The sequence below is a fragment of the Oryza glaberrima genome, chromosome 12, assembly GCF_000147395.1.
Source record: "Oryza glaberrima chromosome 12, OglaRS2, whole genome shotgun sequence".
NCBI lineage: Eukaryota > Viridiplantae > Streptophyta > Magnoliopsida > Poales > Poaceae > Oryza > Oryza glaberrima.
Genome location: NC_068337.1, coordinates 19,265,575 through 19,409,753, shown reverse-complemented (window position 1 = coordinate 19,409,753; position 144,179 = coordinate 19,265,575). Strand labels below are relative to the sequence as shown.

At 43.5% G+C, this 144,179-nt stretch overlaps 5 protein-coding genes, 2 long non-coding RNA genes and 4 pseudogenes across 9 annotated transcripts in view; 5 read left to right on the top strand and 6 right to left on the bottom strand.

The window, feature by feature from the left end:
• Positions 1-79, bottom strand: part of LOC127757231 (acyl-CoA-binding domain-containing protein 6-like) — a 5,440-nt gene extending 5,361 nt beyond the window's left edge. The window contains exon 1 of the mRNA XM_052282707.1: positions 1-79. This exon is cut by the window's left edge and continues 197 nt beyond it. The gene's annotated coding sequence lies outside the window, so the exon portion shown is untranslated.
• Positions 80-2,235: 2,156 nt separating this feature from the next.
• Positions 2,236-4,791, bottom strand: LOC127756694 (uncharacterized). 2 transcript variants are annotated; one of them, XM_052282060.1, is made up of 4 exons: positions 4,573-4,791; positions 4,145-4,159; positions 3,144-3,271; positions 2,236-2,744 (listed from the first exon to the last, which is right to left on the bottom strand). In XM_052282060.1, exons 1-4 carry the CDS (start codon positions 4,721-4,723, stop codon positions 2,460-2,462), a joined length of 579 nt encoding a protein of 192 aa, XP_052138020.1. In that variant the 5' UTR covers positions 4,724-4,791; the 3' UTR covers positions 2,236-2,459. The 2 variants fall into 2 exon arrangements, with proteins under 2 accessions (XP_052138020.1, XP_052138021.1); XM_052282061.1 differs by lacking the exon at positions 4,145-4,159.
• A 17,782-nt stretch (positions 4,792-22,573) lies between these two features.
• On the bottom strand, positions 22,574-25,385 carry LOC127756808 (uncharacterized). Of its 2 annotated transcripts, XR_008013308.1 has the most exons (4): positions 25,071-25,385; positions 24,407-24,487; positions 23,659-23,777; positions 22,574-22,895 (listed from the first exon to the last, which is right to left on the bottom strand). It is a non-coding gene; the product is annotated as an uncharacterized LOC127756808 (long non-coding RNA). The 2 variants fall into 2 exon arrangements; XR_008013307.1 differs by lacking the exon at positions 23,659-23,777 and having other exon boundaries at positions 25,071-25,380.
• A 26,579-nt stretch (positions 25,386-51,964) lies between these two features.
• LOC127756235 (uncharacterized) lies at positions 51,965-53,373 on the top strand (annotated as a pseudogene).
• Positions 53,374-55,712: 2,339 nt separating this feature from the next.
• LOC127757965 (uncharacterized) lies at positions 55,713-58,361 on the bottom strand. Its single transcript, XM_052283559.1, has 2 exons — positions 56,818-58,361; positions 55,713-56,219 (listed from the first exon to the last, which is right to left on the bottom strand). The coding sequence occupies exons 1-2, from the start codon at positions 58,244-58,246 to the stop codon at positions 56,203-56,205; spliced, it is 1,446 nt and encodes a 481-aa protein (XP_052139519.1). The 5' UTR covers positions 58,247-58,361; the 3' UTR covers positions 55,713-56,202.
• A 1,376-nt stretch (positions 58,362-59,737) lies between these two features.
• LOC127756374 (uncharacterized) lies at positions 59,738-60,467 on the bottom strand (annotated as a pseudogene).
• A 1,844-nt stretch (positions 60,468-62,311) lies between these two features.
• Positions 62,312-64,838, bottom strand: LOC127756373 (uncharacterized). The gene is made up of 2 exons (XM_052281723.1): positions 64,053-64,838; positions 62,312-63,787 (listed from the first exon to the last, which is right to left on the bottom strand). The coding sequence occupies exons 1-2, from the start codon at positions 64,836-64,838 to the stop codon at positions 62,312-62,314; spliced, it is 2,262 nt and encodes a 753-aa protein (XP_052137683.1).
• Positions 64,839-82,156: 17,318 nt separating this feature from the next.
• LOC127756372 (uncharacterized) lies at positions 82,157-84,695 on the top strand. The gene is made up of 2 exons (XM_052281722.1): positions 82,157-83,023; positions 83,118-84,695. Exons 1-2 carry the CDS (start codon positions 82,157-82,159, stop codon positions 84,681-84,683), a joined length of 2,433 nt encoding a protein of 810 aa, XP_052137682.1. The 3' UTR covers positions 84,684-84,695.
• A 1,831-nt stretch (positions 84,696-86,526) lies between these two features.
• LOC127756371 (uncharacterized) lies at positions 86,527-87,235 on the top strand (annotated as a pseudogene).
• A 34,849-nt stretch (positions 87,236-122,084) lies between these two features.
• LOC127756369 (uncharacterized) lies at positions 122,085-124,386 on the top strand (annotated as a pseudogene).
• Positions 124,387-125,673: 1,287 nt separating this feature from the next.
• Positions 125,674-127,542, top strand: LOC127758134 (uncharacterized). The gene is made up of 5 exons (XR_008013624.1): positions 125,674-125,980; positions 126,460-126,583; positions 126,875-126,966; positions 127,060-127,154; positions 127,338-127,542. It is a non-coding gene; the product is annotated as an uncharacterized LOC127758134 (long non-coding RNA).
• Positions 127,543-144,179: the final 16,637 nt, after the last annotated feature.

Sequence of the window (144,179 nt, the reverse complement as noted above, 5' to 3'; positions counted from 1 at the left end):
TGCTCCGGCGACCCGCGAAATGGGCGGAGCCGCGGAGGCGAGAGGAGTTGGAGTGGAGCCGGAGGCTTTGGAGAGATGCGCCTCGTGATTCGTGCGAGAGGTGATCCTACGGCTTGGGAGAGGGATTCCTTGCCTAATTGTTTTTTCACCCCAATTTCCCTTTTTTTTTTCTCTTTTGATTGATGAAAGGGTTTGCAACCAACTTCAAGTTGATTAAACATAGGAATATGATGTCATTCACACCCTTTTGGGTTCCTAATCCTACATACTTTCTCCGTTTCATAAAAAACCAACTTAAAATGAGATGTGCCATTTCCTAGTATAGTAAATCTCAATAGGGGTATGCCCAAATTCATTGTATCAGAAAATATTATATACTATTCTAGGTTGGTTTTTCATGGGACGAAGGGAGCACTACGCTATTTGGAACGAATATTTTTTTCAAGAAATTTTGGAGGTGTGCAATCGTTTGGAGTTTCAGATTAGGGTTGGGACAAAGGAGTGGAACAGTTTGATTCCTTCGGAGAGGTGGCAATTCCTCTATTTCTATAGGAAAGAAAACATCTAGTTTTAGCTTAATGGAAAGTCGTTTTGTTTCATATCTATCTGTCTTCAAAATCTTCATGTGATAAAAAAAACATAGCTCTTATGTGTTTGAATTCATGTGCTTTTTCCACTTCACGTTAAATTAAAAGAAGGGTACAACAACTTGGCAGGTGAGTGCAATTTGGTGTAATAACTTAAAAAATGAGCCTTCTAGTGCAACAACTTGGCAAGAATGTGCAATTTAGTATAATAACTTTATAAGTGATGATCGTATAAATGCAACAACTTGCAAGGTAGCTATGATTTTGATACAATAAATTAAGAAGTTGTGACAACTTAATTATTTGGAGCATTTTTTATATAAATTCAAATTTTTAAGTACTTGACAATATACTAGCGTGGATTTGTATAAACATATTTATATTTTTATCCTAATAACTAATAACTCTAATAACTAATAACTGAGTCAATTAAACTGGATGTAGAAATTATTATATTTCGGTTGATATTTAAGAAGGTGAAGAAAACAAAAAATTCTTAAAGGTAACTGTATATGTAAATTGTATGTGCAATATAATTCTTAAAGATTACATTCAATATTATAATGTAATATCCATAGGATTACTGTGTATTGGCATATTGACATCGTGAAAAACCTCACCTAGCATATGCTTAGCCAAATTGATTCACCAAAATACTAAATTGTCAAGTTCTTGTACTAGAAAGCACTCACTTGTCAAGTTGTTGCACCCGGACGTTCATTTCTCAAGTTCTTGCACTATATCGCACCCACTTGCCAAGTTGTTGTACCGTGGGTGCAATTTACTCTTAAAGAACATGGCATAGCCCAGCTAGTAGGTAGCTACCAGGAGCAACACATCGCCCTATGTTCAAACTCTCTTGGATGTTGATTATCTCATAATTTCCTTCTCTATGAATATGAATAACGGATGTTATGCTATGGTGGTGTTGGAAACTCATGAAGATGAAAATTAAGTTAGTGCAAGTAAAATAAAAAAGCTATTAACACATGATTGATTAAGTTTTAATTATTACAAACTTGACAAATGAATATATTTAATATTTTTAATCAACTTTTATATAGAAAGTTTTCGCACAGAACGTATCATTTAGTAGTTTGAAAAACATGCTAACGGAAACCGAGGTAAAATCTATATCTTCATGAGAAAATCAATGTCAGTTTAGATGGTTTGCACTAGGAAAATAAAGACACGAGGTATAAGCTTATGCTTTGTTTCCTATGGAATTGAATCATATGAAGCAAATCCAGAGGATTTTTGCGAATGATATTTATTTGTACCAAAGATGCTTATAAGAAGATTTTCCTAAGGACTGAATTCCTCCAAGTTTTTTTTAAAAAAGAAATCCTTCAATCCAAAAGGGCCTTAAATTCAATTCTGCTATTCCAAGAAAGGCCTGAAATTGCAAGCTACCAGTATGTAAAGAAATTCCTATGAAAATTCATTTGGTAGTTGCATTCGTCAAGACATGGCTGGGTAAAAATAAAAAGACGAAAATGAATAACGCACCTAAAAAGTCTGGATTTACGTTTGGTGTTTTTCTCAGTACACAGCCAATTAATGATGTTTCCAAGATGTAGCAGATGTCAACCTGACAAAAGAGCATACAACAAGTTAACAACCTATGCAGCTATGCTCATCCTGAGCATCAAGGGGCCAAAACACGTCCTTCACCTTTATTCATACAGCATATATATTTCCAGTTCCATCATCATCTCATCTCACTATCTCAGCAGCAGCAGCAGCAACAAGAAGAAAGAACCTAAGCTACGAAACATTGTGTTCCCAGTAGTCCACCACACAACAAACTCGGAAACATGAACAAAGGAATTGTGTTAGACAGCCTGCAAGATCGCTATAGCCTATAGACTCTCAGTATTCCTCTTTCTTGGTAACATGTTCTTCCTGCGGAAGTGAGACGAACTGCACGATGTTTTGAACCACTGAGGCTTCGACTCTGAACTTTGAGGCAATCTCGTCCACGCTCATTGGGCCAGGGTGGTTACTGGACTTTCCTTGGTACAGTTGGATGATTTCATGGACATGAGCGACGTTAATGGTTCCTGGAGGTAGTTGTCTGTGCCCGCCTTCCCCGGGTTCAGGTCTGGATGTTCTAACCCTTGGGAGTGGCCTGTTGTACTGATCTACGACGAAAGCCTACAAGGATAACAACCTGAATTAGTATGGCAATGCAAAGAAAATTTGGATATTCAAGTACAGAGTACATAATGAAACTTATTTATTCCCCATGAACACTGATATTGTTACAACAATATTTTCAGGCTAAAGTATTCCAATTTTTCCCCATACAATGGTTACCAGGAAAAGCAAGTAATGTCAGCAATGATGTTTCAAATAAAAGGAGAAAATTCTCATGGTTCAGATGTAAGCGCTGTAGCATGTATGATGTATCCATCCTCCGACATTTGATTACGTTCAAACTAAACAACCTGATTCTTTAGGTTTGGTTATTTACCGATTCATGTAATGAGATAAAAACACCAGGGAAACAGCATAATTTCAGCATGGGGGAACAACTGAAGTTAGAGGGCTTACTTCACCCATTTCTGGCTTTCCTCCAGGCTTTGTAGTGATTCTCCCAACCATGTGCTTAAGCATCTCATCATAACTTGGATCACGCTCCTTAAGTACACCAGGGGCATCTTTTGGTTGTGTTGTGACATCTGCAGTCCATTTCTTTAAAAATCATAAACTACAAAGCAAAATAGTGGCCACAGCAATCTGAAACCTACAACCATGTAAAATGTTTTGGTAAATCTCAATCAAGCTTGTGCTGAGGACTTGAGAACATTCAAGTATCCTTCAGTTCTCTTGAAAATAACCCTCAATAAACCCTAATTGAACCCAAGGATTTAGAACCCATATATTGTGGGCTGCCTATATTGTGTTGGAGAAGTCACCTATCCATCAATTAAAATTCTGATACACAGGCTCAACCCAAACAAATGACCCACCAGACAGTTAATCCTAGAAAGAATATGAATAATCCTAGAAAGGAATATGAATTTCTGATAGTAAACCCTAGCTGAATCTATGATTCTAAAACATATTCAGGTCTCAGTTCACAAAAGTGCTACATTGTGATGGTTGAGCAATCCTTTTACTTGGCTGGAGGGCCACAAATTGACTGGAAGCTGAGTGCTTAGCAGTAAAACCCACCAAGATACAACAACTTCTTTTTCTAAAATATTAAGATAATAATGTGATGAGCAAGCTGCGGTAATGATTTGTGGAGGAAGATTGACCCTCGTCCCTCATCACTCTCAGCTGGAAATAAGCTGTCTAACTGGAAACTGTGCTACTTCCAGTAAACATCCCACATGAGTTATCAAAATTATATATAACTCTTCATTAGCATGCACTGGTGACGAGCTTACTTGGGAGACTAATTTCGGAACTAGCTTGGGATGGATAGGAATTGTATGTTCTTAACTCAACATAATTGGTTGTAATACTGAAATATCTACCGATCTATCAATTATTAAGAGACCCGATAGAGAGCCCAAGAGGATATGCTTCCCAAATGGGATCAGTACCCGATTTCACGAAATCTGCAACAAAAACATTACATTAGACAAAACAATACCTAAATTCAATCGAACAACACGCAGACGACATCCCTAAGCACATCATGACCGATAATCAAGAATCAAAACCAGGGCCATATTGTTCGAGCTTATAATCAACATCATGTCCCACTAGCACCTTAATCCCCCCCCCTAGCACCTCCCTCCTCCTCCCCTCCCTTAGCAAGATTACAGGGTGCGAGGCCTCTCAAGAACGAACTAATTTGCCTGGACGCAAGTTAGAGCAGATGAGGAATCTTTGATAAGTAGTAGTGTAGAGCAAATCAAAGCATCCCGCTCTCTGTAGCGATCATTCAGAGGGAGCATTTTTTCTGCCTAGAAGAGCAAGCTACGGCGTCTAAGAACCGAACGAAATGCGAGCAGCAAGGAAGCCGTACCATCCTGGAAGACACGGAGACGATCCTGTGCCGCCGCGCCGCCAGCGCCCGCCGGCGACGGCGGCGCAGGCGGAAGGTGATGAGGACGAGGGGGCGCCGGGGTGGGTGGGGCCCTCACGCGCCCCGCGGCGCCGCGCAGGGTCTGGCCCATGTGGCTCCGGCCCGCCGCCGACGACGACGAGGAGGAGAAGCGAGGAGGTGGGGGACGACACGAGGCGCCGCGGAGGTGGCCACGCGTGTTGGGGGGAGGCGAGAACTTCGTCGGTTGCTGCGATGGTGGGAGACGGGCTGGATTTTCGGCCCAAACGGGTGGTGTTCCGGCCCAAAACTAAACAGACATTGAAATTAAAAGAATTTATTTATTTATTTTTGAAAAGATTTACAAAATTAAATTTCCATTTTAAATTTTACAAAACTATACTCCACCCGTAGGGCGGGGCATATAAATTTTCCTAGGGGACGGTGGCTAAGAGTGACATGGCGGCCGCGGAGAGGGGCGCGCCGCGATATTTTTGCAAGCGATTTATCACCCTACGCTAGGGCGATTTATCACCGCGAGGAGACCGCTGCAAAATTTCTCGACACCCCCTCCCGGCCAGGGGACCGGCCATTCCCCGCCCAAGGGGAGGGTGATTTTTCAACCCCCCCCCCCCGCACCTATAAAACTAGGGTTGTCAACGAGCCGAGCTCGAGCGAGCTCGTCTGCCTAGGCACGAGCTCAATACAAGCTCGAGCCGAGCTCGAGCCGAGCCTATAAAATGTTCGAGCTTTCCGACAGGCTCGGCTCGAGCTCGACCAAGCTCGAGCTCGACTACCGAGCTTGGAAAACAATATATATTTCAAAGATAATCTTTAAAAAATAATTAATTTATAGGTCATCATATTAATAGAAGAGGAAAAAAGAATAAAATAAATATATGATGTCAATATAAGGCATACAAATAACATATTTGATCTCCTAATTTATTAAATAACAACAAAAAATCATATATTACTAGGCTCGTTAGAAACTCGAGCTTAGCTCGAAAAAAAGCTCGCGAGCTTAGGGACGAGCCGAGCTCGAGCAGCTCGCGAGCCTCGAGCTTTTTTGACAGCCCTATATAAAACCCTCCCTTCCTCTTGAAATTTCTCATTTATTCCTAAAAATCAAGAAAAAAAAAGAAAGAGGGGTAAGGGGAAGGTTAAGAAGGAAGCAGCGGAGCCCTGCCGGATCGCACACTCGATTGGAGGTAATTTTTTTTCCATTACCATTTCAATGCATTGCAAGTTTGAGTAGGGACAATATTTTAGCAACTTATTAATTTGTATAGAAATCCTATGTTAGTAATAACATCCAATGCTAGGGGTGTAGATCTAGTACGTATGTATGCTGTAGTAACCTTATGACATATTTAGGTACTTATACATTTAGCAACACAGATAGCAATTGCGTTTATTTTAATATATTATAACGAGACTTTAATCTGTGAGCAGATATGTTAAGTAAGCTGATATTCGACTTGTATTACAGTGAAGGCAACATTAGATATGGTCAGAATGAGGTAGATATGTTCGAGTTCAAGAGTATGACTAAGGGCATTGATAGAGTTGTCGAAAGGAGTTCCGGGGGTGTATGCAACTGGCTGATGAGAGGCTTTAAAATCAATCCACAGACCCATGGCCTTACAGTACTTTATGTTTTGGTTAACCGTCAACTTGTAGGTTATTTTTGGGAGCTTATGCCTATGGATTGCACTGATACATGGAGAAGATATGTTGAGATGGCATGCGAACGTTGTTGGCCACTTTCCATTCTTGTTCAGGTGTACGAGAAGGAGAGCACATTGGATGTGGGCATGGGATGTCAAGTCCTAACAAATTCATCCCAAATTAAAAAGGTAAAATTTGCTACAAGATATTCAAAAAAACGTGTAATTAGCTAGTGGACATCGCAAGAATATATATATGCTGTCGGACATCACAAAAGACTGGTAATTAGCTGCTGGACACCCACGGCCTTATTTTATTATTGCCGGATGAATCGGAGAGATAAAATTAATGATGTGATGATGTGAGAGTACAATTTTGTCCCTACCTTCATTCCCCATCCTCTCTCCTCAGCCCTAGAAATGGGCAGCGAAGTAGTAGCGACGGCGTGGTCGATGACCAGCGACAATCATCGGCTAGGGCGGCGATGGATTGAAGCCGTGCAATGGTTGTATCGATGGAGCTATGAGCCCGACGTGGCGTCATTGATGGTTAGGATTTCTCTCTCCCTCTTCTTCTTTTCTCTTGAATGAGCAAGGAGGACTGCCTGTCGATGAGGGGCGGTGCGAGTAGCGTGCAACGAGGCAACGCTGTACGGAGGATGAGGTCGGGGAAGGAGTTGTGGAGAAACACCCATAGGTCTTCCAGCTAGCTCCACAAGGTGGTGGGCTGGACGAACTGGGTTCGAAGCCTTACCCCTTCTAATTATTTGATATTAGGTCCTTCCCTAATATTCGCGTCTTTTTTTTTGGGGGGGGGGGGGGGAAGGAGTTGTGCACGGCGCCTCGTGTCTTGCCGGTGGATATCGGTGAAAGGAGCAGCGCGTATTGCCACCCGACGGTCATCCCTATCATCATCGACCAAATCTGCATTCCAAGATTTTGTATCATGCAACATATTCGAGCAATCAAATTCATTAGTTTCAAAGCCAACCATTTCAAGCATGGATGAGAAAATTTTCAAAGAATCATCATTTCTACCATTATGTTTTAGTGTCTCAGAAGAAAAATATGCACATGTCGGTGACATAAATGGTTCCAAACAACAAGCACCAAACATTTTGTTCAACTTACGCTAAGCATAAGAAGGTTCAAAAGCATGATTATTCACTAATTTTAACCTCAAATCAGCAAGCTTGTCACAAGTAATGCAAATAGCACACATATAGAATTTATTTTCAGCATATCCACCAATCAAATTAAAAGTATACTTGCATACATGAATACTATTCAAAGATTTCAGCGAAGCTATTTCAGAAACTTTCTCAAGCATATCATGTATTTCAACATGTTTATCGAGGATGATATAACACAAAATTTCAGCAGGCAATATTTTTGTAAAGACTTCATCATGAGTAACCAGTTCCACAAGATCAAATTTATTTGCAATTAAAATATCACGTTGATCAAGTGTATCAACAAATTCACTCACCAACTCTTCATGCTTGCAGAAATATGATTCGTCTTTGTTACCTTTCAGCTCTTGTGGAGACGTATCGAATGTGGGTGTCGTTTATGAATTTTTACCTCCCTTATCATCATGGTTAATACTCAGGGCATTAGTTGGGTAATTCTCCATAAAGTCTATCTTCTCAATTCTTTTATCTTCTTGACATTTCATCAGGTTGACAACTATCTCTTCATCTTTTTCTTTGCAAACCTGAACATTAGGAGAGACAACACTAAAAGTGGAGATAAGTTTGTTAGAATCAAAAACATCCTCACATGCTTTGCACTCTAATCCTCTCTTTTTGTGTGGTGTATTTCTCTCACTCTCATTGTGGATGCTCTCAACCTCATATTTGGTGGAATCAGACAACACACTCTTTTTATCTCTTTCACTCAATTTGGCTATGTGGCTCTCATTCTCACTTGGGTTTTGTTGCATCTCCCAATCAGCATAACAAGGGGCATCAATAGAACAATGGTCGTCAACCGCAACCTCCTCCAAAGCCACTTGAACACCAGGAGCAAAAGTTCCACCATCAACAATGGTATTCTCCAATGGACGTAAACAATTTGGCGTGGGGGTGGAATCGTCAACCTTCATCTTCTTACTTGGTGATATACTTCTTTTCTTCTTGCAATAATATTCCCACTGTATGATGTAGAAGCACATACATTTGAGAGGACATTTTGGCATAAAACAGCACATTTTGCAAGCCCTTCTTGCAACTTCTTTACTTTCTTCTCCTCTTTAATGGCATAGATCAAGAAACCTCGAACACTTCTTGCATATCTTCCCTCAATTGCAGTAGCAATTTTAGGACTGAGACCTCTCTTAAAATACTCAATTGCATCTAGATCATCAATGGCATTTGCTCGGCACAAGCAAGAACTCAACTCATCATAATATGCTTGGACAGATTTGGTTCCTTGCTTCACATGCTTCAAACAACAAAGTAAAAACAACTCGTACTCTTTTGGAATAAATTCCTTTCTCATCACTTTCTTCAAATCTTCCCAACACTTCACATACTGCTTGTGAGAAAATTTCTTCCACCAAGTATAGGCATAACCTTCAACTCGAGAGTAGCACGCTGCAATTTCTTCTCTTCACAAAAACATTGGGCTTCAAGTTCAATCTCCATTTGATTTACCCATCCAAAATAATCCTCTGGATCAGCGCTTCCATAAAATGGAAGATGAATATACATTCTCCCTGCCATGGTTAATAAAACAAGTAGCAAAATATATGTGGAATATGATAGTATGTGGAAACTCTCACAACCTCACCTTCTCTTACCAACCAAAGCTCTTATGAATTCCCGGATTGCCTTAGTAACCTAGGTTACAGGTTACTAAGGCAATCCGTGTGGTGGTAAAGTGAAAGTGATAATTGAGCGAATACAAGACCAGTAAACCGTACACGATGGCTTTTATGTGGAGCTTGGTAGGGGATAAAGCACAAGGAGCAATCTGAATTCTAGTTGTTGTAAAGCTAAGTAGCAATCCAAACTAGATATCAATGCCTAGTGCTGATCCAAAATGTTTGGAATAGAAACACAAACTCACGCACAAAGAAACATTGGATATTTTGATGCAAATAAAAGGATTACACTAGGGATGGATGATTTACGTTTCAGATCTAGCAAAATTTGCACCAAAGGTAGATAACGACTGATTTTGCAAGGTGGCGTAAACAGTTCAGCACATATAACACCAACAGATCGTTCTTTCCACCTTTCTCTTCTCACAATTTTTTTTCACCTCTGTTCTTTTTTATCTATTCACTTTTCCTTCTTTTTTTTTCTTCAATCTTTTCTCAAGTCCCTTTTTTTTGCAACCTTTTTTTTCTTTTCACCAAAGACAACACTATAACATGTATAACACTTATACAAATGATAGACCAAACCAAAAATATAAAATCAGCAATTAGAACATAATAGGATCAAGGTATACGCAAAGGATAGATATGGTTTACTACTATTTTTTTTGTAGGGATTTTCTTAGAGACAACAATAGATAGGCTCAAAGGACACGCGAAGGAAAATAGATCAGCAACTAAACAAAGACTCTAATGAACTGAAACTTAACCAAACTCACTACAATAACAGATGCAAACAAAGGCTATGGAAAATTTTACTTGTAGTCTTTTTTTGGATAGGAAGAAAACAAATATATGTAGCTAGGGATAAAAAATCCTACCGTGACAACGAAAGCTTTGATACCAGATGATATGGATGTTGTCCCGATCTTCACGATGTAGGATCTTGAACAAGATAACTAGCTGAAAATCAGCCAAGATAACTAGCTGCGAGCAGCCGGATAACTAGTGCAACCTGACGACACGCACAAGGAGCCAACCACCGTCTCTATACGGCAGCCTGAACCAAGGATTCGCCCAATCACACTCTCAAAGAACCAACCTAAGCAGCCTGCACACGAAGTAGCAGGAGCACGGATTGGGTGCCGATGAAGCGGCCGCCTATGTAATCCCACGAGGAATTCACAAGAGCAAAGGGGTAGAGATCTCTATCTCTCGGTGTTTGTTAGCACACAGCTGAACAAAGGGGTTTGTATTTTGATTCTCAAAAGTCTTCCAAATGATAAAACATAAGGGATATTTATACTAGGAACAACCCTCCTAGATGGGAATGAAAGGTCTTGGGAGTTTACAGGACATAGGCTATCTCAAAGGTCACAATAAGTGAATTTCCGAGAAAACTCACGCGTCTGTTTGGCTTCTGAGCAGTCCTCAATGATTTGTTCATAACTCCTTATTGGGAAGTCGAAATGACGAGCCATTTGTTGGAGGTGAAACTAAACTTAATTATCTTTCTAACCATATATATTATGCATGGAGAAATTTGACTGGCTGGATCGCACATCCCTTGGAAGTTGGAGCATCTATGTGTAACCAGTCTGCTCGTTGTCGTAAACCATCTCCACTTGAGCAAATGTCACTTCATCTTCTGTGGAATCTTTATTGTTATTGATGTAGTCATTGATATTTGTAGTAGTGACCATCTCCTTTGGTATGAACCTTAGCAAAGCAAATATACACCATTAAGATAGTATAAAATTATCATCAATACTAAAGTTCAATTCAGCAAGAAATGAATTAACCTTTTGTCGTGTTTTTATTGAATGATGTTGTGCACTCCATCTTTGCTCAGCACAATCTCTTGGTGATGGAGTCACAACATGGCTTAGCGTAGTTGGTCCTCGCAATGGTGGCACTAATCCAATTGTTGGTTTACGTTCATATGATAGCAAGGGTAGTGCACGATTACGTTGCCTTGGTGTAGTGGTGGTAATCTGAGTTAAGTCTCTCTCTTTAAGCACAACGATATGCTTTAACCTACAATCATACAAGCCAAGTAGCAGCCTTTCCTGATGAAAACAATAAGACTTGGAGTTAAGCATAGCGTTATCCTTGCATTGATATGCAACAATCACATTATGTGTGAATGGCCTTGGTCGGGCCGTATCACCATCGCACTGATCGGCGAAAAGCTTGATGCTACCCCTACCTAGCGCGCCAACTGTCGAAACAAGATTTCGGCAATACAAAAAGGGAGTGGCTATCAAGCAGGAAAAGTGGATGGGTTTGGAGACAAGAGATTTATACAGGTTCAGGCCCTCTCAATGAGAAGTAATACCCTACTCCTGTCCGGGGATTGATCCGCCGAGTATGTTATTGATCGTATGATCTGGGAGAAAAGTTATGCCGCAAGAGGCACCCGAACCCCTCCTTATCTAAGGGGAGGAGTCCGTATTACAGGGTACAGCCCATATTCCTAACGGAATAGGTAGGTAAAGATAAATTACAATCGTAACCGACTAAGATCCTCGGGTATTTCCTTGATACACAAGTTAGGAAATTAATCCGAATCCTTTAAAGATATTATATCTACATATGGTACCCCTATACCCAGTCAGATATACATGCCCTGTGGGTATGGGTTATTCATAATATCCACATGACGGCGAGGCGGTGCAAAGCCATAGTGATGGTGGCGTGTGCGCCACGCGCGCCCACAGGGAAGAGGAAGGAGGCGGCTCAGCTGGGGCTGGCTCGGCTTGGGCTGAGGAGGGAAATGGGCCGAGGGGAGAAGGAATTTCGGCCCGATTTGAATAGGAACCTTTGGGAATTTTTGTTTAGAGGACTTTGAATGGAATTCAAAGGAGATGAAATCTATAGGAAGAATGTTTGTGAACTTTTTGAATTTGACTAGAATTCAAAGGGGAAAAATTCTAAAGGAAGATATTTGTGAACCTTTTGAACTTTGGACAAGGAATTTAAATAGAATTTAAGGAATTGAAAACTAGGGGAATTTTGAATGGCGGGTTTTAAATAAATTTTAAAAGAGATAAAATCTAAAACACAAATGCTTGAGGGTCTTTTGAACTTTATAAAAGGAATTTAAATATAAGTTTTTTTAAGCAAAAGGAGTTGAAGTATTTTTAAAATAAAATCAAAGATATTTATTTGAAGGATCGAAATGCTCCAATTTTATAAAATTCAATAAGAACCAAATGTAAAACTTGTCACAAAAGATTTTCTCTAATATTTTAAAAGTTTAAAAATTGAAATGGTTGAATAGGAAGGAAAAGAAATACAAATGATTAACCTTCTAGCTTTGGATAAATTTTGGGATGATGGTAAAAATAGATGGAGGCAAATGACTAGGATTTTGGCCTCCAAATATGTGGTATGGATTCTCGGTGAAATAGTTGTGGCTAAAGGAAGTTGGATTTTGAATAGAAGGGATTGGAAATAATTGTAAATGGGGAATCATAGGAATTTCTATAGGATTGTAATTGGTGGTAGGTTGGTAAGCTCCAAAGGATAGGTATATTGACTCAAGGAGATTGAAAAGGATATCTCATGGAATCTGGGAATATTTGGGTAGAGATCCAAAGGGAAAGTATTGGTTCTAGGGAAAGTGGCAATCGCTATTTTATGTACTCTAGGGATGGTTGAAGAGTGATATTTCATGTACTCTGGGGATAGTTAGGTGAGGATAGAAAAGGTATTTTTGGATGTTGGAGATATTTGGGTAAGGATTCAAAGGAATTATAATCTATAGCCAAAGTTAGAGATTAAAGAAAGTAAATAGAGAGGTTTTGTAAAATTTGAAATAAACGAATTAGAGAATAAATTAAGGATTTTATGAAATTTAAAAGAGATCTTTTAACTTCGCAAATAAAATTTAGATCTAAAGTAAAAGAGACTAAAAGAAAGCAAGGTCGCTCAACATAAGAATCGAGAAGATCAAGTCTTAAAATATTTCGCAAAATTTTTTCCCTAAAAATTTGAGTTCGTTACATCTCTCCCTGGGCCAAGGGAGAGCATAGGGAAGAGAACGAAAAAAAGGCAAAAGACAGTGGCAGTGGTGGATTCGAGGATCTTACGCGGCAGAGCGAACTCCACCACCAAAACGCAATGACTTATGCATTCCATACAGGCATGAGCGAAAAACGAGTTGAACGAGTGATCAGGTGCTTCGACCTCTCTTTCTACGGTTGGTTTTTGACATCGATCGAGATTCAACATTCAGTAGGTTTGCAAGATATGCTTAATAACACAGAAGGGCGCTAGCTAGGTTACTAACTAATGCCAAAATAAGCAAGCACCGGTCAAGTAGAAGCAGGAGCAAGGTTCGGTTTTGGGATAGACAGAAAGTTGGATAAGAGGATCGTTCTTAGCCCCAGCTACGAGAGAATAATATGCATCTTCCGTCATTTCAGTAGACGTTCTTGTTTTGTTATGGATGGAGCCCTCACTCTACCGACCTGCTACCTGGAAATATCCAATGCACCAATCTACCAAAGGCACTGTACTTTGAATAGGAAACTGTTCCCTATTTCACTTCCTAATTAATAAAGTACGAGGTATTCGAGTACGGAGATACTAGATCGTGATTCTGGTCCAGATGCGGACACACATGTCGACAACAGAGAAGGGATTCAATTGAGAGCGGATAGCAAGATCGAATGAATGGGTACTCTGAGATAGAACGAGAAAAAGCAAATTTGATTAATCCTACAAAAGCCTAATTTTTCTAAGTTTGAATTTTGGATGAAAGAAGTGCAATTTCTCGGCCACATAGTGACTAAGCAGCTCATGTTGTGCTTCACGAGTCGCTCACAACAAGGCCTAGACTCTAGCTGACATAGCTACAGATCCAGAGGGGTTTGTGGAGATGAATGAGTACGACAACCAAACTCGAGCAAGGACGATGGTCGAGTAGTAAGATATTAAGGCTTAGAGTTCTTCATTTCACATTACACCTACTTCTCACTAGATTAAATCCACCTATAGGCACTTGAGCTAATGATGTCCGTAAACGACGCGGGTGTGGCCCTTGGCACACCTCCTGGGTTAGAAGATGAAGTAGGTATTCTTCGGAGCGTACTACAGGTAATTAAGCTATGGGTTTAATCCATCAATTCATATAACTTGCCTCTAACTCAATTGTTTTGTTGTTGCAAAGGCTAAAACAACAAAGTCAAATGTTGGCGGCAAGACTTGGTTGTACGTCCACAGACGCAGTTGTCGACATTTGAGGGCTCGACTATGGTATTTGCATGGTATGGGGATCGTCGGTACTAGGGTATATACGAGATTGAGGTAAAAGAGATGGAGACAAGGATTTTATATATGTTCGAGCCCCTTATCCTGTTGGCCGAAGCCGGTGTTTCTCTTTATTCATCCGAATCACACAAGTACAATAATTAGGATAACCTATCTAGCTGTCGTCGACTTGGCGGCATGGATTACCAACATGTAGTCGACGACAGGTAGTCTTCCTCCTCGAGTACAAACTTGTTGACATTAGAGATGGTGCTAGATCCCTCTCGTCGGCCCCCCGTAGGCACCATACGGGGTCTGTTTAGGCTTATCTCTGATATCAATGTCTAGCGGCGTGTGTTGGCTTGTGTATATGTTGGTCTATGCCTATCTTGATTGTTCTGTTGGTCTCTCCCCCTAGGGGGTCTTGTATTTATACCCATAGATGTCCCCTTGTCCAATTAGAACTAGGGAGACCAATATGGATACAATCCGAGTAGTCCTTGTCGTTTCCATATAGAACTCTACTTGTCCTTCCTTATTTGGAACTCCTTCTATATACGAGGTATGATTCCGTATAAGACTTGGTATATGGTGGGTCCCGCCGTGCTTAATCAACTACTATTAGGTATGTGGTATCCATAACCATGACAGTAGCCCCCGACTTTAATGCAAATAAATGAGTTGAAGTTCTCGACTGAAGATTTTGGAATAACTGTTGTCGTGCTCGCTTGACTGTTCATGGTGAGATCAGAGATAGCGCTAGATCCCTCTTATCGACCTCTGCAGGCACCATATTGGGTTTGTCTAGGTTAATCTCCGATGTCAACCGAGAAAGTACGGAGCATACGACTAAGTCTCTTGTCTTACCGTAATCGAGAATTTGGATTGAAGTCAAGAAATTCCATCTCGGCGGGTACACCGTCGCTTCATTCCATATTCCTTGTCGAACTCCACCAACCGTTCTCGAGTAATCGAGTAGGCGTAGAGTCTGCGACAGATCCCTGAAATCTGATTTAACTGTTGTGAACTCTGACATTGGGTAGAGTTAAATGAACTCAGGTTGTCATCCGCGACTTCTCTTGTCAACATTTGCCGTACTCGCTTAGTCGATCCCGGTGTAAGACCGTAGAGACATGGAGTCCTCGACAACGCTGAATGGAGTCCAACGGTCCATAAGTGAATTAAAATTGAAGTCTAAACAAATTGTTAGATAAAAATAGCCCCCGAGCGAACGCTCAAGAGTAACATGACATAATATGTATGGAAAAATTGAAAATAAATTAAATCTGCGTGTGACAATAAAAAAGTACGCTCGCTAGAGTTGCCCTCAGCAAACAGAGTTCGGTACTCCTCCTAACCCCCAGCTGTTTTTATGGAAAAACCATTGTCCATAAAGGCAACTTAAATCTTATAACAAACCAATATGAAGCTGACGAATCCTAGCCCCTAGTCGTGAAGTTGGGAAAACCAATTCCCGATTACACTGCTTAGTTAATACGCATCCAGTGAGCACTCTGACATGACCAAATCTGACATGGTCGTTTGGCTCTGCAACATCTAACAAAGCCTTATCAGTTCTGGGCGACCCCAGCTGAAATCCCCTTAGGTGTCTCGGAGGCTTTGTCAGAATAGCGTAAAGGGACGATAGGACCGACTTCAAGACGGGGCGACATAAGAAGAGGGGATCAACAGACAAATATTGCACATATAAACACTTACAGAAGTTGATGTACTTGATGAGACAACCACCACACTGGGCGAAGACCACGTGTATAGTTGTACTCAACAAATAGAGGCGCGAGAGATCACTACGACCTTTTGAAGTCGAGGTACAAGAGATAGCTACAACCTACTGGTTGAGAACCAAGAGTAAGTATCTCTCGACCTTTTGAAGTCGAGGTACGAGAGATCGCTATGACCTGCTGGTTGAGAACTCGGAGTAAGTATCTCTCGACCTTTTGAAGCCGAGGTAGGAGAGATCGCTACGACCTATATTGGTTGAGAACCAGGAGTAGGTATCTCTCGACCATTTGAAGCCGAGGTACAAGAGATCGCTACGACCTACTGGTTGAGAACCAGGAGTAGGTATCTCTCGACCATTTGAAGAGAATCCAGAAAGATAGATGGACGGCATCTTCGCAACCTGCGAGAACTGCCTGCTGACGACGACGAAGTCAATGAGGGACTATCGTAGTCGGGGGTTTGTCTCCTGGACCTACGACCTCGTCCTCAGGCCCTCTGGAAGTCTGGGGATCTCGTGTTTCGTCGTCGCCATGTGATGTCGTGATGTCGTTAACCTTGTCTGTTGTCGCCTTGATCTCGTCAGTCCTGGACGTTGTCATCCGGGTGACTACGACGATCCTGTCAGTCTCGGTTATCATTATCACGGCCATGTTGATTGTCATGATAGGCGTCGAGAGATCACTACGACCATCTAGTCGACAACCAGGAGTAGGCATCTATCGATCACCTGAAGGCAACTGATAGGCGGCAAGATGTCCCTACAAATGTCTGGTCGACAACCAAAAATAGACATCTCTCAATCACCTATAGGGGCACTACAGTTAGGTATTACATGTGCATCTCATGTGGCCAGCATGACTCACATACCCAACTTGTAGCTTATCCGAATGTCTGTTCGCAATCATATCGGGTGATCAAGCCAACAACATTCACGAGGAATTATCCGTTAACAACCTATGCCCAAATAGTCCAGGCGTAGCCGGCGCTATACATGAGATAAGTCATCGGTCTTCGTTGGTAGGTTTGGTGCGACAACTCAGTCTTTACCGAGAACGTTCTCGATAATGGGGTGTACTCGACCACAATCTACTTGAGTGCTCAATTGTTCTTGAAAAATATTGTCTAGAAGGTAAGATATATAGCAGAGAATATCGAGTATGTACTCAAAGAACTGCATGAATCTTCTAGCATTATTAGGATATAACGAGCATATTTAAATATCAGGCATTACGTAAACCATAAGCAAGCATGATTTATACAAAAGAAAATAAAGCGAGCCCCCAGTATTAAACTGTAGTTGGGCTAACTTCAGAAACACTCGCACAATAGATATTGTATAAAAAACATGTTCTAGGTAAACATAACAAATTACTGATCTGACAATATTGTATAGATAGTACGATAAATTGCATATAAAATATGGCGTACCTTTGCAGATACATACCAGATGTATCTACGGAATTAGTCTGACAATACCGTTGATTTTCTATATATGAGGTATGATTCCATATAAGACTTGTTATATGGTGGGCCCTACCGAGCTTAGTGGATTACTATTGGGTATGTGGTATCAATAACACCGACTAGGGGTGGATACCGAGCTAGCTTGGCTCGGCTCGGCTCAGCTCGGTCAAGCTTATACTAACATGCTAATAAAAGTCTAGCTTGGCTCGGCTAGTTGGCCAGCTCGAGCTAGCTCGTTTAGCTCGCGAGCCAACGCAGAAGCAAGAAAGCCAGAAATTAATCAGCGCTTCAATAGTCCAACATAGCAGCCAAAAAAATCAACCGTGCATATAAACAACAGTTAAGAGATGTGTTTTCTGGACATGAGCAGATGAGCTCAATGGATCATCTGGATATGTTTCAAGAACAACAAATGAAAAGGGAAAAACAATATCACAGATTCTAATATTCACTCATTCACAGCGTGTACACCATCGCTTTATTCTGTAATCTTTGTCAAACTCCACCAACCGTTCTTGAATAATCAAGTAGTCATCCAACCATTCTCAACTACGATAAAGCCCTGAAATATGACTTTCCTGAAATCAATACTCAGAACAGATTGTTAGATAGAAATAGCTCCCGAGCGAACGTGTCGCGCCCGGAAAAATACCTTTTCCAGAACGCTAGTGTATTAATCCCCGTCCCAGGAAAAGCCGGGGTACACCACACAAACATGATATGAAAGGCACATCTTTATTATATCGATAATATTTACATTATTACAAAGGCACTTAAGGCTTGACAAACAGAAATAAACAGCAGCGGACTAGCGGGCCTATGGCTCCATCTTCACAGGCGCTCAACTAGGGTATAAGCTAGGACTTCACCTAGGATTTCTTCTCCAAAGCTTCTCTTACTGAATTGGGGGGAGATAGAGCAAGAATGAGTACAACCACAGTACTCAACAAGTCACACCGGGAGATGCATGATTAATCCCGGCTCGGGAACTGCCCTGAGAAAAACACAGTAAGAGAGTCCAATCTCTGAAATATAGCATTTTCTCTCCTACGTACCTAAGTAGTAGTAGAAGGCTTAGTATCTGACTTGATCCAATAGAGTCAGAACACACTGTAGATCCAGATTCCACACCTTGCTGTGGACTGGGGAGAGAGCAGCTCTGCGAAGCTGGGCGTTTTGTGTGATTATGGAGGAACTGTAGTACTCGCCCCAAAATGCAAGCCGGTGGGCCTTCAAAAAGGAGCAAGGGAGTGATGGGCAACCTTAGTCTATATGTTGCTCGTGAGCCCCCAAGTACCAGTCTCGCAACAGTACTGGCGTTAAAGGATCGGTCCTTCACTTGCGGGTCGTTCGCGAGTCGAACTCGCTCTCTTGCCACGCCTTTGACTCACGAACTCGAGTCGGACTCATTCACTGCTGACTGAGGATCGTTCGTTCTTCACTCTCTTGCTATTACCCGCAGGGAGCGCAGCAACCGACGGTGCATATTATCATATAGAAAGAAAAAGAAGCGAAGTGTAGCGATTTGTACTACCGGAAAAGTGTCGCTAACCGTTAGGCAATAGAGTCAGCTTATGGGGTGGAGCGCCAGCAAGCGTAGCGAATCACATAGAGTTGCCATCCCTTTGATGGATGTGGGAAAGGCGGGTAGGAGAGGACAATGGGGAAGGAGGAATCACATAAAGTATGCTTTCCAGTCCAACCCCTCAGTATAGCTCAAGGGTTGACTGACCTGTCCGGCGGTCCAGAAGAATCGAAGGCAAGTAAAGGCGATCGACTGCCTACAGATGGTTGAGGAGACGAATCATGAAGGAGGATTGGGGATAAATGTAGATGGCATTTGAGAAGGGTCCAATGGTGAAATTGAAGGTGCACGAGGCGCGATGCGGTGAACTTGTGTTCAGAAAATACAAAAGGGGCAAGAAACAACTGTAGCTCCTTGATTCCTTACGCAAGTTAGAGCCTTATGAAAGAGGGAAGACTGCTTACTAATAGGCAACTTTCTTTAGACAAAATGCAAGGGGGTACAAGGGGGTGATAATTTAGGGGTTAGATTTTACAGTAAACAGCATTTAAAAGACACTTAGTTGCTCAAAGCTATTTCACAAGCATGATCCTAGGGCTACACAATATTATTAATCAAGGCCGTGAACCCACACGAACCTGCCTTAACCCAAGGCCTATGATGATTCAGACCAAACTGGCAACCATACCCAGGTCTCAGTTCGTCCCAAGCCAACCCAGGCCAACCATTCCACATTTTAGTTGTTAAGCAAGTTTTAAGAATTAAACCACTAACTTGGGTATATTGCTAGGCTTGCCCATAACCGAGGGCGTGGCTATTCGAATAGATTATACTCTGATCAGAGGTGTACATCTTTACCCACAAGACACATCTTTACTCCACATTCCAAGGCCGTGGAACCCGTCATAAACATGTGACATAACCCCTTTACCCATCCTAGCCGTGACAAAAGTACTGACCCAACCCCGCCTACGGCCGGAATCCCGGGACAGGTAGGCAGGATTGAGCCCCTAGCAGCAGAACACCAACCCTGTGCCATGACATCTCGACTACCGAGCCGTAGCCCGTATAGCCTTCATTTGCCCTAGAGATGTCCATCGAGCCCCAACTTCGTCCATCTCTATCCGTGTCCTCTTGCCAGGACTAGACTGAGCACCGAGTTAAGCCTTACCCATTAGACATGTGGTTAGTACGGTAGTGCTTTGCAACAGAGGCCCGAAGACCGGTCCTTATGGTGGCCGAGGTGCTCCCTAGCAAAACCATGCACCTTGAGCCCAGCCTAAAACCATTTTGGGAGTTTTGAATAGAGGGGGAGGTGTGTGTTCAATTCCATCACAAGCCAACCATTCCATAATGTCCAAATGATATGAGAGCTCCCAAAGTCTAAAGTTATAAAACCACCTAATATTGCCTAATTAATCAGCGAATCATCTACCTAAGTTCATACTAGTGGAACCATTAATAGAGTACCCACTAGTTGGGGTTTTGTTTTCTTAGGGTAAGCAAGGTGATAATAAACAATAGCAATAATAAGGCTATAACAAAGATTAATAGGTATTGCTAAATAAAACAGTGATAATGCAAGGATTTAAATAAAGCGATAATGCAACAATTTAAATCAAAATAATTAATTTTATAAATTGGGATTAAATATGCTCAAGGATGATGTGACTTGCCTTGCTCAGAGAGAACGGCCTTCCGAACCTTCGGTGACGACAGCGAACCACGCTTCGGGAACCTCCGGAACGACGAAAGCTACGCAAAGCACACAAGCAAAGCTACAAGCCTAAAAAGAAGCAATAACAATACATAAAAAGAAAGCACAGGGTTCTTTAGGTTATAACAAACACTAAGAGACTTGAACGGGTCGATTCGGAATTCGTATGACCAAGAAATGGTAATCCGAAGTTTAATGCTATTACATGGAGATTTACGGATTATTGTAATTAGGTTTTGCAACTATAAAACAGGTGTAAGCGCTAGCATGGAAAAGACATGAAGGATGCGCTGTTGACATACGGACCCCACATGTCAACCTAAAGGACCACGGTAGACCGAGTACACAGAGACGGTCCACGGGTCGACGGAAGCGGACCCCATGTGTCAACCGAGGCAAGTGGCCGATAAACGGACTCCATTAGACACCACGCGGGCTGCACACGTGGAAACCACGTGGCTACCGAGCGGGCACACCAACACGGTCACCACACGCACACACGAACGACTACCAACACCGGTACACGGGTATCGGGGTCGACAACCGCACAACGGGCACAGGGCGACACCGAAAGAACGAGGACGGGGCAGCGAGAAGAGGGATCCTTACCACCACGCGACGAGGCGTGGGAACGACGACGGCGAACGGGCATGGCGGAGGCGGACGGGAACGACGGAGACGAACGGCGAGGGGATGACTTTGGCGGCGACCCTTGGACGAAGGCGAGACACGGCCAGCGCAGGGCTTGACGACGCGGACCCGAGGACGAAGATGACGACGGGGCTGCAGCACACTTGACGAAACGATGAGAGGACGACGACTACCGGGGCCGGCGAGGAGGCGACGAGGGCAGCCGGCAGCTGCTACACGGAGGCGAGGACGGCGTGGAACACGCCGCTGCGAGGCCGACGACGGAGGCGGCGCAGCGAGACGATGAGCCGGCGAGGATGAACGGCCAACCGGAGGAGGGGATGGCGACGTCGGACGGAGACGATGACGAGGAGGACAATGACGACGATGAAGACCGGCGGGGATCGGGAGGAGGGGAGGCGAGGTCGAGGGCGACCTTGCCGCTGCGATGCCGAAGGAGGAGACGGCCACGTCGGCCGGCGCTCTGGCGCGGCGACTGGGGCGGACGGCTGGAGGCGGTGGAGTTGCGGCAACGCCACTGTTTGCCGGCGAGGATGTACCTCCGGTGGTCTCCGCGCGGAACGGAAGCGACGCCGGGGAAGAGGATACACCTGCGAGGGCGAGGGCGGTGACGACGCGGCCGGACGGCGCACAGGCGAGGAAGGAGAGGGCGGGGCGGCCACGGGAGACTCGGGAGGAGGCAAAAACACGAGAATGGAACGAGGGGGCTCCATTTTATAAGCGCGGGGAGGGAGCCGGCCACAGGAAAGGCATGGAACGGCGGCGGAAATGGCGGCCGTTCCGGGTGAATAAGAGCACGAATCAAGGGATAATTAAGGGCTTGTTCGGTAGTTGGGGTGGTTTTTCCCCAGGGAAAATACCACTAGGCGGCAGGGATTGGGTGGATCCCCTCCCACCACCCAATTCCCACGTCAATCCACTCCACCATGGGATATAATCCCCTCAACCCATGGGATCTAAGTATATTGGTGTGGTAAATAATAGTGAGTGGTGAGATATCATATCAATTTAATAGTCTCACTCCAGAAATTTCAAAATATTATGCACATAATTCGAAATACTGCACAAACAAAATCTAATTTTTCAGGAAAATACAGAAAAAAGATATATAAATGCCTAGAAAATTACGAAAATTGTAGAAAATTAAAGAAATACTGAAGACCTGCTGCAAAATCCATGTCGTAATTGTTACAATATTGCAAAAAAAAAAAAGGCAACCAACATGAAGAACCAATACACGTTGAGATTTAGGACACACAAATATCTCTCAGTGTTACAAGTATTAAATCGAACAAGACATAACTTTTTTTTTGAGGGGAAAACAAGACATAACTTGAGCTTCATTGCCTTAATAGTTCTATCTAGTAACAACACTTTCCGACATACATCATAATATATTTCCTTGCATCATTGGTGCAGCAAACAAAAGGCCCGTGGACATCACATATCAGAAAACTGCACACCAAAACAATATGTCAAAGTCAGTATAATTATTTATGTCAAAAGCCTGACAGGCACCTGTAAATACACTTCTAAAAATTCAGCTAACTGTTCATTAATAATCAGCTAACTGCATACATGTTCATAATCACAGAAGGAACATTTCATCAAATCTTCAGCCCATGACCAGCCCCATCTAATCTAACTTTTGATTGTAAGTAATTCCTCTACAATTTTATTTAATAACTTAGAGACTATCCACATGAATCAGACATAATTAATTCTTATTAGTACCATAGTAGCATATTCACCTTAATCAAATTAACTAACTACATGCCACAAGACAATTCAACAGATCCTTCAGAGAAACATGCACCTGATCTATTTCTGGATTTAGGATACTAGGAGTACCAAGTACTAACTGGGAGCCAACAATATCATGAAAAAACATGACAATCTTACCCCACTTTATTTTCTTTTTCAAACCAACAATATCATGAAGAAACAGGACAATCTCATATGCTAAAGATGCAATTATCTTTATATCACATAGTTAAGATACATTGGCGCAACCATTAACTTCTTCACTGAAAAAAGTCTGGGCAACACAAAGTAGCAGGTACAGGGACTGTAAAGGAAACTGAATCAAACGTCAAAAATATTATTAGGGGGACTCATCATGCAACATTATCTGTCCATTTATACACTTCTAAAAGGTACTTTTTGCATGCTTAAAATGATTGCTCCTTGACAATTAGCTCATTGCAAAGTTCATAACCTGAGCAGTACTTGTGTTTAGTAGAAAAGATGCAGAGCAGGGAAAAGGAAAAGAATCATATCGTCATCCTCTTCCTCCCGCTTCCTCATTCAAATAGCCCTTGAACCCTTTTTTTTTAACTACACACAAGAGGGAAAAAAGTGTACTGTTCATGCATACTATACTCACATCATGGTTGGGCCAATAAGGACTTTTTTAAAAAAAATGATTTCCTCATTAAATATCAGCATCACTAATTCATTTATTCATGTTAAGGGTAATAAGGTCTCAGCACCAAACATTTTTTGAGCTTCCATTATTATGAAAACAAAGTCAATCAGTCTTCATTTGGATGTTTAGCAGCACATATAGAGAAAAATCTATTCCTACACATAAAATTTCGAACAGGATATGGCCTCACTCAAACATGCTTCCTCTTTGGAATGTGACTTGAGTAAAATATAGCTCTAAAATATGAAATTACTCACAAAAACAAGTTCTTTAATGATTATTTCTAACATCGCTAACTCAATTGGACCTTATAGAAAGCAATCTTTAGGTAAGTTGTAATATGTTATACCAATGGCAAAGAATGCAAATAAACTTGATCTTATTGTGTGCCATACTGCAGTTCAACTAGAAGCAATCACTATAAATTATGACCTTAGCTGACCAATACTACACACATACTACTTGGTGAATGGAATCAAAACTAGAAGCAGTAGCAGATGCACGAGGAACAAAGGAGGAAGAGAAGCAACCACCTTACCAATACAAGCGAGCTTGGCAGCTCAGTGAGCTAGGTTGGCGAACAAGCCCTCCGGCCTTTGAGTCCCCCGAACTGCTTCAACTGGACAGAAGAGAAGAACACGTAAGAAGACGAGACCGGCAGGGAGAAACCAAACCAACAAAGAACTGCTTGAACAAGCAAGATGTTATAATAGTAAATCTTTTTTGAGTTTCCAGTTTCATGAAAACAAAGACATTTAGTCTAAGATGATGAAAAACAAAAGTGAGAATAATGAATTTAAACCTATCTCCAACTTATTTTCAGACTTGAAATGCAACACTTAGATAATAAAACTTCGCATGGTTTCTTTATTTACACACTTCTAAAAATTCGAGTTATGATTAAAATTAACTTTTCATTTATAATAACATCTCATTGTTAGTGAAACACTGAACTAACAACCAATTTTATGGTATCTACCAATTTTGAGAATTTCTTTTTCTTTGACCAGACTTTTAAGATCTTAACTGTTAGTTGATTAAAAAGTGTATATATGCAGCAGCTCTAACAGCAGATCCATGTACATATATGAAACTAGAAAATCAATATGAATCGATCTGAATAGTGAAACGCTCTGAATCAAGAAAATCAATATGCACATCAATATGAACAGATGCGGTGAGGAGAAGAGCAAGGGGTGTACCTGATGGCTGATGTCGTGGATCTGGGCTTGGAGAAGACTGCTTCACTCTGTCCAGCATGTACAGCGGGGAGGAAGGGAGGAGGCGCCGGCACCGGGGAAGAAAGGGAAGCAACGCCGACACTGGGGAGGAAGGAAGGCGGCGCGCGCGAGGGATGCGATGCGGCAGGGGAGGTGCCGACGCCGCGGTGCGCAACGAGAGGAGAGGCGGCGTGGGCGCCGCTCGGGGAGAGAAGACGGAGGCGGCGGCGGCGCCGCGACGCGCGACGAGAGAAGCGAGGCGGCGGCGAGTGGTGGATTTCCACTGGTCTGGTGGGAATTTTTTTTATTTTTAATTTTTTTTATTTAAAGTTTTACAAAAATAATTTTCCATTTTGAAAATTGACGGAAGTGGTCGCCTACCGCCCTCTGGGAGGGCGATTTTTAAAAATCGCCATCCTAGAGGGCGGCGAAAGTGACGTGGCAGACGGCCGTTCGCTCTCGGGCGACGGCCGTCAACGAAATTTGCAGGCGGCCCCCTTGCCGCCCTCCGCTAGGGCGATTTTGTACTGTGCGGGGGGCCGCCTGCAAATGGGCGGCGAGGGGGGCATGGAATTTTGCAGGCGGCCCCCTTGCTGCCCTGGGGGAGGGCGATTTTTGCCTCCCCCTATAAAGCCCAGTCCCCCCTCTCTGAAATTTCATTATATTCACTAAAAATCCAAAAAAAAACGAAAGAGAGAGAGGGGAGGGCAACAGAAGGGGAGCGGCGAAGCCCTGCTGGTTCGCTCACTTCATCACAGGTTTGCTCCCATACATCTTTTGCATTTGTACTAATATGTTATGTTTGAGTATATATGTTGCATTTTAGTTTTAGTTCCATATATTTTAGCAGATCTGTAACACACAGCACATATGTGTAGATCCAGAGCATAGAATATAATAGTATGAATTGAGAGATAGACAGTAGTGTTAATTGTAAGATGTAGTTTAGTTTGATCTGGAGAATGTAACCTACTTTTAGAATTTTGGATAACAATATTGTAGAGAATGTAACTTAGGGCGTAGTACAGAAATGCGAGGTTAACGTAGTTATTGTTTTCATCAGGCACAATGTCAAATAAGGTCACATTTCAGATAGTTCACGGTGAAGGAAATATTAGATTTGGTCTAGATGGTGTTGATCTGTCAGATTTTGTAATGACATCTAAGGGCATCGATAGGCCTGCGGAGAGAACATTTCAGTCAATTTATAGTTGGTTGTTGAGAGGATTTAGAATAGACCAAGAAGTCTACACAATGTCAGTATCAGTTGTAGTGAGTCGTGCAACAGAAGGTTATTTTTGGGAACTAATGCCGATGGACAGCACTGCTGCTTGGAGACGGTATGTGGAAATGGCTTTTGAACGGTCATGGCCCCTCGTTATATTTGTGTCGGTACAAGAGAAAGATATAAATGTTTCAATGCAAACCGAAGATGTAGAGGGTCCTAGCAATGCAGGGGATGTTGTTGGACCATCGATGCAAAATGAGGAAAATCAACCAAGGGAGGAGCAGGCCATGGGCATGGCGGATGAGGGGGAGAGAGTCGGTATAATTGTTGATGACATGGAGAGGGAAGATTCGGATAATGAGCAAGCGGACGACGACTCATCATCCGATGAGGAAGGTGATGTAATGGCCACTGATTGGGCAAATGAGGACTTCTCTGGACTTGTTATATCAGAGGGTGATCATGTAACCTGGGAGTATAAGGAGAACGAGGTAATTGAGGGTGCAAGGTATGCTCATAAGGATGAGATGAAGGAGGCGGTGAAGTATTGGGCAGTTTCCTTGCAGAGAGAGTTTAGGGTGGTCAAGTCAACAAATTATGTGTATGAAGTGAGGTGCATGAAGGAAGATTGTCCGTGGCGTGTCCATGCTTATAAGGGTAAATGGAATGATTATTGGAAAGTTAGCATTGTGACCGAGCACAAGTGCTACTTACAAGGGGTGGAGAAGTATCACCGAAACATCACTTCAGCTTTTGTTGCAAGTGAGATGTACAGCAGTGTTGTTGGTAACATTGGCTTTGAACCAAAATCAATTATTAGGCACATCGAGAACAAATTCAAGTACACTATAAGCTATGCAAAGGCCTGGAGAGCCAAACAAAAGATTATTGAGATGAGGTATGGCACATTTGAAGCTTCTTATGATAATTTGCCTTGTTTGTTAGCCACCATTGCCCAGAGGAATAATAATACTTACTATGACCTACATACATTTATATCGGTTGATGATCGAACAAAGAGTGTGCTGCAAAGAGCCTTTTTCTCATTGAGTGCTTGCATCAATGCTTTTGTGCATTGTCGACCTGTTCTATGCATAGATGGAACTTTTTTGACAGGTAAATACCGAGGTCAGATATTGACAGCAATTGGGTGTGATGGGAACAACCAGGTTCTACCTATGGCTTTTGCATTTGTAGAGAGTGAGAACACTGAAAGCTGGTACTGGTTCCTAGAGAGAGTGCACATTGTAGTGGTGCGTATGAGGCCCAACGTTTGCCTTATACATGATCGTCATGCGGGCATGTTGCGGGCTATTGACTACTTGCAGAACGGTTGGGATGAGAAGGGACTTCCAGCTAAGTGGCCTGATGTTCGGAGTCGGTGGTGCATGCGTCACATGGGTGCAAATTTCTACAAGCAATTCAAGAACAAGCATCTTATGGAGCTCTTTAAGAGGCTCTGTGCACAGAACCAAGAGAAGAAATTTAATGAGTTGTGGGACAAGTTGGATGAGTTGACAACGAAGCAAACAGACGAGCAATCTCGCAGACCACAAATTGAAGGTGACGAGCCTCCCATACCTCTTGGTGCATTACATGATGACCCACCAACAATGAGAAGGAGGTCGGGGTCGTCCATCAGAAATTTCACTTAGTGGATTGAGAATGAGCCTAAGGAGAAGTGGTCTCTATTGTTCGACACCGATGGATCTCGGTATGGCATAATGACAACCAATTTGGCAGAGGTGTACAACTGGGTAATGCGAGGAGTTCGGGTACTTCCATTGGTTGCTATTGTTGAATTCATCCTTCACGGCACGCAAGCCTACTTTAGGGATCGATACAAGAAAATTGGTCCATCCATGGCAGATAACAACATAGTGTTTGGTAACGTAGTGACAAAGTACATGGAAGATAAAATCAAAAAGGCACGGAGACATAGAGTTGTTGCTCAAGGCACACAAGTGCATCGCTATGAAATAATGTGTGTTGATAGGAGCAGGCGTGGTATCTATCGCAAGCAAGCCGTGCAGGAATGTGTCTTGAAGGCGGATGGTGGATGTACCTACAGTTGTATGAAGCCGAAGCTTCATCACCTTCCTTGCTCACACGTTCTTGCTGCTGCCGGTGATTGTGGCATATCTCCCAATGTGTACGTCTCAAATTATTTCAGGAAAGAAGCAATCTTTCATACATGGAGTGAGGAGATATATGGGTTCGGGATCTCAGGATCTTACACAACGCCGAGTGCCCAAGTTTTTTATATTCCAGATCCATCTAAGTTAAGGGTGAAAAAGGGTCGACGCCAAACTAGACGCATCAGAAATGATATGGATGAGTCAGAAGCAGGTGGGAGGACTTTACGCTGCAGCAAGTGTGATCTGCACGGCCATACTTACAAGAAATGCCCGAAGAATGCAGAAGTTCCAAGCGGCGCAGATGCTAGTCCATCTGGACAGTCAAGTGATGGTAGGCGACCACCTGGTGAAGGAACAACAAGCAGACGCGCAAAGCCAAGGCGTCGTCGCGCAGCAGGCGATTCCATGGTGTAACAATGCTATCGATTTAGGAAATAAAATGCTATTGTGATGTGACGAGTGTTTGGACTAAATACTTCTATCGTGTAATTTCAATTGAATGTTGTTGTAATGAGTACCTCCGACTATTGTTGTACTAGTAGTATTGCGAACTACTCGTTGTTGTATCATAATGTTATCGTGATGAGTGTTCGGACTAAGTACTCATATCGTGTAACTGCAGTTATTGTTGTAATCAGAAATATTCGGTATTGTGACACTTTTGTTTGTTTGTACTCTTGTTTAATATGTGTTAGTAATTCGCTTATGAACATTTATTACTTATGTTGAACTAATTATTTCTATGTTTCTGATCAATCTATTTGCTGCAGGTATGGCGCACGACACACCGGCGCTGTTGAACCGTGAGATTGACAGGAACCACCGCTCGTTCCTGTCAGCAGTCGAGGGTGCACAGCTTGGCACCTTCCGTCCACGCACGTCGCGCGAGTGGTTGCGTGTCGACCCCCGTCACGTTCCTTGGTACGCGTATGTTCACATTTCAACTCAACTTTGCTTTGTGTTGTACTTATGTTTAAAGTTTGCTCTATACAGGTTGCGTGCGGCAGGCCTTCTACCACTTTGTAGGCTTGTTGAGGCGGCGGCGGATGACCGTGACCCAGCGAAGCGGTGGGATGTAGACCGGTCACTCCTTGCCGCTCTGGTAGACCGCTAGAGACCTGAGACGCACACGTTCCACCTTCCCTGTGGGGAGATGGCTCCGACACTGCAGGACGTGTCGTACCTGCTCGGGCTACCGCTGGCCGGAGCACCAGTTGGTCCCGTGGACGGTGTTTTTGGGTGGAAGGAGGATATCACTGCGCGCTTCGAGCAGGTGATGCGCCTTCCACACCTAGGACCGGCCAACACCCTTCCTCCGTACTCTACCGTCGGGCCTAGCAAGGCTTGGTTGCTCCAGTTCACTGTAAGTAAATAAGTTGTTATTATCATACATGCTTATTTGCGGTCAACAGAGTGTTTTGTACTAACATTTCATTCTTAATTGTAGGCGGACCTTCTGCACCCTGACGCTGATGATTACTCGGTCCGACGCTCCCTTGAGGCGTACCTGTTGTGATTGTTCGGGTGGGTGATGTTCACTAGCACCCACGGGCACGCTGTGGACTGCCAGCTGGTCCACTACGCACGGTCCATCGCGGATGCTCAGCCACAGGACGTGCCGCAGTGGAGCTGGGGTTCTGCCGTGCTAGCAGCCACGTACCGTGCCCTCTGTGAGGCGTGCACGAAGACTGACGCGGGAGCGATCATCGCTGGTTGCCCTATGTTGCTTCAGCTTTGGGCAGCCGAGAGGTTTGCCATAGGTCGACCAGTGGTGGACAGCGCACCCTACGGGGTTGGTCGCAGCGCGCAGTGGCCAGAGGACGGTCCCACGATGGGGACTTACTGGTGTCGACGTAGGGTTAGTGCAACTTCACTGCGTCTCCAGTTTATCAGTCGTCTTCTTTTTTTATCATCACATAACATGTCTAATTTCGATCATGTTTATTGCAGCGTCGTTACGCTCACGTCCAGGTGAGACGAGGTTACCCCGACTTCGTGTTTGAGTTTGACCGTCTCCAGCCGAGCGACGTCATCTGGGAGCCGTACACAGAAGAGGCCGTCGCTACGAGAGCACTGCTAGGACTTTCGTCCTTGTGCACACGCGACCAGGCTTACTGGCTCATCATCCTGCCGATGGTGTTCGACATTTTCGTTGAGCCTCACTGCCCGCAGCGTGTGATGAGACAGTTCGAACTTAGGCAGGTATTTCCGGGCAACGTGCAGCCGACCGTCCTCCCTGCCGACCACTCGTGAGTTCGGATTGTTCATTTCAAAAATTTTATGGTAATTACTTCATCGAGCCATATAATTTACCTCTCTTCATAGGTTGACTCGACGGGGACAGCTAGCAGGCGCACTTTGGGCTCCACGTGTACAGCAGTACGTTGACGACTGGGTGTTAGCTACAGAGGAGGTGATCAACGAGCTCTTCCCACACACGGAGGAGAACTATCGTGACTACCTTCGCTGGTACCTTCCTCGCACTCGTGCGCGTGTGACCTTCACTCCAAACGCCCCAGAGCCGCACGCTGCCGCTATCACGGACGCGTATCCCACGCACCGTGACCAAGACTACTTCGTGGGGGTACGTCGAATTTGTATTAGTTTTTACAATTATTTCATTTGTCTTGCATAATATAGGACAATTACCGAATTTCAAATTTCCATCTTGCATAGGCCGATGCCGCACGGGATATCAGTGCCGATATCACCGCAGTCCAAGTGAGGTTGAACAGAGGTTTGCACTTGACTGACGTTGAGCAGAGGGTGACCTTCGACCGGATGCAGGAGAAGATGCGTGCGGTCATGCGCGTCTTCTCCTGTCGCAGCGCCGTGGACGTCGTACCTCCAGCTGGTCCGGTACAACCACGGCCTCACGACCTCGACCTACGGCACCTGTTTCGTACGGTACTGCTCAGCCCAGAGGTTTCTTAAGTTTTGTTTCTGTTTTTGTACGAAAACATCACCCCGTCGTAACTTGATGTTCCATCCTCGCAGGACCTCGTTTGCCTTCGAGCGCCCCTAGCTTCGGAGCAGTGCGACCTACAGCACCGGTTTCGCACGGTACAGTTCAGCCCAGAGGTTAGTTCATTTTTGTTTCAGCTTTTGCACGAATATGTCACCATGTTTTAACTACACGTTTCCTCATCGTAGGACCTCGTCTGCCTTCGAGCACGTTCGCAGCCACGACCGGCGCTTCCGTGATCTCCGCAGGGGCATTCGCCAGCACTTCCGGCGCGTTCGCCACCTCTTCGGGCGTGTTCGCCAGCTCTTCCTCTCACGGAGCGTCGATCCCTCGCCCACACGGTACTTTAATTTTTATTAATACTATTAAATACCTGTATGAAACTGATGGTCCTTGTCCAGCAGGATTTGCAGCCGGGATCTTCGGTACTGGGGCATCTTCGTCTCACGCCGGTAGGACTGGTCCTACTAGCCAGTTCTACGACGACGACTTGCACGGTGCACACCACCACGACGTACTAGGCTCCTCTTAGCTTGGAGGAGCTCCAGAGGCGCACACTCAGGAGCAGCCAGAGGTCACACCTGTACAGGCAGGACGGGTTGGCCGTGCCATACCCCCGGACCGACTCACGTACTCCCAGGGGCACGTTAGGGCGCAGGGTAGGAGGGACAGGGGTAAGAGGCCTCGTCAGTAGTATTCTACCTCTTCAGTCCTTATGTGACCGTTTCTTTTGGCTTACAAACTTGTAAAGCAGTATTACTTTTGCTATTACTACTGCAGTACTACTTGTGTTTGTCTCGTCTACATAGTTCTTTTCATTCATATGGTGCTAGAACAACTTATGCTCACGACAACACACTTTTGGCGCTTCACGGTAGTGTCAGATCCAGTAGCGCGCACAGTCCGCAACAGCACACATGAAAAGCGGCAGCTCGAATAGTCACTATCAACTTTCGGCACTGCCTGCTGACATAAAGTGAATCATGCCCGCGCGTGCTCGTCTTGTCACATCTAATGAATAATGTATCTCATTGAGTTCACATATATTGCACTGAAAACGACGTTATATAATTGACAATCTGAAGGCAACCTCTTCATATCTTCTTTCCCATTAGCACACAACTAACGAAAATGGAAGCGTCATTCCTTGAGCGTCTCAACTGGTGAAGCGATCCTTTTGCTGGTTGGTTTCCACCATGGTGTGACCGTCCTTTGTGCGATTGTGGGGATGGATGCATACTCAAGTCTTCCCTCATGATACAAACTCGGGGCAGGAGATTCTTCCAATGCGCGAACTTTGATCAGGTATGCTTCATCTATTCGAAGTTCAAATGGATAAAAAAACTAACTTCTTCGTAAACAATTGTAACATCTTACGCAGACATATCGTCCAATGTGCAACTTCATCGAGTGGGTAGACATGGAGAACCCACAAAACGACGGAACACGTGCATACCCACGTAGTGAAACAAGATCGGACTACCTAAGGCGGAAGGATGAGCATGAACGTCGAATTGGTGCTGAGGCTTTAGAATGGCAAGTAAATCCCCTAGGACTCCCCACGTGGCGTGAGCGTCCGGAGTGTCGTTGTGGTGACCGTTGTCAGGTCATAAGGTCTGTAAGGCACCGAACGCGAGGACAAAGGTGTTTCGTGTGTCCAAACATTGTCGATGATGATTTCGTGGTAATTACAACTATTCTTTTCATCACTCCTCAGTACTATCATTAACTTAACTATCCCAAAATGGATGTACATAGGAGAATGTAAGGAAATGTCAATTCGTACAATGGATTGACATAGTTAGAGTTACTTCAAGTGACGGGCCGATAACGCAACCTGAACCGACCATACAGTTCATTCATGCTTGGATGGAGTACGAACGTCGGGTGGAAATTGCAAGCTTAGACTGGAGGAACAATCCATTAGGGTTACCTAAATGGTCCGAGCGTCCAAAGTGTGGGTGCAGAGATCGCTGCCAGGTGGCTACATCCTTTGCTGAACAAACATTTGCAAGGAGATATTTTGTCTGCCCAATGTAGACAACGATTTCGTTGTATGTCGAACCGTTTACAAAATCCGCTATGATTTGCACAAAATTACTACCCAAACTGAATAACATTACTATTTTTACAGGGCAATCCAAGGATGTGTGGATTTACTCGATGGATCGACAATGTCACTCCATCATATCATGGCCAAAAGATAACAGAGTCAGAAACACAAGTAGAGTATCAACGATTGAAGGACCACGAGAATGCAATGCATTCTGACCGACCTAGAAGGGGCCGATAGGTTACCGCATGCTTGATTCGTCGGGATCGACAAATTTGTACCGTGTATCGATGGCACTTCTTATCTATCTTATCATTACAATGTTTAATTATGGTGGTGAATTTTTGTATGCATAAGACTAAGGGCCTTTTTGGATTGCTACCAAAAACATGCCCTACCAATATTTTGGTAATTTGAATAGTACTTGTGTTTGATTTCGATTGAAGCCTATTCATTGGTAATACCTAATCTAGATTTGAGATTATGTAGAACATTCTTCACTACAATTTTACATTTTGGCAGCAAACCAAATATGATCAAATGCAATTTTACCTTACCAAAGATTTGGTAGTGCCAAAACTTGCTTATATTTTGGCACTAACAAAATATTTGTACGGTAACATTCCAAATAGGCCCTAAAAAATAATAAAATTGTATTTTACCAGTCTTGGAGATTTTAATCTTGTATAGTTTTCAATATAAAAAGATTTGATAACTATAGATATTTATAAAAAAATTTATTTCTCAAATAAAGCATAGTATAAAGTCGCCCTCCCCCAGGGCGGCTAAGGGGCGCCTGCAAAATTCCAGGCCCCCCGCCGCCCATTTGCAGGCGGCCCCCCGCACAGTACAAAATCGCCCTATTGGAGGGCGGCAAGGGGGCCGCCTGCAAATTTCCATGCCCCCTCGCCGCCCATTTGCAGGCGGCCCCCACACAGTACAAAATCGCCCTAGCAGAGGGCGGCAAGGGGGCCGCCTGCAAATTTCGTTGACGGCCGTCGCCCGAGAGCGAACGGCCGTCTGCCACGTCACTTTCGCCGCCCTCTGGGATGGCGAATCGCCCTCCCAGAGGGCGGTAGGCGACTACTTCTGTCAATTTTCAAAATGGAAAATTATTTTTGTAAAACTTTTAATAAAAAATTAAAAATAAAAAAAATTCGTCTGGTGGTGGACCAATATCCCTAGGGATTGGAGGGTAATGGGCTGGGATTTCTACCTTCCCAGGCCGAACCGAATACGGTTTTTGTCAGCATAGGAAACTTTTTTCCCGGGTGGTGGGCTTCCACGAAGGGGCCTGGGATTACCCTCTATCCGAACGAGGCCTTAAGGGCAATTGAAGAGGAAGGAAAGGGGATTAATTCTCTCCAATTAATTTTGGAATCACATGCTTGAATCACGCGGATTTGAGGGAGGACAGCAACTAGGGTTTTCGGGAGAGAGAGAGGAGGCCCTGCGGGAGGAAGGAGACGACCGGGTGGGTGGGACCCGCGTGGGTCGTAGTCAACGCGCGTGCGGCGCGCGGGAGAGCTGCGGCTCGGCTTGGGCCGGGGCAGGCCCAGGCGGGAGGAGGAGAGGAGGGAGTGGGCCGGGAAGGAGAGGAGGGAGAAGGGAGGAAAATAGAGGGAGAGGAGAGGGACTTTGGGTCAGACTTGGCTCAAAGGAGGGAAGAGGATGATTTTTTAGTTCTTTTTAATAACTTTGATAAAGGTTGTTGTTGCTTAATAATTATTTACAGCGTTCTGAAAATTCAAGTAAAATTTGAGGGCTCCTTTTAGACCAAGGAGAATTTAACAAAAATTCTCCGGGCCACATTCGGATTTTTCTTGTACGTATTTTAGTGTTTGCCAATTTCTTTTCGAATTTTAATTAATTTTTAGAGAATGATTTTTTTTTTGGGGTGAATTTATCAGGACGTGACAGAACGCCCTAGGGTAACACGATATAATATGAAAATAAATTGAATATGCACATGACAAGAAAAGAGTACTCTCGCTAAAGCTGCCCTTAGCAATTGGAGTCTGGTACTCTTCCTAGCCCCCAGCTATCTTTATGGAAAAATCGTTTTTCCACAAAGACATCTTAAATCTTATAACAAACCAAGCTGAAGTTGTTAACGACCAAATTTGGTAATACCACATCATGGATTCAAAGCTAGAGTCAAGACTGAGTTGGAGAAATTCCGTTCGAGAAAGAATACGCATCGGTTACAAGCAGCATCGCCTGCCACATATCGGCTAAGCGCCGGATCCGACAGAGTCAAGCCGATGCAACCTGTCTCGGGAAAGATGGTCACACGTTCGTCGTCGGGATTGGTCGCAACATTTCATAGCCATTGCCACACAAGGACTGGAGTCCTAAAAAGGACAATTGTATCTATTAACTAGGACATTTTCCAGTTTCCTTAGAGATATGTTTGGTAAGAGACCACCTGAAGGACTCATTTTAAATTGTCTTAGAGATAAGAGTCGTGTCCAGCAAGTACATGTTATGTACTTTGGGTATAAATATGACCCGACACCATGTAATCAAAGGACGACAGTTAAATAATACTTTGGTGCATCACCACCCTTTTCTATTTTCATTGTTTCGATGAGTTTTTTGCTTTTGAGTTGAGCTGCATCGGGTACGATCTTCGACGAAGAGGTAAAGCTTGTTATGGCTGAAAGGACCTTGATGTCGCCTAGAGGGCGGGTGAATAGGCGTTCCTAAAATTATCAAAACTTCATAGCATATTAGAGTGATGAGAACTTTTGATTCAAATCGGAACTTCCGGTATAGGATTGGAAGTTCCGATCTCAACCGAAAGGTTCGGGGGATAACGGGATAAAACACTAGCTATGAACTTGTAGCTTGAATAAACAAAATGTATATGAATCAAAAGGTGACAAATAAGGTATCTAAGCAAGATATAAGGTCACCAACTAAATCAATTAAGCATGCAAGTAAATCAGGTAAAAACAAGCTCAAGCACAATATGAGAGAAGGCAAGAATGAGCAAACCAAGAGAGGAGACACGTTGATTTGTTTCCCGAAGTTCGGATCCACGGATCCTACGTCTCCGTTGAGGGGCCACAAGGCCGGGTCTATTTCAACCCTTTCCTCACGAGGTTGCACAAATGCACTCCTCGGTTTCACTCTTGATTTCTTCCCTTGCGGAGGCGAAATCGAAGCCTTCACAAACTTTCCGTGGCACACCACAACCTTGGGTGCTCACCGGCGACGCCTGGCCATCTAGGAAACCTTAGTCCCCAAGAGTAACTAACACAATCGAAGATTTGCTTGCTATGAACTAGAGTGCTCAAAGTATGGAGTGAAGCTCACTAGCTCTCAACTTCCCAATCTCTCAATCCAACTCTTTCCCCTTCTCAAATCCCTCTCACAAAGAGGCACCACAAAGGATGGAGTGAAGCTCGTTAGCTCTCAACTCCTCACTCTCTCAATCCAACTCTCTTCTCTTCTCAAATCTCCTTCACAAAAGGCACCACAAAGGTAGGGAAATAGGGATGGCTATTTGGCTTTGGATGTGTCTAATGTTGCCCAGGAACAACAGCCACTCAAAGGAGGGGTCGAGGAGTTTATATACCCGAACCTTTCAAAAACTAGTCGTTGAAGGCCAAAACTGTAATTTTCGGATTTTCCGAAAAGCATTTTCGGACAAGTCCAAAAATCTACTGAAGCAAATCTCAGTTTCGCATCCATTTTCGGAATTTCCGAAAAGCACAGAGAAAAACAGATATAACTTTTCGCTCAGGAGTCTTTTTTGATGAACTTGGACTCTATCGAAAGCTCACTGAGAGGACTACCCAACTCAACCAAAACCAAGGTCTACAACCACTCAAAGGATAGGTTAAAGCTTGGGTTTCTCTCAAGGTAGCACTATGATAGGTCACTTTGAGCACCGAGACATACACAAACACCTCGACGTTGCATCCCTCTTAATAGTACGGCATTCCTAAACTCAAATGTAAATAGGAAGAGAATTATACCAATAGGAATGCCTTCTTTTCATCTTTCTTTCATTGTCTTAAGGGACGCCAATGTCTACACTGTTTCACCATATATTCTTCAAATGATTGATGTGGTTACTTGTAGCTTCAAATGGTCTCGTACGGTCCATCATGACAAAGCCGTCACTGGCCCTTCACCACCGGATTTGGTTATTCGGCGCCAAGCCCCTTGCTTGCCCTTCACTGCCGCATGGTCCATCGTGACCGAGCATCGCTTTCCCTTCACCGTTTTGCCATAGTAGCCACTTCGTATCCCACATCTTCAACATTTTTCACTTTGTCATTCTTGGTATCGTTAGGTGTAATGATATCACTTGAGCATCAACACCTTTGCAATCCTTGGGACCTATTTCTCTCATTCAACTCAATAAAATTATTAGTCCCAATGATCCGGTTGTCAACCTCCACATGTTGACCAACCGATCGCGTATATAAAAGGATATGAATAAATGTTGAGTACTAATCAACACCACAAGTGTCATATACTTGAATGTATGCTCAAATGTAAATATCCCAATTAAATGAAAGTAAATAACTTGGATCGATTACGTGCATAACTAAAGTATAGGATTTGCTCCCCCTAAATGTATGCATACAAAATATTTGTGTGAAGTAAGAGTATGCATAACAAGATATAAAACATTGAGAGCTTATCCTATACAAGAATAGAAGGTATTTCTCAAATATAGACATTTAAAATAAAAGCATACCTTCATCATCTACATGTTCTCAATGTAAAGAGACTAAACAAGATATGGCTCAAACAAAATATTAGTCTCACATGTTTATGTAATCACATGAAAATATTATATATGAATATATCAATATGTGCACGGAGAGAAAGAGTGATACATATAGCTTGATCTCCATGCATTTCATCCTTGTGATTTAGGTAAACCATCAATGAATGTTTCTCTCTCAACTCATATGAAGTCCGGAAATCACATCTCACATATTCCACTTTTATATCCATATGAGACTAGTAGACAAAGAAATGCTTATAACAATATTAGTCTCATGTGATTGAATTTGTCATTAATCACCAAAACCAAATTAATGGCACTTGAACATTCAATGGCGGTTTGCGTTCTCGGGATTAGTGCTTACATCTTCATGGCACTCTAATCCTGTCTATGTAAACCACCGAGTTATCATATATACCGCATAATCTAGATTGGCCTTGTTATCTAAGCTTTATCGGCTAGTCTCTATCATCGAAAACAGCTGGCAGGTTTAGATTTCGATATCAAGCTAGACTATGCGGTGTATCTACCATCTTGAATGAGTTTTCATCGATTTGATTAGATCTTATGTTTCTTTTCATGCTTAATGCTGGATCGGTTAGGTTCGATCTGTTAAGTACTGTCTTGAAACGCTTTATCTAGCCCTCTCTTTGATTGCTAATAGAGATAGCATCGGAGTTTCAGCCGATCTCACTTGATTTAGTTGTCTTGTTTTCTTATTTGGTTCTGGATCATCTAAATCTGCCCCTTATATCAAGATCTCATCCATTTAAAGTATATTAAGCTTCCTATCAGTCTGCTAGTTCATCCTGCTTGCTAGATTGGTTTCTGTTTTGTATATTTCATCTGTGCTAATATCTTGGTATAAGGTGGTATTAGAGTATTAGCCGATACAAGTTAGGTTCGCCCCATCGGCTATGCTGCGAGCATGCATAATCCCTACTTTGGGGCACATTTAGATATGGAGTGATTTATACTGTCTCGGTGCAGCGACCGATCTATCCCAATCACTCGATCTAAGCGTGTCCCATTGGATTGGATTACATATCGTTAACATCTACAGTCGATCAAGTACACCCAACAATCTCCAAGTTTTATCTGCCTCTGCCGATCTGACGCAAGTTACATCGGCATGGCCTCGGATGATATGTCATCGGCAATCCTACCGATTGGCTACCGTTGATGGATTTAACTCTTTGTCTTTTTTCTATCTTGTTGGTTGCAGGATCAAACTAGCTGGCATGCTCAGAACCTGAAGGCAATTTCTTTGGACCTGCACTATAGTTAAGCAGATCTCTCAGGCCAGTGCGTGTTTTTCGCGTCAATAGAAGCTGACGAAATCCTAGGCCCTAGCCATGAAGTTGGGAAAACCAATTCCCGATTTATGCAGCTTGGTTAATACGCATTGAGAGTAGCGTAAAGGAACGATAGGATCGACTTCAAGACAGGGTGATATAAGAAAATAGGATTAACGGACAAATATTGCATATACAAACACTTACAGAGGTTGTCGGAGAATCCACCTCTTGAACCCATCTCGTCGAAACCTTGAAGCACCAAAATTCCCCTACCTGGCGCACCACTGTCGATGTTTGAGATCTCGACTACGGTATTTGCATGATATGGGGATTGTCGGTACCAGCCTACCAGGGTATATGCGAGATTGAGGTAAAAGAGACAGAGACAAGGATTTTATACAGGTTCGGGCCACTTCACAGGAAGTTAACAACCCTACTCCTGTTGGCCGAAGCTGGTGTTGCTCTATATATTTATCTGGATCACACAAGTACAATATTTGTGATAACCTATCTAGCTGCCGTCGACTTGACGGCATAGATAACCAACACGTAGTCGACGGCAGGGTAGTCTTCCTCCTCAAATATGAACTCGTCGAGATCAGAGATGTGCTAGATCCCTCTTGTCGACCTCCGTAGGCACCGGATGGGGTCTGTCTAGGCTTATCTCTGATGTCGATATCTGGCGGCGTGTGTTGTGTGTCTATTTGTTGTTGTATCCTCTCTCCCCCTACGGGGTCTTGTATTTATATCCATAGATGTCTCCTTGTCCAAGTAGAACTACGGAGACCAATATGGATACAATCCGAGTAGTCCTTGTCGTTTCCATATAAAACTCTACTTGTCCTTCCTTATCCGGAACTCCTATATATGGGGCATGATTCCATATAAGACTTGGTATATGGTGGGCCCTGTCGAGTTTAGTCAATTACTATTGGGTATGTGGTATCCGTAACCTTGACAACAGTCGACCCACAACCAAGAGTCACGCACACACAAGCCGAAGAAACAAGTCATCAAAGAAATGAAGAGGAAGGGGATCGGAGGGGAGGAAGAACAGGAAGAGCAAGAGGAAGGAGGGAGAGGATGACAAAGAGGAGGAGCAAAAACAGGAAGAGATCGGTGCATCTCAGCATATGGGTGCACCGGAGTCATCGCAAGCTGCCCAGGGACGCCCGCAGCGAAAGAGGACACCGGTGGACCGATACGCACCATCTACTAGTGGTCGGAGGGGTCGTCACTAGTTCATCCAATGCATTTACTTTCTTACTAAACATGGGCCTAAGGAGAAATTATCTTCCTTGACTTGGATTCTGACATCTTCTATTTCGAGAAGACAATTTCCTTCTTTATCCCCTGTATTTCCTCATTTAAATGATATCTTGTCGTATACTATCGGGTATATGGGATTGTTGTATAGGAGGTATGTCTTATCCTTGTCACTGACACAAAGGAATAGTTGCGATTGAAATGGTAGATTAAATCAACCCGGTAAATTAACACACCAACTATTGAGGACTCTAAAACTATAGTTGCCGACTAATTGACCGAGGACTAGAGACAACGTGACTGGTACTTGGCAAAATTCAACTAAACAAAATTCAATTATTTTAGAGGGTGTGCATAGATATTTATATATGAAAGAGTAAATTTCACAAAACTGCAGATACTATGACCAAACTATCATAAATTACATATTTAACTTGGTGTATCACAAAACTACATATTTAATACTAAATTTATCACAAAACTACACATTTAGGATGGGGTGTCACAAAACTACATATTTAGCAACAAAGTTATCATAATAAAACTATAGGTTTAGAATCAATTTAGCCACAAAACTATAATGTTTATAGCTTCACCATAACAATGGTGCTAGGGATTTAAACTCTAAGATATATAATTTTTTTGATAACTTCAATATTAAATTTGTAGTTTTATGATACTTAATCTTAAATATGTAGTTTTGTGAAATTTAGTCTAGATGAAAATAAAGCTAGGGCTAGGTTCTAGTTTGTGGAGGTGGAGAGAGGCACGTCTAAGATTTGCCTAGTCTATTACAAGGCCTAAGGCTAAAGTTTGTTTCAGCTACAATGTTATTTTGTTTTTACGATTTTAGTTGACTTAGGATGAATTTTAATATGAGGCCAGATGCATTTGAAAGGTGACAACATAATTTTTCAATAAGTTAAAGATTGCCCATATTAAAGTTGGCACGAAGATGCTTGGTCCATTTGAAATTAGTGTTGTCTCCGGAGATTGAAGATGCTAGGACCATGTGTATATCCAATAAAGCGATTTCTCATAAAAAGGAAGCCGACTCTCTCTTTTAGTGTAGATAAATATCAATCACATACTGTCATGTATAAATGTTCGTTTAGTTGTTCTGTGGCTGTCAATTACACCCTATATTTCATATTACAAATCGGTTATCTTTTTTCTTGTCAAAGGTTTGTAGGTTTGACCGTTTGACCAACTTTATATTTATAGAAAAAATTAAGAACATCTACATCAAATTAGTTTTATTAAATATAACATTAAATATATTTTTATAATATGTTTGTTTCGTATTGAAAACATTATTATAATTTTGTACAAACTTGATCAAACTTAAAAAGTCAAACAACTTATAATATAAAATAGATGTAGTTATAACATAAAATGGATATAGCAGTATATCTTTCGATGCTCAAAAGTTGGATGTACAAATCCGGAATGCAACTGCAAATCCGGACCTTCTTCCGTTCAGCATGTATGCGGTCCATACGACCTTACTGATGCGTACTCTTACAGAGAAAATGTGTCCGATGATATGCTGCTGAGAGTGATATATATGGACATATATGGACCCATCCTATTGGGTATGGATCCACACATTTGACGGATACCCGTTATGAGGTGGATATCCTATTTACTTAATTAATACACCTTATTATATGCATGCATGGAGGCAAACCTCCATTCTTGTGAGAAGTTACGTAGGTGTGTTCCGTGCAAGGGAATCCGGCCTAAACATATCCACTCAACAAATATAAACTAATTTGTGAAATAAACTAGTTTGTATATACATAACTTCCTCCATTTCATATTATAAGACTTTCTAGCATTGCCCATATTTATATATATATTAATAAATCTAGACAAATATGTGCCTAGATTCATTAGCATCTATATGAATGTGGGTAATGCTAGAAAGTCTTATAACCTGAAACGGAGATAGTATGTTATTTAAATAGTCAAAAAATATTTTCTTTTAGAAAAATAAACTAATTTGTGATATATCACTCAACAAATATGTATGTACATAATTCCAAATTTAACTTATAAAGTTGTACTAAAAAATATATTAGAGATAACATGTATGCTATGGTCAAAGTTATATTAGAGCTAAAAAGCAGCCATAGCATGTTTACTATAGAGGTCAAAGTTATACACATGATATGGTGATTTGCTTTTTCTTTTGTATATGTCCAATTATAAAAATTAATTTTGTGGAAAATCACAAAAAACCAGCAAGTTGTGTTTTCATAAACCCATTACTACTATATACTAATATAGAGCACTGCGGTTCCAAAGTGGCTTCCATAGCCAGGAATAGAACGGATAGTGGGAAATTGGTTGTTATACTAGTATGTATCATCCTAGAGTATTAGAATTATACTAGAAAAAATATCTGTGGGTCACAATGTGTAATTCTTTTATGGTACACTAGCTATTAGACGCTGAGCAATAAATTAAAACATTAGGATCGCTATATATACATTATAATTGAAAAGGTTAATGAAAATTCCCTTGGCCTACCTCTCTTCGACCAACTCATAAGTGAAGACGCAGCTAGTATAGTAGACTAGCTAGTGTCGGAAGACAATTCCGTCCCATGCCCGTATGATGCTGGAGCCAACCTTGCCCACCAAATCCCATCGAATCTTTATCGATGTCCTAAAATTGGTTGAGAGCTTTTGATCCACTCAATCTCCTCTTTCTATTTTCTCCAACATCAGAGCGAATTCATAAAATTCGGGATGAAAATAGTCAGGATAAGCTCGATGGCTAGACATCATTGGAATCAATTAAATCCGGCGAATTAAAGCTGAACTGAAAGGTAAAATAGGGAGGAGTAGGGAATTGCTTTTTGCGATTGAAGGAAGAAACACACCGAGAGGACATGGCGGCGGTGCTAGGTTCGGCCAAGGCGGGGCTGGAGGCATGCTGCGCCGGTACGGATGACCGTGGGATGACGAAGGATGAAAAACAATTCCAGAAAGCGCAGAATGAAGCCTGAATGAAATAAGTTAATTATATAACTTAATTTAAAAAGCAAAAGCGCAGTAGTTAAACAATTTTGCTGTGTAACTTTGGTAAAAAAAAATCAAGTAGATGATATATATTATATATATACTTTGAAGTTGGGACTCATAATCATATATTCACAAAGAAAAATGCCTAAAAATGAATGCACAAAATTATAGACGGGCCGGATGGATGCATATATATTATTGAGAAAAAAATATTCATGATGTTAACTAAATACTATCTGAGTATATTGCAACTTATATCAAGGTGAATACCATAAAAAAAAACTTTGCGTACACAAAAAGGGATTAACAGAAAATAAAGTAAGAAAGATGCATACCTTACTTCAGGTCAAGCAAAAATACATCACCACCACAATAAGGGTGGCATTGTAGGGGGAAACTATTCTAATCCCTTGAGGGGATGCTCCCTTGTTTGCTTAAAAACCATTTAAACGGTTATGAAAAATTCTGAAAAAATTTGACAACATTCATACAACACATATAAACAACTCCACAAAATCTTAAGTCCAAACTCAACTCACGCGTCGAGATATAAACAAATTTAGCGTATGAATAGTAGCGTACTGTTTATATCTAAATTTGTCTTTTTTGTTTCTCGATGTGTAGATCGAATTTGAACTTGAATTTTGGTGGAGTAGTAGATGTCATTATACTCTACATTGTTAATTTTTTTTAAAAAAATTTCACAACTATTTGCATCGAATTTAGAAGAAAAAGGTATACGAGGGGTAGAATCCACTCCCCATATTGTAGGTAGAAATTGAGAGCCCAGATGATCTCTCCAACGATGGTGATGGAATCCACCGACCACGCTGGGGACGTCGATCTGATAAGCAGGGCATGGAAAGGTGGGATGACACCAAAACCATATGTAAAACACTGTACAATGTGGGCATGGGAGCCATATGGATGTGGATTTTGGGCTGAAAATTGTCAGAATTATTGCTGTTAGATAGCATTGTAATGGGAAAGAGACCAATTTTCGTAGAGTAAGTGTTTACTTGATGGTTTTTTAAACAATAAGAGGGTGTCATTACTTAATCAAATAAAGAGCAATCAACATCATGTACTACCTCTGTTTTTTAATAGATGACACCGTTGACTTTTTCTCACATGTTTGACCATTCGTCTTATTCAAAAATTTTATGCAAATGTATAAGATATAAATCATACTTAAAGTACTATGAGTGATAAAACAACTCATAACAAAATAAATTATAATTACGTAAATTTTTTGAATAAGACGAATGGTCAAACATGTGAGAAAAAGTCAACGGCGTCATCTATTAAAAAATGGAGGGAGTATAAATGAGAATCATTGAGGCAACAGTTAATATGAGGAATGGCCAAATGTAGTAGCCTTTCAACTACATACTGTAGTAGAATTTTTTTTTTTTGAAACGAACTGTATTAGATATCTAATAAGATGCATGCCAGCTTTGCCCAAGGATGCGTAGAACTCACGAAGCAGCAAACTCACGCGAGCAGCGAGCTCAAACGATGACACACATGCACGAGTAGCAAATTGTAGTGGACACACACGATAGATCGACAATGGCGACGCACGCGCACTCAGCTTTTCTTTCTATGGCTCAATGGAGATGAACACAGGGAAGCTTTGCAGCAACAAATGCCCTTTTTCTCTTTATCTGTGACTCACACGCACAAACACATAATTTACATGGAGCTTATAAGGCCCAGGCGACGACGTGACTTACACGCCGAGCAACGTCCTGATGGCCAAGTCTCACGCACATATACGCTCGCACGATCCATACATGCACAGCCACCAACTACTGCATGCCGTGATCCACGATCCGCATGAGACGGCGCCCGCTATCCTCTGCGCAGCTAACAACCTTGAGGAATCGCTCCAACTAATTATGCACTAACAAATTAGCTAGTCTACCATGCAAACACATCTACACGTGAACACATCACGTTGCAAGGATATATCACGCCTACTAGTCAAGATTAATACTAACAATGCACAATAATATCCAGCTTTGATGTTCTTGATGAATCAGGGGCCTGTTGAGTAAATTGCATACCACTCTTATTGACCATTGTTGCAAGTTGGACTAGAGGTAGGACATTTTTTTCGATTTGAACCAGAAATCTTTACAAAAATTTTCATATTGGACCGGTCTTCTTCTTCCTCTTGATCTCCTCCTCTTCTCTTCTCTCTCTCCTGTTTTGGTAAGAGGTCACCACATTTTCTTAGGTCCCATCCACATGCTTGACCTACGTTAGCGCCTGAGCTCGAGTGTATGGTAGTCTCCGGCTTGAGCTCGACACGGCGCACGGCAGAGCTCTAGCTTGAGCTCAAGCGCATAGCCAGTGAGTGAATCACGGTGACACGGTGGGAAATTCTAACGCTATGTGTTATCGCTCCACACTTCTGCTCCACCAACTAATCAATAGGGCTCATTCTAGCCCAAGTTCATCCATGGCTGCACTAGCTTGATTGGGGTAGGGCACTTAATCAACATTGTATATTAAATCTTGAGCACGAATGAATGTGGCAGGGGCGATGAAGGCTGAGTAGAGCTCGAGCATATAATGTAGTTGTCGACGCTTGAGTTATCAACTATGGTATTTGTATGGTATGGAGATCGTCGATACCAGGGTATATGCGATATTGAGGTAAAAGAGATGGAGACAAGGATTCTTATACAGGTTCAGGCCCCTTATCTAACAGGTAATAGCCCTACTCCTGTTGGCCGAAGCCGGTGTTGCTCTATATTCATCAGAATCAAACAAATACAATATTTGGGATAACCTATCTAGCTGTCGTCGATTTGGCGACATATATAACCAACACGTAGTCAACGACAAGGTAGTCTTCCTCCTCGAGTACGAACGCATCGAGATCAAAGATGTCTCTAGATCCCTCTTGTCGGCCTCCGTAGGCACCATATTGGATTTGTATAGGCTTCTCTCTGATATCGATGTTTGGCGGCGTGTATTGGTATCTATTCTGGCTTATGTGTCGATATGTCTATCTTGTCTCCCCCTCCTCCTAGGGGGTCTTGTACTTGTACCAATAGATGTCCCTTGTCTAAGTAGAACTAGGGAAACCAATATAGATACAATCCGAATAGTCCTTGTCGTTTCTATATATAACTATATTTGTCATTCCTTATCCAAAACTCTTTCTATATACGAGATATGATTTCGTATAAGACTTGATATATGGTGGGCCCCATTAAACTTAATCTACTACTATCAGATATGCCCTATCCATAACCCTGACAGTACTAGCGGAGCTTGAGCTCCATGTCTACCATAACCAACTACAGCCAGGCATGTGAATCTCAAACTGAAGGTAAAGAGAGTGAGGAAGCAGAGCTGGAAGAAGAACACTAGCTAGGTCTTAAGTGCAACATTTTGTAAAAATTAGTAGCCCAAAGTGAAAACGTACAATACCTTGTTCCTAGTTAAAGCTGAGAGCACGGTTAAGAAAGCCGGTACAATGTGCAATTAACTCCTATTCTATTTATATATATAGGAATAGCAGATAATTGGTCTGCTCGCACGTTCGCAAGATCCGTATGGTCCCGCACGCATTCCTCACCCTTTTCAAATCGATCCATACATACTAACACTTGGAAAAGAAGAACAAAAAAAAAACCAGGTGATATATATTGTTATATATGTCTATTTGAGCTCAACTTGCCAGAGGGAACATATCCTATACACAAAAGTTTCTCGTGCACATCAACTAACAAATGTCATAGAAAATCATAAAAAAAATTAGACACATTTCAATAGTATTAAACCTACGTACGAAATTTTATCTTCAAATTCATTATATTTTAGCAAGAACAAAAAGACAAAATATTAACAGATTTTTACTCTTAAAATTGTCAGATTTTTCATCTTTTTGTTACAGCTAAAATATAGTGAATTTGAATACGAGATTTTGCATATATGTGTAATACTATTAGAAGTAAATGTCTAATTTTTTATAAAATTTTTCGTGATATTTTTAAATTGGTGTGCACGAAAATCTTATGTGGATAGCATATGTTATATGCATCCAACCCATAAGTTTAGCCTCGTATCGTTAAAATTCATAATGATCGGTGTCAGAACATTTTATTTCTTTGTATTTATTGACGCCTTTTGTGCACACTCGTCGGTATAATTTATATAGCGTTTGTCATTACCAAAAGTACTCAACCGACCTCTCATCTATATATGTTCTTGACACTGAACTTGAACTATTATCGGCTCGCAAACAGAAGGAGCCAATTCGTTATCTATACTTTCTATGTATATGTATAGTTGGTAACTACTGATTACTAAAACTCAATATATAAGTGTGCCACGTCATCATCTACTAGCAATTATTATCTAAAGTATTTTAAATCTCATGAAAACATGGCATGTCATTTGTAATTTTGTTGTATTTTTAGAACTCAGCATGCAAGCAATGTCAGATCACCATCTTCACATTATTTTTGTATTATTTAAACATATATGTCTATCATTTTTATAATATATAATATGCATTCATCCATATATTCCCAAGCAAAGTGTGGGGTATCAACTAGTTAAACTGAGAGCTGAGCCAAAGGATAGCTACGGCCACGTGCAGACCTATATAAGGATAAGAATCTCGTCGATGCTTTTATAATTAATGAAACCCCACGCGTTCTGCGGGAGTTTATTACGATAAAGCTAAAGAACATAAACTTATGTAAGTTGATGTGATTATGATTATTTAAATTAAAATAGCATATAGAATGATGATTCAAATGTAAAAGTAAGGTGATGTGGCTCTATGAGAGAAGAAAAGGAGGGAGATAGCTTGGACCATATATTAAACATCTAAGAGCTAAAAACAATTGAGGTGATATTGGTGAATGAGAGAAGAAAAGTAGGGAGATAATTTGGACCATAGATAATCATCTAAAGACTAAACAATTGATGTGATATGACTTAATGAAAAAAGAGATCAATCATATTAACTATGATTAACTAAGCTAGGATGAACTATATAGATCTATAGAATATTATAAAAAAATGATAATGATAAATATATAAATTACGTGGGATGGTGATTTAATATGCTTGTATTTTAAAAAACCATAAAATTTAATAAATTATAAATTTATAGATAATATAACATGTTTGTATGAATTTTAAATGCAATAATGTTAGTGGATAAATAAAGTCACATCTTGTTAATGGATGATGATGTGGCATCTTTGTATATGCAGCTTCAAAATTAGTGGGTTATAACACAGTAAGATAACACTAGTTGTAATAATGAGTTGTTAATTTTATTACATTGACTAATGTAGAAAATAAATGTTTGAGTAGACGTGACACCATAGCAACAAAAATCGATAACTCTTTTCGATTTGTAAAAAGGGGCGGACAAAACTAAACGTTTTGTTTTTTTTTCTCTATTGCTATTGCTCCGTTCTATATTATAAGATTATAAGACATTTTGACTTTGGTCAAAGTCAACAACTCTAAGTTTGACTAATTCTATAAAAAAAGTTTACTACTTATAATACTAGCATAATTTCATAAAATCTATAACTGAATATATTTTTATAATATATTTTTTTTGGTTTAAAAATATTACTATTTTTTTCTATAAAATTAGTCAAAATTAAAGTAGTTTAACTTTGACCAAAGTCAAAACATTTTATAGCCTGGAACGGATGGAGTATGTAATTTTTATACATTTTTAGTCGTGTAATCTGTACCGCAGTTCATCTTCAATGCAGCTCAGGATCCCCTCCCCTTCGCAGTTTTTCTATTTATTTCTTGTTTGGACGACATAAAAAATTTAAAACCGGGTTAAATTGTGTGTATAGTTTTTTTTAAAAAAAAAGATTGAAGAGAGAGTGGTAAAATTTGATGCATAATAATTTGGGTAGTGTGAAAAGAGAGAATAAGGTGAGCTTAACTTAACTGTTTACATACTTGTAGTAGAACCAACCCACCGAGTTAGAGTACTACTTAATAGGAGTGTTTGTATTTATATGGCTAATTATTTTTGACAATATACCCATCAATAGCTATACACGAATAATAATTATATTAAGATATACTGAGGCCCCGTTTAGTTCCCTAAATTTTTTTTCCAAAAAACATCACATCAAATCTTTGGACACATGTATAAAGCATTAAATGTAGATAAATAAAAAAACTAATTGCACAGTTATGAGGGAAATCGCGAGATGAATCTTTGGAGTCTAATTAGTGCATGATTAGCCATAAGTGCTATAGTAACCCACATGTGCTAATGATGGACTAATTAGACTCAAAAGATTTGTCTCGCGGTTTCCAAGCGAGTTATGAAATTATTTTTTTATTCGTATCCGAAAACCCTTCCGATATCCGGTCAAACATCCGATGTGATACCCAAAAATTTTCTTTTCGTGAACTAAACAGGCCCTGATCCAATGTATCTGTCCCAAAAAACTCAACTTCTACAGTTTGAATTTTGTCCCATAAAAAACCAACTTCTACCATCCTATCTACACTTAGCACGTAAAACGAAAGGTTTTATTCCTTCAATACCCTTTACCTACCTATCACACCTACTATTTTTTTTCAATGTTCAAGGGCATTTTAGTCTTTCTCTATCTCAACTAAAACCACCTTGGGATGCTAGGAATATGTTCTTTTGGACGGAGGGACTATATGTGTTCGCAGAGATAATTTATGCATGTGTTATAAGTATGTCGTTTGTACTCCTACAATGTTATGAGAGAGAGAATAAAAAAAACAAGGGAGTACCTATACATCTTTCGAAAGATTTTTATTATCATATCACACAAATTTTTAATCTTTAATTAAAATCCGATAGATATAATAAAAAGCAAAAAACAATTAAGAAACACCATAATGGTCACTAAATTACCATATCCTCAATAAAAAGATCAAATCCAATACAAAATTTAAAATTTACATGCGAAGATTCAAAAATTACAGTGTAACCTACAAAAGTTACAGCGTAAATTTCATAAATTACACTGTAACTACAAGAAAATGCACTATAAATTTGAGTGAGAACATCGAGTGAGAGATAAGAAAAAATCTTTCGAGTGAGATATAGCAAAATGGAAAAAACAAATTACTCGGAGAGATCGAGGAGGGTTGGGGTGGTAGCATGTTGGGGCGGTGGATGCGGGGAGCGGATCGGATCGGATCAGACCGGCCATAAACTTTCGCTTGCTGTCGAAGACTCCACCAAAACCCTCCTCCGCAAAACCCTCGTCACGCGCTCCGCCGCCGGCGCCATCGCCGCCACGCCACCGCCGCCATCGCCGCCACCGCGGCCGCTAATGTTGCTTGTCGGACCCGTTCCTGCCGGCTGATCTGGTCGGCGTCGCCACCAAACTCAAGTCGCGGTAAGCTTGTCCACCCCCCCCCCCCCCCCCCCCCCCCCGGCGGCAACACGAAAGACCTAAGCCACCGCTAAACCCCACCCGCCGCACTTTCTCCTCCGTGCAGCGGCCGAGCCCGCCGCCGTCGGAGGGAGCGGGGACGCGAGCTGCTGCGCCGCAGGAAAGGCAGGGCGGAAGTGGGGTGCGCGCGCGCTGCCGTCGGAGAGATCGGCGGTGAGCTGCTGGGAGAGACAGGCGGGGAAGTGGGTGCGCGCGCCGCCGTACACCCTGCCTGTGCTGGTTGGTGCCCGTTGGGAGAAGGCGAACAGGTTTCGTGTGCGCACTCCTGTGTATTCGTCCCTTTTGCCTTCTTTTCTACTATTGAGGATTTCCTTTTCCAGATGTTCCAAATTTAGCTGTTAGATTTCAATTTCGTTGGATTGCTATGTCATATGCCTTGTCAAGATTGTTGCATTTACATTAAATAATGTAAATTTTGTTGCCATGTATACCAGTCCATCTTTCAGGTATGTCTGTCTACAAGGTAGAGGAGATCAGTTATGGTGGGCACATAAAACAAATTATATGCCATGATAAGAATGGCTCCTCCCCTCTCTTGGCGATTGTTAACTATATCATCCTCACTCGGACCACGAAGATCAAGCCAGATATCAACGGTTTTGTTTCTGAGGAATACCTGTCCAGGCTTGTTAGAATTGTATTGGACCTTGAACTCAGTAGGAAATGCAAAGGAAATTCTCATTTGATTGCTAATGCTGCATAAGAAGGGCCTGTGCTGGAATGGGTAATGGAAGGCAGAGCATATGAAAGTGAGGAATGATATCAAAGATTTTGTTATCACAGAAGTGCCAAATGATACAACCTCCAAGGAAGGGATGCAAGCTGACTTCAGAAACTTCTTTGAGATTATTTTCCCATATTACGAGCATGAAGAGATCGATTCAGCTTCTGGTGAAAAGAAGAAAGTTCTCCCCTGTTACTTTCTACAATTTCAGCATAATTGTATGGAAGTCCCTGAAGTTCATGAGCGTGAGAAGCTGGAGAAGTTTCAAAGGCTTTTGGGCTGTCATCCAGCTTTCATGTCTCCAGCTGCTCTTTCTACTTTGATATGCCATCTGTACAGAGATTGTGATTCACTGCGCAAACCGCAAGACACTGTGTATGAGCCATTACAAGTCTCGGAAACTCTTCTGATAGAATGGAGAGGTGTGAGACACTTTGGCATACCATTTTCAAATGTCTATTGGCATTTCTTTGTGGATGTTTATGAGTTAGGCTACTGGTTTCTGCTGAAATATCTGAGAAACTTTATTGAGCATGCCCATAGGTACACAAAGGTAAATACATGTTTCTGTTTTCTCTCTTTCTTTTTTTACTTCATCCAAGTCACCAACCTTTCCACCTATGCTTGTTTTCCGGTGGGGAGGGGGGGTGTTAATCGAAGACGCAACTATACCTCCTTATAAACAAATGTGCAGCAGCCCAATTTTAATTGCTCCTTGATGAAAAGCATCTGGCTCAGTAGGATGCAAAATCTGGGAGTCAGCGATAGGCTGGATAGCAGATGATGTGCCAGGGTGACACAAATGAACTATCATCCCTGCATTCATAGTCTAGAGAAGAATGTGGCTTGTGTGCTGGGGATGAGGGGTCTAGTGGTGACTTTGAAGGAGAGTTGTAGTTCTCTTAAAGAGTCGCAGAGTTAGGGATGACCATTTATCCCTATATTATGCTTTTCAATTCACCTTTTCTTGAGCTTTTTTCTTGACCAAATTTCTTTGTCTTTGTAATCGTCCTATTACTTTACTGACCTAATGATCCAGCCTCGCTTTTAACCTTGTCTCTTAATGAAAACACTTTGTTCATTCTGGAAATTTTCAATACCCTCATCAAATAGTCTGCTAACTTTTTTTTTGTTCTCTGAAGGACCAAGGGACTGTCCTGGACATAGTTACTACTGCTTTGATGATTGGGGAATACCTTTCAAAATTTGTGCCACAATTGATTTTGTTTATAGTGAGAAATTGTGATATCGATGGCCCGTAAGATTTATTTGCCACTTTTTATTTTCAAAAAGCATGTCGTTTTGTACTTTTAACAGCTATTCTCTCTTGTTTTTAGGTTTTCTACAACCTGGACAATGTTTGAGGATTCTGAGTAAGTTTTACTGAATGTGTAATGAAGTGGTGGTTTCATTTTTAATTGACAGTTTTCTAAAACAAAATTCATGCTCACATGGGTGTCATAATACAAAGTAGTGACATTTCCCTATATACTTTCATATTAATCTAATTGACCATTCGACATTACAAATTAAATCCAGCGTCTTAATCTGTATGATGTGAAGAACCATAGCTAAAGTTAACCATCTTATTTCTATTTAATTCTGTTATGAACAAGCATCGCACATGGTAGCTACTTCCTCCGTTTCACAATGTAAGACGCATTGCCCACATTCATTTAGATGTTAATGAATCTAGACATATATATGTGTTTAGATTCATTAACATCTATATATATGTGGGCAATGCTAAAAAGTCTTATATTATGAAACGGAGGGAGTAGTAGATATTCTCTTTATCTATTTTCAGCAATGGAGGAACCATAACTGAAGTTTATTGGGATACTGGAGGATGATATTGGCTACCTGTCCATCCACTTGCGACATACTCCCTCCGTCCCAAAAAAAACCCAATCCTGGGTTTGAACCTGGACACACATGCGTCCAGGTCCAAACCCAGGATTGAGTTTTTTTTTTTTTTGGGACGGAGGGAGTACCTGTTTACCCGAATGAACATGCTTTTACACATCTAAATATTTTTTAATATTACAATAATTGCTTCGCTTTGAGAGGGTGGGGGGATAGAGGTTGCTACTTGTAATGTTTATCTCAAGTTTCGTGCATGCTAACCAAATCTTCATTTACTGCCGTTTCATTTAGGTTTCGTTTTTTCATGTTATCTGATGGAAACGTTTTGTGTCAATGCAGCTGACCGCCTAAGCAGAGCCTGAGGTTTTGTATCAGATTTTTGTTTTTATTTTTTGGCCGGCAATCTTCTTATGCTTGAGCATTTTAGGCTCGCGTGCATCGTCACTGGATAGAATGGCAGATGTAAACTGCTACTCTACAAGATCGAGGTGTCAGCATTAGCCGCTGGTACTAACCTGAGGAAGGGGGGACTAAAACTGAAATGGCACGATGGTTTCTTCATCCGTTTGTTGATCTTCACTGAGATAATGACAAGGCTACTAGCTTGCGCTCCACTATGTTTTTTTTAGGAACAAAAGTAATGAACAATTATTGATTGCAGAGGGCATGCAGACCAGTACTTCTTCGGTGACCGATGGGTTCTGACTTCTGACTTTTGTTCCTAGCTTGCGCTCCACTGTCTCAGCGCTTGCTTGTTCAAATGCATGTATAGCTACTGATAATCCTATCATAGGATACACTGCTCTGTTAGTAGATTTTGTTGCTGCTCGGTTGATTTGGAGATCATTATATCTTATCATATGAAACACTGCTCATTATATCTTATCCGGTGGCAACATGAGGAATTATTCCTATATTCTTATTAGATTCCATGCTTAGCATATGGTTGAGGTTCCAAAGTAAGTGCATTGATCAAAACGGCATAAGAGAAATATATATGCCTCCTTGGAGGATTATAAACATTATCTCCCCAAAGCTGTAAGGCCTTACATTCCTACGGCACCAATATGACAGTTGCGAAGCCTTGACAGGTTTCACGCTCACGCCTAACCCACAGGCCTTCAAGAATGTTGTTTGGGTTAAAAAAAAGTTCTTTCTTTTTAGTTAAAGGAAGAAACGGAGCTTGATAGACAGGATTAAAATGTGGCTGAAGCGTAGATGCACGCCCATAAATACATGATAGATTTGAAATGGAAATCCCACCTCAGCAGATTCAGCCACTGCATCAAATCAATGATCGCATTTCAGGACTTGTAAAAGTGTTCGAAGATGAGTATGGCTACGTTTAGTTACCTTCGAACTTCTAACTTTTCATTCACATCAAATGTTTAAACACATGTATGGAGCATTAAATATGAACAAAAAAAATCAATTGTGCAGTTTGCATGTAATAAATTCTGAGACGAATCTTTTGAGCTTAATTACGTCATGATTTGACAATGTGGTGCTACATGGAGTAATTAGGTTTAATAGATTCGTCTCGCAATTTATAGGCGGAATCTGTAATTTGTTTTGTTATTAGTCTACATTTAATATTTCAAATGTGTGTCTATATACATTAAATTTTTTTTTGCCAAAATAACTAAACACGGCCTTCCTTAGTATACGTGTAATACTTCAAATTAGTATTAGTGTCCATATATCTGATTAAACACGCCAAAACTGATAACACGCCAAAACTTTTCATCCCTGGACAGCCTTAGTACCCCTGTGTCTACGCACGCTGTAGTAAAACCGGCAAGATCAACCGAGCAGAGCAAGAACAATAGCAGAGATGAGTTGATGGCAATTTTCTGGATTTCTCTTCTCACCGAAATCAAAGTGCGTGATAGTCACGAATATAAAATCCCATTACAAGTTTTTATGAGATGATAATGATGATGCTTCATCGTAAGTTAGTAACAGATCGACAAGCTACAAGCTACTGGCTGTTTGTTCCAACTAGAGAAATTTACATAAATACTCCTAACCACTAGCGCAGGGAAACAAACACGTTTCTTGCACCCGAATGCAAAATTGCCAAGACCCCTGTAAACATATACTTCCTCCGTTTCATGTCTTTTTAGTATTGTCCATATTCATATAGATGTTAGTGAATCTATACAAATATGTGTCTAGATTCATTAACATATATATAAATATGAGCAATGCTAGAAAGTCTTGTATTATGAAACGGAGGGAGTATATATTTAACAACATCATTCAGTCTTAATCTTCAATGCATCGCCTCCAAACAGGCCAGCAGTACCATCTTGATTCAGTGATTAGCAGCAGCATCCTTTAAGTTCTCCCAGTCACTGCATCAAATGAGTAATTTTTCTATTAATATACAACAAGGCAACTAAACTGATTCTAGCATCACTGCATCAAATGAGTAATTTTTTCTATTATAAATATAGCAAGGCAACTAAACTGGTTCAAGCAGAACGAATCTAGTATATGATTTAGGTACATAGGGAGCATATCTCGGTCTCATGCATGGATGTGTGGTTGGATGTGCATATGATATATCTTCCTCATTTACCCACACATTGACTAGAATGTTTGTAAGCAATGCCAATTTATTTCCTTACATAGAAAAATACATGCATATGAGTCTACATATGGCAGGTTAAGAACCAAAGAACAGAAGACAACTGAACTAAGAGCATGTAATTAACCAGAGTGCATGATACCAATGTATTTTTTTTCAATTGGTTGATCATCACCTAATCTCGAAATGTACTCAACCAGCTAGTAGCTACTAAGACAAAAGGAAAGTCTTTGTCCACAGACAGGTCACTGAAAGACTGGTTTTCTCTAAGATATCTCGCTAGTCAGTTTTGCCCGTAGAGAAATGTCACTTGTTGCGAGGAGGGAACGAGGCATGTGCTGCTATAACATGATGGCAATTACCTGGAGAAGTCACCAGACTCATGTACTTGGATATAGTACTGGGGCGACACGTGACACCTGCAGATGGTGCGATTTCAGTGCCAAACTCAACCACGCCTAGCAGCGTGCTGCTCCTCGTGTCGAGAGCAAGAACCCACGCCTTGGGGTGGAAGCACTTTGGCTTGGCCAGCAGGTAGATGACATCTTCTTCACCATCTAGGCTGGGGGTGGGATGAGACACCCAGAGATTGTGCAAAGCCAGCTCCTCCACCGTAGCCTCATCGCCATCCCCTCGTGACGATTTACGGTACAGCAACCCAGATCTCAGCAGATCCGAGCGCATGGCGTTGCTAATCCTGACCTCGGAACCGCGAATCGTGAAATCCTCCTGCCAGTCCTCAAAGTAGCCCTTCATCTTGTCATTGCTCCATGTCGTGACAGTCCAGTCGTCGACGGCGAACGCCGGCAGCTGGGTTTCAGCGTCGTTGTAGGGGAGGCGCTCTCCGGTGACATGCACGCCGGCGAGCTTGAGGCAGGCCTTGCCGCGCCTCGTGACAGAGGCAATGCCACGGAGAGAGCGTGGGCAGCCTAAGGCTAGCTTGTCGCCCATCCCGTGGTTGCCGGTGATGGCGTGCATCGGCAGCGGCAGCGGCATGTGCCGGAGCGTTGGCCGGTCTTGGTCCTTGTCGTCATGGAGGAGATCGTAGATTAGGATGCCGGTCCAGAGATCGACCCAGCCCATGGCGCCGGCCAGCTCGCCGCCGAGCGTGATGGTGGTGGTGGTGATGTGGTGGTTGAGCCGTCTTGCGTTGATGGGGATCTCCACAGGGGGAGGCCTCCGCGGGTCGTCCATCCACACCGTCTTGGTGGTCCACCTGCCCCCGGCGTCGTCGGAGTCGAAGCGGTGGATCATATACTCGCGCTCCCTGGGCCTAGCAACCAGGGCCGCGACCGTGTACTCGCCCCCGCCTCGGGGAAGGATGCCGACATCCCCGTCGTGGAAGTAGTTGGGCTTTGGATTCGGGAGCAGCGTGAGCGACGGACGACGGTCGCCGGCGGCGGCACGGTAGATGAGGTAATCGCACTCCGTGAAGCTGATGAGGCTCGGCGCAGCCCCGGCGGCGACCGGGACACGCATCAGCAGCAGATCTTGGGCCGTGAAGAGGATCTCGGATTCGCGGGGGCGGCGGACGCCCGGGCAACACACGAACACGTCGGAGGGGTGCGGCGGCTGCGCCGGCCACAAGGACACCTCTATCGTCAGCTTGTCCCTCGCCTCACCGACGGCGGTGGTGGCGTTGGAGCGGCTGCCGATGTGGGCCCCGCTGTTCAGAAGGATCCACCCCGGCACCCCCTCCGGTGCCGGTGCCTGTGCCGGTACCGGTGTGGATCCACGCCGGCGACGACGGCGATGGCTGGAGGCGGCGACCAAAGTGGTGGGCGTGGCCATGACCGAGATCGGTTTCCTTTTCTCCCCTTCTGCTGCCTATCGATATCGATCGATCAAAGAGAGGGTGGAGCTTTGCTACCGATGGCGTCAATTATACTTCAGATGCGATGGCGGGAGCGGGGAGAGGAAAAGGGAAGGAAGCGTACTCCGTCTCCGACTAGGATTATATATATATATAGGAATTAGGGCTACGAACCGGTCATGGAGCCTTAGAAATCACCAGGCCCTTCGGCCCACTGGGCTGCCCAACTTGGGAAGCCGGCCTTGACCTCTTCACTGACAGAGAGGAAAAAGTACACCGAAGGTCCCTCAACTTGTCACCGGGATAAACAGAGTGATTACACCCATGATACAACAACTTGGTAGGTAGGTACCACATTTGAGTGCAACAAATTGATAAGTGGGTGCGTTCCAGTACAGAACTTAATAATTTAATATTTTGATGCATCAAGTTGGCTAAGCATATGCTAGGTGAGTTTTTTCACGATATCAATATGCCATTACATAGTAATCCTACGGATATTACCTTAAATATTAAATTTAATCTATAAGAATTATATTTCACATCTAGTTTACATCCAATTACCTTTAAGATTTATTTTTGTTTTCTTCACCTTCTTAAATATCAACCGAAATATAATAATTTTTACATCCAGTTTAATTGACTTTCAGTTATGAGTTATTAGGATAACAATATAAATATGCTTATAAAAATCAACACTAGTATATTGTCAAAATAATTACTTAAAAATGAATCTATATAAAAAAAATGCTCCAAATAATTAAGTTGTCGCATAACTCCTTAGTTTACTGTGTCAAAACTGTACCTACCTTGCAAGTTGTTATAAAGTTCTTATACTTAATTGCACCTACCTATCAAGCTGTTGTACTAGAATGCTCATTTCTCAAGTTCTTACACCAAATTGCACCCACATGCTAAGTTGATGCACCGTGGGTGCAATTTACTCGGATAAAAAACATTTTTGATGCAGGATCTCTTAACTATACAAAACCAGTCACCCGAGGTTCTTTGGTGGTTTTGATCTACGTGGCGGCTGAGTCAGTGTGGGACCCACGTGGGCCCCACATGTCAGCTGGCCATGTCGTCACCCTCTCCTCTCACTCTTCTCATTGTTTGGGTAGGCAGCTGGGGAGGAGGTCGACGAGCTGCTGCCTTTGGCGGGGCAAGGTGGAAGAGGATGAGGGCATCGGCGGCCGGCAACGGGCGACACGACGGCGACAGCTGGTGAATGGCGACGCGCCGCTGCCGCCGCTCTGCCACAGCTCTCGCCCGCCGTTGCTGAGGCCGCAGGCGCGGAGGCAGGCCGCCATTGAGGGAGGAGATAGGGCAAGCAAGGGGCGGGGAGGCCAGCACCGACCTCCTCACCGGCCGCGACATCGCCATAATGTCCTTCCCCAACCCCCACCATGGCCACGCGCGACGTCCCCAACCTCCTCACCGGACGACACCATCCAGAACGCCGCGCGCGACTACGTCGTGTGCTTGCTCAAGTTCACCGGCGGAAGCGCCGCGTCATCGCCGGCCGCCGGACCTCCTCTCCCACCACCGCGACTCGCCCCATTGCTTCCCCCCACCGGCGTCGCAGCCCTCGCACGGCCATTGCACGGCCACGCTGTTCCCGCCTCCCCATTGACACCCGCGCCTCCCCGCCGCCGCTCTGAGCCGCTGCGCCCCCCTCCACACCCCCCCCCCCCGCGCCACCTTGCTCCGTCGCGCCCAGAGCCGCCGCCGCTAAGGCCGAGCGGATGCGGCGGCGGCCCCCACCTCGGACGACGTGGCGGGAACACGGATGACCACGAGGACGACGAGCTTGACGACGGCGAAGGGGAAGCAGCAGAAAACCGCGGCGCACTCCGCTGCCGTCCCGCCCGCCACCTCCTCGCACCGCGGCTGCTGCTCTCGCGCCCGCCGCTGCTTCTGCTCCCTCCTCATCTCCACGGCCGACGACCTCCTCAGCCTCCTCGACGACAATGACGACGACAACAACCCGTTCCCCCCGCTGCTAACACCGCTGCCGACGACGCCGACCCCGCTGCCCCCGCGTGGAGTGGTCTGGAGAACCACGTCTTGAGCTCGCGCTGCCTCGAGCCTGTGCGCCGCCTGGGGGAAGCTCGCGTCGCCCCGGGAGCCTCCGTCACCGACTGCAGCATTCTTCGGCTGCGCGTGCCGCCGTGGGCGCCCTAGCTGCTGCAGCCCCATGCCCTACGAGAGAGAGCGAGAGGGAGGAAGGAGAGAAACAGAGAAAGAAAAGAGGGAAAAGAGAGAGTTGATGTGGAGACCTGATATGTGGGGCCCATGTAGATCTCACGCTGACTCAGCCGTCACGTAGACTAAAACCGGTGTCAAAACCACCGAAGGATCTTGGGTGACCGGTTTTATATAGTTAAGGGACCCCGTATATCTGGTTTTGTGGTTCGAGGACGCTTTTATCCCGATGACAAGTTGAGGGACCTTCGGTGTACTTTTTCCCTGACAGAGATGATGCGGTTACCAGTTGCGACAACCTTTCCATGTGGGGCCATAGTATATTGCATAATTATAAATAACTAGCAACACGCCCGTGCGTTGCACCGGTTGATGTTATCGTGGATAAGTTTGACCATGAAGGTATGTTTGTGTGATGATGCTCTTGCACTGATGCGTGGACTCGATGATTGTGCACAGGGACAACGAACGAAAATTTATCCGACAAATAGATATAAGCTGAAATTAGAACATGGTATTATATTATTCCTCTTTCGCTAAGGTCATTAATTATTTTACATTTTATTTTATTTTATGAAATACAGAGTAAAATAAAAAAAAAGAGGGAGTAATATTTTTTTCTTGCAAATATTATCTCAATCGGGAAATACTGAAATTGAAGAACAAATAATGGGGAGGTAGCACTTCCAACTCCAACTTATTTCGATCCACTGCTCTATGTGGTTAATCTTTATAGTTTTAGCATTTAGCAAGAAAACAAATCCATTTAATTGTTGATTTGGTAGCCATATACGACAAGATTAGGCATGGCAGCTCAGAGTTGTCAACGCATTAACTTTACATCCATTTGGCACAACTATAGCAGGTCCCAGATCCACGCTGAATTTAAATCTGTACGTTAAATAGTTCATCTAAATGTTATGGACGGAATCACATATTCAGATTCATAAATTCGTGAAAGTTCATAAAATTTTTGATCTATGTCAAACATGGCCTTGTTATTGTAAATATTTTTTTTCTCTAAATAATAATATTGGCAAGAATAGCTGCAATTGATGAATTATTGGGATATTAGTAAAGTGGCTAAGAATTATTTTTTTGGTATTCAATTTACATTAGCGTATCAGTGGTCAATGGATAATGCTTAGAGCAGGTACAGTAACTGACGATAGGGGTAGGGGTTCCACATCCACGTTAGATTTTTCGGTGATGTGGAGGAGAGAGTGGGGGAGAGAGAGAACGAGCGGGCGACTACGAGATTTGTCGCCCGGCTCTACGCTCGACCCGAGGTCATGGGCCCGCATACGCACTTCGCACGCGTCCGTCGGGACGCCGCCCTCGTCTCGTCACCACGCTCATTGCCTGCCTGCGTCCGCTACCATCGTCCTCCGCCGCCGTCACTTGTGGCCACCGCCATCGTTCGCCTGCGTCGACCAACTGCCCTCGTCCGGCTCGACTGTCGTCGTCGCGTCGTCATCCTCATCCCGCTGTGGCTGCCGCCTGCCGCCGTCGCCCTCATCCCCCTGTGGCCCTCGCCGTCGCATCGTCGCTTGTATCCTCAATCGTGGCTCTCGTCCACCGCAGTCGCAGTCATCGTCGCCGCCCACGTCCGCCGCAGTTGTGGCTCCCGTCCACCCCGGTCATCGCCGTCGCCATCGCTTGCATCCTCGACCAGGGGCGAAGCCAGGAAAAATAGTCACCGGGGTCTACTAACTAATGATACTAACAATATATCTATAATTTGCAATAACTTAAGGCTATGCATAAGATGGAACAAAATTAACATGGCATATTATGATAAAATAAAGAGTGTTGCAGTAGCGGTTACCTCTTACATGTTATAAATCTTGTCTACGGTTCCTATCCTCCATCTTGTGAAAGCGAAGAACCACATCATTGATTGGAATTGATGCTAGCATTTCCGGTTCGACGAAACATATGATACAATCATTCATGAATTGATCACCAATACGATTCCGTAGAGTTGTCTTCACAATTTTCATTGCTGAAAAGCTCCTCTCCACTGATGCAGTGGCAATAGGAAGAACTAGTACTAGCTTGAGGAGCTGATACACTAAAGGAAAACCAAGATGTTTCCCTATATCCACCATCAGTTTAGCAAGCTCAGAAATACTCTTCAATTTGGCAAATCTTTCATCAGCTCGTATATTATCAATATAAAAATGGAGCTCACGATCAAGATCCCTCAACTGTGTTGAATCAAAATCATCAGGGTATGACTTAGCCAACTCTATCAAGCTCTCAACGCTAAAAGAATCAAAAGAATTCCTAGGATTAAAGGCAGCGATGTTGGTGAGCAATTCAGAATTGACCTCATTGAAACGATCATTAAACTCTGTAAGCTGCAAGTCCATAATAGAATTCAAGCAATCATATCGATAATGTTGATAGTTGGTACGGTTTGTCTTGTGTCTTGGCTTATGCCGATCAATATAGTCTTCGTCCATATCCAACTTAGGAAGTCCATGTTCTTCGCAAAACGAGTATATGGTCTCCAACAGAGAATCCCAACCATCATCTCTAATTTGCTGAAATTTTTGCTTAGTTAATTTAACCTCTACCATTGCCTCCAAGATATCTTTATCTTTCCTTTGCAATGATAGTGATAAAGAATTTGCATGCCCTAAAATAAGCAACATTAAGTGTAAGTGGAAAACAAAGTCAAAGTCTTTGAGATAGTCCATAAGACCACGAGCTTGACGCCTCTTTGCATTTGGACCTTCTTTTTCAACATATTGGAGCACTTGAATAACATCAGCAAACAAATTATTTAGGCTCTTGAGAGTTTTATAGTAAGAACCCCACCGTGTGTCACCAGCTCTTTGGAGGGACTGCTCTTGATGTAATCCAGTTCCAGTACTCAACTGTCCACTTCCTATAGCCTTTGTAACTCTCTCTTGCTGACTTTCTCGAATCATATCCTTCCTTTTGCAAGAAGCTCCAACAACAGTGAGCAACAGGGCTATCATGTCAAAAAAGTCACTAGCATCATCATTCTTTTTAGCCATTGCGACAATAACCAACTGCAATTGATGAGCAAAGCAATGGATATAATATGCCGAGCTATTCTCTCTTTGGATTAAAGCTCTTAAACCATTAAATTCACCCCTCATGTTGCTGGCTCCGTCGTAACCTTGCCCTCTTATTTGTTTTAAGCTTAATCCATACTTACCAAATATAATATCAATATTAGATTTGAGACATGAAGCTGATGTCTCCTTCACATGAACAACAGCAATAAGTCTCTCTGTTATTAATCCAAACTTGTCGACGTACCGCAAAACTACTGCCATCTGTTCCTTCCCAGACACATCAGCTGACTCATCTACCAACAAACAGAACACATCACCACCAATTTCTTCAATGATAGATTTCACTATGATCTGCATAAAAAAATTCATTAGCTTATCATGTTAAAATGGCCATGAAAGATAATATCATTTATGTAGAATTAATTAAAATACAACTTTCCCTCACCTCAGCAAAACAATTCACAATATCCTTTTGAATTTCTGAAGCCACCATTTGACAATTTGCAGGTGCATTCCTTAGAACAACCTTCTTTATTTTCTCATTCTGCTCTGCCAAAACATATACCAACTCTCTAAAATTTCCCTTGATTTTAGAATCTTTCGATTCATCATGGCCACGAAAAGCTAACCCTTGATGCAATAAGTACCTTGCAGCAGTAATTGAATTATTCAATCTAATAAGATACTCTTCTTTACTGACATTGCGCTGCTTGTTGAAGCCAGCAGCAATTGATTGGTTAGGCTTCAGCAAATTGTTACATCTTTTCACTGCAGTGTTATGAAAACTATCACATCGTTTGCCTACATGATCTCGAAGCCTTTCTGATTTGTTCCAGCCATCCCAACCATCTCTTGCAAATGCATCATTCCCACCTTGGCCCTCATTACAATCTCTGAACAAGTAGCAATATAAGCAAAAACACTTATCCACCTTCTCGCTATACTCTAGCCAATCATATGTCTTGAACCATTCAGGATTGCATCGACGTGACTGGCTTGCAATAATTTTCTGTGGATAATTAAAACCAGGTGGTGGTCTAAAAGGACCTCTAAGCAAATACTTTCGCCTTATCTCATCTTGTAGCTTTTGGCCTATGTAATCTGATATTTTCCTTCTATCCGCTGGATCATAAGGAAGCTCATCAAAATTTACTTGATTTCGTGAGATACGCGAAGTAGGATTGGTTGCTGTACAATCAGCATTTGATGTGTCAGCTCTTCTACAATTTGCTCCACCACAATTCTCATTATCACCATGACAATTCTCATTAGCACCACGAGGGGGTGTTTTTCTTTTCAAGAATCGATCCATCATAGTTTGCTTGCCTATTAAATAATTATTAAACAATAATGATCATGAACACAATTAAACAATATAGACAACAAATGCACAAGCACCCACTCTTATCAAAACCACTAATTTCTTACCATCCATTATGCTGGGAAGAAAATTTTTCTGAATATATGATTCAATATTTCAATCCTCCTCGTTCATGAAGATCACTCCATCAAGCCATGTAACACAGTAACAGAATACAGAAGTCTGAATAAATTGAAAAGTGCATATTTCAGAACCCTAAATTCCTAAGATTAGGTTTCAGAGATGAGAAACCAAGAAATTGGGATAGTCCCCACAAAAAGAAAAAATGGGATAGGGATACTTACCTGATGTCCTGATCAAACAGCAAAACCTCGCAGCTTGCCTGCTCACGCTCGCCGTCGCGGCGTTGCTGATCGCCCGATCCTCGTCTTGACGTCTTCAATCTTCACCAGTTCGCCCGTTCGCCGCCCGTCCGGCCGTCCTGCCCGCTCGTGCGTCGTGCCTCTGCCTTGCCTAGATGTGCGACTCGAGAAGATCTGAAGACGAGAAGTCGAGACTCTGTAATTACTAGAAAACGAATATACGATATCTAAACAGGGGAATTTGTGGGGACTAGTGGGAGTAGTGGGCTGCCAGCCTTGTGGGCTCAAATCCAAGCGTTTTCTCATTATGTGGGCTGGGCTGATCTAGCTTTGATATTAATTTGTTTGTTGTACCATTACTGCTAATCACAATTTGGGCTTTAACTAATTAATTCTACTGGGGTCTAATATTTTTTTGACCGGGGTCAGTGCCGGTAAAATAGAGGGGGTATAACACGTTTGTTGAAAATCGTCGGGGTCTATCGACCCCGATCCTTTGCTGTGGCGTCGCCCCTGAAGTAGACTTATTCACAATAATCTAGAGAGAGGCAAAGTAATAATAGGATTTGAGATGTGGGTGGCAAAGTAGGCGGAGAAAAAAAAATTGCGCAGCAATAGCCTAGGAGAGGATTTGAGACGTGGGAGGCAAAGTAGCAATAGGATTTGAGATGTGGGAGGCAAAGTAGACTTATTCCGAGCAATCTAGCCTTATAGAGGCAAAGTAATAATAGGTGTAAAGATGGTGGGAATCAAACCGTGGTGGGCAGGTTGAAGATTTTCTCCACTAACCAAGTAAGCAAGCTGCTAGTTGTTGTTGGTGTCTACATGAGCGGTAGATATTGTATATCAACTGAGGTTTTGGAGTAGATTAGAAAAGGTCCGATCCGACTATTAAGCGGAGTAAAACGGATTTTGGCAACGTGGGATGACGGACGAAAAAAACCACCAGAAGCATTACATATTTTTTTAATTAGGTATATAGATATATAGAAAAAAATACCCGTACGTTGCAACGGGTAAAAATATTTTTGGATGTCTACATTTTACTCTTTTGTTTTGGACCAAAAGCTCGTTCTTTCGGCTCATTCCTTCCTTTTTTTTTCAGCCCAAGCCCAGTCGGCTACCTCCCTCTGCTTGGCCTGCCTCTCTTTGACCCAACTTAGAAGTCGAGCTGTGTAGGTCCAGCTCGCATACCCGACTGTCATCTTCAACCTCCGAAAGACAGTATCGTATGAGTACGCCAAAACCGATCCTCCCCATCAAATCTGGTCGATTGGTCGAGGGCTTTTGATACACTCGATCTTCTCTTTCCTTTGTATTAAAATTGGAGCGAATCCGCAAAACTCAGAAATAAAAACGGTCTGTCGAATGGAGATTAAATTTGGTGAACTAAACCAGAACTAAAAGGGAAAATCATGAAGATAATGATAAGGGAATAGTGGGTAATCAATTTTTTAATCAATTCGAGGAGAAAACATATGGGAGATAGATCTGACTGTATACGAAAAACTGCAAAAGAAAAAATACAAAACGGAAAAAACGGAAAAAAAAAGAGAAGAGAAGCGGACAGAAAGGAAGGAAATCCGGAAAAAGAAAAAAAAAAGAAAACAGCGGAAAAAAGAAGTCGGACGGAAAGAAAGGAAAACAAACGGAAAAAAAGGAGTAGCGAAAAAAAAAAAGACGGACGAAACTTTTACCGGAAGCCTTACGTATTTTTGGACCGAAAGAAAGAAAAAAAGGGAAAAAAAGAGAAAATAGCAAAAAAAAAGATACGGACAAAACTTTTTACTGGAAGCCTTACATATTTTTTAATTAGATATAGATTAGGTATAGACTAGAAAAATTGTCCGTGCGTTACAACGGGTAAAAATATTGTTGGATCGTTGTACATTTTACTCTTTGATTTTGGACCAAAAGTTCATTTCTTCCTTACTTTTCAGTCTCATTCGAGCCCGCTACTTCGCTCTATTTGGCCTGCCTCTTGACCCAACCCACAAATGGAGCTATAATTCCAACTCGCATAATCGATTGCCGTCTCCAACCACCGGAAGACAATCCTCTTGTCAAATCTGGTCAAAGAAAAAAGCGGATGAAAAACCTGGAAAGAAAGGCGACGAAAAAAAGTAAAAAAAAAAGCGCATGGAAAAAGAAGCGAAAAAAGACGGAAAAAAAACAGCTAAAAGATAGATGGACGACAAACAGAAAGTAAGAAAAAAAAGAAAAAGGGCAAAAAAAAAGGATGGAAAGAAAGAAAAAACATATAGACAGATAAAAAAAGAAGCGAACAGAAAGAAAGGAAAAAACGAACGGAGAAAAAAAAAAGAAAAATGGTAAAAAAAAGGAAAAACGGTGAAAGAAAAGACGGAAGAAATTTTTTAGGTATATATATAGTTATAGATATAGTTATAGGTATTATATAGATATGAACTTCTAAATAATAGAATTTCAATTCTCTACTTACTTAGAAAATACGAAACGTTTCATTCGTCCGTCAAAATAAAATAAATAGCAAAAAAACAATCTAAACTAAAAAGTCCGATTCTCGGAAGATGTGGCAAAAAATAAAAAAATACAACCTTAAAAAATCCGATTCCGAGAAGAAGTGGCAAAAAACTAAAAAAAAACCGTAGAAGTCTTATTTTCAGTAGAAGTAGCAAAAAAAAAAAGCGTAGAGAAAAAACAATCTAAACTAAAAAGTCTGATTTCCCAGAAGATGTGGCAAAAAATAAAAAAAAATACACCCTTAAAAAATCCGATTCCGAGAAGAAGTGGAAAAAAATAAAAAAAAACCGTAGAAGTCCGATTCCCAGGAGAAGTAGCGAAAAAACAAAAATAAAACGTAGATCCCATTCCCCTTAAAAACGGGGAAAACAAAAAAAATCGGAGAAAAATAGCGAAAAACCTAAAAAAAGTCCGATTCCCCCATAAAAGGAGAAAAAACCAAAATAAATCCATAGATCCGATTCCCTAAAAGGCGAAAAATAAAATAAAAACCCATAGATCCGATTCCCCTTAAAAACTGGAAGAACAAAAAAAATATGATTCCTATCAAAGGCAAAAAAAAAAAAATCCAGAAAAACATCTTTAAAAAGTGGCGAAAAAACATTCGTAAAAAATAAAAAAACACGCGAGACCGTATATATCTTTTCTCTATTTCTAATCAAACCTAATATAACTATTTAAAAAGAAGTTTTCATCGTACAACAAAAAAGGAAAAAAAATACGCGAGAAAATAAAAACAGTTTTAGAAAAACGTGAGAAAAAAAAGCAAAAAACGCGCGAGAAAAAAATGTGAGAAAAAAGCGCAAAGAAAGGTTTCCATTGTCCTAAAAAATCAAAAAACATGCGAGGCAAAAAATATTTCCATCATCTTAAAAAATAAAAAAACATGCGAGGAAAAAATTGTAAGAAAAAACGTGCCATTTCTAAAAAAAAAATGGTTTGAGAAAACCGCGCAGGATAAAAACACCGTTTATAAAAAAACAAGGTGCTCTGAAAAAAAATGTTAGAAAAAAGACTAAATTGATGGATACTTGGGTCGGATAGGATCCATCAATTTTTTCCATCTCCTACACGACTTTTGTTTCGTCATTTATACTCCTATATTGGGAAAAGGCAAAAAAAACACTCGAGAAAAAACAAGCAAGAAAAATGCGCGAGAAAAAATGTTAGAAAAAAGAGGCAAAAGAATGCGCGAGAAAAGAAAGCAAAAAAAAACGCGAGAAAAATACGATTTTCATCATCAGTAAAAAAAAACTCCAAAAAAAACGTGTTAGGAAAAAACTTTCAGAAAGGAATGCACCATTTGTGAAAATGGTTTGAGAAAACTGCGCAAGAAAAGAACACTGTTTATAAAAAAGAAGCCGCTCTCAAAAGACTACTAGAAAAAAAACACCATTTATAACAAAGCCGAATAAAAAAAAAACAATCGGATTCAATGCGAGAAAAAACCGTTGTTTCTATATATGGTTCGAGAAAACCGTCTGACTCAACGCGAGAGAAAAACCACCTTTTCTAAAAAAAAAAAGGGTTAGAGAACCAATCCGACTCAACATGAGAAAAAAAATACAGTTTATAATAAGAACCGCCCCGGAAAACCGTCCAACTCAACGGGAGATAAAATTGATAGACGCTTGGGTTGAATAGGATCCATCGATTTTTTTTTCATCTCCTACACGACTTTTGTTTCATCATCTATTCTCCTGTTGTCGACGGGGGATACCCGTAGACCGGATATAGAGGGTATTGGGGTCCATTGGTACGAGGATCTACATAGTACGACATCAAGCAAACAGAAGACAAAGATTATACTGGTTCAGGCCCCTTAATATGTAATAGCCCTAATCCAGTTGGTATGGGATTATATGATGGAAACCACAGATTACAAAGGGAATAACAGAACTCGATGATACCGACGAGACCGTAGTCGAGTTGGTTCGACTAGATCACTCGACGACTTGGCTCCTGTAGGCTCCGACTTCGTAGGCTCTGGTGGTTGTGTTGGCGGTAAGATTCGATGCCTTAGGTCCTCCCCGGGGATCCCGTTTATACCGCGGGTCAGTTGATCTCCAAGTAGAACACGGAGACATCGGACCCTACACGATATGGTAACGACCCAGCTCTGTCCAAGTAGGACTCCTTCCATTGGTGGACTCCGTTCCTATCACGTGATGGATTTCCTTAACGTATACAGGAATTACCCGTATACACGCAGGTATACCGTATCGGTATACATCGTATATCCAAGGGTAGAGGGTATACCTTATCCGTAACCCTGACAGTAGCCTCCGACTTCGGCTTAAATGAACTCATGTGGCCGATCGCAACTTCTGATGTCGTAATCGTTGTCGTTCTCATCCGATCGATCTCGGTGTGAAAAAACCGTAGAGATAAAGAGTTATCGACAACGCCGTTTGGAGTTCAACGGTCATGAGTGAATTTAAATTGAAGTCCGAAAACGGCTGCGCGTAACGGACCCAGAATTTTCCGGTGGCAATTTCTCTCCTTTCCTTGGAATACGCACCGTCGGTAGTGTGCTTATTTAAAGGAATTTTGGGGATCCATTTTGAAGTCCATTTGCCACAGAACTCTCCGGCCTTCAAACGCCCTTCGTCTTCTCCGCTCCCGTAGAAAAAACCCTAGCTTTCCCATCTTGTTCTATTCTCCGGTGATCTTCCGACGGCGATGGATCTCGACAAGTCCACCTCCACCACCGCGTCCCTAAAGATGAAGAAGTTACAGGACGACGGCACCCTCCCTGGTCACGGGACCATGTAGAGAGAGATAGGAGGTACTGAACCCGAACCCATCTTGGGCCGTATGGTTGTGGTTGAAGATTACATTTCTTGTGGTTTTCTTCCTCCGCCTTCCGAATTTCTTCTTCTCGTCTTGAACTTCTATGGCCTTTCCTTGCTTCATCTGAACCCTAGTTCCATCGCATTCCTTAGTATCTTTTCTTATCTTTGCGATGCCTACATTAGGGTAGAGCCATTCCTTGATCTCTTCCGTTTTTACTACGAGTTGCACTGGATGGAATCCAACAGGGTATCTGGATGTGTCGGATTCCGACTTCGGGATGGCCTGAAGTCGCGCTACATCCCCTTCCAGTGCCCCTCTTCTCGCAGCAAATGGCGAGCGATATGGTTCTATCTTCAGATAGAAAACTCGTATCCTGTCCTTGTTGTCCCTGAGGAACAACCTGACATGATTGCAGAGTGGTCCGCCAAACCCACCCTGACCCCTCCCTCCAGTCTTTCATTGACATTATCGATGACCTCCGAGTACAGGGGTTGTCGGGGTACGAAGTCGCTGCCGACTTCATTGTAGGCGGATCCAACCGCTCCAGGCCCGTGCCCACCTAGCCTTTGACTACTCTGGGCCGGAGGACATGACCCGGGTTTCTCCTCGGGGTATTTTTCTTGTATTTCGGATGTTATTCCAAGTGTATATGTTTCTCCTGACTTATCGAGTTCTCGCTCTCGATCTATAGGTCTGGACAGCGACACTGTGGAGCGTCGCGTCGGTCAAGTGATGATCAGCGGTCCCACGACGGCGAGCAACGTCCCCGTCCCCCTTTGCGAGAAGGGGGTGGCCGAACGCGAGGCTGTGATCAATGTGAGTGTACTCGATGTCTCCTTTATCTCTGTCTTCCTAGGATCACGTTGTGACTTCATGTATGCAGGCTCTCCCTCTGACGGACGTCATCAGGCCGCTTACGGACCATCAGGCGGTGGCGTCGCTGAAAGAGGGCGTCGCCAAAGAGGCGTCCGACATCGCTGCTGCTACCACGACGAGTGGCGGCAACATCCCGAAGAAGGGGAGGAAATTCTCCTCCATACTCGGGACCCGCCGGAAGGCGCCTAACCCATCGGTAAGCCTCTCTTGTTCTTTAATGCGTAGTCGGAAGATCTTGACCTCACACCATGCTTGTCATACTTAGGCCTCGGACGCGTCTCCCCCGCCTCAGGGACGGCAAAGGCTGGTGACGCTTGGCACAAAGTAAGTAGATGATTTTGAGGTCCTTTCAATCACCAAACCTTGGTCGCCTGACTTCATGAAATCGCGGACATCCTTCACAGGGCGGCGCGGGCGAAGGCGGCGCAAGACGGGTCCGGTGCGGCCTCCAGCGTGTCCCCAGTGGCAGTCTCGACATATGTCGTGGTCGCGACTAGGGATCGGGAGGCGACGCCGAGTGGGCCCGCTGGCGGCCTTGTGCCCGCACGGGGCCCGCCTGTTGATGCCCTCACCTGGGGGAGCTCCAAGCCGAGATGGAGCGCATCCTCCAGGCTGGTGCTTGCGGCGTGGGCCGCGAGATTGAGGAAGCCAGGGTGGCGGCGTCATCGGCGAACCAACGCGCCGAGCAGCTGGTGCACGATCTGGCGGAGGCTCGCGAGGACCTCCTGAAGATGAGGGAGTTGGTGGCATGAAACGAAAGGCAGCGACAAGGGCTCGAGCGCCGGATGTCGGAGCTCGAGAACAACTTGTCGGAAATCCGCGGCTCGTTGCGGTTGTCTTACACCGGCCTACACCAGCTCGCCGGGGACTGCGGCGTCATGACCACCATCCCGGCGACCCCTGACGAGTTCTCACTGACGTCCTTGCTCGCGGAGCTGGTTGCGGCGATGGGGGAGATCCCCTCCAAGCATGCGGCCAGGATCGGCGAGGAGACGTCTAACGGGATCTACACCGGGGCGTGCCACGTCCTCGCATGCGTGAAGCTGGCGTGCCCTAACCTCGATCTCAAGAGGGTCCTGGATCAGGGGGCCGCCAATGACGCGCGCAAGGGCGTGATGGAGGAAGTCGGTGACTTGGGGGAGTCTGTTCTCCCCCTTTTTGAAGAGTAGGATTCTGTTTCCCTTGTACTCCTTAATCAACATGCTGTGAAAACTTCTGTGGGCCCGGACCGTCTTTATGTATGCAGTCGTTTTCCTTTGTTTTCTTAGCATGTGATTCCGGGTACCTTGTTGTCATTGTAGAGATGTCGACGTCGAGGATGTCCAGCAGTGCGGGCAGCCTGAGACGCCGGTGGTCATCCCGGCACTTGCGCTTGAGCCATACGTGCCGCATGATGATGTCGGTGAGGGCCTGTCCGTTGGGGCGGACATGGCAATGACTCCCTTAGGTTGGTACTTTGGTCTTCACCTCCTTTACTCTTTTATTCGGATTGACTTAATTTGCCGTGTTTTCGAGAGAGAAGAACGACTTGACTTAGTCATTTCTGTATTGAGCAGACCTCAAGAGCGCGTTGGCCGACCGAGATCGTCGAATCCAATATTGGAGGACGAAGTTCGAGGTGGCCGAGCTCGAGAAGACTATGGTGGAAGTGAAGAAAGACCAAGCCGTGGAAGCCCTCCGAGGTCGCGAGGTGTGGTTCAACTCGTACCTCAGGAGCTGCTGCACAGCGATGGCTGGAGTCTGTAGGGAGCTCTTAGCACCTCGTGGGAATCCCGAGGAGTCGGCGACCGGATACATCTCATGATTGAATGGGGCCTGCACACAGCTCGAAGGGATCGGCAAGCGTATCGACGGAGCCCTGAAGCAGGAGTGTCGTCGATCGAGCCGCTACGCCGGAGGGCTTGTGCTGGCCTGTATCCGAGATCATCGCCCGCAACTGCGTCTCGAGTTCCTCCACGAAGGGTTCTCGTGTTCTCGGAGGACTCCCGCAGAGATAGATAATCTGGCGAAGTCGATGGCGCCGCTCGCCGAGAAGGTTTTTCAGTCCATGGATTGGCGTTGGCCGTCCTGGTAGTCTTTGTATCCTGTAAAAATTATCTCAAGGAGACATGTAATATATTTTGGAGCAATTATGAGTTGTAAGAAGTACTTGTGAAATAGAAAAGAAGTCTATCTAACTAAGTTTTCTTACTCTGGATGTGCTGTGTGCGAGTGTCTTCTCATTTCGCGACTTCGATCAGTCACTTGAGTCATACACTCTCCCTAGCCCCCAGCCTTGTCGTCGGAGAATCGTTCTCGGATGATAAGGCTCTTGGACCCTTGACCTGCCTTAGTTGAACAAGCACTGATCCTAGCCCCCAGCCGTGAAGTAGGAAAACTCAATTTCCGTTTACACGGCTTGGTTAATACGCACGGCAAGAACTTTTACATGACCAAATCTTACATGGTTGTTTGTCTCTACATGATCCGACAAGGCCTTATCCACTCTGGGCGTCCCCAGCCGAAGTTCCCTTAGGTTCCTTAGAGGCCTTGTCAAGACGGCGTAAAGGGACATGAGAATAGGTTTCAACGCTAGGTGTCGTCGTGGTAAGGGATCGCCGGGAAGAAACACTTTGACCGTAATTTTCACTTGAAATCAACTTTATTGAAATCGTGAGATGTCTTACAAATATGGATGCCATTGATTTATACATAAAATTTACGTAATTGATCAATGTTTCAAGAATTTGCTAACTCGCGACCATCGCCATCTGCAATCTTGAATGCACCCGGCCGTAAGACTTGCGTGATCGTGTAGGGTCCTTCCCACTTGGGTGCGAGCTTGTTGCGCCCTGCTTGGTTCTGAACCCGTCGGAGGACATAATCGCCGATCGAAAGTATGCGTGCTCTGATGCGCTTCTCGTGGTATCGGCGAAGGGCCTGCTGGTAGCTGGCCGCTCTGACGTCACTTCTTTCTCGATGTTCCTCAAGTAGATTCACATCGTCGCTTCGCTGCTCCTCCTGATCCTCGTCGGAGTGCTTCTGCACTCGTGTGCTCTGATGTCGTAGCTCCGTGGGGAGCATGGCTTCTGAGCCATACACGAGGAAGAAGGGTGTCTCCTTGTTGGACGTTGTCGGTGTGGTGCGCACGGTCCATAGGACAGAGGGGTCAACCCACTTCTTGTCATGTGACATGAGTCTGTCGTAGACACGGGTCTTGATCCCTTTTAGTACTATGCCATTTGCCCTCTCGACCTGTCCATTGCTCTGAGGGTGAGAAACCGAGGCAAAGCAGATCTTGACTCCCAATCCGATGCAGTAATCCTGGAAGTCGGCACTGATGAACTGGGAGCCGTTATCTGTTATGATATGGTGTGGCAATCCATATATGCAGAATATCCCTTTGATAAACTTAATGGTGTTGTCGGCCTTGATTTCCCCCGTGGGTGTCGCTTCAATCCATTTGGTGAACTTGTCGATCGCCACGAATAGGTACCTATAGCCGCCTTGTCCTCGTGGGAATGGTCCGAGTATGTCGAGCCCCCAGCACGAGAATGGCCAAGTAAGAGGGATAATCTGGAGCGCTTGCGCTGGTAGCCTTGTGTGCTTGCAGTGGAATTGACAGGCTTCACACCGCTGAACCATGTCGCAAGCGTCTTTGAGCGTGGTCGGCCAGAAAAACCCTTGTCGAAAGGCCTTTCCGACTAATGTCCGACCGGCGGTGTGTAACCTGCAGATCCCTTCATGTATGTCGAGTAGGAGATGTTTGCCATTGTCGGACGAGATGCATTTGAGAAGTACTCCATTTGGCGCCTTCTTGTATAGATCGTTGCCGATCATACAGTAGATCTTGGCTTGCCGGGTTATTTTCTCGATTTCTGCATCGTCCTCGGGCAACTCGTCACTACTCAGGAACTTGATGAGTGAGGTCCACCAGTCGTCTATGGTCTCGATGTCGGCAACGGCGCGTTCTGCCTCTGTAGCCCCCGAGCCGATGTCGGGGACAACCGTGCTATCTGCGTCGTTTGATTCTTCAACCGATGGCTTTGTCAGGGTGTCAAGAAAGGTGCTAGATTCGAGTGGCTCTCGTCTGGACGCACGCCGTGCTAGGTCGTCTGGTTAGATGTTGTCCTTGCAATATACGTGTCGGACCTCGATCCCATCAAACCTTTTCTCCAGCTTCCTGACTTCTACGAGGTACTTGGATAACTTGGGGCTAGAGCACTTGTAGTCTTTGTGCACCTGGTTTGCAACTAGTTCTGAATCTCCTTTCATGATTAGTCGCTTGGCACCCAGAGCGGTCGCTGCTCTTATTCTGACAAGTAGTCCTTTGTACTCGGCTGTGTTGTTGGTCGCCCTGAAGTTGAGGTGGATTGCATGCTTGAACTGATCCCCTGCAGGTGATGTCAAGATGAACCCTGCCCCTGCTCCTTGGCTATTGAGTGCTACGTCAAACGCCATTGTCCATGTCTCGTTATCGGTCTGATTTTCTGGTCTGTTGTCAGGCATGGTCCAGTCAGCTACGAAATCGGCGAGGACCTGGGACTTGATGGTTGTTCGTGGCACAAAGTGGACATCAAACTAGCTTAGCTCGACTACCCATTTCGCGATGCGACCGACAACGTCTTTGTTTCTTACGACTTCCCCGAGAGAGAAGGAGGAAACAACTGTGACTTTGTGGGCTTGGAAGTAGTGGCGTAGCTTTCTTGATGTCATGATTACTGCATAAAGCAGCTTTTGGATTTGTGGGTATCTTGTGTTTGCGTCGTGGAGAGCTTCGCTGACGTAATAAACCGGTTTTTGCACCTTCTCTCTCAACAATGATGACGGTACTCACAAAATATGGTGTGGCGACAATGTAGAGGAATAATTCTTCATTAGGTTGAGGAGCAACAAATACAGGGGGATTTGACAAGTAGCGCTTGAGTGCGATGAACGCCTCTTCGGCTTCCTGTGTCCACACGAATTTGTCTTATTTCTTCAGCAGAGCGAAGAAGGGTTATCCTCGCTCTCCCATCCTAGCAACAAATCTGCTCAATGCCACCATACATCCAGTTAGCTTCAAGACTTCCTTGAGTCTTGTGGGTGACTTCATGTTCTCGATTGCCTTGATCTTCTCGGGATTTGCTTCGATCCCTCTTCCAGAGACGAGGAATCCGAGTAGCTTGCCCGACAGTACTCCGAACATGCACTTCTCTGGGTTGAGCATGAGACGATATCGTAAGAGGTTGTCGAACGTTTCCCGAAGGTCGTCGATCATTGAGTCGCTTGTCTTAGTCTTGACAACAATGTCGTCGACGTAAGCCTCGACATTGTTCCCAAGTTGGTTGTTAAGTGCCCCTTGGACTGTGCGCTGGAAGGTATTTCCTACGGTTATCAGTCCAAACGGCATCTTAACGTAGCAGAATACACCAAACGGCGTGATGAATGCTGTCTTCTCCTCGTCCTCTTTTGCCATGCTGATCTGATGGTAGCCGGAGTAAGCGTCAAGAAAGCTTAACAACTCGCAACCAGCTGTTGAGTCCACCAATTGGTCTATTCGAGTAAGAGGGAAGTGATCCTTGGAACACGCCTTGTTGAGGTCGGTGAAGTCTACACACATCCTCCACTTCCTGTTGGCCTTGCGCACCATAACTGGATTAGCTAGCCACTCTGGATGGAGAACTTCCCGAATGAAACCAGCTTTGAGAAGCTTGTCGAGCTCTTCTCGTATGGCCTGCTTCCGATCTGGTGCAAATCTCTGCAGTTTTTGGTTCACTGGCTTGGCATCGGGTCGCACCATGAGTTTGTGCTCAATCACCTCCCTGGGGACTCCCAGCATGTTGGACGGTTGCCAAGCGAACACGTCTGCATTGTCGCGGAGGAAGGTGATGAGCGCGAGTTCCTATTTCTCATCTAGTGATGCCCCGATCTTGACGGTCTTGTCGGGGTTGGCACAGGAGAGTGGAACTAATAAGGACACGACTAGCTCGGATATAACCAAGACTACCTTATGTATGAATCAACTAAAGGTGCATATGTTATACATTAGATTTACTTGTTATATATTTGAACAAATGTTGCTACACAATGAGTTTTGTGTGTTTTCATTTGCAGAGTTACTTGCTTGGGCGAAAGAAAAGAGACCGAGCATAAGGAATGCATGGATGATTGAAGAAGTTGATTGGGGACCAAACCAAGACCTTCTTCAAGTCTTCTTTCATCTCTCCACGTTACTTTTGGTCCATAGAAAAAAAGAGATAAAGTTTTACACGTTTTGGATTCGGATTCAGGCCTCCTGATAGCATCAACTTCAAACGGACGTAGCTGCTGATCTAGAAGGAATTTTGATGCCCATGAGTACTTGTTGGAAAGCTTATGGAGTTTACTTTTAGATGGTTTTGGTCCCACGTCAAAATTCCTACCGAGCTGCCAGGAATATGCAAAACAAGCCACGTATCTCATCCAGTCCGAATCTGATTTGGGTTTTGGGACTTGTAATTGTGTCGTGGGCTTAGCCTAAGGGAGTGTGCGCCCTAGGGCAACCCTAGGACATCCCTAATCATATTTATTCAGTAGCCTTCATCGTTTAGAGTTGGGTTTTGATTAGATTATTCTGTGAAGAACGGTTTCGCCGCTAGATCGGTTTGTGGAACCCCAAATTCGAGTGCTTAATCATTCATATGCAATTTGGTTGCAATCTATCTTGTTCTTGCTTGTGTTCTTCGATTCGCATGCAGGGATTAGCCTTCTCGGCGAGGTCAACCGGGTTTCGGCATGGTTGATAACTAGAGGAGACGTGGTGCTACGATTGCGGGGTCAGTAGCGTGTTCGTTCAGAAGCCGGATCGAGTTGTGTCGTGACTTCTCCCAAATCGACTGTTTATCAATACCTATCGAAAGATCGGGACCTCACATCCCTCATCAGTTGGTATTAGAGCGTGGTTGCCCGTATAGGGCACCATATTTTCTCTGTGTCATCGCCTTGTGGCTCTGGGTGCTTGGGTGGGTCCGCGTATTCTGTTGCGAGGACCTCTGTTTGAGCTTTCCTTTTCCCATTCTTGCGGCTCTTCTTCTTGCTTGACTCTGGTATGTCCTTGACTGGTTTCTTCTCTCCCCCTGTCTTTGGCTTGTCACTCTTGCATCTCAAGGCGTCGTCTAAGTGAGCGTATCGATCGACAATCTCGAGTAACTTACGAGCAGTTGTGATTCGTCTTGTCGCCAATTCCTGGGTGGTATAGCGATCTCGGACCCCAGACTTGAAAGCGCGGATAACAGAAGCATCAGTGATCTCGGGGATCGTATTTCGGCACTGATTAAAGCACCGAACATAGTCCCTCAATGATTCGCCTGGATTCTGTGTCAGCGCGTGTAGGTCATCCTCGATCGCGTGGCGCTTGTATGTTCCTTGAAAGTTGGCGACGAACTGCTGCTGCCACAAATCTGCCCATGAAGAAATTGAGTAGGGCGGGTTGGAGAAGTACGTTGAATTCCACGCTCTTTGCAGGCACGGATCTCAGCTTGTACGTCGAGAAAAACCCAGCAAGCTTGCAAGGTGTGTTTCCTGGTTTTGTGGATAGGACACCAGGACCTTGTCGCCTCGGAAGTTGTCCTTGTCGGCTCGTGATTCTCGTCGGAAGGACAAGATTTGGCCGTATTAGGATCTTTCTCGGGCTCGGACATCGTCGATGTTCCGCTCTCCACTTCTACGGGAGGATCCTTCGACATAGAGCCGTTTGAGGTCGTAACCACGACGTTCTCACTTCCGGTCATTGACGGACCAGTCGAGATCGGCACCGTGGTGTAGACTGGGAAGACGATTTCGCCGACTTGAGTCCACACCAGCATTGTTGAAGTTGAGACTCCTTGGTTGATGCTGGGGTTGACGTTGTTGTCGACGAGGCTTGATGGCATAGTAGTAGAGCCTTGAGCACCAAGTCCCTCTACCTAGCGCGCCACTATCGACGGGGGATACCCGTAGACCGGATATAGAGGGTATTGGGGTACGCTGGTATGAGGATCTACGTAGTACGACATCAAGCAAATAGAAGACAAAGATTATACTGGTTTAGGCCCCTTAATAGGTAATAGCTCTAATCCAGTTGGTATGGGATTATATGATGGAAACCACAGATTACAAAGAGAATAACAGAACTCAATGATACCGGTGAGACCGTAGTCGAGTTGGTTCGACTAGATCACCCGGCGACTTGGCTCCTGTAGGCTCCGACTTCGTAGGCTGTGGTGGTTGTGTTGGTGGTAAGATTCGATGCCTTAGGTCCTCCCCGGGGGATCCCGTTTATACCGCGGGTCAGTTGATCTCTAAGTAGAACTCGGAGACATCGGACCCCACACGATATGGTAACGACCCAGTTCTGTCCGAGTAGGACTCCTTCCATTGGTGGACTCCGTTCCTATCGTGTGATGGATTTCCTTAACGTATACAGGAATTACCCGTATACGCGCAGGTATACCGTATCGATATACATCGTATATCCAAGGGTAGAGGGTATACCTTATCCGTAACCCCGGCACCTGTATTATAGACCCTGCACGTCTCTATATACAATTATCAGATTATTTTTATTAAGTATAGCTAGTATTCTTGATAACATATGATATGAAAATATTATTAAAAAATAAACATATTTTTAATTGTTTTTATTTAGAGAAGAGTGCATAGTGACTCTATTTTGTGTAGATTTAACCATGCGATGTAGTGTAGAATTTGATTGATTCTATAATTGGTTACAAGAATGAGATTGAAAGAGTATTTTAGATTATATGCATGTTGTCATATGAATAATCCAATTATTTAGGTAAAACAAGCATCAGTAAGGTTGCCATCGTTGAGGTTGTGCCATTATATTGAAGATGTTCCAATTTTCTGATTGTCTTAGCAACAAAGAATCAATACAAACATTTGCATTGAGATGGTTACGCATGAAAAACGTATATTATCATTATAATTTTTAACCCGTTGCAACGCACGGGCATTTTTCTAGTAAATAGAGAAAATAAAAATGTGCACTGTACGGAGGCCCACCTGTCAGTATTTATTTTTTTTTATCTCTCGTTCTCTGCTCCATCCTCCTTCCGTTCTTCTTTCTTCTTTCCGGGAGCCGAGAGGAGAGAGATGGGAGGGCGAGCAGGGTGACGGTTCTCCTGTAGCTGGGAGACGGCGACGTCGGAGGCAGAACGTGTTCCCACTCGCTGCATATCCGGGGAATGTGGCGGCAAACAGTAAAATTGAGGGAGAAGTTGGGAACGCGGTCGGCAAAAGCTCGGTCCTGAGGAGAGAGAGGAGGCTCTGGTGTGGTTCAAGGTGGCGGCGGACGGAGGGGAAAAGTAGAGAAATGGGTTCTTCTCAGCGAGGCGGAGCTGGTGGTGAGAGGGAATAGGAAGGGAAGCTCCGTTGAGGAGATCGGCTAGTGATGGTAGATTGGCCGGCAGTCGGACGGCTATGTGTAGGTGCGTGCGACAGACTCGGGAAAGCCGGAGAAAAATCGAATCGGACTGGAACAACGTACAAAAAGTAGGCAAAAACATTTTAAACTTTTATAAATGATAAAGATAAAGCATCACTCAACATTTAAAGCTTCATCGAAACGATACTTTAATGGATATGTACAGTGTACTCTTAAAATTCATCTGGTTTCCGATAATTTTGATTATAAACCTTGTAATCTACCCTATTATTTTCTACCCTATAATTCACCAACTGATGTTTACATCCTTCGTACTTCATTTATCAAATCCAACGGTCCAGAATTATCCAATCCAATGGCTCATATCATCCCACGTACCCCTCAACCTCCGCAAGCAGAAACCACCGCACCTGAGCCGAGAATGACGGCGCTCGCCCAGATCGCTCCGCCTCCCCTCGCCCAACCTCCTCGCTCCATCCCTCTCACAGTCTCACGCCAAGTCAGGGGCGACGCCACAGCAAAGGATCGGGGTCGATAGACCCCGACGATTTTCAACAAACGTGTTATACCCCCTCTATTTTACCGGCACTGACCCCGGTCAAAAAAATATTAGACCCCAGTAGAATTAATTAGTTAAAGCCCAAATTGTGATTAGCAGTAATGGTACAACAAACAAATTAATATCAAAGCTAGATCAGCCCAGCCCACATAATGAGAAAACGCTTGGATTTGAGCCCACAAGGCTGGCAGCCCACTACTCCCACTAGTCCCCACAAATTCCCCTGTTTAGATATCGTATATTCGTTTTCTAGTAATTACAGAGTCTCGACTTCTCGTCTTCAGATCTTCTCGAGTCGCACATCTAGGCAAGGCAGAGGCACGACGCACGAGCGGGCAGGACGGCCGGACGGGCGGCGAACGGGCGAACTGGTGAAGATTGAAGACGTCAAGACGAGGATCGGGCGATCAGCAACGCCGCGACGGCGAGCGTGAGCAGGCAAGCTGCGAGGTTTTGCTGTTTGATCAGGACATCAGGTAAGTATCCCTATCCCATTTTTTCTTTTTGTGGGGACTATCCCAATTTCTTGGTTTCTCATCTCTGAAACCTAATCTTAGGAATTTAGGGTTCTGAAATATGCACTTTTCAATTTATTCAGACTTCTGTATTCTGTTACTGTGTTACATGGCTTGATGGAGTGATCTTCATGAACGAGGAGGATTGAAATATTGAATCATATATTCAGAAAAATTTTCTTCCCAGCATAATGGATGGTAAGAAATTAGTGGTTTTGATAAGAGTGGGTGCTTGTGCATTTGTTGTCTATATTGTTTAATTGTGTTCATGATCATTATTGTTTAATAATTATTTAATAGGCAAGCAAACTATGATGGATCGATTCTTGAAAAGAAAAACACCCCCTCGTGGTGCTAATGAGAATTGTCATGGTGATAATGAGAATTGTGGTGGAGCAAATTGTAGAAGAGCTGACACATCAAATGCTGATTGTACAGCAACCAATCCTACTTCGCGTATCTCACGAAATCAAGTAAATTTTGATGAGCTTCCTTATGATCCAGCGGATAGAAGGAAAATATCAGATTACATAGGCCAAAAGCTACAAGATGAGATAAGGCGAAAGTATTTGCTTAGAGGTCCTTTTAGACCACCACCTGGTTTTAATTATCCACAGAAAATTATTGCAAGCCAGTCACGTCGATGCAATCCTGAATGGTTCAAGACATATGATTGGCTAGAGTATAGCGAGAAGGTGGATAAGTGTTTTTGCTTATATTGCTACTTGTTCAGAGATTGTAATGAGGGCCAAGGTGGGAATGATGCATTTGCAAGAGATGGTTGGGATGGCTGGAACAAATCAGAAAGGCTTCGAGATCATGTAGGCAAACGATGTGATAGTTTTCATAACACTGCAGTGAAAAGATGTAACAATTTGCTGAAGCCTAACCAATCAATTGCTGCTGGCTTCAACAAGCAGCGCAATGTCAGTAAAGAAGAGTATCTTATTAGATTGAATAATTCAATTACTGCTGCAAGGTACTTATTGCATCAAGGGTTAGCTTTTCGTGGCCATGATGAATCGAAAGATTCTAAAATCAAGGGAAATTTTAGAGAGTTGGTATATGTTTTGGCAGAGCAGAATGAGAAAATAAAGAAGGTTGTTCTAAGGAATGCACCTGCAAATTGTCAAATGGTGGCTTCAGAAATTCAAAAGGATATTGTGAATTGTTTTGCTGAGGTGAGGGAAAGTTGTATTTTAATTAATTCTACATAAATGATATTATCTTTCATGGCCATTTTAACATGATAAGCTAATGAATTTTTTTATGCAGATCATAGTGAAATCTATCATTGAAGAAATTGGTGGTGATGTGTTCTGTTTGTTGGTAGATGAGTCAGCTGATGTGTCTGGGAAGGAACAGATGGCAGTAGTTTTGCGGTACGTCGACAAGTTTGGATTAATAACAGAGAGACTTATTGCTGTTGTTCATGTGAAGGAGACATCAGCTTCATGTCTCAAATCTAATATTGATATTATATTTGGTAAGTATGGATTAAGCTTAAAACAAATAAGAGGGCAAGGTTACGACGGAGCCAGCAACATGAGGGGTGAATTTAATGGTTTAAGAGCTTTAATCCAAAGAGAGAATAGCTCGGCATATTATATCCATTGCTTTGCTCATCAATTGCAGTTGGTTATTGTCGCAATGGCTAAAAAGAATGATGATGCTAGTGACTTTTTTGACATGATAGCCCTGTTGCTCACTGTTGTTGGAGCTTCTTGCAAAAGGAAGGATATGATTCGAGAAAGTCAGCAAGAGAGAGTTACAAAGGCTATAGGAAGTGGACAGTTGAGTACTGGAACTGGATTACATCAAGAGCAGTCCCTCCAAAGAGCTGGTGACACACGGTGGGGTTCTTACTATAAAACTCTCAAGAGCCTAAATAATTTGTTTGCTGATGTTATTCAAGTGCTCCAATATGTTGAAAAAGAAGGTCCAAATGCAAAGAGGCGTCAAGCTCGTGGTCTTATGGACTATCTCAAAGACTTTGACTTTGTTTTCCACTTACACTTAATGTTGCTTATTTTAGGGCATGCAAATTCTTTATCACTATCATTGCAAAGGAAAGATAAAGATATCTTGGAGGCAATGGTAGAGGTTAAATTAACTAAGCAAAAATTTCAGCAAATTAGAGATGATGGTTGGGATTCTCTGTTGGAGACCATATACTCGTTTTGCGAAGAACATGGACTTCCTAAGTTGGATATGGACGAAGACTATATTGATCGGCATAAGCCAAGACACAAGACAAACCGTACCAACTATCAACATTATCGATATGATTGCTTGAATTCTATTATGGACTTGCAGCTTACAGAGTTTAATGATCGTTTCAATGAGGTCAATTCTGAATTGCTCACCAACATCGCTGCCTTTAATCCTAGGAATTCTTTTGATTCTTTTAGCGTTGAGAGCTTGATAGAGTTGGCTAAGTCATACCCTGATGATTTTGATTCAACACAGTTGAGGGATCTTGATCGTGAGCTCCATTTTTATATTGATAATATACGAGCTGATGAAAGATTTGCCAAATTGAAGAGTATTTCTGAGCTTGCTAAACTGATGGTGGATATAGGGAAACATCTTGGTTTTCCTTTAGTGTATCAGCTCCTCAAGCTAGTACTAGTTCTTCCTATTGCCACTGCATCAGTGGAGAGGAGCTTTTCAGCAATGAAAATTGTGAAGACAACTCTACGGAATCGTATTGGTGATCAATTCATGAATGATTGTATCATATGTTTCGTCGAACCGGAAATGCTAGCATCAATTCCAATCAATGATGTGGTTCTTCGCTTTCACAAGATGGAGGATAGGAACCGTAGACAAGATTTATAACATGTAAGAGGTAACCGCTACTGCAACACTCTTTATTTTATCATAATATGCCATGTTAATTTTGTTCCATCTTATGCATAGCCTTAAGTTATTGCAAATTATAGATATATTGTTAGTATCATTAGTTAGTAGACCCCGGTGACTATTTTTCCTGGCTTCGCCCCTGGTCGAGGATGCAAGCGATGGCGACGGCGATGACCGGGGTGGACGGGAGCCACAACTGCGGCGGACGTGGGCGGCGACGATGACTGCGACTGCGGTGGACGAGAGCCACGATTGAGGATACAAGCGACGATGCGACGGCGAGGGCCACAGGGGGATGAGGGCGACGGCGGCAGGCGGCAGCCACAGCGGGATGAGGATGACGACGCGACGACGACAGTCGAGCCGGACGAGGGCAGTTGGTCGACGCAGGCGAACGATGGCGGTGGCCACAAGTGACGGCGGCGGAGGACGATGGTAGCGGACGCAGGCAGGCAATGAGCGTGGTGACGAGACGAGGGCGGCGTCCCGACGGACGCGTGCGAAGTGCGTATGCGGGCCCATGACCTCGGGTCGAGCGTAGAGCCGGGCGACAAATCTCGTAGTCGCCCGCTCGTTCTCTCTCTCCCCCACTCTCTCCTCCACATCACCGAAAAATCTAACGTGGATGTGGAACCCCTACCCCTATCGTCAGTTACTGTACCTGCTCTAAGCATTATCCATTGACCACTGATACGCTAATGTAAATTGAATACCAAAAAAATAATTCTTAGCCACTTTACTAATATCCCAATAATTCATCAATTGCAGCTATTCTTGCCAATATTATTATTTAGAGAAAAAAAATATTTACAATAACAAGGCCATGTTTGACATAGATCAAAAATTTTATGAACTTTCACGAATTTATGAATCTGAATATGTGATTCCGTCCATAACATTTAGATGAACTATTTAACGTACAGATTTAAATTCAGCGTGGATCTGGGACCTGCTATAGTTGTGCCAAATGGATGTAAAGTTAATGCGTTGACAACTCTGAGCTGCCATGCCTAATCTTGTCGTATATGGCTACCAAATCAACAATTAAATGGATTTGTTTTCTTGCTAAATGCTAAAACTATAAAGATTAACCACATAGAGCAGTGGATCGAAATAAGTTGGAGTTGGAAGTGCTACCTCCCCATTATTTGTTCTTCAATTTCAGTATTTCCCGATTGAGATAATATTTGCAAGAAAAAAATATTACTCCCTCTTTTTTTTATTTTACTCTGTATTTCATAAAATAAAATAAAATGTAAAATAATTAATGACCTTAGCGAAAGAGGAATAATATAATACCATGTTCTAATTTCAGCTTATATCTATTTGTCGGATAAATTTTCGTTCGTTGTCCCTGTGCACAATCATCGAGTCCACGCATCAGTGCAAGAGCATCATCACACAAACATACCTTCATGGTCAAACTTATCCACGATAACATCAACCGGTGCAACGCACGGGCGTGTTGCTAGTTATTTATAATTATGCAATATACTATGGCCCCACATGGAAAGGTTGTCGCAACTGGTAACCGCATCATCTCTGTCAGGGAAAAAGTACACCGAAGGTCCCTCAACTTGTCATCGGGATAAAAGCGTCCTCGAACCACAAAACCAGATATACGGGGTCCCTTAACTATATAAAACCGGTCACCCAAGATCCTTCGGTGGTTTTGACACCGGTTTTAGTCTACGTGACGGCTGAGTCAGCGTGAGATCTACATGGGCCCCACATATCAGGTCTCCACATCAACTCTCTCTTTTCCCTCTTTTCTTTCTCTGTTTCTCTCCTTCCTCCCTCTCGCTCTCTCTCGTAGGGCATGGGGCTGCAGCAGCTAGGGCGCCCACGGCGGCACGCGCAGCCGAAGAATGCTGCAGTCGGTGACGGAGGCTCCCGGGGCGACGCGAGCTTCCCCCAGGCGGCGCACAGGCTCGAGGCAGCGCGAGCTCAAGACGTGGTTCTCCAGACCACTCCACGCGGGGGCAGCGGGGTCGGCGTCGTCGGCAGCGGTGTTAGCAGCGGGGGGAACGGGTTGTTGTCGTCGTCATTGTCGTCGAGGAGGCTGAGGAGGTCGTCGGCCGTGGAGATGAGGAGGGAGCAGAAGCAGCGGCGGGCGCGAGAGCAGCAGCCGCGGTGCGAGGAGGTGGCGGGCGGGACGGCAGCGGAGTGCGCCGCGGTTTTCTGCTGCTTCCCCTTCGCCGTCGTCAAGCTCGTCGTCCTCGTGGTCATCCGTGTTCCCGCCACGTCGTCCGAGGTGGGGGCCGCCGCCGCATCCGCTCGGCCTTAGCGGCGGCGGCTCTGGGCGCGACGGAGCAAGGTGGCGCGGGGGGGGGGGGGGTGTGGAGGGGGGCGCAGCGGCTCAGAGCGGCGGCGGGGAGGCGCGGGTGTCAATGGGGAGGCGGGAACAGCGTGGCCGTGCAATGGCCGTGCGAGGGCTGCGACGCCGGTGGGGGGAAGCAATGGGGCGAGTCGCGGTGGTGGGAGAGGAGGTCCGGCGGCCGGCGATGACGCGGCGCTTCCGCCGGTGAACTTGAGCAAGCACACGACGTAGTCGCGCGCGGCGTTCTGGATGGTGTCGTCCGGTGAGGAGGTTGGGGACGTCGCGCGTGGCCATGGTGGGGGTTGGGGAAGGACATTATGGCGATGTCGCGGCCGGTGAGGAGGTCGGTGCTGGCCTCCCCGCCCCTTGCTTGCCCTATCTCCTCCCTCAATGGCGGCCTGCCTCCGCGCCTGCGGCCTCAGCAACGGCGGGCGAGAGCTGTGGCAGAGCGGCGGCAGCGGCGCGTCGCCATTCACCAGCTGTCGCCGTCGTGTCGCCCGTTGCCGGCCGCCGATGCCCTCATCCTCTTCCACCTTGCCCCGCCAAAGGCAGCAGCTCGTCGACCTCCTCCCCAGCTGCCTACCCAAACAATGAGAAGAGTGAGAGGAGAGGGTGACGACATGGCCAGCTGACATGTGGGGCCCACGTGGGTCCCACACTGACTCAGCCGCCACGTAGATCAAAACCACCAAAGAACCTCGGGTGACTGGTTTTGTATAGTTAAGAGATCCTGCATCAAAAATGTTTTTTATCCGAGTAAATTGCACCCACGGTGCATCAACTTAGCATGTGGGTGCAATTTGGTGTAAGAACTTGAGAAATGAGCATATTATAGATATATTGTTAGTATATTAGTTAGTAGACCCCGGTGACTATTTTTCCTGGCTTCGCCCCTGCGCCAAGTGCAGCGCAGCCGCCGGCGCCGTCGATTCGATTCCGACGCCCCGCCTTCGCCGCCGGCACCCCTCACCGCCGACCGCCTCTAGATCCTCCAGATCGACGCCGCCCCTCCCCACCGACCGCCTCCAGATCGACGCCGCCCCTCCCGGACACCGCCGCCGTAGCGTCGCCACGCCCGCTCCACTCCCGGACACCACCGCCGCCGCCTCGCCACGCCGGCTCCACTCCCGGACGCTGCCGCCGTCGCCTCGCCTCGCCCGATCCCGGACGCCGCCGCGACTCACGCCGACGCCCCGGCGCCACGCCAACCGCTACACTGCCTCGCTCCTCACGCCAATCGCCGATCCACATCCGCGGGCGCTGCCGACCGCCGATCCACATCCACATCGAGGACAGCCAAGGAAGCAAGCGACAACCTCCTCTGCGGGCGCTGCCGACAGCCTCGGCCGCCCGCATCACCGATCTACTCCACGCCGACTATCTCCTCCGCGGCCGCTGCCGACCGCCGATCCACAGCGAGGACAGCCGAGGACAGCTGAACCACATCCACACTGCAGTCCCTGGAGGCGAGCCACAAGGATTTGTGACTTCAGGTTGGGAATTCAATTCAAATGTTCATAAATTAGTTTTGAATTGAGACTTATCTGAATTGCTGTAGGATTGATCATTTTTGCTAGGCCTTCTGTTTTTCACCTGGCATAAATATTTGTGATTACATCTAATGAGTGATACATGATTCAGTTTCTTGCACCCTTGATTTTTATTCTCGTCATCTCGAATTCTCCATCGATTATTCGATCTGCATGCAGTTATATATGTGCATCAATATGTACATCAATATATGCCAGGACCGATGCGTATATGCGACTGACTAGCTATCCATGGCCTGCAGAGGTGTGTTTGCCTCGCACACAAGCATCCCAATGCAAATTAAGCCAGCTTATCATTTTGATGGCTTTTAATTTGACACCTTCTGAAAATTAATTCTCATTAGTTAGCTATAGGATAGATATAATAGGTCGACACAAAACGATGGAGTATAGTATAACAGCAGAATGAATTCTATGATGTTACAAAACGGTGAAAGACTCAAAAGTATTGGGGCTGTTTCCTGAAGGAAACCATCCTATCTCAGTCCAAGAAATAGTTTCGATATCTTACAAATCGATCTAGTTTTTAGACATTTTCTTATTTTCTTTTCATGCCATATGAATGAAAGTAATATATTTTTCTGTCCTGGGGGAATTCGATCTCTTTATCATTTGGCACTTATCTTCTTTCACATATATAAGTGATTTACTCCATCCAAATAGCTGTTTAGTTTGGATGAAAATACATGAATTAATGTTTTCCATGGTTGATTGATGTTAAATGTTCACTCTTCTAAGGGTGATTTTTCTACATGTGTACCGGATGATCGCTTATTAGATATGTCTGTTGTTCACGGTTATTTAATTCAAGGTTACTTACATGTTCTCCTGTGGTCTTTAGTACTTTTCATGCATAAATATTCTGCTTCAGCATAACTTTTTTTCTTAATAGACATGTATTATTTTCATGAAGGTAAACATTGGGATGCAACATTATCTTTTTCAACGCTGAAAGTTTCTGAACAGTGTATATAAGATAGGAAGTCTGAAAACTTACTAGCTTACTATCACGACACGGGAATAATAGGGAGGTCTATGGCCCTCAATTGCCTCCGTTCTATATTCATTCCTGTTTCTTAGAGATCATTGTTCTTTGACTGAAAACTGAAAATCATTTTATCGGGTTAAAAGATTTTCCACTTATGTGTCTATGGCATATGGGATCAGGACCCACATGTTGGGATCACAATGCTATCTTGAGGAGTGGCCAAATCCTGAATTTCTTGGCCACTTATTGGTTTTAGCTTAGGTTGCCATTAGTATTCTTCTTGGATCTTTTATATTCATAACAAATATTTTTTTCCGTGGAAATTAGCCAGAGGAGATTGGGATGATCGGTCCATGCAGGTTATATTCAAGGAGGACTTTAGGATTGGTGGACGTGGTGAAGCAAGCTAAGTTTTGATAAATTTTGGATAAATATGAATGCTTAGTTAAATTCTGATTGATCAAGAGAAGCATACACTGCATTTGAAAGTATGAACACACATATTTTGCTTTATTGAGTTTGCAAGCCAACATGGAAATCATAGTTTCGTAGTAACTGATGAGTGTAGTACTGAATTATAGGAAAATGCATTCTCTTTACATAAGCTTTTCCTGGTATGAGTTAATGCATCAGTTAATGATAATGCATACTGGATCACACTTCCTTTTTATCTCTATAGTGTAAGTCACCTCTTACAAATGTTCTTATATACTGCAGACTTACAGTTCATAATAGTATTATATATATATATCCTCTGTATGGTGCATAAATTCAGATTTTTATTAGCCTTCAGATTTTTTTTTTACTGTCTCAGCTTCTCATGCAGATTAACTGTTGTATTCCATGTCCAGAAAAATTTACAAGGTCTGCTCCCCTTGTCCAGCAACTATTTGCATAAATTTCCCTTGAAAAAAATAGATATTTCCTGCGTGTTGAAATAGAACTAGGCATAATTTATAGCAAATTGAAATAGATATTTCCTGCGTGTTGAACTTTTTAGTTGATGATTGAATAGTTTCTGGAAAAGGTAAAAACAAGGAGAAAAGGAAATCCCAATGTTGCTACTGAGGCAATATAAAAAAAAATGCTATACTGCAATCTGCTTTGTGTAAAAGCTTTTTCAATCTTCAATCTAACTGTTATTGTGCATTATTATCAACCAAATGAAGAGAGGGTGCAACCTGGAGTTCCATGAGGTAGATATTTTATGTGGCGATCATGTGAACTAAGACCTTATTGTTCATGGGCTTTCATTGGAAAATTTGAGTCATTAATCTGATAAGATTTTGTCCTAGCCTATTCTTCTCCAAGCTTAGTAAATTAGGTTTCACTTATTTATAATTTATCATTTAATTTTTAGCCTTTGATTAAATGTCTTGTACTGAATCACGTAATTTTAATGTCTAAGTTTTACAAGAATCTCTCCAACACCTTAAATGATGTTGTTTGGAAATCAGATGATCTTCAAAGTCAACATTCCTAGAGTAACTTGGGAGGGTAGGATTGTGAACTATTAGCATACCATTCTTTTGAATCAATATTCCTACTTCTAGAGGCATGAAAAGGAGAAAGCATGTCTATTGCACTTGTACATGTGAATGACCCTGTAAATTATGTTTGGTCTCCACTCCTGTTGTATGTGTTGCTACTATCTTTTATAGAACCTTTCTGAAAGCAAGTGAAGCTGATCATGCAATGAGTTTTATGTGTCAGTAAGTTTTGTGTGTAAACAGTATGTTGTGAGGAACAAGTACACTTATTCTTTTAGATAATGGATTTATATTAAACCCAGCCTCTACACCTATGAAAGTATACTTATTGGTCAGCATCATTTTCATTTACTGTTGTTTTCATTCTCAGCAGGAATTTCATTTATGTTTATCACCGTTGCCTAATGAAACATTGCCTTTTCTGTTTATCACTGCTATCTTATGAAACATCACCGTAACGTTAGTACGGGCATATTATTAGTTTTTAATTCATAATTCACCAAGTGGGTCTTACATCCTTCATACTCCATTCATCAAATCCTACACTCCGTATTCATCTATCCCGATCGAACGATCCTGATCGACTCACCTCCCCTACGGCCCTACCCAGCGCGCCTGACGCATCTCCTTGCCCTGCACGCGCAATTGACGTGTTGTGCCCCCCTCAGGAGCACACTGTCTGACCAACCCTAATTGCCGCCGCCCCATAGGCCATCGATCCGCCACCCCCGGCCTTCGTCGCACCGTTGCCGGTCTCCGTCGTGCCGCCGTCGTTTGGTATCCGTCGCGCCGCCACCGGAATCCCCTGCCGACCGGTCTCCCTCACCGTGACGCCTTCCTCGCCTCAGTCAGGGCCACGGACGAGCTCGACGGGCGGCCACAGAACTAGGGCACCGGGCGGCCTTCCTCCAGGTCGCCATCTTCTGGATTTTCTACCGTGATAGCATATTGGGATTTGTAGGGGGTTTTTCTGTGTACTGTGTTGAATTCTTGTCTGTTGATGCTAGCTGCATCTTGCTTGTACACAGGTTAACCCCGACGGGACATCAATGGATACTATGGTTATAATTACGAGCTACATTAGCAGGAGCCTCCATAGCAGCAGGAACCCCCATAGCAGGTATGAGATTGAAAGGCTACGTAGTCGTCCACATTTTTCTCATCATAAATACATACACTGTAGAAGTTCACTTCTTTAATTTCAATTGAACAAACAAGCATTGTTGTACATTTGCTTTGTGAACTGCTGGCCCAAATCGCACGTAGTTCCTGCTTTCAGGCTTTCCAAACTATTATCTAGTTCTTTCAATCTTTTTATAGCTCCATTATTCTGTTGCATGACAAAGATTATGAGTTTGACGGATTTTTTGGTACCTAGCAATTGTTTTGTGTAGTTTAATGTGACTTATTACACCCTAATTATACTTACATTGTAATTGCATTATAATTACATTTGATGGATTTTTAGGGAGGATTTTCTATCAAATGTTAGCCATGAAAAAGGGAGCATTTACATATTATGTTCTTCCTCTAATCTTGTAATAAGGCAAATGCTCTAATTATACTTATTCATCAATGATAATAGATTAATAAACGGATTTAATTTTTTTTTGTTGCATCCATGTATGTATAAAAACAGGCACCGTTGGACAGGCAGATTTTAATTAGGGCCATCTCTGGGATTAGAATTGCTTAAGTTCATTTTAGATCAAGAAGCAAGAAAAGTAATGTACATCCATCTATAGATGGCCATAAGGCCCGAAGGCCCGGCCCACGGCACGGCTTTTTGGCCCGACCCAAGCACGGCACGACCCGACTTGGGTCGGGCCTGTGCCGGCTCGGCCCGACCGCCGGGCCGTGCCTGGGCCTCCCCGCTGGCACGCTGGGCTGGCCCGGCACGGTCGGGCTGGCCCGGCACAATGGGCCGGCAGGCTAGGCCCAGAACACAAAGTATCGGGACTAAAAATAGACATATAAATGTTATTGTCCAAAGAATAGGGACCTTAAATAGACTTATTTAGCTATTTATATATCCGAGCCAAAAGAGAGGGAGGTAAAATAGACTTTTTTTTAGCTATATATATGTCACAGCCCAATAGGAGGGAGGAAAATTAGACTTATTCTGAGGAAAGGCATGATGGGCCGTCGTGCCTTCGGGCCGGCCCGGCATGGCCCGAGGCGTGTTGGGCCGTGCCTGGGCCGTGAGTGTGGCACGTGGGCTGGCACGGCACGGCCCGGTGCGTCGATCAGGCCGTGCTGGCCCGACAAGCCTCGGCCCAGGCACGGTCGGGCCTAGGCCGGGCCGTGCCGGGCGGCCCACATGGCCATCTATACGTCAGTCCAACATGCACAGCATAGATGTTCAGGATTTGTAACCTGAAAGAAATTTCAGTTCATTTTTGTCTGAAAAATTCCTGAGAGACTGAAATTCGTTAATGTTTTCAGTCATAAGAAACCAATTGCTTTATGTATATTAGACTTGGTTATGGTTGGATGAGACGCCGTGGTCGACATACTCTCCGCCTACTGCGATGGACAGCGCCGTTGGAACCTCCACACAATATTTCAGGCAAGGGAAGAAGGAGGCCTCTATAATGTTAATTTCTGTCGGTTGGGCGCAGCGTGGCACTCATCTTACCGCAGGGACAAACCAAGGCAGATTTCAGGTTAGGCATCCCGCTCATCTGAAATGATCAGATAACATGTTCATTATTAACCAAAATTTGGGGGAGGGATTGGCCATGGAGATGGTGGCGATGATGGCCAGGCCAGAGTGCATGCTGCCCAGGCAGCAGGACTGCTTCAAGAATGCGGGCGTACTTAAGGCATTATCAGTTGAATGATCGATGAACTTTGCCCTCTATTTCTAGGTTGATTGCTTTTACAATTAAAAAAATCAATCGGTTATTCTTGAGGTATATGACTTATAACATCTGCATTTGATTTTATATTGATTTATCAACTCCGTGTGTTCCCTTTAACTGAAAATGGATTGCCACTATTTGTTTTATCCCAGATTCATGGAAGTGCAGCTGGGAGGCCTATAACCCTTATGTGGCCTGTAACACCCTTATGTAGGTATTGCTTTCTTGTCTCAGAATTAGAATGTGACTGCCCTTTCATGACCATGCAAGTAATGACTTAGAATTGTACAGACCAATGTGGATGCTCCTTTTATTTGCAGTAATTTGAAATTCTTTTATGTACCTCACTACAATCAGTTAAATATCCTGAATAGGTACTGATTTATTATAATTCTAAAGGTCAAGCTAACAAATTTTATATTTGTTTAAAAATTGCAGTGCATGTCAACTTATTTCTTAAGCAAGGTATATTTTGGATCCGAGATGAACATATTCTTAACCATATTCGCTCCAATCAAAGCAGTGGAATGTGGGATGTTGTGTGAGAAACAAAATTTGAATGTTTACAGAGTTTAGCTTTCATTTTGAGTTTGGCCATACCAGGTCAATTTTTGGCATTTCAATGTCTATGTACTTGGTCTTATAATGCTTTTGAAATGAATGTCTGGATCTAATCATGCAATGTGTCTTCAATTTTATTTTACCCCGCCACACATGGACACATATTGTCCTTAGACATGTGTCGAGGTGATTACGCTGTGTTATTTTCGAGAGGTTGGGAATCCCTCCCCTCCGCATGGAAAACGGAGCGATAGATTAACACGTGATTAATTAAGTATTAGCTATAAAAAAACTTAAAAAATAGATTAATATGATCTTTTAAAACAACTTTCCTATATAAACTTTTCACATAATGTGTACCGTTTAGCAGTTTAAAAAGCGTGTACGTGGAAAATGAGGGAGACAGGGTTGGGAACTCATGGGAAAGAACTCGGCAGATATAGTTGTTGGTCTTAAATTATTTTTTCAGACAATATGATATTTTTCTGCCCTTTGTTTTAAATTAACATTTGAGACTGATTCTAGAAATGTAATTTGACTAACATAAAATTTAATAATATAATTTATTAATCAAAATATTATTACACCATAGCGTTAGCACGGGCAAATTACTAGTCTTGTGATAGATTGATCACTACTTCCTTCGTCCTAATTTAAGTGCATCCATAAGTTTACATATTCAATGTTTGACCACTCGTCTTATTTAAAAAATTTATGAACAAATTTTAAAAAATAAGTCATGCATAAAATAATATTCATGTTTTATCATCTAACTAGATGATGCCCCACGCTTTGATGCAGGATATATGTTACATATTGGAGAAATGACGAAATGATTTGGATTGAAATATTATGAAGATGATTTGAGAATGTTGATTTAGCATGTGTATGTTTAGTTTTAGAATTAAATAAATTGTATATATAATTACTATATGTTTGCACGTCGTTGAGCTTTGTGTGCTTAATGTGTTGACGTGGCATGTTTGCATGTAGGTTTAAGAAGTGCTAATAAATACTATATTTGTATGTTGAGCTTAGGTGTTTAGTGGACATCGGATAACAACAAAACTAAAACCCACAATTATATTTAACTAGAAAAAATGCCTATGCGTTGCAACGGGTGAATGTTATTTTAATCTTATTATTAATTGTTACTAGCAAATATGCCCGTGCGTTGTACCGGGTAACATCGCAGTGGATAGAATTTACCTAAATGATTTTTAAGCAACCATTTGGACAATTTATTGACGTGTACGTGTAAAAAAATTATTTTTTTACAGTTAATACTTTTTATCTCAAATAAATTTTAAAGTAGAAGTTCTGGTGATTTTGATGTCAACAATAAAAGAAAATATTTTTAGCAGAATTCAACAGAGGAGATAAAATTGAGTGGTCACTTCGTTGCTTTAGTTGTCGTCGACCAGATTGACCATTGGCTCCAAGTCGTCGTTGCTGGTCGCACCGATCCGACGCTGTTGTCTCTCTGTCTCCCTCTCGCGCGGATCCGTTGTAAGGCGGCAGGAGGGACGGATTCCCCTCTCGCGCGGCTCGTGCATTGGACCGGGTAATCACAGTGTTGCTAAAATTGATTTGAACTTTTTATATGAAGAAATGAAGAAAATGAGTGGTAGTGAGCTGATGGCACATCCAAATCATGACACGTAGAAATTATATTTTTATAATGTAATTGTTTAATATACTCGTGAATTGCTACATGAAGAAAATGCGTGAAGTTGAACCGACGACACATCCAAATCGTGTCATACAAAAAATATTTTTTAATACAATTGTGAAAAGAGTAAAATGCATGGAGGGTCATTAAACTTGTTTAAGTGTGTCATATGGGTCATTCTACTTTTAAAATACACATTTGGGTCACTAATGTGAGGTAAGTGAGTCACTTACCCATCTAACTATCCACGTGAGCATACTTTGTACACATGGCATGCCATGTAGGATTGAAAAAATTGCATTTGGAAATATGCAGGAAACCCTCTATGCATTGTGATTAAATCGTCTCATATCAATTCCCTAAATAAATTGACTAGTAAACAGATCCTGAAATCAGTGCATGACACGTTCGTAGGAGGCTGCCAATATTCTTATTCCCGCTGAATGCATATGTGAGATCAATTTTTTAATGGATGTGTTAGACCATTGGAAATTAACAGATACTAGACCATTGTATGGCATAAGAATTCACCAATTTGTTGGCATGCATGTTTTGCCATAGCGGCTTCTACTTTTACTTTTAATTTCAGAGACACTACAGGCTTTCATAAATCAACATTTCTTAATGATGTTCCACATCTCAAAATCACATAGAAAACGATCTTACATTAACTGATAACATCCATGAGCAGTCAATACTAAGTTCCACTAACCAAAAGCCATAAATTTCAAAAGGGAAATAAATCCAATTGTTGAATTGTGCACCTTTTATTTTGCATTTTGCAACATTGAAAAAACAAGATAGAAAGCACCCATATAACTTCTAATTTTTTTCTTCTGGCTAGGTGGTCTAGATGATCTGGCCGTTGTTGATCTTGTGTTGCTTCTCTTCATCCTTGCTCTGCCCACGTGTGTAGATGTTGTCGCTCTTGGCTGTGGTAGTGTATTTCTATTGGCTTCAATGAAGACTGAATCCGGTAAAGGGCCTAGCTGGTTAATGGAGGATTGAGTTGATGTTGCCTAACAAGCAAATTAGTATGAAACATGAGTAGGTAGTAGATAGTGACAGTGAAAAATGTTAAACCATGCATGCAACTAACCTGTTCTAATAAAGTAGTCAACACTGAAGTGCTATGTTGGCGCTCTTGTACTAATTCTTCTGGAACAATTGGAAACGAGGTCTGCATTTGACATAAAAGATTAAGAAATGCTTGCCGAAGGTGACAGTACATAAAGGATATAGTTAACTATACCTCATTCATGTAAACATCTTTGTCATCTTGCATTACTTGTACACTCCTCTTCCTTTTTGGTCTCATCTTTTTAGCTGTACCAAGTAATTCACAATTATTCCTATTGTGTCCAGCCCCATCACAATAACTACAATGAATAACCATGCCATGCTTGGACAATTTTGTACCACCCTCCAATTCAATGGGTTGCTTCCTCCTAGTTTTCTTTGGTCTCCCTACTTTCTTTTCATATTTAGGAGGTTGGACATTTACACCATTCATTTTTTCCCATTTAGATTGATCCCTTGAAGGCACTATGTTATATTTGTATGCAGCACGAAATGACTCTAATGAGTAGCATGGTGATACCATGTCCTCAGGTTGTATCCTTTCATTCCTAAAGCATGATATGACATGACTACATGGTATTCCTGTGAGTTGCCAGCGTCTGCAATCACAACACTTCACATTGATATCAACTATGAACTGGTGATCTCTGTAGGTGACTTGGAAAATACCCTTCCCAGCAGGCAGTGTGTAGCATGTATTGGCTAACTCGACATTCTTCTCTAGTTTCTGTTTTATCTTTGGGCATATATTTCCACTCCATTTCTCCTCAACCTCCTTTTGCTTCATGTACACTCTAGTCATGATTTGGGTCTTTATTTTCTCAATCATGCTCATATTGGCAGTTCCCTTGCATGAAGAATGTACCTACAGATTGAAAGAGGAAATGTTAATACTATTGATAATGCTAATTGGAAAGCACACATGTACAATTAGGAAAATTATATCTCACTTGTTGAAAACTTCACAACTATTATTCAACAATATATCACACTTCGGAAAATCACTAAAGAATGCTCTACACCACGTATTTGGTGGGATTTCTTCTAGGTACTCATGTGCTTGCACGTTTAAAGCTTTCATTTTCTCCATGTTTTTGTTCCACTCAATTACATTGCTTGATCTTGCAATTGCCCAGAGTTGATTCTTCAAGGTTTCCCCCTTATATAGCACATGGAAATTCTGGTAGAGGTGTCTCACACAAAACCGGTGTTCAGCATCATTGAACACATCCCCAACAGCCGGTATCAATCCCTACAAATGAATAGGATTTCACTGATTACATGAATGTAAAAATTAAATCATGTATGACATAGAGTATATGAGATAATACATGCATATTCTCACCTTTTGCCTATCAATCATGATTGTATATGGAGTTGTGTTAACTATATGTAAATCATCCTTTAGGGTCTGAAGAAACCATGTCCATGTGCTCCTTGATTCCACTTCCACTACAGCCATGGCAATAGGGAAAATGCAATCATTTGGATCAATTCCAACAGCTGTGAGCAAATGTCCCCCAAACTTTGTCTTGATGTAGCAACCATCTAAGCAAATTAGTGGCCTACAACCGATTTTGAATCCTCTCTTGCAAGCATCTAATGATACATATAGTGTATTGAATCGTCCATTTGACAAGTTCAAGAAAAAACAGCTCCCTGGGTTAGACCTTCTCAACTCAGCAGCGTAGTCCCATAATTGATTGTATTGAGCTATCTCATCCCCATATATCTTCTTGAGTGCTATTCTTCTAGCTCTAGCAAGCTTACTTCTAGATGGTGTCAGGTTAAAGTCTTTTTGCACTATTCTTGCAAAATTCCTTATAGTCATCTTATCATCTGCCCTAAAAGTTTCCACATAATTGTTAGCAATATAGTTGGCAGTGAATGTCTTTAGCTCCCACTTCTTGTTGCATCTGTGTTCGCCGATATAAGTCTTGATCATGAAACATTTTGATCGGCTATCATGTGAAGCATTTAACTTCCATAGGCAAGTTTCATCACAATGAGCCCTTATTCTATCTTTGTCATTATAAGGCATCTTGATAGCCACTCTGTTCTTGACATTGTATTCATTTATAGCATCCCTTAGTGCTTCCACTGTTGGGAATACCATGCCAACAAAGAACTGTGGATTTGTCATGTCCTCAGGCATGAAACTCTTGAATTTTAGTTGCACCTCTTCATCATCACTAGAAGTATCACAAGGATCCAAACCTTCCTCACTAGATAGATGTCATTTTTCATCTTCCTCACCAGCACTTGACAATTGTTTGCCCTTTGGTGAAACTAGCTTATCAACGACATCCTTGTCCACCCACTTCTCAAACAAATCATCATCACCTTTATCTATTTCATAATCACTGTCAGTAAACTCAGCACCCTCATCATCATTATCACTTATATTGTCAACTTGGTAGTCCTCTGAAATGTGAGTCTTTCTAAAGTTGATATTTGCATTTAACTCATGTTTTCCGAGTGAATCCATCTCAACAAATTCGGTGATGACATTATTATGAACATACAACCTCAGGGTCCTGAATCGAGGTGCCAAAGCAGCCATACTATTTGTGTGCACGTCAGTTTTCACCCTTCTTAGCCCATTAGCTAATCCCCTCTCAGGAAGTAACCAGAAAACTTTTAAATCATCTACCTCTGCATGTCCAAGTTGTTTCAATATATCTTCAATCCAGAGCATTGACCATGCATCTACCTCACATCCATCAAAGTAATCCAAATTGCCACTAATATAGCCCCTGTCAGAACCTTCACCTTGAAAGAAACCACCATGCATAATCTCTAAAGAGAACAAGCCATCCTTTGGACCTAAATACATAACGTGATTTACAAATGTGGCACTTTTACTGATTGTGTTTGTTTCAAAACAACAAGTTATGGAACAAATAAATCGATTCAAGAACAAAGATATCGATCTTAAGAGAAACTCACTGTACTCTGGAGGTGGACTGCCTGCAACGCGAATGTGTGGCGCCATGGATCACAACGTGTGCTCCTTTGTTCAGATCGCCTCCTGCATATGAGTCACAGAATGCCTCTATGATCTGGTGTGTATTGCCTCTCCGGCAAGGATGCAAATCACGCCTCCTGCGAACGTGCCGTGCGCTAAATTCAGGATTTGTTTTGCGTATGGTATGAGTCAGTTGAATTCGGGATTTGTTTATTGCGTATGGTATGAGTCAGTTTTTTTTAGGGATTGGTATATATGAGTCAGATTTAATCACAATGCATAGGGGGGGTTTCCTGCATATATCCAAATGCAATTTTTTCAATCCTACATGGCATGCCATGTGTACAAAGTATGCTTGCGTGGATAGTTAGATGGGTAAATGACCCACTTACCTCATATTAGTGACTCCAAATATGTATTTTAAAAGTAGAGTGACCTATATGACACACTTAAACAAGTTTAATGACCCTCCATGCATTTTACTCTTGTGGAAATATTCTCGTGTGTTGCTATGTGAAAAAAATGTGTGTACTTAGACTGATGACACGTCAAAATTGTGGCACATAAAAAATTTACTATATGAAAGCTGACAATATATCTTAATGATGAAATTTAATGTTAATATTTTTTTTAGGGAATATTATTTTGAATTTATAAATTACATTTAAGATCAAATATATCGGTTAAATTAAAACCTCCCCCTGACTTGCGCTCCCACAGTGATTTGGATAGGCGTGGCCGCGTGCGGTTCTATCCACGTCGCCCTCGGCCTCTCCAGGCGCGTTATTTCCCACCTCTCTTTTTGCCTTCTGTTTTCCCGCGCGTTTTCCGCCCGTACATCCTCTCGCGCCTCGCGCTACGCTGTGTGTCGAGATGTCCACCGTGTATTGCAAGGAGCCTGGTTATTATGGGTTTGCACGCTTCATTGGTGGCTGTCTATGGACCATCGGTGACTGCAGTGTGGGCCCTCTCAGTTTTGGTCCACAAGGTTTGTTGCATTGTGTTTGCTTTGCTGGTACAGCTAGGTTGGACAACCATCACGCATGTACAGGATATGGGCATCGTCCTCTGCTTGTTGGTGCATGGGCTGCCATAGGACCTCTTCCAATGACATGCGGGCCCTTGTCTCACTTTGTACTGCTGTCTCCATGGACTGGGAGCATGTTTTTATTGCCTCGGTTTTTCAGTTTGGGAGGATGAAACTGCTCACCATGGGATGTGTCTCACTGCCTACAGGTGATCGACACGTCATTGATGCACTGTGGCGAGAGCAGGCTTTGTACGTGCCCATACACCTAGCCCATATGAGCTACCATCACTGCAAGGTGGGCCCATCGCGGTTGCTTGATCTGTGGTGCATGAGCCGGTTCTATAGCTCTAGCTAAAGTTTTACAGTCCCCGGTTGACATATATGCGCTCGGTCTATGTGGGCTACTGTCACTGTAAGGTGGGGCTGGTGTTGCTTGCCCGCTCGATGGCTCATTGAGCCTATTCTTTGCCTGTGCATGCCACTTCCATCTCTCCTCCCTGATTTATTTCTCCTCCTTGTGATATCTGTAGCGTGGTGATTTCTCTGCTGCTGTTCTATTCGAGGCGCCCGTGTAACACTCTGAAAATTTGACCAACAAAAATTAAAACTTCAAAAACATGGGCCTTCAAAAACTTTTTGAATAAATTGCATCATGCCGATTTTGTTTGATGATTTTTTTTTTGGATTTTGATTTCGAAGTTCATAGATCACGAATAAAGAAGAATTAATTAGGAATAAATCCTAAAACTAGATTGGTTAAAGAAATAATTAGATTATAATCTAAAAATAAAGATTATACGAAGATAGAAATAAATAAAATATTATCGCGGCCATATTTGTATCAATTAGATTTAAACGCGATGGAATAAGGAATAACTCTAATTAAGCCGTCGCGTCGCCTTGCGCCCCGTGCGCCGCGCGCCGACGCCGTCGCGTCTTGTCGCCACTGCCGCGCCGCGCGCCGTCGCCCGTCCCGTCGCCGCGTCGTCGTCCCGTCGCCGCGCGCCGCCCTCTCGCCGCCTCGCGCCCCACGCCCGCGCGCCGCTCGCCCGTTGCGTCGCCGCCTCGCGCCCCGCGCCCTGCCGCGCCGCTCGCCCGTCGCATCGCCGCCTCGCCCCCGCTCCCGCGCGCCGCTCGCCCGTCGCGTCACCGCCTCGTGCCTCGCGCTGCTGCCACGCCGCGTCGTCGTCGCATCGCCGTCGCCGCCGCGCCGCCCGCCTGTCGCCATCGCCGCCTGCCGCGCCGCGCGCCGCCCGTCGCGTCACCATAAGGCTGCCCGCCCCTCTCTCGCGCCCTATAAAGCCCCGACCCCTCGTCTTCTCCACCCCACACCCATCCCCTCCATCTTTCCCCTCTCCCCCCCTTCTCCACACGCCGCCGCCGTCGTGCCGCCGCGCCGCCGCCTTCAAGCCGCCGCGTCATCGCCACGAAGCCGCCGCGCCACGCCGGGTGCCGCACCAGGGCTTGCGCCGCCGTCGCCGTCGTCGCCGCCGACCGCCGCTGTCGGTAAGCCGCCGCCTTGCCCCCTTGCGTCTATCGCCGTCGCCGCCGGGTGGGCAAGAAGCCGAGAGAGAGGGAGGGAGAAAGGAGCCGGGAGGGAGAAAAGAGAGAGAAGAAGAAAGAAAGGAGAGGAAAAAGAAAGAAAAGAAAAGAGAAAAGAAAGAAAAGAAAAAAAAAAGGGAAAAGAAAAAGAAAGAAAGAAAAAGAAAATAAATAGGCATTTGAGTAAAAATTTAGAAGTTTAGAAAATTTAAAATAATTAGAATTTAATCGTAGATTAATTATAGTCGTAAAGTTGCGAAATTTAATTATATTTTGGTAGTCTCTATGAGTAATCAATTTGTGGTAGGAATTTGGATTTATTTAAGAACTAATAAATGTGTTGAATTCTTAGGAATTTACTTAGGAGACACAAAAAAAAAATCTTAGGATGAGGAATAGTCCTATTTCGCGATAACATAGTTGATATAAAATTCGCCTCTCACGCTCGCTTTTCGATTTGGTCTTTATTTGGATTTTATTTGAATTCTAATGGAATTCAAATCAATTCTTCGCACGTACTTGTAGAGCCCGAGGGAGTTGCGGATCTGAGCGAAGGTCAAGACCCGCAGGACTACGCGCAAGGCAAGTCATCACTATTCTTTGAACATGTTGATCCCAATTGTGAAATTGTTTTGTTTACAAATAAAATTGCATGCAATGATGAATATCCTACTTGTAATTATGCCATGCCTTGATTATTGTTTGTCACTTATTCCTTCGTAACCATGTTTACGTATGAGTCCCTAGTCAATTATGACAATTGCTTAGAAATGCTATTCTAGAATCATGCATACTCATATTTATCAAATGCTATATGCTTGGGCAATTACCTTTGGGAAGGTAATTGAGATGCGGCATGTGGAGACATGAGCGCCACATTGCCATGATGTTAATGACATGATTTGTGAAAGGAGAAATAAAATTAAACAATTGTTTTCGACTGGGGCGGACGAAGGATTTGGGTGGTATCTGGAAAAGGCTAGTACCATCCCCGGTCAATTAAGGACCGAGCCATGAAGTTAAACATGAAACGACCCCCGTACAACCGTACTTCTCGTATGGGTATAGACCTAGCGGATTAGATAGCCGAGAAGAGGCAGTATCCCTGCATAGATGGTTCACCCCTGAGTGAGGCAGGTGCGCTACGGTGGGAGAGCCGTTGAGGTAGGGCCGAGAGGCGAGCCCTACATCGGTGTCGCCATTGGTAGGACTGCCATGAGTGTGTGTGAGAGATAACTTAACTTGAACCATAATTTAAAATGTGTGTGAGACTTCTCTTTCTCGGGAGCGCCAGAACTCCTCTCACTGCTAGAAACATGGACACCTAGAGTGCATGAGGATTTAAGTTCATGGAGCGGGTACTGCCAATGCGAGGTTATCGAAAAGCTTTGCCGTGACGCGTCTCATGTGTTGGGATGAGGCTCATGTGTTGGGCAGTCGCGAAGTGCGGGTAAAGTGTACATCCACTGCAGTGTGAGTAAACCAAATCTATTCGAATAGCCGTGCTCGCGGTTATTGAGCACCGGGACGTGTATTACACTTGGCTAGACTCTAAATTCTTAACTTGTGTGGGATGAGATATTGCATGATAAATTTTATGCTGATGGAGCCACTTTCTGAGAGGAGGGAAGGTGGACGTCCTCAGAAAACCATGACGACTCAATGGCGGGAAGCTATCCTTGGGATCACAATGGATGGTGGACAGAACCGTCATTGTTTAATGTGAACACTGGTATTAAAACTTGATCAGTCTATGCTAGGTCTTAGGCTTGTGAAAGGATTTGCAAAACTTGCTTTGCGCAAAGGAACCTGAAGCCATTCCTTGAAATACCTCCATCATATGCATTGTTGTTGTGGTGGCTTGCTGAGTACGGTTGGTACTCACCCTTGCAAATATTAACTTAATCAGAGGCCGGAGATGAAGCTTCGGAGCATCCCTATGCCTATTACCAGGAGGGTGATGAAGACGATGGCGCTCAGTAGGTCTTAGTTACGGTCGTTACCTGTGGCAATGGCGTGCCGCTGCCTAAACTCCGCTGCCTTATCTACTTCTGCTTTTGGAATGTATTCCGGACCGCTCGGTCTGATGATCTAAGACTATGCCTGCGGGCTTATGATGTAATAATTCGCACTAGACTTTCGTGTATGTGCATTTGGTATTTCAGCTATGAACTCGTGTGTACCAGACTACTTGATCTAGGGAAATGGTACTGTTTACACGATTGATTCCTGTTATAAAAACAGGGGTCCACAGAGCTGGTATCAGAGCCACACGACTGTAGGAAAAGACCAAAAGGCGCCCCACCCCTTTTTCTAGTTGGCCAAGGGAGAAATTCCCATTTAGTAATACTTTCAAAAATAAAAACACTATGTTTACAAAACTCTATACGATTTTATCTTACTCTTAGCTACTTTCTTCACAAAATGAGTTTTATTCTTAGCTGACTTTGGGTTTTTCTTAAAATTAGATGGCAGATCAAGATTCACCCACTACCTGGGAGATGGGCGTACCTCGCTCAGAGGGATACATCATTGAGCTACACCGGTTGATGAGGCGCCTACGGTACCCCAGATTTCCGATTTACCGAGTGAGACAGTGTGGACCTGTTTGGGAGGCCCGGGTCGAGGTTCATACACGAGTTCCTTCAGAGTCAGACTACAGCTTTCCGACACGCCACTGTCGCGACTTACCGGAGACCGTGATGCAGGATGCAGCCCGGGAGGCCTTCCTCCGACTTAGCTCTATCCACCGAGTTGAGTTGGCGAGTACTGAGTTTGCTCACCACCCGTTTCGAGAGGAGAGCAACTCCGTCTGCACAGTTCAGGACACACCTTGCTGCTACAACCCGATAGTGACTCGACTGTCACGATGGGCTGAGGCAGTAGACGACTTCTACGAGGAGGCTTTGTTAGAGATCGACGACCAGCAGAGGTGTGTGGGAGAGTTAGAGACCGAGGTGACTGACCTCACAGTGCAGCAGCTTCAGCTAGAGGAGGAGCACCAGGCTTGGGGCAGTGAGATAGACTCACTGAAGGCACAGCTCCAGGTCCACGGCGACCAGTTCCAGCAGCTATCTGATCAGTACAACGATCGCCGCGGGATGATGGATACACTTGAGGAGCAGCTGAGAGAGAGTCAGGAGCACGTCAGCCAGCTTGAGGAGCAGCTTCGAGCAGCCACAGTCAGCACCACAGGAGCATCTACTTCCACAGCAGTAGGGCGTGACCGCTACTTCTTCCTCACCCCGCCGTACCCACCAGCGTTCCACGCTCTTCTGGGAGAGGTTGGTATGCTAGCTACCGAGTCAGCACCTTACCTGGTGGACCCGACAGTGACACAGCCACCTGCCCCGGAGATTGTGCACACTCCACTGATCCCTACACCTTCATCGCAGCTGGGTTCCAGTTTGGAGACTCCGATCCAGGTTGACTCCGAGACAGAGGGGACCAACACTGAGCTGGAGATAGAGCCAGACATCACTGATCCTTCAGAGGATGAGACTCCTGTCCACCGCATCACCTTTGTCGGAGGCCCTCGTACCCTCAGCACTGCTCGCAAGAGCACACGACCTCCGGGCAAGAAGCCCAAGCCAGATCCAGAGGCCACCACTTCCGAGCCGTGGGGACTCAGGTTTGCACGAGCTAGCGACCACCCTCTACCTGCCCCAAGATCCTGCGGATGGTTGGATGATTAGACCGGAGGACTGTTGCAGCTTCGATCTCGCTTCAGATGGTTTTTGGATAGCATGCGAGACACACACCCCCTACCTAGATCGAGGAGTAGCTTGATGATTAGTTCGATGTATCTTTAGGACGAACTTTATTTGTACTACGTGTATGTGCAGTCGATTGCATCATGATTTATGTACTATCTGTGGAGCTCTGTGATGTTATTTATGATATTATTACTGTTGTGTTATAAATGAGTTTATTCCACCATGCTTGCAAAACAAAGTTCACATCAAAACAACTCCCTTAATGGGATAAAACCATAAGAGCTAGTTAGAAAATTAGGATACTTACTTAATCGGCCTACACAGATGGCAAGCCGACGTCGGGCATCAACCAGCAATGAAGAAACTCAGACACCCGACCTAACCACCCTGGCCGGAGTTATGGCCACTCAAACCCAACTTCTGCAAGCCATTGCAAACAATCAAGGCAACCGCAGAGGATCAAGCTTTGGAGAGTTTATGAGGACCAAGCCACCCACGTTCGCTATGGCAGACGAGCCTATGGAGGCAGAAGATTGGCTACGCATCATAGAGAAGAAACTGACCCTTGTCCAGGTACGCGAAGCCGATAAAGTGATCTTCACAGTAAACCAACTGGAGGGACCAGCTGGTGATTGGTGGGATACTTACAAGGAAGCTCGGGAAGAGGATGCTGGAGAACCCACTTGGGAAGAGTTCACTGCAGCATTTCACGAGAACTTCATGCCTGCTGCGGTAATGCATATGAAGAAGAACGAGTTCAGAAGGCTGCGACAAGGGAACACAACGGTGCAGGAATATCTGAACCGGTTCACTCAGTTGGCCCGCTATGCAATCGGAGACCTCGCAGATGAAGAGGAAAAGATCGACAAGTTCATAGAAGGGCTGAATGATGAGTTGCGTGGACCTATGATTGGGCAAGATCATGAGAGTTTCTAGAGCCTGATCAACAAAGTCGTTAGGCTGGAGAATGATCAAAGGACTGTAGAGCACAACCGCAAGAGGAGGCTTGCTATGAATCGCCCACCTCAGGGAGTGCCTCAGCGACTCAAGGGAGCCACTTCGTTTGGGTGGAAGCCCACTATTGTGGCAACCAACCGTCCCGCTGCGCCTAGCAACTTCAATAAGCCAGTTGCGATTCAGAACCGCACCCCTACACCAACTCTGGCTACCCCTGGAGCCAAGAAGAATGTGGACTGCTTCAACTGCAGGGAGTATGGGCACTACGCCAACAACTGCCCTCATCCACGCAAAACTCCTGTCCGAACTGGCGCTAATGCAATGACTGTTCGTGGAACTACTACCCCTGCTGCCGGACGAGGTCTATTCAAGACTCCGCAAACTAACAGGACCAGTACCGGATTTGGACGCGGACAAGTGAACCATGTCCGAGCTGAAGAGGCCCAGGAAGATCAGGGCGTACTAATGGGTATGTTCTCTATCAATTCTACCCCGGTTAAAGTTCTCTTCGATTCTGGTGCATCGCATTCATTCTATCTCTGAAGGCTAGTCAAAAGCACAACTTAACCCTAGTGGGACTTAGAAAGCCTATGATAGTACAGTCACCTGGGGGCGAGATAACCGTGAGTCATGCTTGCATCGACGTACCTATTCGCCTTAGGGATGTGGTGTTTCCTTCCAACCTTATGGTTTTGATACCTCAGACCCTGGATGTCATATTGGGTATGGATTGGTTAACAAAGAAGAGAGGGGTAATCGACTGTAGACGTAGAGAAGTTACCCTGACCACACCCTGGGGATCGGATATGAGAACAACTATGGATCAAGATCCTAGACTGGCCGAACGTGCCGGAGGCATATTCACCATGCTACCCATGAAAGGAATGCCTGTAGTGCAACGATTTCCCGATGTGTTTCCAGAAGATTTACCTGGGATGCCACCAGATCGTGACATAGAGTTTATTATTGACCTGATACCCGGAACTGCTCCTATATCCAAGAGACCTTATCGAATGCCAATCAATGAGTTGGAGGAACTTAAAAGGCAAATCCGGGAGTTGCAAGAAAAGGGATTTGTACGCCCCAGTTCGTCACCTTGGGGAGCCCCAGTGTTATTCCTCAAGAAGTAAGATGGTAGCATGAGGATGTGTGTAGACTACCGTTCACTGAACGAAGTAACTATCAAAAACAAGTATCCACTACCACGGATTGATGATCTCTTCGATCAACTTAAAGGAGCTAAGGTGTTCTCTAAGATCGACCTTCGATCAGGGTACCACCAACTGAAAATTAGGACTGGGGATATACCCAAGACCGCGTTCTCCACACGCTATGGATTGTATGAGTTCACCGTAATGTCGTTCGGTTTAACCAATGCCCTGGCATACTTTATGAATCTTATGAACAAAGTGTTCATGGATTACCTGGACAAATTTGTGGTGGTATTCATTGATGATATTTTAATCTACTCCAAAGATGAGGAAGAGCATGCGGAGCACTTGCGATTGGTACTCGAGAAACTTTGGAAGCATAAGTTATATGCAAAATTCAGCAAGGGTGAGTTCTGGTTAAAAGAAGTCGCCTTTCTAGGCCATGTGATCTCAGCCGGTGGAGTAGCAGTGGATCCTGCTAAAGTGGAGGCTGTTACGGAATGGAAGGCACCCAAATCTGTGACTGAAATTCGGAGTTTTCTAGGCTTGGCCGGATACTACCGAAGGTTCATTGAGGGGTTCTCTAAGATAGCTCGACCAATGACACAACTACTTAAGAAGGAAAAGAAGTTTGTGTGGTCAGAACAATGTCAGGAAAGCTTTGAGCAGCTCAAAGAAAAGCTGACCTCCGCGCCTATTCTAGTCCTTCCCGACATCAGGAAAGACTTTGTTATATATTGTGATGCATCAAGGCAAGGACTAGGAGGAGTACTGATGCAGGACGGAAAGGTTGTGGCCTATGCGTCGCGACAATTGCGACCACATGAGGAAAATTACCCTACCCATGACCTAGAACTCGCAGCTGTGGTTCATGCGCTCAAGATTTGGAGATACTATCTGATTGGAAACCATTGTGATATCTACACTGACCACAAGAGTCTGAAGTATATTTTCACCCAGTCAGATCTCAACTTGAGGAATTAATAAAGGATTATGACTTAGAGGTTCACTATCACCCCGGCAAGGCAAACGTTGTGGCCGACGCTTTGAGTCGGAAGAGCCATTGGAATCATCTGAGGACGGAAGGGATGGCTCCTGAGCTTAAGGAGGAAATGGCCCAACTAAACCTACATATAATACCTCATGGACAGATAAACACCCTGGACATTCAACCTCTTTTGAGAACCCAAATAGAAGAAGCCCAGAAGGACAACGAGGAAATCCGAGAGGTGAAGGAACGCCTAGCTGCAGGATTTGCGAAAGAATTTTCAACCGACGAAAAAGATGTTCTATGGTATAAAAAGAGGATCTATGTACCCGAACAGGGTGGACTGAGAGGATTAATCCTAAAGGAAGCTCACGAATCGGCATATTCATTGCACCCCGGAAGTACCAAAATGTACCAGGATCTGAAGGAAGGATACTGGTGGCCCAACATGAAGAGAGATGTGGCTGAATACGTAGCACTTTGTGACGTATGCCAGAAGGTGAAGGCTGAGCACCAGAGACCGGCAGGTTTGTTGCAACCCGTTAGGATTCCCAAATGGAAATGGGATGAGATAGGTATGAATTTCATAGTTAGGTTGCCCAAGACCGCAACAGGGTACGATTCCATCTGGGTGATTGTGGATCGACTTACCAAGACGGCGAGATTCATCCCCGTCAAGACAAATTATAGCGGTGCCAAGCTTGCTGAGTTATACATGACCAGGATAGTATGTCTTCATGGTGTGCCTAAGAGAATCGTATCCGATCGAGGCACACAATTTACCTCGTATTTCTGGGAAAAAGTACATGAAGCCCTAGGAAGTTATCTTGCTTTTAGCACAGCTTATCACCCACAGACAGATGGCCAGACAGAGAGAACGAACCAAGTCCTGGAGGACATGCTGAGAGCTTGTGCATTGGATTTTAGCAAAGACTGGGAGAGGTGTTTGCCCTACGCTGAATTCTCCTACAACAACAGCTTCCAAGCAAGCCTAAAGATGTCACCCAATGAGGCATTGTTTGGTCAACGATGTCGAACTCCACTGATGTGGTCCGAGACAGGTGAATGGGCGGTATTTGGACCTGACATTATCAAAGAGGCCGAAGAAAAGGTTCACCTGATTCGAGATCGTCTAAAAGTGGCACAATCACGGCAGAAGAGTTACGCCGACACCCGAAGAAGAAACCTGGAATTTAAGGAAGGAGATTACGTTTATCTAAAGGTTTCTCGGATAAGGGGGACGAAAAGGTTTAAGATCAAAGGAAAACTAGCGCCAAGGTATGTGGGACATTTTCAAATCACGGCTAGACGGGGAGAAGTCGCATATCAGTTACAGCTACCAGAGAATATCGCTGATGTGCACCCAGTCTTCCATGTGTCTCAATTAAAGAAATGCTTACGAGTGCCAGAAGAACAAGCTCCGCTGGAAGAGATTCACATTAGCAATGATCTTACGTATCCAGAACACCCGGTCTGGATATTGGATGAAGCCGAAAGGAAAGGAGGACTAGGAGCAAAGTGTGGCATATGTACAAGGTGCAATGGAGTAATCACACTGAGTATGAAGCCACCTGGGAAAGCGAAGAATTCTTAAGGACGGAATACCCACATCTATTCGAAAACTGGTAAGAAATCTCGGGACGAGATTTATTTAAGGGGGGTAGGTTTGTAACACCCTGAAAAATTGACCAACAAAAATCAAAACTCCAAAAACATGGGCCTTCAAAAACTTTTTCAATAAATTACATCATGCCGATTTTGTTCGATGATTTTTTTTTGGATTTTGATTTCGAAGTTCATAGATCACGAATAAAGAAGAATTAATTAGGAATAAATCCTAAAACTAGATTGGTTAAAGAAATAATTAGATTATAATCTAAAAATAAAGATTATGCGAAGATAGAAATAAATAAAATATTATCGCGGCCATATTCGTATCAATTAGATTTAAACGCGATGGAATAAGGATTAACTCTAATTAAAATCAAGTAAATTATATAAAAATAAAATATGAGTAAAATTAATCTAGAGTGGATCCATTGGTTGGAATAATACAAATATTAAGTAAACTTCATTTATGCAAAATTTAGAATTTATAGAATCAAATTTATATAAGAAATAGGCTAAAAAGGGGATTAATAGAAAAAAATCACTATTCATCGGCCGCCAGGTGTTCGATCGCGTTCACTAGCCCTAACCCCTCCGCTACCGCCCGTCGCGTCGTCGCCTTGCGCCTCGTGCCGCTGCGCGCCGTCACCGTTGCTGTCGCGTCGCCTCGCGCCCCGCGCCACGCCGCCCGCCGTCGCGTCGCCGCTGCCGCCGTCGCGTCGCCTTGCGCCCCGTGCGCCGCGCGCCGACGCTGTCGCGTCTTGTCGCCGCTGCCGCGCCGCGCGCCGTCGCCCGTCCCGTCGCCACGCCGTCGTCCCGTAGCCGTCGCGTCGCCGTCCCGTCGCTGCGCGCCGCCCTCTCGCCGCCTCGCGCCCCACGCCTGCGCGCCGTTCGCCCGTCGCGTCGTCGACTCGCGCCCCGCGCCCTGCCGCGCCGCTCGCCCGTCGCGTCGCCGCCTCACGCCCCGCGCCCGCGCGCCGCTCGCCCGTCGCGTCACCGCCTCGCGCATCGCGCTGCTGCCACGCCACGTCGTCGTCGCATCGCCGTCGCCGCCGCGCCGCTCGCCCGTCGCCATCGCCGCCTGCCGCGCCGCGCGCCGCCCGTCGCGTCGCCATAAGGCTACCCGCCCCTCTCCCGCGCCCTATAAAACCCCGACCCCATGTCTTCTCCACCCCACACCCATCCCCTCCATCTTTCCCCTCTCCCCCCCTTCTCCACGCGCTGCCGCCGTCGTGCCGCCGCACCGCCGCCTTCAAGCCGCCGCACCACGCCGGGTGCCGCGCCAGGGCTTGCGCCGCCGTCGCCGTCATTGCCGCCGACCGCCGCTGTCGGTAAGCCGCCGCCTTCCCCCCTTGCGTCCATCGCCGTCGCCGCCAGGTGGGCAAGAAGCCGAGAGAGAGGGAGGGAGAAAGGAGCCGGGAGGGAGAAAAGAGAGAGAAGAAGAAAGAAAGGAGAGGGAAAATAAAGAAAAGAAAAGAGAAAAGAAAGAAAAGAAAAAAAAGGGAAAAGAAAAAGAAAGAAAGAAAAAGAAAATAAATAGGCATTTGAGTAAAAATTTAGAAGTTTAGAAAATTTAAAATAATTAGAATTTAATCGTAGATTAATTATAGTCGTAAAGTTGCGAAATTTAATTATATTTTGGTAGTCTCTATGAGTAATCAATTTGCGGTAGGAATTTGGATTTATTTAAGAACTAATAAATGTGTTGAATTCTTAGGAATTTACTTAGGAGACAAAAAAAAAATCTTAGGATGAGGAATAGTCCTATTTCGCGATAACATAGTTGATATAAAATTCGCCTCTCACGCTCGCTTTTCGATTTGGTCTTTATTTGGATTTTATTTGAATTCTAATGGAATTCAAATCAATTCTTCGCACGTACTTGTAGAGCCCGAGGGAGTTGCGGATCCGAGCGAAGGTCAAGACCCGCAGGACTACGCGCAAGGCAAGTCATCACTATTATTTGAACATGTTGATCCCAATTGCGAAATTGTTTTGTTTACAAATAAAATTGCATGCAATGATGAATATCCTACTTGTAATTATGCCATGCCTTGATTATTGTTTGTCCCTTATTCCTTCGTAACCATGTTTACGTATGAGTCCCTAGTCAATTATGACAATTGCTTAGAAATGCTATTCTAGAATCATGCATACTCATATTTATCAAATGCTATATGCTTGGGCAATTACCTTTGGGAAGGTAATTGAGATGCGGCATGTGGAGACATGAGCGCCACATTGCCATGATGTTAATGACATGATTTATGAAAGGAGAAATAAAATTAAACAATTGTTTTCGACTGGGGCGGACGGATGATTTGGGTGGTATCTGGAAAAGGCTAGTACCGTCCCCGGTCAATTAAGGACCGAGCCATGAAGTTAAGCATGAAACGACCCCCGTACAACCGTACTTCTCGTATGGGTATAGACCTAGCGGATTAGATAGCCGAGCGGAGGCAGTATCCCTGCATAGATGGTTCACCCCTGAGTGAGGCAGGTGCGCTACGGTGGGACAGCCGTTGAGGTAGGGCCGAGAGGCGAGCCCTACATCGGTGTCGCCATTGGTAGGACTGCCATGAGTGTGTGTGAGAGAGAACTTAACTTGAACCATAATTTAAAATGTGTGTGAGACTTCTCTTTCTCGGGAGCGCCAGAACTCCTCTCACTGCTAGAAACATGGACGCCTAGAGTGCATGAGGATTTAAGTCCATGGAGCGGGTACTGCCAATGCGAGGTTATCGAAAAGCTTTGCCGTGACGCGTCTCATGTGTTGGGACGAGGCTCATGTGTTGGGCAGTCGCGGAGTGCGGGTAAAGTGTACATCCACTGCAGTGTGAGTAAACCAAATCTATTCGAATAGCCGTGCTCGCGGTTATTGAGCACCGGGACGTGTATTACACTTGGCTAGACTCTAAATTCTTAACTTGTGTGGGATGAGATATTGCATGATAAATTTTATGCTGATGGAGCCACTTCCTGAGAGGAGGGAAGGTGGACGTCCTCAGAAAACCATGACGACTCAATGGCGGGAAGCTATCCTTGGGATCACAATGGATGGTGGACAGAACCGTCGTTGTTTAATGTGAACACTGGTATTAAAACTTGATCAGTCTATGCTAGGTCTTAGGCTTGTGAAAAGATTTGCAAAACTTGCTTTGCGCAAAGGAACCTGAAGCCATTCCTTGAAATACCTCCATCATATGCATTGTTGTTGTGGTGGCTTCCTGAGTACGGTTGGTACTTACCCTTGCAAATATAAACTTAATCAGAGGCCGGAGATGAAGCTTCGGAGCATCCCTATGCCTATTACCAGGAGGGTGATGAAGACGATGGCGCTCAGTAGGTCTTAGTTACGGTCGTTACCTGTGGCAATGGCGTGCCGCTGCCTAAACTCCGCTGCCTTATCTACTTCTGCTTTTGGAATGTATTCCGGACCGCTCGGTCTGATGATCTAAGACTATGCCTGCGGGCTTATGATGTAATAATTCGCACTAGACTTTCGTGTATGTGCATTTGGTATTTCAGCTATGAACTCGTGTGTACCAGACTACTTGATCCAGGGAAATGGTACTGTTTACACGATTGATTCCTGTTATAAAAACAGGGGTCCACAGCCTAGGAACGTATCCCTGGAACGAATCCCCTCTTCACAGGAGAATAGTTCCTGTTCTCACAGGAGATAAATCCCCTTTCTGCAGGCTTTGTGCTTCACTTTGCCTTGAGATTTCGACAGTGAGATGGTGCGCGCCTACACGCTTTGCCGCTGGTTGCTCTCTTCGATGGGTTGTGTTTTTGAGTGCTTGTGTTTTTGGTGGTTTTTTGATGTAGGGGATGGTGAAGTGGATGCGTCGGCTGCCGTCGTCCATGCCGTGATTACTGCTCCTTGCTTCTGCTTTTCCAAGATTGGTGAGTTTGTGCTGGAGCCCCATTGTTTCTTCCTTTAGATGCGGTGTATCTTAAAGGATTTTGTGTTCTTCCCTGTTCTCGCAGCTTGTCTGTTCCTTGTCAGTTTAGGAGGGATTTCACGACTCCGCTATTCCATTGTGCTTTGGTTGTTCTGGCCGTTGACCCGAGGTTCGTTACCGGATTTACCTCCTTTTGAAGTATTTCTCTTGGGTTGGCCTGTACGTATATGTGTGCTAAATTGTTTCCTTCCTTTTTCAGATTAAAGCTCCCACCTCTTTGGACCAGCACCTGCATTATTGAAGGTCAAAGGTATAACCTTGATGCCCTGCATAACTGCCTTCCCTATGGTTTTTTGTACATTATTCTGCTTTTTGTTTGGTTTGTGTTTCTTATTGTGCTCTTGCTGTGATTTTGTTTGGTTTGTGTGTGTTCTTTTGGGGAAACAAATATACTGTCTGTATACGTGGCAGTATGCTTTGGGTATTTAGTATAGGATCTATAACATGGTCGTATATATAGTCAAAAGGGCTAACTTCCTTCTTTAATATCTGCACCAGAACACATAGCCATATCTCAGTCCCTTCTAGCCGTTACCCACATGCTGCCCTTATTGTGCTATTCCTCTCCTCTATATATCCTTACGCCTTAGTTTCTCTTGCTCTATAGGTTCTTTCCAGCTTACCCTAGATCTTTTCACATTGGCAGTGCTGGGAGCAAGATGATCTCCATTGGAGTGTCGCATGTGTCTCTACTAAATGCGGCTGCCCAGCACTGCAGGAACCTATACTTTGCTACCTATGGGAGTTTGGTGAGGACGGTGCATTATTGGCTGGTGTAGAAGTCGTTGTGCCTTCCATGGCACATCCCAGTGAACTGGAGACCATCTTTTTCTGGGATGCTGCCACATATCCACTTGGATCTGCACATGAGTTGGTTGCTCAGCAGGCATTGAGATGCCTACAACATCGATATGGTTTTGAGGTCCATGACTACAATTTTTGATCTATGTTGTCCTACAGGAGAATAGCACAATCTGCTGTCCAGGCTGCCTTATCTGCCTCTACCTGTGTTGCTCGTTTTAGGTCTTTGCATGGCCCATTGGTTCCATGCTGTGATGACATTGTTAGAGCATGTACCACGTTGTGCTTAAATTTCTTTGTAGAGGACAGAGAGCATATAGGCCATTTTCCATTCTAGGCTGCAAATGACCTGCGAATATTGTGTTTTTTTAGAGCCCCTGTTTGTGTGTGTGTGTGTATTTTATTTGTCCTATGCAGTACCCATGTAGTTCCCTTCAATAACCCTTTCAGTGTACTTTATTTTAGTGTAATCCTATTTATTGTGCTCTACTGTTGAGTTCTATCTTGTTACTGTGTAATATAGTAATGTGATGTTTACAATAATGCTTCCTTCTATTGGTTACATAGGCATTTATGTGAATGTCTACCAGAGCTGTTGATAGAGTAGCTAGGGTTCGTGCGAGCCGTGAGAGACGCAATGCGCGCAATCAGTTACAAGAACCATGCCATGAGGATATATCTGCCTCATCCAGTGGGTGCAAGAGATCGCGCACAATTATGGATTTTAATCCTTCTTTCACAGCCTTCAATAGACAAAGGCGACGCTTGCTGATATCCAATAGATGTTCTCTAGCTGCAGGCAGTAGCAACCTACGGGGTATATAAAATTCTAATGCCCTTTTCAATCATATTATAATAATCAAGTCAACCCTAATTAATCTCTAACTTGCTGCAGCTGTTAGTGGGTTGTCTAGAGGTAGTTCGGCGCGATCAGACAAGGATTACGTTGAGGCGTTGAAGGGTTCGTTCATGTTCAGTACACAGCCAATAGATTTAACTTTTTTCGATAGCTTTATGTTAGATACCATTCTCTGCATTGCAGCGTCCTACCCTGGAAGGTCGTATTATGGTGCACCAAACTATGAATGCCCCTACTGTGGTGCTATCTTTTGGTACCAGGAAAGGGTTAAAAGCGCTTCTGCTGTTACGAAAAGAAAAATTGTTTACAATCTATGCTGTAAAGGTGCGAAAATAGATTTGCCCAGGATACGTAACCCTCCAGAACCTCTTGCAACACTGCTAAAATTTAATGGTGATGCACGCTCAAAGAGATTTCTTAGACAAATACGATCTTACAATTCTATGTTTGCTTTCACTTCCATGGGTGCAACTGTTGACAAGACAATTAACACTGGAAATGCACCTTATGTTTTTAAGATTAACGGTGTTGTCCACCACAAAATTGGTAGCCTCCTGCCCTCTCGTGGAAAACAGCCCAAGTTTGCTCAACTTTATATCTATGACCCAGAAAATGAAACAGAAAATCGAATGAACATATTTCAACATGATGACCCATCTATAGTTCGTGCTCTTTCTGATATGCTAGATTATGAAAACAAGCTTGTCCAAACCTTTCGTTATGCTAGAGAGCGTCTTGCTGAGCATGGAAACCAAACTTTAACACTGCGACTTATGGGGTGCAATGCAAAATCTGAGATACAATACAACCTACCAACTAGCAATGAAATAGCTGCCATTATAGTAGGTGATTACTCAGCATCAGAATATACTTTCGATGTACTTGTGCATGATAAGGATGTTGGGTTACGACGTGTTTCATCTATACACCCATCATACATGGCCTTACAGTACCCACTGCTTTTCCCATATGGTGAGCGAGGGTTCCATCTTGGTATACAGTACAATGACTATGACGGGACAGGAAGAAAATATGTTACTATGCTTGAGTTTCATCGTTTTTTTATGCACTATAGACTGAACGAACCAAATCCATATACATGTTATGGTCGTCTTAGTGATCAATAGTTGTCGATGCTTTTTCAACGATTGAGGGAAGCAGATTGAAGTGGATAGCTGACCATCAGGCTGACCTTCGTTCAGAGTGTGTTCAAGGTATAGCTGATGCTATTGACCGAGGTTTAATCGATGCTGATAATGTAGGCAAGCGGGTTATACTTCCTGCTAGCTTTACTGGTGGTAGACGGTACATGGTAATGAACTATCAAGATGTGATGGCAATATGTCGTGTTTTCGGGTCTCCTGACTTATTTGTGACATTTACATGCAATTCAAAATGGCAAGAAATAGCAGAGTTGATAAGGTTTGAGGATGGCCAACAGCCATCTGATAGGCCTGACATGATTGTTAGAGTGTTCAATATGAAAGTTCATGAATTCATAACTGACATCAGAGAGGGAAGAACATTTGGACCTGTACTTGCAGGTAAAGATGTTCCCTTTTCCCACTTCCAGCACCTGCGTATACAATTGGTTTTATCTTTATAGTTCTAATGACTATTTCTCTTTTTCGCGCCTTAGTTCTCTACACGGTTGAGTTCCAGAAGCGAGGTTTACCACACATACATTGTTTGGTATGGCTAGCTGCCAACAATGCTGAGGTATCGGCAGCTATTATAGATGGGTTCATTTCAGCTGAGATACCAGACTTTCGAACCGATGAATTAGGGTATGAATTAGTAAAGGAATTCATGATGCATGGCCCTTGTGGTGAGGACAACAAAAAATGCCCTTGTATGAAATTGACAACAAATGCTCGAAACACTATCCTAAAGATTTCCAGGATGAAACATTTGTTGATGAGTGTGGTTTTGCTGTTTATAGGCGAAGGAATGATGGACGGACCATTTTAAAAAACGGTGTGCTTTTAGACAATAGATCAGTTGTGCTGTATAATATTAACTTGCTTAAAACATTCCAGGCGCATATAAATGTTGAGTGGTGTAACAAATCAAACATGATCAAGTATCTTTTTAAATACATAATGAAAGGCCATGACAAAGCAAAGATTTATTTTGAAACCATAGCCCCATCAGGAAACATGTCACTGAATCATGATTTAGCTCCTCCTGATGAAATTTTAGAATATATGGATGCTAGATTTCTCTCTACCTGCGAAGCACTACACCGAAGTTTTGAGTTTGATATACATTATAGAGTTCCTCCAGTAGAAAGGTTGGCTGTCCACTTACCAGGAATGAACTATGTTCGATATGAGAAAGGGTCTGATTTGAGAGCATTAATTAATTGTCTGCTGCAAAGCGTACGATGCTGACTGAGTGGTTTGAAGCAAACACGAAATATGAAGAAGCCTGTAGCCTGATATATTGTGATTTCCCTAAAGAATGGACATGGGATGGCTCCTCTAGAACATGGCACAAAAGAACACCTGCCCTTAAAATTGGTAGAATGTATTATGTCCATCCAACTTCCTTTGAGTTGTACTACTTACGAATGTTACTAATGATTGTTAAAGGTGCACAAAGTTATGCCGACATGCGAACCTATAACAATATTGTATATGAAACATAGAGAGGCTTGTGAGGCACGGGGCATCCTTGAGGGAGATAATGAATGGCACCTTCTTTTTGATGAAGCGATACAAACTGCATCTTCTTATCAGCTAAGACAGCTTTTTATTACCGTTGTCCTTTTCTGTTCGGTTGGGAACGTTCAGGGTCTATTTGATAAATATTGGTTGTATATGACAGATGACATACACCTTAGATTAAAAAAGGCCCTTGATAATCCACATTGCATTATTCCACACGAACATCTTCTTACTTTGTTAATACATGAACTTACCAGTGTCTTTGGAAAGAGTGGTGGCAACATAAGAGATTATAACCTGCCTCATCTAACCTTCTCTCCACAAGTACCCATGGGTAATAGGCTTATTGAAGAGGAGCTCTCACCATCCCTTGATGATGTCAATGCACGCAGAAACTTTGATTTCACAACTTAACAATGACCAAAAAAAAAATCTTTGACCAAATTGTTGGTTGTGTGGCTGCTAACCAACCTGGTTTCTTTTTTGTTAGTGGTCATGGTGGCACTGGTAAGACATTTTTATGGAATGTCATAATCTCAAAAATAAGGTCTGCGGACAAAATTGTTCTTGCTGTAGCTTATCCTGGCGTAGCTTCTTTGCTTTTGCCAAAAGGCAGGACAGCCCATTCACGATTTAAAATACCTGTCGATATTAACGAAAATAGCCTGTGATGTAAAGAGAGGAACAATACTTGCTGAGTTGCTGCAAAACACTGCACTTATTATTTGGGATGAAGCTCCCATGACACATAAACGTTGCTTCGAGGCGTTAGATCATACACTTCGGGATATCCTTTCTGAAACGTATTCTGGAAATGCTATTGTTCCATTTGGTGGTGTTCCGGTTGTCCTGGGTGGCGACTTTAGGCAAATTCTACCTGTTGTGCCCAAAGGTTCACGGAAAGCAATTATTGCCGCATCGATCACAAACTCGAAGTTATGGAAACATGTTGTTGTGCTTAGTTTGAAAATAAACATGAGGTTACTTAACCCTTCGCTTCCAGATGCACACAGAGATGAGCTTAGTAATTTCGGTAAATGGCTTTTGGCTGTTGGTGATGGTACTTTGCCTGCAGCTAAGAAAGATGGTGACAACTATGCTTCATGGATCGAAATATCTCATGACTTGCTTATCATGACAGATGGTGATAAGATAGCTGTTGTTGTTAGAGAGGTCTATCTTGATTTCTTAGAGCATTATAAAGACCCTAACTATTTAGCTTCATGTGCGATCGTGTGCCCTAACAATTCGATTGTTGATGAGATAAATGATTATGTTGTCGGCTTAGTTCCAGGCGTTGGAAAGGAGTACCTTAGCTACGATACAATATCAAAGTGTAGTGATCAAATCCCAGATTTTGACCTATTATATCCCACTGAATTTCTGAACTCAATTGATGCAAACAATTTCCCTACACATAAGCTTGTACTGAAAGAAGGTGTCACGGTAATGCTACTTCGAAATATAAATCAATCAATGGGCTTGTGCAACGGAACTAGGCTGTTGATAGTTCAACTCGGTGAGCGTCTTCTACAATGTGTCATATTAACTGGCTCTAACATTGGCGACAAAATATACATTCCTAGAATTGCACTATGCACTATGAATGTGAAATGGCCATTTACATTGCAGAGAAGACAATTCCCTGTTCGAGTTTGCTACTCCATGACTATCAATAAAAGCCAAGGCCAAATACTTGAGAGGGTCGGCGTATACCTCAAAAAACCTGTTTTTACTCATGGTCAACTATATGTTGCTTTCTCAAGGGCAACTTCTCGATCAGGTTTACGAGTATTGATTGAAAACGATGATGGTTCCTGTGGTACACAAACAAAAAATGTTGTGTACCATGAAATTCTTGCTGCTACACAAGCAGTGATACACCATCTGACTATTTTAGATTTTGATTGTTACACATTGTCTTCGTTCTTACGCATAGATACAATTGCAGGCTGAGCTGCCGCTGCACTAATCTCCAGCATATGATTATGTGCGTTGTGCGCACCTTTTTGGATATGTTTTTTTGAACATGTGGTCGATTTACTGGATGGTTCTTGTCTTGCTAATTGCTTAGGATCTTATGCTCTCCATTTTTGCTAACATGGTAATTGTTATTTTCTTTTTTTCTCTACTATGTATTACTTCTGTTTATAGTTGTCATTCAATTACATATACGTCAGTTCGATGTTTATTATATTGTTGTGTTTAATAACTTCGAATGATGTAGGTTGACATGGGAGAAATCTTGATTTCTGATCTGATTTGTGGTGATGAGAATGAGCGTCTTTGTGTTCGATTATCTAGACTCTGGGATTTCTGTGATGCTAAGGATGAAAGTAATTTTTTTCACAAAGACCTTCTGTTGCTTGATGCAAAGGTAAGACAGTTCAGCAAGTAAATTTTGAGTTCGATGATGCTTTACATGTTTCCTTACATTGATTTGTCATATTATATAGGGTAATAGCATCCATGCACAGATCTTTCCTCCTCTTATGGAAAAGTACAAGCCTCTGCTTACAGAAGGAAAAGTCTATTACTTACACTCATACACTGTCAAGTATGGAAATAGGTTATACAGGCCAGTTCAATGAAATGATGATCCTATTTACTACTTGGACTGAAATTGAGGAATGCATTGGTGGCCCTGCTGGTTTCCCTACTATTGTGTACTCCTTAACATCTTACAATGATGTTCCAAATCTGGTTGGCAATGTTGATCGCTTTGTTGGTATGCCCATTGCTGTTATGTCTTTGCAAAGTTTATAAATTACTCTGTTGGCTCTAATATTTACAACTTTTCCATTTTCCCCAGATGTTGTGGGTGTCATTACTGAGATAACTACACCGACAATGCTACGTCCCAAGTCAAGAAAAGCTGACAGCTTAAAAAGGACAGTTCAAATATGTGATGCCAAGTAATGGTCTCTCAACCTGTTGTTTCTTCTCCTATCTATATTGATTTATATTATATGCTAACCAGTGGACTAACCTCAAACACAAACAAGAACTAGCATAGGGCATTTAATTTTTTTAACATGCCTCCCACCTTTTTTTTATGTTTACACAAATAGCAACTCTATTTTAAATCGCGCTCTTTGGGGTGAACGAGCACTAGCCTTTCAAGCTGAGGATATATACAATGCTGGTAAAAAGGAACCCCAGATTGTTCTCTTTGTTGGGACACTTGTCAAGGACTACACCAAGTCTGGGATAGGTGAGTTCTAATAGAAAGCAACAAAATATACCTCATACATACAACATATATATGCCATATCTAATTATTGTACAAATGTAGGCTTGGCGCTGTCTGGATGTTCTGCATGCAAGTGGTATATTAATATCGATATACCTGAGATAGCTGAACTAAAAATGAAGTTAGTGCATAATTTCCTTTTTGCATGTGCAGATTCTAAGATAGGTATGATGTACATATTTTCTCATAACAATCGTTATACAGGCTTGGGGAAAAATTGCAGCCAATCAGATGGGTTGAAACAGCAGCCACTGTATATGAAGATGACCCTATTGAGCAAAATACTGTGGCAGAGCTTAAGAAACTCAATCCTCACAAATGTCGTGTTAGTGTTGGGTAGGCTAGATTCACATTGTCTATCAGACATTGCTTATTTCTCATGTTGTTTCTCTTTGTTCATTGGTGCAGAGGCTTCGATTTATAACCAGTGTAACTATAAGAAAAATCTGCAACGAGAACTCTTGGTGGTATCGTTCCTGCCAGAAGTGCTTCTAAGGAGCAAAGCCATATGGATACACGTACAAGTGCGGCAGCTGTTCTTGGATTGGAATGGCAACACCAAGGTAAAGTAACGATTATTGTCTATTTTGACATAACAGGTTCTGTTCCATTCAATAACTCTCATCTATTGCAATATAACATGCAGATACAAGCTAGCACTCACAGCAGGTGATGACAGTGATAACGCCGAGTTTATCCTCTTTGGGAAAACGGCTCAACGCCTCGTGCGGAAGCCAATTGAAGCTTTGATTGACAAAATACCAGAAGGTTCTAACTTCATCCCAGATGAGATAACATGCTTGCTTGAGAAACAATTCGTCTGGAACGTCATCATCACAGAGAACTCACTTAGAAACTGCGAGGTTTCATTACAAGTGAACAGCATAATCTCAGGGGATACTTCTGGACAGCCTCTTCTACTTATGTCCCCAACATCTTCTTAGACTTCATCAGCTATGATGTCATCTGGATCAAGCAGTGCTTTGTTGTCACCAACAAAAGTAATTGAGGTTGGTTGTTCTTCCCCACCATCCACTGCAACAGCTTCTCCATCTGCGGCAATTAGCACACCCAAGAAGCAGGCTTTACAGTCCTCAACACCTCACACGCCAACCAGCAAGTTCTATTGTGCTCCAACAGAACAAGTAACCTCACTTGACACGCTTTTTCCATCGATGGCTCAGAAAGTTCAAGATAAAACTGCAATGGTATAAATTTCATAATCTGTCTAATCTTTTTATCTTAACACAATTTATGTTATTACTCTTGGCTGCACAGTACCTTACTTCCCTTTTCGTAGAAAGCAAAGGTTGTGGCTGTGCATGATAAGACTTTAAGCCCAGTTGCTCCTTCGCCCGCTTCTGCCACTACCTCCAGGAAGAGGTATAACTGTTATCTCTCATTGTCCTGTTACTGAATTTTCCACATCCACTTATACTAAAATATGTCCTTCAACAGAGCGCACCCTTCTCAGACAACACCACCAGTTAAGAAATTGTTCAATGAAGATAACAACAAAGAGAAGGATGACGCTGATAGGTATACTCACCAACTTATAGCTAATACCAAATTATAAAACATGTTAGTATAGATATAGTTTCTAACAATGTGTTCTTTTTTTTCAGTGCACCAGCTGACGCTTAATGCATCATTCATGTATCCCCAGTCAAGCATTTTGGTCATCATCCAAGTTGTAGCGTCTCCATCAACCTTGTTTGAAGTACAAGAAACAATGGTGCCCCTGAGACTTCTGTCTCCTGAATGATGCCACATGTCTAAGCCTTTTGCTATAAACTATGCCCGTCTCTTTATTACTTCAAGCCTTTTGGAACTATCCTTATCTATATATGTATGCTATTGTTGCTGTTATGTTTAGTATGCTCCAGCTATATGCTCAGGATACATTACAATTGCAGCTAACCTAGCAGAGCAATGGGTCCTGAACAATTAACAGAGACATGGCCACATGTTACCTTATCATTCTGTTATGTCAGACAAATATTAAGACTGCTTATGGTTATATCCTCAGCTATCTTCAGATCGTTACGTTGTTGCTATGTTCCATGGAGTTGCTATCTTTACCTGTGTTACATTGCCAGCAGTTACATTCTTGTTTGTATCTTCATAATCTCTCTGCAATGGTGTGGCCTACACTGTTTTTAATGAAAAGTATGAATGCCGTTCTTGCTTTATCTAGTACATGTAAACATTTGTCACTTTTAAAACTGTTGTTTGCTTTTTATGAAACTAGACTTTTTTTCTGTCATTAGCACCCTGATAGTACTCCTATATATAAAAAGGAAGAGTCCAAGCAATAGAAGTAGTGTGTACGGGGAGAAAAAAAAATAAAGCAATGGAAGTAAAGTCAACAGGGAGGGTAAAATAAGAAAGCAACAGCAAGAGTCTCTCGTCTCTTCCGATGATATTTCTCCCAGTCTCTAACGGTCTCTCCTTGACTCTCTTCCTCCTCCCCTCCCACTCACCCAGACCAAACAACTCTCTCCCTCAGTCCCTCCTCCCTCCTGCCCTCTCACTCACTGGATCCCCATGGCTTTCCTCCTCATAGGACTTGGATTTGGGCATCCTGCGGCTCTCCAGCGAAATGATCGGTGGTGGCTGTTTTGGTGATGGCGGCGTTTGGAGGGGCGGATACAGCAACCTCTTCCCCTCCCGCGCTGATCCCGTCATCTGTTCGCCCCCCTCCCCCCCCCCCCCCCCCCTCTCGCGCGGATCCGCCGTCGGCGATTATGGGAGGGGCGGATCCGGCGACCTCTTCCCCTCTCGCGCTGATCCCGTCATCTCTCCGCCCCCCTCTCGCTTCCTATATTATTTATTTTTAATTCTGAATTTCTATTATTTCTAATTGTATTTCTATATGGACTCTAAACTCATCTTTCAATATTCTTTAATTTTCAATTTCGAATTTCAGTTATCAGCAGCTACGGGAGCGTCGGATCTTGTGACCACTTCCCCTCCCGCATGGATCCCGTCATCTCTCCGCCCCCTCTCGCGCAGATTTGCCAGTAGCTGTCCGGCTGGTCGGAGAGAAGGTTTCAAGATGGCGGACGAAGGTTGACCTGTGGTTCTGCTGATGAGGATTCCATGGCCGTCGGATCCTGAGAGCGGACTCCCCGTTAGCTGTTCGGCTGGCTGGAGAGGAGCTTTCAAGATGGTGGACCGAGGAGAGCGCGGCTGAGTGGTGCCATTGAAGATAGTGGGCGTTTCTTCATGATTTCATGTGCGTTATCAGTTGATTTTGTTTGTGTATGTTCATGTGGGGGTCCGGGGCATATGGATGTGTGTTCTTTGCTTGTTGGGAGTTCTGACCAGCGATGGTTTTGGTAGCTGTAAGAGCTGCAATTCTTCAAATAAATGTAACTGTACCACTTATTCAATTAAAGATGCTATGCAATCTCCTTTCTTTGGTGATAATAAAGTAGTGTTATTGTCAATGGACACTTCTTATTTGAAACATGTTATAAACTATAACTAATGCTCTAAACAAAAAGATGGAGGGAAGAAGAGAAACAATAACAAAAATACTAAAAGATCCATCACCTTTATTTATGGACATAGGAATTACGATATCAATCAGAATATCAGGCATGAGTAGTAGTACAGGGAAGATCTGCAATTTTGATCACATTCATAATATATGCAGTATTTGACACTGTTTAATCCTGTGTTCTCAAACTCACACCAAATCTTTCTTTGCAGATTAACTTTGGGATCTTTGGTACTGGTGGTTATTTGGGCAGCTATGGGGGTCTTGATGGGTATGACAATACTCTACCAGGAATTCAGATAAGGTCACTGCGAAAGTTATAGCCATATACTACAGGTACAATTTTACATAGTTTTGAAACACTGAGATGCAAAATTTTTGTGTCATTTGCATGAAGCTTCATTTGGGCTAAATTTCAAACATAGTTATATGGTTTAATTGCTGATCTATTAGTATTTGGTGTCTTCCTTAAGTTCAATTTTTGTTGTTAATAATACATCTGGTTCAATTTTTACTGCGATGAAACTTTTTGCATTTGACCAGAAGAAGCAACTTGGTTTTTCTCTGTAGAATTTTGAATTGACACAATATATTCTGTCAAGGTACTGAACCACGTCCTTTGTACAGCGCCGAGGTAGGCCTGCTGTGGGGTGCTTTGTGTTGTGGATATTGGGCGTGGACCAGAAGCTGATTATGTGGTGTTTCACCGCGTGAAATTGGTAAGCTCCATATTTTTTTCATGATTGAGTCAGTCTTCAGCACTGAATCTCTAACATTGTTTTGAACACTGAAAATATCTTATTTTGTTACAGCACTACCATGTCAAATATTAAAAATTGCATTTATAGGTGTGATTGGAACTCAGAAACTTTAACTACCAAGACAAGAGATCAAGATGCCTGGAATGGTTAGTAATGCTGCATTCCTCTAAATGTTTTTTTGTTGGGAGTTTATGCAAACTGCTTAGAATATTTGATATTGTCCTTCCAAATCATTACACAAATGCATCAAAATATGTTCTGTCTTAGTTGACGGTTGCTGATGAACTTATGGCCCTGAGAATACTTACAAATGCATTTTGTATGTTTAGGCATTGTGAATTTGTGATCCCCAATACAATTGAAGTTGTTCACGGAGCTGCTCTTGGCACGATGGCTTCTTTGGTGTTGGAGTAGAACTCTTTGAATGTTTTTTTTGTCACACCACAAGAACAAATTTTATTTGTGGTACCAGTTTTGTTTGTATATATATAGGATAGGATGTATGCAGCGTTCCTGTGGTGTTCGAATGTAATATTGTGGTGGCGGGGGGGGGGGGGGGGGGGGGGGGGCGGGGAGTTCCTGTCTACGTTACCCCGATAAGTCACACATCTGTATCGGATACGGATACGCTCCGATACGTATCCTGCACTTTCCCAATTTTCAATTAAATAAAATAACCACGGATACATTTCGAATACGTGTGAACATCGAAACCCAGCCATCTGACTAGTGCGCCGCCGTTCACTACCACCAGTCCTCATGCTCACGCGCCTCCTCTCCCGCCAACCCCCGCCACCGCTCGCCGCCGCCTCTGCATTGCGCAGCGTTTGCTCTGCTGGTGGGTGCAGCGCTTCCTTTAGCAGGCCGTGTCGCGGACCCTCCGCCGTCGGGCTCAGGGGCTAAGGCTGGCAGCCGTCGTCCCACGACGGCCCGACCCCATAGCAGCATCAACCCTTTGTGGCCGGCACTAAAGAAGCACCTCCGCCATTGAGCAGCAGGCAAAAAGTCCATCACCACGGAGTAATTTTTCCATTGTTCCTGTTAGTAAATCCCCTTCAAGCTTTCTTTTCTTTTTCTTTTGAAAGCCAATCATCTTCTTCAGGCTTTCCAAGGTTGTGACGAGAGAAGTTAAAAGGAGAGGAGGAGATAAGGTTGAGGAGAGGAGAGAGGAGTTAAAGGAGAGGAGGAGATACCTCGATCCGATCGCGCATGCCTCTCCAATCTCCGCATCGATCTTTTTTTCCGGTTGGTGTTACCAACCGGGACTATAAATAAATCTTTATAGTGATCTTTTTTTCCCGGTTGGTGTTATTAACTAGGACTACAAATAGATCTTTAGTCCGTTACTAACCGGTACTAAAGATTAAAAAGTACCTTGGAGGTTTTAAACCGGGACTAAATATGTTTTTAGTCCCGGTTTTTAATACAACCGGAACTATTGTGAAATCTGGTCGACCGACCAAAGATGGCTTCTCCACCGGTGTCAGCTCGTCACAGATAAGCGATCCTGTTCTAGTGCCATTGTCCAACTCGCCCATGATCACACCTCTTCCTGGATACGTTCTGCATCTAGCGTCTGATGATGTTCTCCCAACGCCGGCAGAGCATGTATATCGATCTGTCCGTCTCCAGCGTGACACAAGCAAACGTGCGCCTAACGTGTTCGACACCAAAATAGAATCGGATCAGGAAACTGAGGCACAGAAGTACGCTGCATATATATGGTCATGTGTCCTCAGATCGAGTCGTAACTCGTAACGTTTCGCCGTGTGTATCGATCACGAGGGCAGCACAAACGATGGATCAAGATGGAGCAAGGGAGTTCACCCTAGCGTCGCCGTGCCCCGTTGGTGGCGGCCAGTGGTATCCACGCCATGCGCTGAACCGATCTCTTGCAAGTCATCCAACACTTGCACAAGCATTCATCGTTGTCGCGAGGTCAAAGATGACCTGGCCAGGGAGACGCTGACCAGTTGGACCCACTTGCAACTTCTTATAGGGAAAATAACCACTGTTATTAGTGCACGGTAATTTAAGTACTCCCTCCATCTCATAATATAACAACCTATGACCGGATGGGACCGGATGGGACGTTTCATAGTACAACGAAATTGGAGAGGTCAATGTTCCATCCTATCTAGGTTGCTATAATATGAAACAGTACATGGCTCACTAACAAATGGACACTACGGTCCACGGATTTTAAAGGCCGGGTCGGTTGAATATAGAGTCTACATGTTCTTTTAAAAAAAGAAGGAAAAGGTACACCGAAGATCCCTCAACTTGTCATCGAATTACAAAATCGTCCTCCAACCACAAAACCGGATATAACGCATCCCCTAACTTATAAAACTGTGCAAACTATGTCCCTCGGCAGTTTTGACCCCGGTTTATCCGACGTGGCGGCTGACTCAGCGTGGGATCCACATGTCAGGATGCCACGTCAGCACCCTCTCTCTTCCCTTTCCTCTCCCTCCCTTCTCTCTCTCACTTTTCCAGCCAACGGGTGGGGAGAGGTCGCTAGGGCGAGGTGGAAGAGGAGGATGCGGCGATGGCGGAGACTGCGACGCTAGATGCTAACTTGAGATGAAAGTCGGACTCCTAATTACAGCTCATGGTTTTCTAAAAAAATATCTAAACGAATTACCACAGCAAATTTCATCATAACTAAATCGTATCTTTATCTTTATCTTTACCTATTATAAAAGTTTGAGGTGTTTTTACCCAAAACTTTCATACGTCGCCCCCAATTTGGAAATAGCGCCCGGTTTTTTTTCGCCCGATTTTTTTAATATAAGGTTTTATTTGTCCGACTCCCCCAAAAAGTTCGCTCGGTTTTTTTAGCGCACGTTTTTTTGGTCCGACTCCCCACACGGTATTTTTCTTTCTCAGATCGCATCCGTAGCGGTTTTTTTTGTCCGACTCCGATTCCCACCCACATCGCTCTTCGAACACCACAAGAACCTATGTTACCCAGATACGAGGATACGGATACGCGATATAGGGATACGTCATTCTTTTAAAAATAAGGATATGTAGATATATATATATATATATATATACTCTTATATATCTTTATCTTTACGTATTATAAAAGTTTAAGATGTTTTTGCCCGATAAATTTCGTACGTCAACTTGTTCGACTCCGTCCCGTACGGTTTTTTTTTTTTTTTTGTCCATGGTCACCTTGTCCGTTTGGCTGCCCTCCGCATCCGATTGCAATTCCCGCATTCCACGCTGCGCACCGCGTCCGGGCTATGCGCTAGCTTTGACGCATGCACGTACGCACAACCCTGACACATGCACGTATGCCCTCCAGTTCCCGTGAAAACAAGACTGTTTCTGAGTTTTATATTCACACACAACTTTAATTTTTTATAGCACTTACCTCAGATTCTTCTGTTCCTATACAATTTCAATTTTTAAGACACCTACCCTAAAGTTATTTTCTTATGTTTGTTCATGATTTTTGGAGAACATAAACACTAGAAAAAAATTTGAATAAGATAAAAATCTTTATCCTTATATTTATCTTTACCTTTATCCATATATATCTATACTACACCTATCTCTGCTATTATAAAAATTAAAGATGTTTTTGTCGGTATTTTGGTACGTCATCCGTGTATGAGTTAGTTTTTAAGTTCGTTTGCTTTTGGAAATACATATTTTTATTTGAGTCGGGTTAACGTTTTAAGTTCGCTCGCTTTTAGAAATATGGAAGGAGTTGTATAAGAAATCTATGTAAAAAAAACTCGCATGCTAACTTGACATGATTTTCTAGAAAAATATATATATAAGGGAATTCTCACAATGAATTTTAGAGTGAACAATAATAAGATTAAAATAGCCTTCACCCGTTATAACGCACGGGCATTTTTTCTACTACATATACTATTATAAAAGTTCAAGATGTTTTTGCCCAAAATCTCTCGTACGTTGCTTATGTCTAATTTTCAGCGTGAGTTTTCCAAATCACGCGTCTCCGACCGGCTCCTCACCAAGTCCGAAGTCCGTTTCCTGATTGCTTTGTCTATCGCCTGTAACCCAGTCCAACCCCGCACGTACTAGCCACACCTAACCTGATCGATCGATTATGTTTTTATTTGCATGCATGATTCTGTTAAGATGCGGATAGAAAGAGCTGGTACCTGGCGAGGTATTTCTATGTAACAATCTGCATACGTGCTGTTGTAATAATCAGATGTAGTGAGGAGTGGAGGAATGGAACATGATGGCTTTTGTCAAAACATTTATCAAACTATTCTCTCCCTGTTTCAAATTACCTGTGATTCTATATTTTTCATAACTCAAACATTTATATTTTTAAGCATCATGTCACACCCTAAAAATCCCAAATATATAAATTGTTGTCTAAATTGGAATTATTAGAATTTATTTTAAAAGCCTAGAAGAGAAGATCTAGTTTTAATTAATAAATTCCAATATAAAATGGGGCCAGATAAAATTTCATTAAATACTTTTCTTAATTCTATAATTCCTAGATTTTTCTGCGATTTATTTGAGCTAAGGAAGTATTTTTAATAAATGGAATTGCATTTAATGAATAATTTAAATTGAAAAAGGTTTTTAAAATCCTCTTTTGGCTTTGGGCCGAAAGTCGGCCCAAAACCTTCTCTCTCTCCCTGGCCCAAGCCGGCCCAGTCCGCCCGCAGCCGCCGCGTGCGCGCGCCCTCGGACGCTGACAGGTGGGGCCCGCCTGTCAGGTCGTCGTCTACCTCCGGCCGCCCGCCGCTCAAGCCCTAGCGCCGCGCCGCCGCCATCTCCTTCCAAATCTGGCCGCCCCTTTCCGTTTCCGATGAAATTAATAGAGGGGAAATGATCCCTGGGATCCCCTCTATCTTTTCTCTTATGGAATCGTCGGCTAATTTCATTTGGAAATCCGTGGATTCGATCTCGAGTCGGATTCGTCTCTCTCCCCAAACCCTAGAACTTCCTTCGCCGTCGCAGGTCGCCGTGGGCCTCCGACGCCGCCTCCTAGCCGCTATAAATTGACCCCAAGCCCACCGCTACCCGCCGCCACCCTCGCCTTCGTCTCTCGTTGCCCGTAGAGCCCTAGCCCCGTGCAGCCTAGCGTCGCCGTCGCCGCCGTCGCTCCAGCCGTGCACCGCCGTCGCTTCGGTTGTCGTCGTCGCTCGGGAAAGTCGCCGTCGGGTTTGCCAAGCCGTCGCCAACCTCGTCCGCCCCTCCATCGTCGCTGTAGACCGCCGGAACACCGTCGCCGTCGTCAAGCCGAAGAGCGCCGCCGCATCTTCCTCGTCGCCGACGTCGTCCGGTCACCGTCCGTCACCGTTTAGGTCATCGGTGAGTTCGCCGCGTCGCCCGCATCGTTTTGGTGCTCTCCGTTCGCGCTGCCGCGCCATCGTTCGCCGGCGGGCATGCGTGCCCGAGTCGTCGCCGGTGATGACGTCACCGCTGACGTCATCGTCGTTGTTCCCCGTGGCCCGGTCATGGACCGATGGATCTTGGCTATCCGTTTTGGATGGATCGATCTCGGTCGTTCGTTTCCGTGAGCCGCCGCCGTGCACCCGGTCCACCGCGAACCCTAGCCGCTGATGCAATAATTCCCTTTTCCTTTTCAAAAATAATTCACTATTGCGTCATAATTCAATTAAAATCCATATAAGTGTTTTAATCCGATTTAATCTTTAAAAATTCATAACTAATTCATCTTAGCTCGGATTTAGTTGGTTCAAGTCTCTAAATTTTTCTAAAATTGGGATCTACATGTTAAAAATATCCACATGTACTGTTCATGCTTGTTATGTGCTGTTTTGGTGATTTTGCTCTCTTCTGTTTAGATTCCGACGTTTCCGGAGAGTCCGTTTTCGCAGGAGAAGAATTTGAAGAGTTCCAAGGCCAGCAAGGCAAGTCACACAGATCCCAAACAACCCTTTGAGCATGTTGATCCCGTTTAAAGCTATTGTTTCTATTCAACTATTGCATTTATTTTCGAATGTCATTGGGTGGAATTAACCTATTGTTTGTTATAGCCCTTTCGTTCTTGATTACTTTATTCCTTGATGCCTTGGGTTATCATAACTTGACTAGTTGAGCTTTATATATTGGTTCAGCTAGATAGTAGATATGATTGCTTAGCCATGCTTAGAAACATTAGCACACTATTGGGATAACTTATGATTCACTATTATTTAATGATGGCTTAATGATAGTTCACGATGGTCAAACGTGATTCGTTAATTAATTAATTTGCCAACTAAAACTTGATAATGGTGGGTTGTGAGCACATGGTTTTGATGGTCGTGCTCATGACAATTAAGGACCGGTTCACGAGTTTCGGTTGTGAAACATTAACCGTGCCAACCACAAGCCAGCGTGGGCAACGGCTTTACCTTTTGTATAGCATGGTTCATTGCGCGGCACCAGACTGAGAAGTGGCGGAGATAAGCCCACGGGGGTCGCTGGGGAGTCCATGCCTTGTTTATAAGGGGGTGATTATGATCCAGGAACGGTGCGCTGTGGTGGATTGTGTTGTGCGAGGGGTACTGTCACAGCTCCTTTCCGAGGTACCGTGGTGGTATTGAGGCGCATGGTGACATGTCGTGGGGCTGTGTCTTGTGGGTACAGTGGTACACCTCTGGCCAGAGTAAAACTATTCGAATAGCCATGCCCGCGGTTATGGGCGGGTCTAACAATGTCTTTCGTGATTAGTCTCACACTTCTCATCATAATAAAAGATGCTATAACTGGTAATAATTTGATTAGCTCCTGGTTTGGAATAGTTAATTCCTGGTTTGGAGATAGAACTGTGCAGCCGGGATGGTTGTTCAGAATGGTTGGGCCTATGCAACAGGGTATGTTGTATAGCGTTGGATTAATATTGTTTAATTATTACTTAACTGTTTTATTAAATTCCGAAATGTTTATTAAATGCTGTTTATGCAAATGAAACCCTATTATGCCATCCTTTATTATCCTGTGCACTTGCATATTTGCTGCGTGGCTTGCTGAGTCTGTCATATACTCACCTTGCAATCATTCATTAGAGGAGGAGTTCTACAGTGATGCTGATGGTGTGGAGGATTAGGTGTAGCCCTGGTCAAGCTGCCTGTGGAGTGGAGTCGTCTGCGCCGTTTATCTTATTTTTCCGCTGCTTAGATCTTTATTGATTGAGAGGAACTATCTACCTCTGTAATGACATTTTATTCGCTTATTAATTAGAGTAATAATTGTACTCTATTATCAATTTGTTATTGTGTGCCTCGGTTGATTCCTGGACGAGGGTTCACACACATGTAAGCGTTTGGAATTTTGGATAGAAATTCCGGGCGTGACACATCATTTTTTAAAAAGTCATATAGTTTAACATCTTATTATTTAATATTTATGTTATTAGATTCAACAAAAGAAATATTTTCATTATATACCACATGTTATGTGAAAAAATGCACAACAATAAAAATACAGTATAGACAACGTCGCAATGTTCCTAAAAGAAATCGAACCACTTCCATATTAATTTCTCTCAATTGAATATCTCTGTCTCTTCTCCGTCTCTTCTCTACTATTATAAAAATTGAATATATTTCCACCAGAATTTGGTGCATCATCCGTGTTTGAATCGGTTTAAATTTTATGTTTTTGGTTTTAATTTTATATTTTTGTCAAATTCTTTCCTTTTTTTTTCTTACACTGCCAGCGTGCGCAAATTAAATGGGCTAGCACCTTTTCACACGCCCCTTGTTGCACGCAGCGATCGGGCCCGCGCTAGAGTTTGCTTTCCACACGCAACTTTGCACGCGCGTGATTGGGAATGCGGACGAGGGCGACGTAGTCCCAATCAGATATGCGGCAAGGACAAATCCCGCATGTGAGGGCATCGTGGGCCTAACTGGGCATGTGGAAAATCGCGAGCGTGAGTGCGAGTGCCTAGATCATCTGATTCTATTCGTATTACACGGCACGATTCCTAAGACATCCTAGCATGATTTCAAGTAAGTTTCCATGCTCGTAAGCACTAGCATGGATACCATTACAAATAATCATAAGAATCAATTTTACTTTTGAAAAAAAACATGCCAACTAAAATAAAGAATGATCGAAGTTGTTGATTCTGTCCATCAGCAATTCCAACCTGACTTGAGATAAAGCTAGACAATAAATCAAGCTCACATTTGAAGGCATTATTGTTTGGCTTATGCTTATTCCTATAAGCCAAATTTTAAATTTTAGAACTTAATTTTGAAATCGACTTTTTGGTTTTTTTATTGTACTTTATTTTACAACATTTGCTTTTAAGTCGTTAAGAACATGTATATAAAAAATTTGCACACAAATAATCTTTTATTTGGTAATAAGTTATTCGGATAAGCACATGAATGAACAAAATATGGGCTGTGATTATTTATCCGTTGACACACATGTGCAAATTAAATTGGCCCTATCCGTTACAACGCACAAGCATCTTTTCTAGTGTGTGTGTGTGTATATATATATATATATATGTATGTATGTATGTATGTATATATGTATATATATTAAAATACATGAAATTGATGAGCTTTTGTAATTAAGGAATAAGCAATACCATAGCATTGGTACATTCGACACCACATATCAATCTTCTACAATCCTCTCTTCTAAGATAATTTAAGTTAAGCAGCTTGCCGGCTGGCAATAATTCACAGAAAAATCACTGCATGCATATTTATAACAGAAAAACTAATAAACTGATACACAAGTGTAAGAGTAAAGATGCAAACAAATCACAAATTAATAGATCTTTGACCATTCATGGTTCAGCCAATAACCATACACAAATCACACATGTCCATACTATAGAATGAAGATCAAACATCCTTATCTATTCCTCTCTTTCTCCTCTCCTTCTCCTCTCTAAGACACCAGGCCGGCGCAGCGGCGGCTGGCAGCCGCGCGTCGGCAGCGCGGCGCGCGGTGAGGCGGCGACCGGTGCGAGGGCCGCGGGGCGCGGAGGCCAGGCCAGCGCGAGGGCGGCTGGGCGCGGAGGCGCGGGGTGCGGTGAGGCAGCAGCCGGCGCGAGGGCGGCGGGGCGTGGAGGGCCGGCCGGCGCGGCGGCGGTTTTTTTTTTTTTTGAGAATCTGAGATTGTTGTGTGATGTATTTGATTGGATCTGAGATTGTTGTGTGATGTATTTGATTTGTGTGTGATGTGAATATGTGATGAATTTTGTAGAAGTTGTGATGTAATTTTTTTTAAGATTTTGTGATGTATTTGAGTATTTGAGATGATCGATTGTGGATTTGGAGTCAATTTGAGGATGATTGATTTGGGATTTTGGGGCGGGATGGGGTGAAATCAATATATATTAAAAACAATGACGAAAATGAAGAAAAGAAAAGAATAAAGAGCAACCGGATCTAGCCTCTTTAGTCCTGGTTGGTAACACCAACCGGAACTAAAAATGCTTTATCTTTAATCCCGGTTGGTGTTACCAACCGGGACTAAAAATGGATTTTTACTCCCGGTTTTTTCACCCGGGACTAAAGATAGCAATCTTTAGTCCCGGATTCGTAGTCCCGGTTGGAAAACCGGGACTACAGGGTGGTTACGAACCGGGAGTAAAAACCCCTTCTCCACCAGTGTGAAAGCCTCATCACTATCGGGTAAGGCCCCCGTCATTGGGCATAGGTCACTGATGTGAGGAAAAATCTCAATCGGGCAAAAGCACGTCACGGATGGATGTTATCTCAATCGGGCCAAAAACAAAGCCCGTCACAGATGAGTATGACCAGTCAAACCAACATAGTTAGGAGCCCGTCACGGATGACTAATCTCAATCGGACACACAACTAAGCCCGTCACGGATGACTAGTCATCTCAATAAGGCATTTAGATAGAGCCCATCACCGATTGGTTTGATCCCACGTGTTGAGTCAAACGAGTCCCGATTCAGATGACTTATCTCTATCGGGCTTACTCTAAAAGCCCATCACGGATGACTTAGCTCTATCGGGCTTATTCTAAAAGCCCGTCACAGATGACATATCTCTTTCGGGCATTATTAATATTCCCGTCAGGGATGAGTTCGGAACAAAAAAAAAATTTATAATTTGGCTAGCCTCAGTCCTTTGCTAGCCATGCCCGCTGCAAAAATTGACAAGCACATATATATAGTCCCATTCCTAGCAACCCCATTCCCAGCATCACAGCATTCACAGCCAATTCACAACATTTATATTCCCAGCATCACATCATTTACATTCCATCACAAAACATGCATTCACAGCCAATTCAGAACTCATTCACATTTGTATTCCATCACAACACATGCATTCACATCACATATACTCCCTCCGTTTCACAATCTAAGGCTTTCTAGCATTGGCCACATACATATAGATGTTAATGAATCTAGACACATACTTATGTCTAGATTCATTAACATCTAAATGAATATGGCAATGCTAGAAAGTCTTACATTGTAAAATGGAGGAAGTATATGTCATTCACATCCATTTTTCTCTCCAAACCACCGACATGCATCAAAACCTGCAAAACTAAGTTATAAATTGGAACAATTTTAAATGTAATTAGAAATGCAAGTATATACAGAGACGAGCTACCTAGGACTTTACTCTAAAGAATTTAATTGTATTACAAAGAATATTTATAAAAATCAAATGTTTGTCGCATATGCATTGCAAATGTTCTGCCATTCCGAGACGAGCTACCTAGGACTTCACTCTAAACATCCCTTTCGGTGACAAGATATCATCTAGTATGAATTGTGCTATCTCCTCTCTAATGATTTCGAAGTTGATTTCCGGAATCCTTGAAATAAATTCCTGCATGTTCGACGCCAAGTTAGTATACATACTTGTAAATTTGTCGTCCTATGTGTGTATAAACAATTGAATTATACACCTCAGGGTCGAGCAATGTCACCTTGTCTGCGAAGCTCCTCATGTTATGGCAGACATGGAACCCGCACTGGTCGCCAACTTGTTGACGTATTGGGAAGTCTTTCTTGTGACCGAGTTTGGGATGCCCATCCTTATGCCTCGCGCCTCTTGCCACGTATTTGTCCCATGCCTCGTTCAAGGCAGATTCGATGGCTGACCAATCGTATATTTCTCGCTTGATATTGGAGTTAAGGTAGTGTACCAAACTCCACTTCGGCGTTTTTACCAGAAGAATCCAATGTTGCCTGCGAAATTATTAAATTGCCAGTTACATACTACAGTTGTACGTGTCGAGTATTTGAGTATAAGTACGGTACACGCTTACTGCTGATTGTAGGCACACATAATGAAGTCCTTGTCTTGACGGGCAAATAAGTAGTCCTTGATATAGCCTACCATGTTTGCTCGATCATTTTTCAGCGTTGTCTCATTGACGACAGCTGGATCGAGTAAGGCAACATGGGGTGCTTTACGATGGACATGCTTCCAGGTTAACCTACGAGCAAGACAAGAGTGAGGGTAAGCGTAATTTATGGACAATTACTACCATATCGCGTACCCAGAAATACTTACAAGGAGTAGCACTTAAGGAGGTTGGTGTCGATCGCTCGCACCCTGTAGTGGTCCCATAGATCTTTGAAGTCTACGGCGATGAAGGCAGTAGGCCCGAGGAACGGCTGACCATCGTGCTGGCCTAACATGGAGGTCTCTCTATTCTTCCTCCTTGCGTTGGACTTTTCCATGTAGTACTCGTGTAACTCCTTGCATTCAGGGCCCATCTTGAATAAGGCATCGTCTCCGACCAATGGCATGCCCAATGTGAATTCGGCTGGAAGCTTTGGAGGAGCTACTGGCGCCTTGCCAAGATCAAGCTTCTTTGGGGCTAATGGCACCTTTACTTTTCCACTCCCCATTCTAGCAGCTTTTCTGCATGTGTCAAGCTTGGGTGGAGAAGATTTCGCCCTCTTGCTCCTTTTGGCAGGAGGGGGACGTGCGGCCTGCTGTCGACCTCCATACCGTCGTCCCCAAAATTTGTATCATACTATAATTGGAGATCTTCATCTCGTTGTTCAATGGCAGGAGGGAAAGATACAACAGTTGGATGGGGACGCGTTGGCGGCGAACGAGAAGTTGGCGCTGGCCTTGGAGTTATATTGATCTAAATGCTGTGCTTGGGCCATTGAATAAAGATCCCACGTGCAGCCCCAAGGGTCAGAATCTCGTCATTAGGTGGGTGTGGGATAGTGTAGCCAACCCAATCGGGCTTCACTAAGTCCACCTGAACTTTGGCATTGCCAGCTAGCAACTGCGCCCCATGCACTCGGGTCTCCGGGGTAGACTTGAACGCTTGACCCTCTGCGGCAGGAATTGCAAATCCTGGTGTCACCGTAACGACTAGGGTACACGATGTGGGTTCCTGCGATAGATTCATTAGTGTCCTTAGTATATGTTGCAATGTATTTTGGTGCTAATACAATATATGTGTTATTAAGTTGTTTTTACCGTTATGTGGTCCACCGCGGCGGGGCCTTCAGGCTATTCTGCCGGAGCCTCAGTTGATGCACAGTTGCTACGCCTCTGTGTGGGGCTCACTTGTACTATGGGACCGGGAGTGGCATCGGTCGACCTATCCCTGATGCGTGCCTCCATCCGAGCCTCCATACCTAACAGCTCGGTAGTGAGCTCTTCTCTAAGCTCTTCTTTAAGCTCCACCCGAAGTTAGGCCTTAAGGCGTGCAGCTTTCTACGCCTTGGAAAGCTTGTGCTTCTTGTACTGCCATGCGTATTGGGGAAACCCAAACTTCCATGGAACATTGGAACCAATGCCCCTTGTTCGTCCATGGTGTTCTTCGTTTCCCAACGCTTTCGTGACGATGTCATCCTCGTGTCTTTGTGAGCAGACCTCTTGGGAGGCCTGTCTCTCAGCATTCAATTCCACCTGGGTATAGTTAGGATGCGTTAGACGAAGAATACAATACAACATAATGAAACTTATTCTATATGTTCAACTTACGATTTTCTGGTAAACCGATTGATCTTCGGGATTTGGGAATGAAAGAGTTCCGTCACTATTCTTCTTCACCCTTGCCCAGTTCCTTGCCCGCTGGACCGGGATATCAGCAAGCACTTGCGGGGTGTTAGATTCCGCTGTAGCTTCATCCTCCTTGTCCCATTCTGCATGTTTTCCCGCGTAGCCTCCGGTGCCAAGCCGGTGCGGGTGAAGGTTCCTTGCCTGTAGATCACGATAGGCCTGGCTTTTTGCCCGAGACTCTTTCGTTGATTTGGCGGCATGGAACTCATCCCACACGGTTTGGGTGATGAATGGGTATTTCCCAAATGGTTCTGGCTGGGCGGGGTTGAGGACGTACTCCGTGACCAGCGTTGTCTTGAAATTTTTCCAACAATTCCCCATCTTGCGGATAGCCTGCCGCTTGAGTCCTGCCTCGGCCTTTGTAGGGTATTGGAAGCTTTCCTTGAACTGCCTCCAGGCCTCTTCTTTTTCTTCTTGAGGGACCAGATCGATGTGGTCCTTCAGAATAGTGAAGTTCTGCCTCCCTAGGACTCCGCATATCGTAGGGAACTTTTTGACAGCTTTCGTCGAAGCCGTCGGATATCCAACATCGTCCACCTCTGTTATGGTGTAGACTTCCTTTGGAATCTTATTCTGGGTCCTAGGATTCCGGCTCGAAATAGTCCTAGTAGTGGTCGTCGACATTGGTTCAACTTGCTGCGACATGTTCTATGTGACTCTTGTACGGGAAGAAAGTACTTTTTAAACACAAAATTGCATCTACACACATTCTCTGATGGTTTGATATACCTCTATCTCCTATCTGCGTTCGCCTCGTCGACGGAACCATAGCATCCATGCTCAATAAGGTCGGAGCAGCCGGGAACTTGACCTCGACATCAGTATCCCACTCGAACTTGCTATCAATGTCACTACCATAAGATAGTGGCAATGGTAGCAAGTTCTAGTGGGATATGGATGTCGAGGTCGAGATCCCGTCTGCTCCGGCCTTAAGGAACATGGATGCTACATATCTACTGATGAGGCGGACACAGATAGAACACACAAGCAACCAAAACCCTTCCTATCCTTGTTACCATACAATTGCACTAGACCCCTAACGTTATCGTCAGCAAACTCCTAGATTGCGTCCAAGATCATTTCATTCTAAAACCCTTATTTCCATAGATACAACAACCAGCTTTGGATACTGAATTTATGGGAACGGGGTTTCAGAAAGAAATGACCTTGAAAGCAATCTAGGAAATTGGTAACGATAACAGATTTCTAGACATGTCTTATTTGAATGAAATGTCCTGGTTACCAATTTGTCTTGGTTGGTACCGTGCAGGCAGTAACCCGACCAAACTAGATTTGGCAACCGGAACACTTCGTATTCTCCTAAAGTCACTAGGTTCATTTAATAACAGCCCTAGGCATATCTCAAACAAGTATATAAAAATGCACATCTACAAGTCATCACATATATTCATCCATCCCATTTCCCCCAAAATCACCCAAAACAGCCCACAGCACACAAGTCACATATATATTCTTTTTCGACCTAAAAAAACACAAGTCATGGCCTCAGTTTTGCTCAGAAATTATGCATCAATTACCATCATTTGCATCAAGTTAACCGAAAAAAGGGAATCAGCTACTAGTAGAAATAAGCAAGTGGCCCCCTCTCAAAAAAAGAACAAGTGTAGATGGTCTATTCTTATGCATAAAACAACCAACAGTACAAACCTATAAAAATAGCAATTACCCCCATCCACCCACCCTCAAAAAAATAACAAGTGTGGACGGTCTGTTCTTATGCAAAACCCAAAAAGAACAAGTGTGGATTGTCTGTTTTATGGAAAACCAAAAAAAAAACATTCCCCCAAAATCACCCAAAACAACAAGTACCCCCCCTCCCCCCCCCCCCACCCTCAAAAAATGAACAAGTGTAGAGGGTTTGTTCTTATGCAAAACCCAAAAGGAACAAGTGTAGATGGTCTGTTTTATGCAAAACCAAAAAAGAACCTTCCCCAAAATCACCCAAAACAGCATATACCCCCCCCCCCAATAAAAAAACAAGTGCATAAGGTGTATTCTTAATCAAAACCCAAAATAAACAAGTGTAGAATGCCTGTTCTTTTGATCAACCGTCATCACTGGCCTTAGTATGAATCACAGCCCACAATAAAAATGCATCCATTTAGGTAACAGCCCACAGTACATCCATGTTATTAATATAACATATAGTAAAATTCATCCACTGCATCCACTGCATAGCAATTCATCACTAGCTAACACATATAATCATGCACAAGTCATCACATCCATATAAAAATTCATCACTAGCTAACACATATAAAAATGCACAAGTCATCATAGCCATATAAAAATTCATCACTAGCTAACATATATAAAAATGCACAAGTCAACACAGCCATACAAACATTAGCATTATCACAAAGTCATCATATATAGACATTAGCATCTAAACATTGAATCAACAAATAATCGCACTATCACATTATCGAATTTAAACATTATCATCGAATCATCAAATCATCACATATAAAATGTACACAACAAATCATCACATTATGCATCATCATCGGTGAGGAGTACCTACCTCGGACGGTGGCGGGCTCGGTGAGGAGGTCGACGCGGGCTCGGGGACGGCGGTCTTGGGTGGCGCCGGGCTTGGGGATGGCGGTCTTGGATGGCGCCGGGCTCGGGGACGGCGTGGAGGGAGGCGCCGGCTCGGGGACGCCGGTCTTGGGTGGTGCTGGGCTCGGGGACGGCGTGGAGGGAGGCCCGGGATCGGGGACGGCGTGGAGGGAGGCGGTGGCCGTTTGGGAGGCCGGATCTTGAGCGGCCCCGGGCTCGGGGACGGCGGTCTTGGGCGGCACCGGGCTCGGGAACGGAGGTCTTAGGCGGCGCCAGGCTCGCGGACGGCGTGGAGGGAGGCGCCAAGCTATGGGACGGCGTGGAGGGAGGCGGTGGCCGTCGGGGAGGCCGGATCTTGAGCGGCCCCGGGCTCGGGGACGGCGATCTTGCGCAGCGGCGACGGTAGGCAATCGGTAGAGGGAGGCGGCAGCATGGAGTAGGTCGACGCGGCGGCTAAGACGAGGTCGACGGCCGCCGGGCGTAGATTTGGAGAGGAGGATGTGAGGCGGCCGTGGTCGGTGAGACCGGATCTTGGAGGGAGGAGGAGCCGACAGTGTTGAGGACGAGGAGGCGGCGGCTCGGCTCGGCAAGGAGGCCGTCGACGGTGGCGGCAGTGACGTGGATCTGGAGAGGAGGCGGCGGTGTTGAGGAGAGACTGAGAGAGACTGAGAGGCGGTGGCGGCGGAGAGAATGGATGAGGATTGACAAAGTAAACCCTAGTCAATCGTCATCTCTATCGGGCAGAGTAATAAGCCCGATGTAGATGATCCTCATCCGTGACGAGCGTTAGTACTATGCCCGATGTGGATGACCCTCATCCGTGACGGGCTTTAGTACAAAGCCCGATAGAGATGTAATACTACTGCCCGTCACAGATGACTTTTTAAAATAGTTTTAAAATGATATTTAAGTTATAATAATCATTTATAATCACATATACTTAAGAAATGTCTTATTTACAAAGTTTAAAATTCCTATTAATTTTTTAAAATCATATAATTGACAATTGCCTTTCTCACATATAGTTTAAAATTCCTATTAATTTTTTAAAATCATACAATTGACAATTGCCTTTCTCACATATAGTTTAAAATTCATATTACTTTTTTAAATTCATACAATTAACAATTGGCTTTCTCACATATAGTTTAAAATTCCCTTAAATTTTTTAAAATCATATAATTGACAAATCCATTTCTTAAAAGAGTTTTAAATCGTAATGAACCGGAATGGCATGAAACACATGCAATTCATTCATTAAGGCTCCAATACAAATTAAATACATCATTACTGATAACAATTTGGAAATTACATTACTACAAAGACTTCATTTACAGTGATATGCCTTCCGAATGGTCTGAACGAGCGTACGCCACTTCATCTTCGGGATCATCGTCAAGGTCAATCTGAGGTCTCACATGAAGATTCTTGTTGTATTCTTCTTCATCGACGACGTTGTCCACCCCCACAATTCTTCGCATGCCATCCCTAACGACGTGCATCTTCTTGTTTGCGGGGTCTTTTATGTAGAAAATCTGTTCGACCTGCTTCGCTAGTACGAATGGTTCGTCT

Coding starts and splice junctions, on each gene's coding strand:
- LOC127756373 (XM_052281723.1), bottom strand. CDS start 64,838: ATGGATCGATTCTTGAAAAGAAAAACACCCCCTCGTGGTGCTAATGAG. Junction 63,788..64,052: donor AGAATGAGAAAATAAAGAAG/GTTGTTCTAAGG, acceptor GGGAAGGAACAG/ATGGCAGTAGTTTTGCGGTA.
- LOC127756372 (XM_052281722.1), top strand. CDS start 82,157: ATGGATCGATTCTTGAAAAGAAAAACACCCCCTCGTGGTGCTAATGAG. Junction 83,024..83,117: donor TTGTGAATTGTTTTGCTGAG/GTGAGGGAAAGT, acceptor TTTTTTATGCAG/ATCATAGTGAAATCTATCAT.
- LOC127756694 (XM_052282060.1), bottom strand. CDS start 4,723: ATGGGCCAGACCCTGCGCGGCGCCGCGGGGCGCGTGAGGGCCCCACCC. Junction 2,745..3,143: donor GAAAGCCAGAAATGGGTGAA/GTAAGCCCTCTA, acceptor TTATCCTTGTAG/GCTTTCGTCGTAGATCAGTA.
- LOC127757965 (XM_052283559.1), bottom strand. CDS start 58,246: ATGGCCACGCCCACCACTTTGGTCGCCGCCTCCAGCCATCGCCGTCGT.